Source organism: Pseudophryne corroboree, chromosome 8 (genome assembly GCF_028390025.1).
Source record: "Pseudophryne corroboree isolate aPseCor3 chromosome 8, aPseCor3.hap2, whole genome shotgun sequence".
Lineage (NCBI taxonomy): Eukaryota > Metazoa > Chordata > Amphibia > Anura > Myobatrachidae > Pseudophryne > Pseudophryne corroboree.
In genome coordinates this window covers 299,907,862-300,052,040 of record NC_086451.1, presented here as the reverse complement: position 1 = coordinate 300,052,040, position 144,179 = coordinate 299,907,862, and the positions used below count along the sequence as shown (strand labels likewise).

General features: G+C 48.5%; 1 protein-coding gene and 1 pseudogene across 1 annotated transcript; both read right to left on the bottom strand.

Annotated features, from left to right (window-relative positions):
• Positions 1–61,222: 61,222 nt before the first annotated feature.
• LOC134953908 (5S ribosomal RNA) lies at positions 61,223–61,342 on the bottom strand (annotated as a pseudogene).
• Positions 61,343–76,846: 15,504 nt separating this feature from the next.
• Positions 76,847–139,805, bottom strand: NKRF (NFKB repressing factor). Its single transcript, XM_063937341.1, has 3 exons — positions 139,245–139,805; positions 95,192–95,316; positions 76,847–79,246 (listed from the first exon to the last, which is right to left on the bottom strand). The coding sequence occupies exons 1-3, from the start codon at positions 139,445–139,447 to the stop codon at positions 77,127–77,129; spliced, it is 2,448 nt and encodes an 815-aa protein (XP_063793411.1). The 5' UTR covers positions 139,448–139,805; the 3' UTR covers positions 76,847–77,126.
• Positions 139,806–144,179: the final 4,374 nt, after the last annotated feature.

Here is a 144,179-nt window from a genome sequence, read left to right as displayed (position 1 = left end):
TGATTGGGAATAAATGCCGTGCAGCTGCCTTGCTGTACGGCCAGAGGACAAGTGTGTGTGCTTGTTAATTAGGCCCTGCAACGGGGAACGCGGTCCGCCCGTGGCGTCCCCGTTGCTAGGGTCCGTGCGGCTCAGCGCGCCCGGCGTCTAGCGTTGCTAGGGAGCCGGTGGCTGAACGCGCACGGCGTCCCTAGTTGCTAGGCGCCGGGCCGCGCGGACATGCGGACCCCGGCGCCTAACAGATCCCCAGGCTGGGAGCTCCAGCGTCATGCTGAAGATTTGGAGGAAGCAGAACCTGGCTTCTGCTCCTGGGAACCTGTTGGTGCAGGTTTTCTAGATTTTCCCCGACCATCAGAGCCTGACCTGTGAAGGGTAGGTTCTCCACAATCCTCTTGGATTCTGCATCCGCAGACCATTTGCACAGCCAGAGTCCTCTGCGTGCCGAGACAGCCATGGAAGAAGCCCTTGCATTAAGGTGGCCAAGGTCCTTCATGGCCTCCACCATGAAACCTGCAGAATCCTGTATGTGACGTAAAAACAAGTCAATATCACTCCTATCCTCTAGTAATGTGCCTGACCACTTTACTGTGGCTTTAGAAATCCACGCATAAGCAGTCGTGGGCCTTAAAGCCACGCCTGTAGCAGTGTATATTGATCTGAGCGTAGTCTCAATCTTACGGTCAGCCGGCTCTTTCAAAGCAGTTGAACTAGGGACAGGTAAAACCACCTTTTTAGACAACCTAGATACAGAAGCGTCTACTATAGGCAGGTTTTCATTAGAGATGAGCGGGTTCGGTTTCTCTGAATCCGAACCCGCCAGAACTTCATGTTTTTTTTCACGGGTCCGAGCGACTCGGATCTTCCCGCCTTGCTCGGTTAACCCGAGCGCGCCCGAACGTCATCATGACGCTGTCGGATTCTCGCGAGGCTCGGATTCTATCGCGAGACTCGGATTCTATATAAGGAGCCGCGCGTCGCCGCCATTTTCACACGTGCATTGAGATTGATAGGGAGAGGACGTGGCTGGCGTCCTCTCCGTTTAGACACTTGATTTACTAATTTTGGGGAGCATTAGGAGTACTCAGTAGTGTACAGTGCAGAGTTTTGCTGATAGTGACCAGTGACCACCACTTTTATTTATAATCCGTTCTCTGCCTGAAAAAAGCGATACACAGCACACAGTGACTCAGTCACATACCATATCTGTGTGCACTGCTCAGGCTCAGGCCAGTGTGCTGCATCATCTATTATCTATATATAATATTATATATCTGTCTGACTGCTCAGCTCACACAGCTTATAATTGTGGGGGAGACTGGGGAGCACTACTGCAGTGCCAGTTATAGGTTATAGCAGGAGCCAGGAGTACATAATATATTATATAGTGAGTGACCACCAGACACACAGTGCAGTTTATTTAATATATCCGTTCTCTGCCTGAAAAAAGCGATACACACAGTGACTCAGTCAGTCACATACCATATCTGTGTGCACTGCTCAGGCTCAGGCCAGTGTGCTGCATCATCTATATATATTATATATCTGTCTGACTGCTCAGCTCACACAGCTTATAATTGTGGGGGAGACTGGGGAGCACTACTGCAGTGCCAGTTATAGGTTATAGCAGGAGCCAGGAGTACATAATATTATATTAAAATTAAACAGTGCACACTTTTGCTGCAGGAGTGCCACTGCCAGTGTGACTAGTGACCAGTGACCTGACCACCAGTATATAATATTAGTAGTATACTATCTCTTTATCAACCAGTCTATATTAGCAGCAGACACAGTACAGTGCGGTAGTTCACGGCTGTGGCTACCTCTGTGTCGGCACTCGGCAGCCCGTCCATAATTGTATATACCACCTAACCGTGGTTTTTTTTTCTTTCTTTATACATACATACTAGTTACGAGTATACTATCTCTTTATCAACCAGTCTATATTAGGAGCAGACACAGTACAGTGCGGTAGTTCACGGCTGTGGCTACCTCTGTGTCGGCACTCGGCAGCCCGTCCATAATTGTATATACCACCTAACCGTGGTTTTTTTTTCTTTCTTTATACATACATACTAGTTACGAGTATACTATCTCTTTATCAACCAGTCTATATATTAGCAGCAGACACAGTACAGTGCGGTAGTTCACGGCTGTGGCTACCTCTGTGTCGGCACTCGGCAGCCCGTCCATAATTGTATATACCACCTAACTGTGGTTTTTTTTTCTTTCTTTATACATACATACTAGTTACGAGTATACTATCTCTTTATCAACCAGTCTATATATTAGCAGCAGACACAGTACAGTGCGGTAGTTCACGGCTGTGGCTACCTCTGTGTCGGCACTCGGCAGCCCGTCCATAATTGTATATACCACCTAACCGTGGTTTTTTTTTCTTTCTTTATACATACATACTAGTTACGAGTATACTATCTCTTTATCAACCAGTCTATATATTAGCAGCAGACACAGTACAGTGCGGTAGTTCACGGCTGTGGCTACCTCTGTGTCGGCACTCGGCAGCCCGTCCATAATTGTATATACCACCTAACCGTGGTTTTTTTTTCTTTCTTTATACATACATACTAGTTACGAGTATACTATCTCTTTATCAACCAGTCTATATATTAGCAGCAGACACAGTACAGTGCGGTAGTTCACGGCTGTGGCTACCTCTGTGTCGGCACTCGGCAGCCCGTCCATAATTGTATATACCACCTAACCGTGGTTTTTTTTTCTTTCTTTATACATACATACTAGTTACGAGTATACTATCTCTTTATCAACCAGTCTATATATTAGCAGCAGACACAGTACAGTGCGGTAGTTCACGGCTGTGGCTACCTCTGTGTCGGCACTCGGCAGCCCGTCCATAATTGTATATACCACCTAACCGTGGTTTTTTTTTCTTTCTTTATACATACATACTAGTTACGAGTATACTATCTCTTTATCAACCAGTCTATATATTAGCAGCAGACACAGTACAGTGCGGTAGTTCACGGCTGTGGCTACCTCTGTGTCGGCACTCGGCAGCCCGTCCATAATTGTATACTAGTATCCAATCCATCCATCTCCATTGTTTACCTGAGGTGCCTTTTAGTTGTGCCTATTAAAATATGGAGAACAAAAATGTTGAGGTTCCAAAATTAGGGAAAGATCAAGATCCACTTCCACCTCGTGCTGAAGCTGCTGCCACTAGTCATGGCCGAGACGATGAAATGCCAGCAACGTCGTCTGCCAAGGCCGATGCCCAATGGCATAGTACAGAGCATGTCAAAACCAAAACACCAAATATCAGTAAAAAAAGGACTCCAAAACCTAAAATAAAATTGTCGGAGGAGAAGCGTAAACTTGCCAATATGCCATTTACCACACGGAGTGGCAAGGAACGGCTGAGGCCCTGGCCTATGTTCATGGCTAGTGGTTCAGCTTCACATGAGGATGGAAGCACTCAGCCTCTCGCTAGAAAACTGAAAAGACTCAAGCTGGCAAAAGCACCGCAAAGAACTGTGCGTTCTTTGAAATCCCAAATCCACAAGGAGAGTCCAATTGTGTCGGTTGCGATGCCTGACCTTCCCAACACTGGACGTGAAGAGCATGCGCCTTCCACCATTTGCACGCCCCCTGCAAGTGCTGGAAGGAGCACCCGCAGTCCAGTTCCTGATAGTCAGATTGAAGATGTCAGTGTTGAAGTACACCAGGATGAGGAGGATATGGGTGTTGCTGGCGCTGGGGAGGAAATTGACCAGGAGGATTCTGATGGTGAGGTGGTTTGTTTAAGTCAGGCACCCGGGGAGACACCTGTTGTCCGTGGGAGGAATATGGCCGTTGACATGCCAGGTGAAAATACCAAAAAAATCAGCTCTTCGGTGTGGAGGTATTTCACCAGAAATGCGGACAACAGGTGTCAAGCCGTGTGTTCCCTTTGTCAAGCTGTAATAAGTAGGGGTAAGGACGTTAACCACCTCGGAACATCCTCCCTTATACGTCACCTGCAGCGCATTCATAATAAGTCAGTGACAAGTTCAAAAACTTTGGGTGACAGCGGAAGCAGTCCACTGACCAGTAAATCCCTTCCTCTTCTAACCAAGCTCACGCAAACCACCCCACCAACTCCCTCAGTGTCAATTTCCTCCTTCCCCAGGAATGCCAATAGTCCTGCAGGCCATGTCACTGGCAAGTCTGACGAGTCCTCTCCTGCCTGGGATTCCTCCGATGCATCCTTGCGTGTAACGCCTACTGCTGCTGGCGCTGCTGTTGTTGCCGCTGGGAGTCGATGGTCATCCCAGAGGGGAAGTCGTAAGCCCACTTGTACTACTTCCAGTAAGCAATTGACTGTTCAACAGTCCTTTGCGAGGAAGATGAAATATCACAGCAGTCATCCTACTGCAAAGCGGATAACTGAGTCCTTGACAACTATGTTGGTGTTAGACGTGCGTCCGGTATCCGCCGTTAGTTCACAGGGAACTAGACAATTTATTGAGGCAGTGTGCCCCCGTTACCAAATACCATCTAGGTTCCACTTCTCTAGGCAGGCGATACCGAGAATGTACACGGACGTCAGAAAAAGACTCACCAGTGTCCTAAAAAATGCAGTTGTACCCAATGTCCACTTAACCACGGACATGTGGACAAGTGGAGCAGGGCAGGGTCAGGACTATATGACTGTGACAGCCCACTGGGTAGATGTATGGACTCCCGCCGCAAGAACAGCAGCGGCGGCACCAGTAGCAGCATCTCGCAAACGCCAACTCTTTCCTAGGCAGGCTACGCTTTGTATCACCGCTTTCCAGAATACGCACACAGCTGAAAACCTCTTACGGCAACTGAGGAAGATCATCGCGGAATGGCTTACCCCAATTGGACTCTCCTGTGGATTTGTGGCATCGGACAACGCCAGCAATATTGTGTGTGCATTAAATATGGGCAAATTCCAGCACGTCCCATGTTTTGCACATACCTTGAATTTGGTGGTGCAGAATTTTTTAAAAAACGACAGGGGCGTGCAAGAGATGCTGTCGGTGGCCAGAAAAATTGCGGGACACTTTCGGCGTACAGGCACCACGTACAGAAGACTGGAGCACCACCAAAAACTACTGAACCTGCCCTGCCATCATCTGAAGCAAGAAGTGGTAACGAGGTGGAATTCAACCCTCTATATGCTTCAGAGGTTGGAGGAGCAGCAAAAGGCCATTCAAGCCTATACAATTGAGCACGATATAGGAGATGGAATGCACCTGTCTCAAGTGCAGTGGAGAATGATTTCAACGTTGTGCAAGGTTCTGATGCCCTTTGAACTTGCCACACGTGAAGTCAGTTCAGACACTGCCAGCCTGAGTCAGGTCATTCCCCTCATCAGGCTTTTGCAGAAGAAGCTGGAGGCATTGAAGAAGGAGCTAAAAGGGAGCGATTCCGCTAGGCATGTGGGACTTGTGGATGCAGCCCTTAATTCGCTTAACAAGGATTCACGGGTGGTCAATCTGTTGAAATCAGAGCACTACATTTTGGCCACCGTGCTCGATCCTAGATTTAAAGCCTACCTTGGATCTCTCTTTCCGGCAGACACAGGTCTGCTGGGGTTGAAAGACCTGCTGGTGACAAAATTGTCAAGTCAAGCGGAACGCGACCTGTCAACATCTCCTCCTTCACATTCTCCCGCAACTGGGGGTGCGAGGAAAAGGCTCAGAATTCCGAGCCCACCCGCTGGCGGTGATGCAGGGCAGTCTGGAGCGACTGCTGATGCTGACATCTGGTCCGGACTGAAGGACCTGACAACGATTACGGACATGTCGTCTACTGTCACTGCATATGATTCTCTCAACATTGATAGAATGGTGGAGGATTATATGAGTGACCGCATCCAAGTAGGCACGTCACACAGTCCGTACTTATACTGGCAGGAAAAAGAGGCAATTTGGAGGCCCTTGCACAAACTGGCTTTATTCTACCTAAGTTGCCCTCCCACAAGTGTGTACTCCGAAAGAGTGTTTAGTGCCGCCGCTCACCTTGTCAGCAATCGGCGTACGAGGTTACATCCAGAAAATGTGGAGAAGATGATGTTCATTAAAATGAATTATAATCAATTCCTCCGCGGAGACATTGACCAGCAGCAATTGCCTCCACAAAGTACACAGGGAGCTGAGATGGTGGATTCCAGTGGGGACGAATTGATAATCTGTGAGGAGGGGGATGTACACGGTGATATATCGGAGGGTGAAGATGAGGTGGACATCTTGCCTCTGTAGAGCCAGTTTGTGCAAGGAGAGATTAATTGCTTCTTTTTTGGGGGGGGTCCAAACCAACCCGTCATATCAGTCACAGTCGTGTGGCAGACCCTGTCACTGAAATGATGGGTTGGTTAAAGTGTGCATGTCCTGTTTTGTTTATACAACATAAGGGTGGGTGGGAGGGCCCAAGGACAATTCCATCTTGCACCTCTTTTTTCTTTTCTTTTTCTTTGCATCATGTGCTGATTGGGGAGGGTTTTTTTGGAAGGGACATCCTGCGTGACACTGCAGTGCCACTCCTAGATGGGCCCGGTGTTTGTGTCGGCCACTAGGGTCGCTAATCTTACTCACACAGTCAGCTACCTCATTGCGCCTCTTTTTTTCTTTGCGTCATGTGCTGTTTGGGGAGGGTTTTTTGGAAGGGACATCCTGCGTGACACTGCAGTGCCACTCCTAGATGGGCCCGGTGTTTGTGTCGGCCACTAGGGTCGCTAATCTTACTCACACAGCTACCTCATTGCGCCTCTTTTTTTCTTTGCGTCATGTGCTGTTTGGGGAGGGTTTTTTGGAAGGGACATCCTGCGTGACACTGCAGTGCCACTCCTAGATGGGCCCGGTGTTTGTGTCGGCCACTAGGGTCGCTAATCTTACTCACACAGCTACCTCATTGCGCCTCTTTTTTTCTTTGCGTCATGTGCTGTTTGGGGAGGGTTTTTTGGAAGGGACATCCTGCGTGACACTGCAGTGCCACTCCTAGATGGGCCCGGTGTTTGTGTCGGCCACTAGGGTCGCTAATCTTACTCACACAGCTACCTCATTGCGCCTCTTTTTTTCTTTGCGTCATGTGCTGTTTGGGGAGGGTTTTTTGGAAGGGCCATCCTGCGTGACACTGCAGTGCCACTCCTAGATGGGCCCGGTGTTTGTGTCGGCCACTAGGGTCGCTAATCTTACTCACACAGCTACCTCATTGCGCCTCTTTTTTTCTTTGCGTCATGTGCTGTTTGGGGAGGGTTTTTTGGAAGGGCCATCCTGCGTGACACTGCAGTGCCACTCCTAGATGGGCCCGGTGTTTGTGTCGGCCACTAGGGTCGCTAATCTTACTCACACAGCTACCTCATTGCGCCTCTTTTTTTCTTTGCGTCATGTGCTGTTTGGGGAGGGTTTTTTGGAAGGGACATCCTGCGTGACACTGCAGTGCCACTCCTAGATGGGCCCGGTGTTTGTGTCGGCCACTAGGGTCGCTAATCTTACTCACACAGCTACCTCATTGCGCCTCTTTTTTTCTTTGCGTCATGTGCTGTTTGGGGAGGGTTTTTTGGAAGGGACATCCTGCGTGACACTGCAGTGCCACTCCTAGATGGGCCCGGTGTTTGTGTCGGCCACTAGGGTCGCTTATCTTACTCACACAGCGACCTCGGTGCAAATTTTAGGACTAAAAATAATATTGTGAGGTGTGAGGTATTCAGAATAGACTGAAAATGAGTGTAAATTATGGTTTTTGAGGTTAATAATACTTTGGGATCAAAATGACCCCCAAATTCTATGATTTAAGCTGTTTTTTAGTGTTTTTTGAAAAAAACACCCGAATCCAAAACACACCCGAATCCGACAAAAAAAATTCGGTGAGGTTTTGCCAAAACGCGTTCGAACCCAAAACACGGCCGCGGAACCGAACCCAAAACCAAAACACAAAACCCGAAAAATTTCAGGCGCTCATCTCTAGTTTTCATACTTTTTCCTGTCCTCTTCAGGGAATGGAAAAGCTATGAGAACCCTTTTTGTGATCTGGAATTTTTTCTCTGGGTTTTCCCAGGATTTTTTTGAACAAGGCGTTTAACGCCTTAGAAGCAAGGCTGGTAAGGGAGGATTTCTTATGGTCGGTAAAGTAAGCCTCCTCTACCTGCTCAGGTACGTTTTCAGTAATGTGTAAAATGTCCCTAATGGCCTCAATTATGAGTTTCACCCCCTTAGCAAGGAATGCATCTCCCCCCTGCATATCCCCATCACCGTCCCCTGTATCAGAGTCGGTTTCCGTGTCGGCTTGCATTATCTGGGCAAGAGCACGTTTTTAGGGTATGTAATAGGGGCCTTAGATGAGGTAGTGGGAGCTGAGTACTGCAAAACCGCTACAGATTGTTGTAAAGCCTGCGTTACATTCTCATTATGTGATATCCTAGATGAAATCTGGGATATCATTCCCCTTACAGAATCCACCCATGGGGGTTCGGACTCAGAAGGTTGAGAAGGTACACGGCAGTCCTGAGTACATGGAATAAACTCATCAGGAGAAGATACACACTCTGCAGCACAAGATACAGAGTCCCTAGACATGTTAATGTGAGATATATAGCCACACACACACACAGGAAAATGTCAGACAGTTTTCCCCAGAATACCTTCAGTAACCTTAATAGGATACACAGTTCCAATAATACACTCCCCCCCCCCCCCCCCCCCCTGTCTATAACACCCTGGTACCTCAAAGGATAGCTGGAGTTAGGTGGAGGGCAACGCTTCCTGTCAGCGTTCTGTTGCTGTGATCTGCAGGGAGAAAATGGCGCTGGCGAGTGCTGGATCCCCTGGTAGCCTTCTTTGACCAGTGTATGGTGATTGCGCTGGCCCAGGACGCCCCTCACAGCGCCGTACACAGTGTGCCTCAGCCCTCCGGAGTGCAGCATGTCAGAGCTGTGCTCCCACCCTTGTGCCACCATTCCCGCTGGCGAGCCGCTTCCTGGGCTGCCGGCGTTATACTCACCACTTTTCTTTCTTCTGGCTCTGTTAGGGGGTGGCGGTCGTGCTGCGGGAGTGAGCGGTCGCCTCGTGGGCTTGCAATCAGCACCCTCAGGAGCTCAATGTCCTGTCAGCGGAGACAGAGAACCATTAACTTCTAGAGTTGGTTCCTACTCACACACCCCCAAGTCCCACAAAGCAGGGAGGCTGTTGCCAGCAGCCTTCCTGTACCTAACACTCTTAGAAAACAGGAAAACTAGAAAAACTCCTAGGAGCTCCCTAGCTGTGACCAGCTCCTCCGGGCACATTTTCTAAACTGAGTCTGGTAGGAGGGACATAGAGGGAGGAGCCAGCCCACACTATTAAACTATTAAAGTGCCCATGGCGCCCAAGGGACCCGTCTATACCCATGGTACTAAATGGAACCCCAGCATCCTCTAGGATGTAAGAGAAAAAAATAGGATTTTAATTACCTACCGGTAAATCCTTTTCTCGTAGTCCGTAGCAGATGCTGGGGTCTATATTGGTACCATGGGGTATAGACGGGTCCACCAGGAGCATTGGCACTTTAAGAGTGTAACAGTGTGGGCTGGCTCCTCCTTCTATGCCCCTCCTACCAGACTCAGTCTAGAAACTGTGCCAGAGGAGACGACGTACTTCGAGAGAAGGAAATACACAGATAGTGGCGAGATTTATACCAGCTCACACAACAGGCAAATCCGGCCAACATGCCAGAAAACTCAGCAACAGTTGAAACAGTACTGAAACAGTAAAGAACGCAGAACTTACCTAGTAACCAGGCAGTACTGAACTAAATAACCAATGCAGGAATGCATCCTCGGACTACGAGAAAAGGATTTACCGGTAGGTAATTAAAATCCTATTTTCTCTTACGTCCTAGAGGATGCTGGGGTCCATATTAGTACCATGGGGATGTATCAAAGCTCCCAGAATGGGAGGGAGATCGCGGAGGCTCCTGCAGAACTGCTTGACCAAACTTGAGGTCATCAGAGGCCAAAGTATCGAACTTGTAAAACCTAGCAAACGTGTTCAACCCAGACCAAGTAGCTGCTCGGCAAAGCTGCATAGCCGAAACACCCCCCGGGCAGCCGCACAGGTAGAGCCCACCTTATGAGTAGAGTGGGCCTTTACAGATTATGGACACGGCAATCCTGCCGTAGAATATGCATGCTGGATGGTGAACCTGATCCAGCGTGAAATCGACTGCTTAGAAGCAGGACAGCCAATTTTCTTGGGATCATAGAGGACAAACAGAGTCAGATTTTCTATGACGAGACGTCCTCTTCACACAACATCCAAGGCCTTTGAAGCAATTGAGGAGTCAGTAGCCACTGGCACCACAATAGGTTGGTTGATATGAAAAGCTGACACAACCTTAGGGAGGAACTGCAAGCGAGTCCTGAGTTCCGCCCTATCTTCATGGAAGACCAGATAGGGACTTTTACAGGACAAAGCCCCCAATTGCGAAATGCATAGAGCAGAAGCTAAGGCCAACAAAGTGACCGCCTTCTACGTGAGAAATTTGATTTCAGTTTCCTGTGGAGGCTCAAATCAATCCGACTGCAGAAACTGTAATACCACATCAAGATCTCAGGGTGCCATTGGCACCACAAAGGGAGGCTGGATGTGCAGGACCCCTTTCAAAAAGGTCTGAACCTCAGGGAGGACAGCCAATTGTTTTTGGAAGAAAATGGACAAAGCTGAGATCTGGACCTTGATGGAGCCCAATCTCAGGTCCATATCCACACCTGCTTGCAGGAAAAGGAGAAAACATCCAAGTTGAAACTCCACCGCAGGAAATTTCTTGGATTCACACCAAGACACACATTTTTTCCAAATTCGATGGTAATGTTTAGACGTTACCCCCTTCCTAGCCTGTATCAGGGTAGGAATAACCTCACTCGGAATACCCTTCCGAGCTAAGATCTGGCGCTCAACCGCCATGCCGTCAAACGTAGCCATGGTAAGTCTTGATAAGCGAACGGACCCTGCAGTAGCAGATCCTCTCGAAGAGGTAGGGGCCTTGGATCTTCTAGCAAAAGATCCAACAGATCCGCGTACCAAGCCCTCCTTGGCCAGTCCGGAGCAATGATGATTGCCAGAACCTTTGTTCTTTTTACAAGTTGAAGAACTTTTGGAATCAGAGGAAGTGGAGGGAACACATACACTGATGTGAACACCCACGGTGTTACCAGTGTGTCCACCGCCACTACATGCGGGTCTCTCGACCTGGAACAATACCTCCGCAGCTTCTTGTTGAGGCGGGAGGCCATCATGTCTATGTGAGGAACCCCCCACCAACCGGTTACCTCCTCGAACACCTCTGGGTGGAGGCCCCACTCTCCTGGATGGAGATCGTGTCTGCTGAGGAAGTCTGCTTCCCAGTTGTCTACTCCCTGAATGAAGATTGCTGACATCGCCACCGCGTTTCTTTCTGCCCAGAGGAGGATTCTTCAAACCTCTGACATTGCAGCCCTGCTCTTCGTTCAGCCTTTTAGTTTATGTAGGCCACTGTGGTCACGTTGTCCGACTGCACCTGAACAGTCCGATGCTGCAGAAGGTGTGCTGCGTGAAGAAAGCTGCTGTATATGGCTCTTAGCTCCAGGATGTTTATTGGGAGAAGGGATTCTTGATTCGACCACCTTCCTTGGAAGGTTTCCCCCTGAGCGACTGCTCCCCAACCTCTTAGACTTGCATCCGTGGTTAGAAGGATCCAGTCCTGAACTCCGAACCTTTGGCCCTCCAGAAGGTGTGGTAGGTGTAGCCACCAGAGGAGCGAAATCCTGGCTTTCGGTGACAAACATATCCTCTGGTGCATATGTAGGTGAGATCCCGACCACTGGTCCAAGAGATCCATCTGAAAGGATCGAGCATGAAACCTTCCATACTGCAGAGCCTCGTAGGAGGCAACCATCTTCCCCAGAAGGCGGATGCACTGATGAACCGATACCCGGGCAGGGACAAATGCAGCGTATGCAGGAGGGGGTTTCCAGAGGGGGTGGAGCCAAGCACGGGGGTGGAGATTGTGGTGACCCAGTATATGCCATTTCCGTTAAACTAGCATAGATAAATAGGCCTACATGAGATGATAGATAGATAGATACTCGTAGAAAGACCAAATGTATTTTAGAATAGTCAAAGAACTATTCTAAAAATGTATTAGAAAACCACCACTGTATAGAAATATATGTATTCCCCACAACGTTTTGGGGAATACACTCCCCGTCCTCAGGTTGCCTATCGAGGAGGGGGAGTGTATTCCCCGAAACATTGTGGGTTACATAAAGTAAAATCGCAATCACTACCTGCAGTGCCATGCCTCTTTTCCATTTTGGGGGACTACCGTTATGTATATCTGCTGATGCACGGGCAAGCAGGAGGTTGAAACAAACCAGGGGAGTGCTGGACCTATCCGACTGCATATATATATATATATATATATATATATACATACAAACACATATAGAGATATATACGTACGTGTGTGTGTGTGTGTGTGTGTGTGTGTATGTATGTGTATATATATATATATATAGATGTATACACGTATACACACACACACACATTCACTGTATATATAATATATTATATATATATATATAATATATATTATATTTGTACACATGTAGCCACGCTCATCCATCTCGTGATGCAAACGCATCGCGGCATGGATGACGTGACTAGCGTGCCCGCCGCGCAAGCTCGTGCGTGTGTACGCATGCGCACACAATGTATAACTATGTGCAAATGCCACACTGCGAACAATCGCAATGTGCCGCATTTGCAGTATCCGCGATGCGTATGCCCGTGCGTACACATCGCAAGATAGATGAGGCTGGCTACATCTGTAAAAAATAATAATATATATATATATATATCTGTGTGTGTGTGTGTGTGTGTGTGTGTGTGTGTGTGTGTGTGTGTATGTGTATATATATATATATATATATATATATAAACTTTTTACATTTTACTGCAGGAGGAACAACGTATACTGTGTGTATATTTATCTAAGCTTGAAATACCTTCCTCCAGTAAGGAAGAGGATCAGACAGTGGGCTGAGTGAATAGAGGCAGCATGGAATGTAAGGACTGTGGCAGCATCAGAGACAACAGCAGCTGCAGCTGACACACAGCCAGTCCATCGTAGGTTCAAAACCCGCGATTCGTGGGTCTCTAAAAGGGGGCGGAACTAAATATCAAAGGGGGTGGGGCTGAAATCGCGGGACCCGGCAGCAGCTTTTTTTTCTTCAAAAACATAAATGTGGTCTGTCATGGGGGGTTTCTGGGTACTCAGAACCCCCCCCCCCCCCCCCCTGCGTGCGCTAGTGCCGGGCAGGCTTCAAGACATCCCGGACCATTGTTTGAATCACCAACGCTTTCTCTACCGGTAGAAACACCCTCTGCACCTCCTTGTCGAGGATCATCCCCAGGACAGACAGCCTCCTTGTCGGCTCCAGATGAGACTTTGGAAGGTGCAGGATCCAACCGTGCTCCTTGAGCAGACGAGTTGTGCGAGCAATGAATCTTAACAACTTCTCTCTGGACGATGCCTTGATCAGTAGATCGTCCAGATATGGAATTATGTTCACCCCCCGCTTGCGGAGGAGAACCATCATCTCTGCCATCACCTTGGTGAAGATCCTCGGTGCTGTGGGGAGACCGAACGGCAGTGCCTGAAACTGATAGTGATTGTCTAACAGTGCAAACCTGAGATAGGCCTGATGCGGCGACCAAATGGGAATGTGGAGGTACGCATCCTTGATGTCCAGGGACACCAGGAACTCCCCCTCCGTTAGTCCTGAGATGACAGCTCTCAGAGACTCCATCTTGAATTTGAAGTCCCTAAGATAAGGGTTCAAAGATTTAAAGTTCAGAATTGGCCTTACCGAACCATCCGGCTTCGGTACCACAAAAAGGTTCGAATAGTAACCTTTGTTCCACTGATGAGGCGGAACTGGAACAATGACTTCGGACACTACCAATTTTCGGATAGCGTCCAGAAGAATCGCTCTGTCTACCGGCAAAGCTGGCAAGCCTGATTTGAAGAAACGGTGAGGTGGGAGAGTTTAAAACTCCAGCCTGTACCCCTTGGACACTATATCTTGTATCCAAGGGTCCAGGCCAGACAACACCCAGACGTGGCTGAAATGCCGGAGTCTTGCTCCCACCTGACCTTCCTCCAGGCTGTGCGGTCCACCGTCATGAGGAGGACTTTGAGGCACCAGAAGCAGGCTTCTGGTCTTGGGAACCTGCGGGAGCAGGCTTTTTAGCTTTAGCACGACCACCTCTGAAGAAGGTGTAAGGCTTGTTCTTTCTAGGCCTCGCGGGCCAAAAGGACTGTGACGTGGCGGGCGTAAAAGGCTTCTTCGTAGCCGGTTTAACTGAGGGAAGAAAAGGAGAACTTACCCGCGGTAGCCGTGGCAATCCACGCATCCAGTGCCTCCCCAAATAGAGCCTGACCTGTACAGAGTAAGCCCTCCACACTCTTCCTGGATTCTGCGTCCGCAGACCATTGGCGTAGCCAGAGACCCCTGCGAGCCGAGACGGACATGGAGGAGATCCCCGCAGCCATGGAACCCAGATCATTCATGGATTCTACCAGGAACCCTGAAGAATCCTGTATGTTACGTAAAAACAAATCTGCGCTACAACAGTGCAATCCTGATTACATGGCATGGGATCTTCCTGTGAAGATAAATCCTCTGCAGCATATGAGACAGAGTTTCTAGACATGCTTGCTTGTACACCCCACATACACACAGAATACAGGGCAGACAGAGTCCCCCCCCCCCCCCCCCCCCAAGAATGGCAGAGAGACACTGTCGAAGTAAAAAATATTACATAGAGAGAACATCCAAACTCCAAACAGATAAGTCACTATGCTTGCAAATACGCGCAGCGAGCACAGCAATATATAGTAACATATGCACTCACACAGACATGCCATAAAGATATATTCAACACATATTTCATACAGCACATAAAGTGAACATATCAAGCACTAGACATAAGGTTTCAAATTATATAATGGAGTATAATGTCATGTATGTGTATTGTTGGAGCAGAGCAAGATGGGCATGTCATGCATGGTGTCAGGATGATCGGGAGAATGGGTGTGTCAATTTGGTGCCTGTGGTTAGGTTGTAGCACTTTGCCATGAGTAGATATGATTAAATGTAGGATTATGAAGTCACTTTTACTAGAACAAAAGAATATATTCAAAGGAGCATGTGTGGACAGGAAACCAGAGGCCAGCAACCTTGAACAAAAGCCCTCATACTGACCAATGACTCATCATGAATGAGAAAGTTCCCTCCCCTAGACCAATAACAAGAGATCTGTACACCCCCAACAGACTCAGTGTATAGCTGATCCCATACAGAAGACTTTCCTTTTTGTCCCGGGTGATGGTCGAGATGCTATCTGTCCAGTGGCTGTTTGTTTTTACTGAGAGAGAGAGTGATATGGAGCGGAGGGTGCATTGAGCAAAATATGGTGATGTATTGCTGGCCGTGTCTGTAATGAATTAGTTTGTAATAACTACTTACTGTGTAAATTGTAACCATGTAAATATATATATACTGTACATGTGATATATTGTATACATATCCTTTTAATAACAAATATATACATCAATGAGCTTTGAAACTCAGACAATGTGTGGGTGTATTGTTTTCTCCTATGGGAAGTAGTGTTTTACGACGTACAGCACACAATTATAGCACATGGTAATAAGCTACGCCTGGCGTCCGCAGTATATATTAGAGCTGGCATTTTAAATATTTATTAGAAAGTAATTTGACTTTAACAACACAGAGATTGGAGCCAACCCACACACAGCGCTATTACAGGTATAGGGAGACCCTAAACCAGCGTTGACTGTGTCCCTTAATAGGTGACACAGTCTTTACACAGCCTCCCCTCCCTTCTACAACCCCCTGGTACCGTACAGATAGCTGGAGTTGCACTGGAGGGACTGTTCATCGACTTACATCCGTCTGCAGGCAGGAAAATGGCGCTAAACGCTGCTGGGTCCACTCTGAGAAGCTTCGCCCCCTTAATGGTGCTGTCTTCCCGCTCTTCTAACTTTATACTGGCCTGAGGATTTTGTGCTGGCTGAGATCCGCAGACCCCAACAGGCTATTTTGGTCAGTGTAGGGTTCAGGCGCCGGCTCAGGGCGCCCCTCACAGCGCCACACCCAGGTACCGCTGAGCCATCCGGGAGAGCAGTTAATACTGCGCTCCTACCCTGATGCCGCCATCTTCACACCGACCCCCTGCTTGTTAGGGGAGTCGGGGACTCACTCGCCACACTTCAGCTCTGCAAGGGGGTGGCGGCTTGTGCTGGGGTGAGCGTTCCCCTGCGGCGGGGAGCGATCTATCCCCTCTGCAGCTCAGTGTCCAGTCAGCGGAGACAGTGGCTCAGACCCTGCAGGGCGGACACTGCTCCCCGCCCCCTCAGTCCCTCGATGCAGGGAGGCTGTTGCCAGCAGCCTCCCTGTAAAATAAAAACTCTAAGATAAACTTTTACTAAGAAAGCTCTGTAGAGCTCCCCTAGCTATGACCGGCTCCTCCGGGCACAATTTCTAAACTGAGTCTGGTAGGAGGGGCATAGAGGGAGGAGCCAGCCCACACTGTTAAACTCTTAAAGTGCCAATGGCTCCTGGGAGACCCATCTTTATCCTATGGTACTAACATGGACCCCAGCATCCTCTAGGACGTAAGAGAAAATGGAAATTTTATCCACAATGACCTTTTACAGATGCAGATTGATGTATAGTAGCTTTCTCTTAGAATAACACCACGTTTCAGGATAAACCACCCAAGGAAAAATGTGCTGAGAAATAGCCACTTATATATAGGGTCTCATAAAATGATGCACCTACAAGGCTGACAAACCATGTTACAGTGCAAGGGAAATTACAGCCCGCTCTTGCACTGCAGTTTAGACTTGATCTAAGACATTAACCTGTGTTATGGCTGTCTAGGTCGACCAGCAAAAGGTCGACTGTGCCTAGGTTGACTCCAAAAGGTCAACAGGCACAAGGTCGACACATGAAAAATGTCAACATGACAAAAGGGTCAACACAGGTTAATTTTTTGTTGGTGTTGCTCTCCATAAAGTGACCGGGAACCCAAACCAGTGCATCGCAGTCCCATCGCAATCATAGTCCATGTGGATTGTAAAGTATGAAAAAAGGTTTTGTTTTTTTAATAAAAAAAAATTGTTGAAACGCCATGCCGACATTTTCCTGTCGACTTTATGCCTTTCCACCATTATTGGTCGACTTATTGACTGTCGACCGTATCCATGTTGACCTAGCATCCGGATACCAGTAACTGTATAACTGAAAAAAGGAGATTTATGGTAGACTTACCATGGTTAAATCTCTTTCTGCGAGGTACACTGGGTTCCACAAGGAATACATCAGGGTGTAGAGATGAATCTTGATCCAGAGGCACCAACAGGCTAAAGCTTTAGACTGTCCCAGAATGCATTGCGGAGCCTCCTCTATAACCCCGCTTCCAGGCACTGTGAGCTCAGTTTTATTAACCAGTCCAATGCAGAAGCATGTAAAAAGAGAAGGCACACGTTAGTCACATAGAACCATGTTCTCACGACAGGAGAAGGGACTAGCGGCTAATGCCATACAAACCCAAAGAAGCTAAGTGAGTCAAGGAGGGTGCCCTGTGGAACCCAGTGTACCGCGCAGAAAGAGATTTAACCATGGTAAGTCTACCATGAATCTCCTTTTCTGCAGTGGGGTACACTGTGTTCCACAGGGAATACATCGGGGATGTCCTAAAGCAGTTCCTCAAGGGAGGGGACGCACCTTAGCGGGTATGAGAACCCAGCATCCAAAGGAAGCATCCTGGGAGGCGGAAGAATCAAAGGCATAGAACCTAATAAACGTGTTCACTGAGGACCACGGAGCCGCCTTGCACAATTGTTCTGCGGATGCACCACAACGGGCCGCCCAAGAAAGTCCAACAGACCGAGTAGAATGGGCTTTAATAGCAGCAGGAGCTGGGAGTCCAGCCTGCCCGTAAACTTGTGCAATCACCATCTAATCCATCCGGCCAAGGTTTGCTTATTCGCAGGCCAGCCACGTTTGTGGACACTAAACAGTACAAAGAGGGTATCTGACCTCCTAATAGAGGCAGTCCTCTCCACATATATACAAAGAGCCCGTACCACATCCAAAGACTGTTCTTTGGAGGACAATTCAGAAGAGATGAAGGCTGGAACCACAATCTCTTGATTAAGGTGAAAAGATGCCACCTTAGGAAAATAACCAGGGCGAGTTCGAAGAACTGCTCGTTCACGATGAAATATCAAAAAGGGTGGACGACAGGACAAAGCGCCTAAGTCTGACACCCTTCTAGCAGGGGAAATAGCCAGTAGGAACAGGACCTTGGCTGTGAGCCATTTAAGGTCCACTGACTCAAGAGGTTCAAATGGAGACTCTTGCTGGGCATTCACATGGAGCCACAGGAGAGACATAGGGAGGCTGAATCTGCAGTACGCCCTGAGTAAATGTATGAACATCAGGTATAGACACAATTTTTCTCTGAAACCACACCAAAGCAGATATGTGAACCTTGAGGGAGGCAAGACGAAGTCCTAAATCCGGGGCCTTGTTGCAAAAAAAGCCATAAGTCTGGAAGTACTAAACTTTGAAGCATCACAATTCTTAGCAGCACACCAGGTGAAGTAAGAATGCCAGACCCTATAATAAATCTGTGCAGAAGCTGGTTTGCGGGCCTTTAGCATAGTTTGGATAACCGCCTCGGAGAATCCTTTGGACCTCAGGAGTGAAGCATCAAGAGCCACACCGTCAAAGCCAGTCTGGCCAGGTCCTGGTAGGCACAAAGGCCCTGAACGAGGAGGTCTGGGCATTGAGGAAGTAGAAGAGGACACGCTATCGATAGCGAGAGACCCTGCAGGTCTGAGAACCAATGCCCAAAAAGATAGAAAGTCACAATTGCGCAAACGTGGCTGCCACTTTCAGTGAAAGAATGAAGTTCCACCAAACCTCCACAAATTTAAACAGAAAAGAAAAGAACCTCCACGAAAATGGCGCACACAATAGATACTTAAGTGAACTGGATCAATCTCCATACTTTTCAGTAAGCTTTATAACCTCAAAGGAAAATATAAATCACAATAGTGTATTATCATTACAGCCTTATAGATCTACTTAAATCTCTTTTGGAGGAACTCGTACCCGTTGAGATGTCTACCAGGTTAATGATAGACTAAATGCACATCTTAAGCGTCAGAATAAAGCTGCTCCTTAGGTAGAGTCCTTCTCTCGTCTCCTCTGATCACAAGCTCTCCGATTTTACATGTGGATATAAAAGAACACCACCATAGCGTAAAACCTTAACACATTTATTTGGACATACAAAAGTTAAAAAATGGCTCCCACCCTAGTAGGTGGTCTACTGTACAAAAGTAGACAGGCACAACTTTTTAATTTGGCCAAGATGTTAACAGCAAACATAAAGACTCCTACCAGATGGAATGGTCTACCATAAATGTAGACAATAGCGCAGGATGTAGGAAAAACCTCAGGCGTCCCTGGAAACAAGTCCTTCCGTCCTGGGTGGAAATCCTCTGTCCGCAAAGCCCCTCCCCACCAACGCATTTCGATACACACAAAGGTATCTTTGTCAAGGCTGAATTAATGAAATATTCTTATTAAATACTTTGTTCTTTACATAGTTGAATGTGCTGACAACAAAATCACACAAAAATTATCAATGGAAATCAAATTTATTAACCCATGGAGGTCTGGATTTGGAGTCACCCTCAAAATGAAAGTGGAAAAACACACTACAGCCTGATCCAACTTTGATGTAATGTCCTTAAAACAAGTCAAAATGAGGCTCAGTAGTGTGTGTGTGGCCTCCACTTGCCTGTATGACCTCCCTACAACACACACAAGTGGCTCAGGTAGTGCAGCTCATCCAGGATGGCACATCAATGCGAGCTGTGGCAAGAAGGTTTGCTGTGTCTGTCAATGTAGTGTCCAGAGCATGGAGGCGCTACCAGGAGACAGGCCAGTACATCAGTAGACGTGTAGGAGGCCGTAGGAGGGCAACAACCCAGCAGCAGGACCGCTACATCCGCCTTTGTGCAAGGAGGAACAGGAGGAGCACTACCAGAGCCCTGCAAAATGACCTCCAGCAAGCCACAAATGTGCATGTGTCTACTCAAACGATCAGAAACAGACTCCATGAGGGTGGTATGAGGGCCCGACGTCCACAGGCGGGGGTTGTGCTTACAGACCAACACCGTGCAGAACGTTTGGCATTTGCCAGAGAACACCAAGATTGGCAAATTCGCCACTGGCGCCCTGTGCTCTTCACAGATGAAAGCAGGTTCTCACTGAGCACATGTGAGAAGTGACAGAGTCTGGAGACGCCAAGGAGAACGTTCTGCTGCCTGCAACATCCTCCAGCATGACCGGTTTTGCAGTGGGTCAGTTATGGTGTGGGGTGGCATTTCTTTGGGGGGCCGCACAGCCCTCCATGTGCTCGCCAGAGGTAGCCTGACTGCCATTAGGTACCGAGATGAGATCCTCAGACCCCTTGTGAGACCATATGCTGGTGCGGTTGGCCCTGGGTTCCTCCTAACGCAAGACAATGCTAGACCTCATGTGGCTGGAGTGTGTCAGCAGTTCCTGCAAGACGAAGGCATTGATGCTATGGACTGGCCCGCCCGTTCCCCAGACCTGAATCCAATTGAGCACATCTGGGACATCATGTCTCTCTCCATCCATCAACGCCACGTTGCACACAGACTGTCCAGGAGTTGGCGGATGCTTTAGTCCAGGTCTGGGAGGAGATCCCTCAGGAGACCATCCCCACCTCATCAGGAGCATGCCCAGGTGTTGTAGGGAGGTCATACAGGCACGAGGAGGCCACACACACTACTGAGCCTCATTTTGACTTGTTTTAAGGACATTACATCAAAGTTGGATCAGCCTGTAGTGTGTTTTTCCACTTTAATTTTGAGTGTGACTCCAAATCCAGACCTCCATGGGTTAATAAATTTGATTTCCATTGATAATTTTTGTGTGATTGTGTTGTTGGCACATTCAACTATGTAAAGAACAAAGTATTTAATAAGAATATTTCAATCATTCAGATCTAGGATGTGTTATTTTAGTGTTCCCTTTATTTTTTTGAGCAGTGTATGTATATATATATATATATATATATATATATATGTATGTATAAAAAACACAATGGGGGTCATCCCGACCTGTTCGCATGATGGTGCCCAGCTATTGTCCATACAATGAGTCCACTCAGTACGTCCCAAGAGGGTGATTATTTATGCTCATCAGCAGACGACACACTGATCCCCCAATAAAACAAGGGGAGTGTGTATGTATGTATATTATGTATGTATAGTTAATGCCTAATTACTTTAAAAGAATTGGGGAGTCTCCATTGTGATGATATTCAGCATATAGAATTTATTATCAAAGAAGAGGTCACGGCTATATTTTTCTGCGCAGAGAAACGTGACCCAAGACAGACTTCATCAATGATGCCCGTCCCTTCAGGGGATTTCAGGCTTACATATATAGTGCATAATTATACAATAATTCATAACTGATTAATCAATGGGGTGTGTATTCAGATAACAAGGGGATCATTGATTGGTTGATGGGCAACGACAGGAAATCTCAAATATGGTCAGCTGGGCTAGATGTAATGACTGATCTTCTCCTGAGGATGGCAGACTGATTCCATGAGTCTTGGATCTCCCTTTCACATCAATAGAGTCTCTCAATAAGCCTCGTCAGCAAAGAGGTTATTCCTGTTCATATGTCATGGTGCTCTTTTCAGAGCCGAAGGTTCATCTGATATTTATTTATCAAACCCCATAAAATGTCATTAAGTTCTGGTTATCTAAATACAAGGGTCTCTATTGATAGATACAAGCTCTCTGTCAGGTGATGGAACACAAAGGTTGAGAAGAAAAACATTACTGTCAGGAGAATTACTTCTATATGAGAATTTAGATCTTAATTACCAATGCTAGAATGCTATATGTTTAAAAGCACAATTTCTGAGGCAATACAGATGTATATTTGATTTTTCTCCATCATTCCTGTCTTTTGTTTAATCTTTAAACACAACATATAGTAAATCAAATATTCATCATATTCAAATTAATTTTCAAAAGAATGTGATGTGAGATGTGAGATAGGAAAATGAAAATCCGTTCTCTGGATGCAATCGCTGGCACGAGCCCATTGAATAGCGATGTGAAAAGTCTCAACCCTCCAGAAAATAAGAATTTACTTACCGATAATTCTATTTCTCGGAGTCCGTAGTGGATGCTGGGGTTCCTGAAAGGACCATGGGGAATAGCGGCTCCGCAGGAGACAGGGCACAAAAGTAAAGCTTTCCGATCAGGTGGTGTGCACTGGCTCCTCCCCCTATGACCCTCCTCCAAGCCAGTTAGGTACTGTGCCCGGACGAGCGTACACAATAAGGGAGGAATTTTGAATCCCGGGTAAGACTCATACCAGCCACACCAATCACACCGTACAACTTGTGATCTAAACCCAGTTAACAGTATGATAACAGCGGAGCCTCTGAAAAGATGGCTCACAACAATAATAACCCGATTTTTGTAACTATGTACAAGTATTGCAGATAATCCGCACTTGGGATGGGCGCCCAGCATCCACTACGGACTCCGAGAAATAGAATTATCGGTAAGTAAATTCTTATTTTCTCTATCGTCCTAGTGGATGCTGGGGTTCCTGAAAGGACCATGGGGATTATACCAAAGCTCCCAAACGGGCGGGAGAGTGCGGATGACTCTGCAGCACCGAATGAGAGAACTCCAGGTCCTCCTTAGCCAGGGTATCAAATTTGTAGGATTTTACAAACGTGTTTGCCCCTGACTAAATAACCGCTCGGCAAAGTTGTAAAGCCGAGACCCCTCGGGCAGCCGCCCAAGATGAGCCCACCTTCCTTGTGGAATGGGCATTTACATATTTTGGCTGTGGCAGGCCTGCCACAGAATGTGCAAGCTGAATTGTATTACACATCCAACTAGCAATAGTCTGCTTAAAAGCAAGAGCACCCAGTTTGTTGGGTGCATACAGGATAACAGCAAGTCAGTTTTCCTGACTCCAGCCGTCCTGGAACCTATATTTTCAGGGCCCTGACAACATCTAGCAACTTGGAGTCCTCCAAGTCCCTAGTAGGTGCAAGGCACCACAATAAGCTGGTTCAGGTGAAACACTGACACCACCTTAGGGAGAGAACTGGGGACGAGTCCGCAGCTCTGCCCTGTCCGAATGGACAAACAAATATGGGCTTTTTTGAGAAAAAAACCACCAATTTGACACTCGCCTGGTCCAGGCCAGGGCCAAGAACATGGTCACTTTTCATGTGAGATGCTTCAAATCCACAGATTTGACTGGTTTTAAACCAATGTGATTTGAAGAATCCCAGAACTACGTTGAGATCCCACAGTGCCACTGGAGGCACAAAAGAGGGTTGTATATGCAATACTCCCTTGACAAAGTTCTGGACTTCAGGAACTGAAGCCAATTCTTTCTGGAAGAAAATTGACAGGGCCGAAATTTGAACCTTAATGGACCCCAATTTGAGGCCCATAGACACTCCTGTTTGCAGGAAATGCAGGAATCGACCGAGTTGAAATTTCTTTGTGGGGCCTTCCTGGCCTCACACCACGCAACATATTTTCGCCACATGTGGTGATAATGTTGTGCGGTCACCTCCTTTCTGGCTTTGACCAGGGTAGGAATGACCTCTTCCGGAATGCCTTTTTCCCTTAGGATCCGGCGTTCCACCGCCATGCCAACAAACGCAGCTGCGGTAAGTCTTGGAACAGACATGGTACTTGCTGAAGCAAGTCCCTTCTTAGCGGCAGAGGCCATAAGACCTCTGTAAACATCTCTTGAAGTTCCGGGTACCAAGTCCTTCTTGGCCAATCCGGAGCCATGAGTATAGTTCTTACTCCTCTACGTCTTATAATTCTCAGCACCTTAGGTATGAGAAGCAGAGGAGGGAACACATACACCGACTGGTACACCCACGGTGTTACCAGAACGTCCACAGCTATTGCCTGAGGGTCTCTTGACCTGGCGCAATACCTGTCCCGTTTTTTGTTCAGACGGGACGCCATCATGTCCACCTTTGGTATTTCCCAACGGTTTACAATCATGTGGAAAAAACTTCCCGATGAAGTTTCCACTCTCCCGGGTGGAGGTCGTGCCTGCTGAGGAAGTCTGCTTCCCAGTTTCCATTCCCGGGATGAAACACTGCTGACAGTGCTATCACATGATTTTCCGCCCAGCGAAAAGTCCTTGCAGGTTTTGCCATTGCCCTCCTGCTTCTTGTGTCGCCCTGTCTGTTTACGTGGGCGACTGCCGTGATGTTTTTCCCACTGGATCAATACCGGCTGACCTTGAAGCAGAGGTCTTGCTAAGCTTAGAGCATTATAAATTTACCCTTAGCTCCAGTATATTTATGTGGAGAAAAGTCTCCAGACTTGATCACACTCCCTGGAAATTTTTTCCTTGTGTGACTGCTCCCCAGCCTCTCGGGCTGGGCTCCGTGGTCACCAGCATCCAATCCTGAATGCCGAATCTGCGGCCCTCTAGAAGATGAGCACTCTATAACCACCACAGGAGAGACACCCTTGTCCTTGGATATAGGGTTATCCGCTGATGCATCTGAAGATGCGATCCGGACCATTTGTCCAGCAGATCCCACTGAAAAGTTCTTGCGTGAAATCTGCCGAATGGAATTGCTTCGTAGGAAGCCACCATTTTCTACCAGGACCCTTGTGCAATGATGCACTGTTTTTAGGAGGTTCCTGACTAGCTCGGATAACTCCCTGGCTTTCTCTTTCGGGAGAAACACCTTTTTCTGGACTGTGTCCAGAATCATCCCTAGGCACAGCAGACGTGTCGTCGGGATCAGCTGCGATTTTGGAATATTTAGAATCCACCCGTGCTGTTGTAGCAGTATCCGAGATAGTGCTACTCCTACCTCCAACTGTTCCCTGGACTATGCCCTTATCAGGAGATCGTCCAAGTAAGGGATAATTAAGACGCCTTTTCTTCGAAGAAGAATCATCATTTCGGCCATTACCTTAGTAAAGACCCGGGGTGCCGTGGACAATCCAAACGGCAGCGTCTGAAACTGATAGTGACAGTTCTGCACCACGAACCTGAGGTACCCTTAGTGAGAAGGGCAAATTTGGGACATAGAGGTAAGCATCCCTGATGTCCCGGGACACTATATAGTCCCCTTCTTCCTGTTCGTTATCACTGCTCTGAGTGACTCCATCTTGATTTGAACCTTTGTAAGTGTTCAAAAATTTTTTAGATTTAGAATAAGTCTCACCTAGCCTTCTGGCTTCAGTACCACAATATAGTGTGGAATAATACCCCTTTTCTTGTAGTAGGAGGGGTAATTTAATTATCACCTGCTGGGAATACAGCTTGTGAATTTTTTCCCATACTGCCTCCTTGTCGGAGGGAGACCTTGGTAAAGCAGACTTCAGGAGCCTGCGAAGGGGAAACGTCTCGACATTCCAATCTGTACCCCTGGGATACTACTTGTAGGATCCAGGGGTCCTGTACGGTCTCAGCGCCATGCTGAGAACTTGTCAGAAGCGGTGGAACGCTTCTGTTCCTGGGAATGGGCTGCCTGCTGCAGTCTTCTTCCCTTTCCTCTATCCCTGGGCAGATATGATCTTATAGGGACGAAAGGACTGAGGCTGAAAAGACGGTGTCTTTTTCTGCAGAGATGTGACTTAGGGTAAAAACGGTGGATTTTCCAGCAGTTGCCGTGGCCACCAGGTCCGATGGACCGACCCCAAATAACTCCTCTTCCTTTATACGGCAATACACCTTTGTGCCGTTTGGAATCTGCATCACCTGACCCCTGTCGTGTCCATAACATCTTCTGGCAGTTATGGACATCGCATTTACTCTTGATGCCAGAGTGCAAATATCCCTCTGTGCATCTCGCATATATAGAAATGCATCCTTTAAATGCTCTATAGTCAATAAAATACTGTCCCTGTCAAGGGTATCAATATTTTTAGTCAGGGAATCCGACCAAGCCACCCCAGCTCTGCACATCCAGGCTGAGGCGATCGCTGGTCGCAGTATAACACCAGTATGTGTGTATATACTTTTTATGATATTTTCCAGCCTCCTGTCAGCTGGTCCTTGAGGACGGCCCTATCTATAGACGGTACCGCCACTTGTTTTGATAAGCGTGTGAGCGCCTTATCCACCCTAAGGGGTGTTTCCCAACGCGCCCTAACTTCTGGCGGGAAAGGGTATACCGCCCATAATTTTCTATCGGGGGGAACCCACGCATCATCACACACTTTATTTAATTTATCTGATTCAGGAAAAACTATGGTAGTTTTTTCACATCCCACATAATACCCTCTTTTGTGGTACTTGTAGTATCAGAAATATGTAACACCTCCTTCATTGCCTTTAACGTGTGGCCCTAATAAGGAATACGTTTGTTTATTCACCGTCGACACTGGATTCAGTGTCCCTGTCTGTGTCTGTGTCGACCGACTAAAGTAAACGGGCGTTTTAAAACCCCTGACGGTGTTTTTGAGACGTCTGGACCGGTACTAATTGTTTGTCGGCCGTCTCATGTCGTCAACCGACCTTGCAGCGTGTTGACATTATCACGTAATTCCCTAAATAAGCCATCCATTCCGGTGTCGACTCCCTAGAGAGTGACATCACCATTACAGGCAATTGCTCCGCCTCCTCACCAACATCGTCCTCCTACATGTCGACACACACGTACCGACACACAGCACACACACAGGGAATGCTCTGATAGAGGACAGGACCCACTAGCCCTTTGGAGAGACAGAGGGAGAGTTTGCCAGCACACACCAAAAACGCTATAATTATATAGGGACAACCTTATATAAGTGTTTTCCCTTATAGCATCTTTTTTATATATTTCTAACGCCAAATTAGTGCCCCCCCTCTCTGTTTTAACCCTGTTTCTGTAGTGCAGTGCAGGGGAGAGCCTGGGAGCCTTCCCTCCAGCCTTTCTGTGAGGGAAAATGGCGCTGTGTGCTGAGGAGATAGGCCCCGCCCCTTTTTCGGCGGCCTCGTCTCCCGCTCTTAACGGATTCTGGCAGGGGTTAAATATCTCCATATAGCCTCCGGAGGCTATATGTGAGGTATTTTTAGCCAAAATAGGTTTTCATTTGCCTCCCAGGGCGCCCCCCTCCCAGCGCCCTGCACCCTCAGTGACTGCCGTGTGAAGTGTGCTGAGAGGAAAATGGCGCACAGCTGCAGTGCTGTGCGCTACCTTTAGAAGACTGAGGAGTCTTCTGCCGCCGATTCTGGACCTCTTCTTATTTCAGCATCTGCAAGGGGGCCGGCGGCAAGGCTCCGGTGACCATCCAGGATGTACCTGTGATCGTCCCTCTGGAGCTGATGTCCAGTAGCCAAGAAGCCAATCCATCCTGCACGCAGGTGAGTTCACTTCTTCTCCCCTAAGTCCCTCGTTGCAGTGATCCTGTTGCCAGCAGGACTCACTGTAAAATAAAAAACCTAAGCTAAACTTTTCTAAGCAGCTCTTTAGGAGAGCCACCTAGATTGCACCCTTCTCGGCCGGGCACAAAAATCTAACTGGCTTGGAGGAGGGTCATAGGGGGAGGAGCCAGTGCACACCACCTGATCGGAAAGCTTTACTTTTGTGCCCTGTCTCCTGCGGAGCCGCTATTCCCCATGGCCTTTTAGGAACCCCAGCATCCACTAGGACGATAGAGAAAACTTGGATAGATAAGAGATTGAAAGAGGTAGCGACAGGATGTATTCTTGTCTTCTTCAACCTGGCTTTAGGTTGAGGTTCCTTCTTACTAAGTGTACATATATGATGCATGATCGTGTAAGCACCTATTAGGGTATATTTCTGATAATCTGACTATGTGTGATAATACTACGATTCACTATGTGTGGGCTACTGCAGTGTAGGTAACGGGAGTCATTACCATAAGCTTGGTTCTTGGCTTCCTTTCAGGCCGTGTGAGTACTTTCCCACACGATCGTCCAAGAATAGGCAGGCATTTGATTGTTACATAAATTATAAAAATTATAAGTATTATTATCATAGCATAGTGTAGTATGTGGTAAAGCCATTTTGAGATTCCGGCTCCCATCCATCCGAAGGGGCCCCAATCAGTCGATTGGGCCATATGTTCTTGTATATCCTGCAACAACTTAACCTTTTGTTCAATGGGATTATAATTATCTGAGATGTTAAAACAACACATTCCTTTAAATTGTTCACAACCACTTCCTGCTTTAAGTAGCAGGTAATCAATGGCTACTCTATTTTGTATCACACCATCTCTTACTTCTCTGAGTTCTTCATTTATCAGAGCTATAGCTGTACTTGGTGCATTGATAATTGTAGCTAGTCTATAAAAGTTAAACTTCCTAGGTCTGTCACAAGTCTATATAACAAGCCAAAAGGCATATCAGTACGGGTATAATTTTATAGTAGTGTAATTGTACATAATTTTATTTTAGCTCTATAAACATGGGATATAAATACTTTTGATAAGCGTGTCTCAATTGATAGGTGATTATATTAATCAGTATCTTATTTTTACATCATTTAGTACATATTCCTATCGTTGTTCATTATATTTTCATATGCCATGGTCAGTGGGGTGAACATACTGTATGTTATTTTCCTTAAACCATTATGGACCATGATGTAGGGAAAAAATTTTATCAGTCACATAGAACCCACAAGTGAATTGTTACCTTACTTGCCACATCACCAGGAACCTGGTTCCGCTTCACATCCTGTTTCCCCCCTCGTTCAATCTTGTATGAAATATATATCTACCATCCAATCTATCATGGACAGGTCTATTCTTAAACTTAATACAGATTTGTGATTCTTTTTTATTTAATATCTTCAGGGCTGCAGGACATTCTCATCTGTCCCACATTCTTCCATTTTACAATCCTTACCAAACAAGGCATTAAACTATTTACTGTCCTTTGAACAGTTCCTCCAAACCTAGGGTGAGATCAGCCCCCCTCGTTGGGGCTTTTAGCTTCTCCAGGTGGGTTTCTCTCAGCAACTTTTCTAGGTGGAGGTAGTCCTTGACCTGGTCTTTCCCCAGTGATCTACTGTATAAGGAGACCTGAAAAGAGAATTGCGGATCATACATAAACTCACCAGGCTTCATATCATGCCAGCTGGTCCCAGCACTGCTGTTTGCCTGTGAGGAGACTGCGCTCTGGTGTATCTTTTCCCTTTCAGACATGGATATAATTTGTGGTGCTGTTATTTAATTCAGCATGATCGTCTTTTGGGTTTACTCTAGAATCTGAGCATGTGCCAATGAAAATCTAATATGGAAACAGGTTCTTGGGAACAGGGTTAGTGGAGCAATGGATATCAACTGGTGTGTATGCAAGACTACGCCAACTCCACACTGTGTTCCCTGTGACTGTTGACAACAAAATTACCATGGTGGGACTCTCTGAGGCCAAAGACCTATAGGGCAGTGTGCTTGTGGATCAGACTCCTATGATTAAATATACATATTTGTCTATAAAAATGTGGCCAACCAGTGTTTCTGGCTGCCTGCTAAACACTTTACAATATACTAAAACATATTTCTTATAAAGTGGATAGAGTTATTTCGTATTGCCTGGGAAAGGTCCTTGTGTAGAGCGGGGTATTCTCTCCCATTACATTATATTCATAGGAAAAGAAAACTGAACTGTTATCTGTACAGATCTCTACAGATACCGTTATTATCTGGTCCACATCCATTTTCCCTTCCACAAGGATATTTCCTTTTATAAACAAGACTGTTACAATTGTCTCAGTTGTTTTTTCATAGGTTTAACATTTCACTATTATACAATATTTCTTTTTCTACATGAACAGGATAATTTCTATATTTCTCATAGTGGTTCATTGTCAAGTAACATGGAATCAGTCAGTGTCTTTATTGTGTTTTATGACTGTACAGTTTCCTTGGCACTGCAATATCATTGTCGTGTGTGGGATGACTAGGTGATATCTCATTATCTTGCTTACTACAATAGTCTCTTTCTTTTATCCTTCTGAAAACGGACCCTTCTTCTAGTCTTCAAACTTTCACGCAACATTCATATTGCTCCATCTATTATACTACATACTTTTCCTTTTTTCACTTTTATATCTTCTCTAATATAAAACTTACTGAAATATGCGCCATGCAGCTATTGATAGTAACAATATCTTTGCCTGTACCAAATATGTTCTACTCTCCCCCCCTTTGGGACAACCTTGTCACAAAACCAAACCTGTGTTGTTTTAAAATGCTTGTACAACTTTGTTGACTTCCACATTACAATAATAAACTCTTGTGTTGTTATATGGTCAAATAACTGTTACATCGGAATGGAGATCTTCCTTTGGAATTCCGTGGTGCTTTGGTCTTCAAGCAGTGACCCCCGTACACCTGGGATTGAGACTCATAGAACACACTCAGCAGGTCTTCTTGCCTATAAGAACCGCTTTTCCCATAAGACTTTATATGTCTACCGGTACTGGGATGCCCACCAGGACTTATGCCACTGGCGGTAGTGTGAGCTCAACCCCTAGGTGACCTGGATTAAAGCTGTCAGGAACTGAACCCTAAGAGAACTACATAGGCAGTGAGGATCAGTGGGGAGAAGGGAAGGCAAACAATTGCATTGCATAATAACTAAAACTAAAGTACTGAGGGGATGAGGGACTCTCGGGGAAGAGGTTAATACTGAGGAGAGGTTAACTGAGATAACCTCCTTGCTGGGAGGAATAGTACTATATGTAGCAGCTAGTTCTTAACTAACACTAAAGAAAAAATAAATAAAGATTTTATAGAAGGCTGGTACGGAGCAAAAGCTGGACACTAGAGCTGACACTGTCAATGGATGCTGAGAGGCAGGCGAGAATTCTAAAGCCTGAGATTGGAACAGAGTGATGAGGGCTCCTGCAGCAACTAGGAACTATGACCAGCATGGAGTGAGAGTAGGGAAACACATATACAGGACATAATACCCAATCAGAGCAGCCAGGGAGACTATGCCCTCTGATGAGGAGACTTAATGCACCTGTTCAGCTACACAGACAAAACTCCTCATTATATTGCAGATGAAGCTGAACACAAAGAAACATGCAGAAATCTATTGATCTGGGAATGTTAAAAAACATGGCAAGCTGATATAATAGAAACAGATTATAACAATAACCCTAGGGTAACTACAGGTAAATTTAATTAAGGGTTATGACCATTAAAGTTTGAAAATATAATATTTAGAGAAAAAAACAGAAATATGAGGAAAATTAGGTAGAGAAAAAATTAAATTATGTTGGTAGATACGTTACTTCTTAGTGGTATGTCCTTGGCGTTATTTAGAAGGGGATGTCTGAAATAACAGGTGACTCAATTAAGCGGGCAGTAGTGATGAGCGGGTTCGGTTTCTCGGAAACCGAACCCCCCCGAACTTCACCCTTTTTACACGGGTCCGAGCCATACTCGGATTCTCCCGTATGGCTCGGGTAACCCGAGCGCGCCCGAACGTCATCATCCCGCTGTCAGATTCTCGCGAGATTCAGATTCTATATAAGCAGCCGCGCGTCGCCGCCATTTTCACTCGTGCATTGCAAATGTTAGGGAGAGGACGTGGCTGGCGTCCTCTCCGTTATTGTTGAATTTGATTGTGCATTATTGCTTAATTCATTGTGGGGAGGACTGGGGAGCAGCTGTATAATATAGGAGGAGTACAGTGCAGAGTTTTGCTGATCAGTGACCACCAGTTATCCGTTCTCTGCCTGAAAAAAACGCTCCCTATCTGTGCTCAGTGTGCTGCATATATATCTGTGCTCACACTGCTTAATTGTGGGGACTGGGGAGCAGCTGTATTATATAGCAGGAGTACAGTGCAGAGTTTTTCTGACAGTGACCACCAGTATACGTTGTCTGCCTGAAAAACACTCCATATCTGTGCTCAGTGTGCTGCTTTATTTTAACGTGGGGACTGGGGACCACCAGTATAATTACTATTATATAGGAGGAGTACAGTGCAGAGTTTTGCTGACAGTGACCACCATTATACGTTGTCTTCCTGAAAAACACTCCATATCTGTGCTCAGTGTGCTGCTTTATTGTGGGGACTGGGGAGTCGGGACCACCAGTATAATATTATATAGGAGGAGTACAGTGCAGAGTTTTGCTGACACAGTGACCACCAGTATACTATATATAGCAGTACGGTACGGAAGGCCACTGCTGTACCTACCTCTGTGTCGTCATTAAGTATACTATCCATCTACATTCTATACCTGTGGTGCATTTTAGTTTTGCAGTTTGCTGACACAGTGACCACCAGTATACTATATATAGCAGTACGGTACGGAAGGCCACTGCTGTACCTACCTCTGTGTCGTCATTAAGTATACTATCCATCTACATTCTATACCTGTGGTGCATTTTAGTTGTGCGCAGTATATATAGTAGTAGGCCATTGCTATTGATACTGGCATATAATTCCACACATTAAAATATGGAGAACAAAAACGTGGAGGTTAAAATAGGGAAAGATCAAGATCCACTTCCACCTCGTGCTGAAGCTGCTGCCACTAGTCATGGCCGAGACAATGAAATGCCATCAACGTCGTCTGCCAAGGCCAATGCCCAATGTCATAGTAGCGAGCATGTAAAATCCAAAAAACAAAAGTTCAGTAAAATGACCCAAAAATCAAAATTAAAAGCGTCTGAGGAGAAGCGTAAACTTGCCAATATGCCATTTACGACACGGAGTGGCAAGGAACGGCTGAGGCCCTGGCCTATGTTCATGGCTAGTGGTTCAGCTTCACATGAGGATGGAAGCACTCATCCTTTCGCTAGAAAAATGAAAAGACTTAAGCTGGCAAAAGCACAGCAAAGAACTGTGCGTTCTTCTAAATCACAAATACCCAAGGAGAGTCCAATTGTGTCGGTTGCGATGCCTGACCTTCCCAACACTGGACGGGAAGAGCTTGCGCCTTCCACCATTTGCACACCCCCTGCAAGTGCTGGAAGGAGCACCCGCAGTCCAGTTCCTGATAGTCAAATTAAAGATATCACTGTTGAAGTACACCAGGATGAGGATATGGGTGTTGCTGGCGCTGGGGAGGAAATTGACAAGGAGGATTCTGATGGTGAGGTGGTTTGTTTAAGTCAGGCACCCGGGGAGACACATGTTGTCCGTGGGACGAATATGGCCATTGACATGCCTGTTCAAAATACAAAAAAAAATCAGCTCTTCGGTGTGGAATTATTTCAACACAAATGCGGACAACAGGTGTCAAGCCGTGTGTTGCCTTTGTCAAGCTGTAATAAGTAGGGGTAAGGACGTTAACCACCTCGGAACATCCTCCCTTATACGTCACCTGCAGCGCATTCATCATAAGTCAGTGACAAGTTCAAAAACTTTGGGTGACAGCGGAAGCAGTCCACTGACCACTAAATCCCTTCCTCTTGTAACCAAGCTCCTGCAAACCACACCACCAACTCCCTCAGTGTCAATTTCCTCCTTACCCAGGAAAGCCAATAGTCCTGCAGGCCATGTCACTGGCAAGTCTGACGAGTCCTCTCCTGCCTGGGATTCCTCCGATGCATCCTTGAGTGTAACGCCTACTGCTGCTGGCGCTGCTGTTGTAGCTGCTGGGAGTCGATCGTCATCCCAGAGGGGAAGTCGGAAGACCACTTGTACTACTTCCAGTAAGCAATTGACTGTCCAACAGTCCTTTGTGAGGAAGATGAAATATCACAGCAGTCATCCTGCTGCAAAGCAGATAACTCAGGCCTTAGCAGCCTGGACGGTGAGAAACGTGGTTCCGGTATCCACCGTTAATTCAGAGGCAACTAGAGACTTGATTGAGGTACTGTGTCCCCGGTACCAAATACCATCTAGGTTCCATTTCTCTAGGCAGGCGATACCGAAAATGTACACAGACCTCAGAAAAAGACTCACCAGTGTCCTAAAAAATGCAGTAGTGCCCAATGTCCAGTGGAGCAGGGCAGACTCAGGACTATATGACTGACAGCCCACTGGGTAGATGTATTGCCTCACGCAGCAAGAACAGCAGCGACGGCACCAGTAGCAGCATCTCGCAAACGCCAACTCGTTCCTAGGCAGGCTACGCTTTGTATCACCGCTTTCCAGAAGAGGCACACAGCTGACAACCCTTACGGAAACTGAGGAAGATCATCGCAGAATGGCTTACCCCAATTGGACTCTCCTGGAGATTTGTGACATCGGACAACGCCAGCAATATTGTGCGTGCATTACATCTGGGCAAATTCCAGCACGTCCCATGTTTTGCACATACATTGAATTTGGTGGTGCAGAATTATTTAAAAAAACGACAGGGGCGTGCAAGAGATGCTGTCGGTGGCCCGAAGAATTGCGGGCCACTTTCTGCATTCAGCCACCGCGTACAGAAGACTGGAGCACCACCAAACAATCCTGAACCTGCCCTGCCATCATCTGAAGCAAGATGTGGTAACGAGGTGGAATTCAACCCTCTATATGCTTCAGAGGATGGAGGAGCAGCAAAAGGCCATTCAAGCCTATACATCTGGCCACGATATAGGCAAAGGAGGGGGAATGCACCTGACTCAAGCGCAGTGGAGAATGATTTCAACGTTGTGCAAGGTTTTGCAACCCTTTGAGCTTGCCACACGTGAAGTCAGTTCAGACACTGCCAGCCTGAGTCAGGTCATTCCCCTCATCAGGCTTTTGCAGAAGAAGCTGGAGACATTGAAGGAGGAGCTAAAACAGAGCGATTCCGCTAGGCATGTGGGACTTGTGGATGGAGCCCTTAATTCGCTTAACCAGGATTCACGGGTGGTCAATCTGTTGAAATCAGAGCACTACATTTTGGCCATCGTGCTCGATCACAGATTTAAAACCTACGTTGTATCTCTCTTTCCGGCAGACACAAGTCTGCAGAGGTTCAAAGACCTGCTGGTGACAAAATTGTCAAGTCAAGCGGAACGTGACCCGTCAACATCTCCTCCTTCACATTCTCCGGCAACTGGGGGTGCGAGGAAAAGGCTAAGAATTCCGAGCCCACCCGCTGGCGGTGATGCAGGGCAGTCTGGAGCGAGTGCTGACATCTGGTCCGGACTGAAGGACCTGCCAACGATTACTGACATGTCGTCTACTGTCACTTCATATGATTCTCTCACCATTAAAAGAATGGTGGAGGATTATATGAGTGACCGCATCCAAGTAGGCACGTCAGACAGTCCGTACGTATACTGGCAGGAAAAAGAGGCAATTTGGAGGCCCTTGCACAAACTGGCTTTATTCTACCTAAGTTGCCCTCCCTCCAGTGTGTACTCCGAAAGAGTGTTTAGTGCAGCCGCTCACCTTGTCAGCAATCGGCGTACGAGGTTACTTCCAGAAAATGTGGAGAAGATGATGTTCATCAAAATGAATTATAATCAATTCCTCCGTGGAGACATTCACCAGCAGCAATTGCCTTAATAATCTGTGAGGAGGGGGATGTACACAGTGAAAGGGGTGAGGAATCGGAGGATGATGATGAGGTGGACATCTTGCCTCTGTAGAGCCAGTTTGTGCAAGGAGAGATTGATTGCTTCTTTTTTTGGTGGGGGCCCAAACCAACCAGTCATTTCAGTCACAGTCGTGTGGCAGACCCTGTCGCTGAAATGATGGGTTCGTTAAAGTGTGTATGTCCTGTTTATACAACATAAGGGTGGGTGGGAGGGCCCAAGGACAATTCCATCTTGCACCTCTTTTTGCTTTCATTTTTCTTTGCATCATGTGCTGTTTGGGGACAATTTTTTTGAAGTGCCATCCTGCCTGACACTGCAGTGCCACTCCTAGATGGGCCAGGTCTTTGTGTCAGCCACTTGTGTCGCTTAGCTTAGTCACACAGCGACCTTGGTGCGCCTCTTTTTTTCTTTGCATCATGTGCTGTTTGGGGACAATTTTTTTGAAGTGCCATCCTGCCTGACACTGCAGTGCCACTCCTAGATGGGCCAAGTGTTTGTGTCAGCCACTTGTGTCGCTGAGCTTAGTCACACAGCGACCTTGGTGCGCCTCTTTTTTTCTTTGCATCATGTGCTGTTTGGGGACTATTTTTTTGAAGTGCCATCATGCCTGACACTGCAGTGCCACTCCTAGATGGGCCAGGTGTTTGTGTCGGCCACTTGTGTCGCTTAGCTTAGCCATCCAGCGACCTCGGTGCAAATTTTAGGACTAAAAATAATATTGTGAGGTGTTCAGAATAGACTGGAAATGAGTGGAAATTATGGTTATTGAGGTTAATAATACTATGGGATCAAAATGATCCCCAAATTCTATGATTTAAGCTGTTTTTTAGGGTTTTTTGAAAAAAAAACACCCGAATCCAAAACACACCCGAATCCGACAAAAAAATTTCAGGGAGGTTTTGCCAAAACGCGTCCGAATCCAAAACACGGCCGCGGAACCGAATCCAAACCCAAAACACAAAACCCGAAAAATGTCCGGTGCACATCACTAGCGGGCAGTAGCCAAAAGAAAGGAGCAAGTTTAAAAAATTCACCACATGTATTTGGTAATAAAAAAATACAACCAGGGTTGAATGTGTAGGTGGAAAAAATATATAAATATTTCATCATCGTCCAAACTACATGCGCTTAAACACTGTGGAAATAAATAGTAATGTTAATATCATTCTTAAAATTCATATTAACAAGAAACATAAATGTTTTTCCCATAAATACATTCACATATACCATACATACATATACATACATACACATACATATACATACATACACACACACACACACACACACACACATACACATAGAAAAAAATAATCTTACGAAGAGTTAAAATTTTGTACCGTAGTGTAAACGCTGCGCCAAAAAACAAAACATTTAACTTGTATATAAAGTTATGACAAAATAGGATTTTAATACCTACCGGTAAGTCCTTTTCTCTTAGTCCGTAGAGGATGCTGGGGTCACCATTAGAACCATGGGGTATAGACGGGATCCGCAGGAGACATGGGCACTTTAAGACTTTGAAAGGGTGTGAACTGGCTCCTCCCTCTATGCCCCTCCTCCAGACTCCAGTTATAGGAACTGTGCCCAGGGAGACGGACATTTTGAGGAAAGGATTTATTGTTAAACTAAGGTGAGATTCATACCAGCTCACACCTCAAGCATGCCGTACAACGTGGCATTCAACAGAACACAGGCCAAAGGCATGAACAAATGCAGCAACATGCTGACAATAACGTAACACAACATGTGTGTAACCACAACTAATAACTGCAGATACAGTACGCACTGGGACGGGCGCCCAGCATCCTCTACGGACTAAGAGAAAAGGATTTACCGGTAGGTATTAAAATCCTATTTTCTCATACGCCCTAGAGGATGCTGGGGTCACCATTAGAACCATGGGGTTATACCAAAGCTCTAGAACGGGCGGGAGAGTGCGGATGACTCTGCAGCATCGATTGACCAAACTTAAGGTCTTCATCGGCCAAGGTGTCAAACTTGTAGAACTTTGCAAATGTGTTTGACCCCAACCAAGTTGCTGCTCGACAAAGTTGCAATGCCGAGACCCCCCAGGCAGCCGCCCAGGATGAGCACACCTTTCTAGTAGAATGGGCCTTCACCGATTACGGTAACCCAGCCGTGGAATGAGCATGCTGAATCGTGTTACAGATCCAGCGTGCAATGTCCTGCTTGGAAACAGGACACCCAACCTTGTTGGGAGCAAACAGGACAAACAGAGCCTCTGTTTTCCTAATCTGAGCCGTTCTGGTGACATAAATCTTCAGAGCTCTGACCACATCCAGAGATTTTGACTCAGTGAATGCGTCAGTAGCCAAGGCACCACAATAGGTTGGTTCATGTGGAAAGAGGAAACCACCTTCGGTAGAAATTGTTGACGTGTCCTCAATTCAGCTCAATCTTCATGGAAGATCAAATAAGGGCTCTTGTGAGACAAGGCCGCTAACTCAGACACCCGCCTTGCAGAAGCCAAGGCCAACAGGATGACCACTTTCCAAGTGAGGAATTTCAACTCCACCTTCCGTAAAGGTTCAAACCAATGTGACTGAAGGAACTGCAACACCACATTAAGATCCCATGGTGCCACTGGAGGCACAAATGGAGGTTGGATGTGCAACACGCCCTTCACGAAAGTCTGAACTTCTGGAAGGGAGGCCAATTGTTTCTGAAAGAAAACCAATAAGGCCGAAATCTGTACCTTAATAGAGCCCAATTTTAGGCCCGCATCCACACCTGCTTGTAGAAAATGGAGAAAACGTCCTAGCCGAAACGCTTCCGTAGCAGCCCCCTTGGATTCACACCAAGCAACATATTTTCTCCAAATACGGTGGTAATGTTTAGACGTTACCCCTTTTCTGGCCTGAATAAGTGTGGGAATGACTTCCCTGGGAATACCATTACGGGCTAGGATTTTGCGCTCAACTGCCATGCCGTCAAACGTAGCCGCGGTAAGTCTTGATACACGCACGGCCTCTGTCGTAACAGGTTCTCGCGCAGAGCAAGAGGTCAGGGATCTTCTATGAGTAATACCTGAAGATCTGGATACCAAGCCCTCCTTGGCCAGTCTGGGACAATGAGGATCGCCCGGATCTTTGTTCTTCTTATGATCTTTAGAACCTTTGGAATGAGAGGAAGTGGAGGGAATACATACACCGACTGAAACAGCCACGGTGTCACCAGTGCATCCACTGCAATTGTTTGAGGGTCCCTTGACCTGGAACAATATCTCTGAAGCTTCTTCTTGAGACGAGATGCCATCATGTCTACTTGATGAACTCCCCAACGACTTGTCACCTCTGCGAAGACTTCTTGGTGGAGGCCCCACTCTCCTGGATGGAGATCGTGTCTACTGAGGAAGTCTGCTTCCCAGTTGTCCACTCCCGGAATGAAGATCGCTGACAGAGCGCTTGTATGCTTTTCCGCCCAGCGGGAAATCCTTGTGGCTTCTGCCATCGCCGCCCTGCTTTTCGTTCCGCCCTGACGGTTTATGTATGCTACTGCTGTTACATTGTCTGACTGGATCAGTATAGGCAGATCTCGAAGATGTTCCGCTTGCAGAAGACCGTTGTAAATGGCCCTTAACTCCAGAACATTTATGTGGAGACAAGTTTCCTGACTTGACCATCTTCCTTGGAAATTTTTTCCCCTTGTGACTGCCCCCCAGCCTCGGAGGCTTGCATCCGTGGTTACTAGGATCCAGTCCTGTATCCCGAACCTGCGCCCCTCTAGGAGGTGAGAGCTGTGCAGCCACCACAGGATTGATACCCTGGTCTTGGAAGACAGGATTATCCTCCGGTGCATGTGTAGGTGTGACCCGGACCACTTGTCCAACAGGTCCCACTGGAACACTCTGGCATGGAACCTGCCAAACTGAATGGCCTCATAGGCCGCAACCATCTTCCCCAGCAACTGAATGCATTGATGAATGGACACTCTTGCTGGTTTCAGAATTTGTTTGACCAGTCTCTGAAGTTCCAGAGCCATTTCCATTGGAAGAAAGATTCTCTGTAGTTTTGTGTCCAATATCATTCCCAAAAACGACAACCACGTCGTCGGAATCAACTGTGATTTTGGCAAGTTTAGGAGCCAACCATGTTGCTGAAGAACTGTCAGGGAGAGTGAAACTTTTTGCACCAACTGGTCCCTGGATCTCGCCTTTATCAGGAGATCGTCCAAGTATGGGATAATCGTGTCTCCTTGCTTGCGAAGGAGAACCATCATCTCTGCCATCACTTTGGTGAAAATCCTCGGAGCCGTGGACAGACCAAAGGGCAACGTTTGAAATTGGTAATGACAATCCTGAATTGCAAATCTCAAATAAGCCTGATTGCGGAGGATAAATGGGAACATGTAAGTAGGCATCCTTTATGTCCACAGACACCATAAAATCGCCTTCCTCCAGACTGGAGATCACTGCTCGGAGAGACTCCATCTTGAATTTGAATTTCTTTAGGTAGAAATTTAGGGATTTCGGGTTTAGGATTGGTCTGACCGAACCGTCCGGCTTCGGGAGCACAAACAGGCTCAAATAAAAACCTTCTCCCTGTTGTGACTGGGGAACCCTGACTATAACTTGATTTCTGTTAGGTGCGGCGGCTCGCGCCAGCGCCCGACCATTGCTAAGCAACAGTCTTGGCGCGTCACGTCCGCCGCGCCTCCTCCTACTCCCCACTCAGCGCCTGGCAACGCCAGGACGCTGAGCACTCTGAGCCGCCGGTTCCTTGGCAACGGGGACGCTGGGTGCGGACCGCGTTCCCTGTTGCCAGGTAATTAAGTCCACCTGCCAGTTTTGGTCGTGCAGCAGGGCAGCTGCACGACATCAGTTAATTAAGGGTCTCTGCTGTGATTGGCGGAGTTCTGGCTATATTCTGCCTCTCTGCCTGACACAGACGCCGGTGATAGCTTCCTGTGAGCTGTTCCTGCTCTGGAGAATTCCTAGTTCAGCGTGCTGTTGTCTGGTCTACTCTGTTCCCAGTGGTCCTGAGTCCTGGTGTTTGGAAGCCGGTCGTGGAAGTCTTTCCAGCCCTCCAGTCGATTAAAACCTGTGTCTATCATCTCGGGGTTCTCGTTCACTTGTGGTTACTCTCCCGGTCTTGTGAGTAGTGGCTTCTGCTGCGTCTTGCGGCCTAGGCCGCAGTATTCTTTGGTTAAACTTGTTGCTGGTGTTTTTGCGGAGGTTTCCGCCCTAGCTGTCCTCCCCGGTACACGACGGTGCCGTGTAGGGTGTGGACAGTAGGAACTTTTTTTGTCATTTTCCTTTGGCGGCGTGCCGCACATACGTTTAGTTTTAGTTTTGTAGTAGCCCCTAGCTCTGAGTGTTGTTTAGTTAGAGGTCCCCTTGTTATCATCCCGTCTCAGTTTACGCCTTGTCTCATATTAAGACCGGGGGGCATCGGAGTTGGGCAGACCTAATCCGCCTTTCAAACGCGGCTGCCGTGTGCCCAAGAACACAGTCTCGCAGGCGTAGACTGACCACGCGGGTGAAAATTTCGGTCCTCATGAATCTGGCAGTGCTAGGACAAAATCCCAGCCAGCTTTTGGCCAATCAGATTCAGGAACTCACTCAGATGGTTCGGGTGAGATCGCAGGAAGCTCTTTTACAAGCCTCCCCGTTATGATTCCTGAACCAAAGATGCACCTTCCTGACCGCTTTTCGGGCAATCGAAAAGATTTCTTTAATTTTAAGGAAGCCTATAAACTTTATTTTCGTTTAAGGCCCCGGTCCTCAGGTAATGAGTCTCGGCGGGTGGGCATAGTGATGTCTTTGCTTCAAGGCGATCCATAGACCTGGGCTTTTGGGTTGAAATCCGACGATGCAGCCTTGCAAACAGTAGATGCCTTCTTTAAGTCGTTAGGCCTTTTGTATGATGACCCAGATAGGGAAGCGTCGGCTGAGAGCCACCTGCGTGCACTTAAACAGAGTAAAAGTACCGCAGAGGCATATTGTACAGAGTTTGCCGTTGGTCGAACGACTGTGGCTGGAATGATCCCGCCCTACGTAGTGAGTTTCACCTCGGTCTGACTGAAGTAATCAAGGATAGTCTCCTTCAGTATCCAGCTCCGGAGACTTTAGATAAGCTCTTGGAGCTTGCTATTAAGGTTGATTGTCGTCTCCCAGAGAGCGGAGGGCTGAAAGGGGGGCTAATTTCAGGTCTAGTCCATGTGTTTATGCTCTCCCTGCGGACGTTGAGGAGCCTATGCAAGTGGGTCTCTCACGGCTGTCCCCAGAAGAAAGGGCCAGAAGGCTAAATTCAGGGCTCTGCTTATATTGCGGTGGCAAGGGACATGTTGCGCGTAACTGCCCAAATAAACAGGGAAACGCTCTGACCAAGTGAATTGTGAGGGGGTTCACTTGGGTCTGCAGTTAATCTCCTCAAATGATTCCTTGTTAGTTCCTGTAAAAATTTATTTTGGAAGTCTCAGTTCATTTGTTTCAGCCTTCATTGACAGCGGAGCTGCCGGGAACTTTATGGTTCTTGCTTGGGCTCAGGCTTTGGGAGTTCTGCAGCTTCAATTAGATAGACCTATCACCATGCATGGACTAGACGGTGGACCCCTCCAGTACAACTGACAGTAGGGGCCTTACCTTCAGAAAAAATGTAGTTTTATCTCACCCATTGTCCGGCTGTCTTAGGTCACCCCTGGCTTGCCCTTCATAAGCCCACCATAGATTGGCGGTCTGGAGAAATTTCCCGGTGGGGTTCCTTCTGTGTAAAAGAATGTATTTCTCGTCCAGTCCGAGTCGCGGCTGTTACTTCGGGACTCTTACCCTCGGTATATCAGGATTTTGCTGATGTTTTCTCTAAGGGTAACGCTGATATCCTGCCACCCCATCGGTCATATGATTGCGCCATTGACCTTGTCCCTGGTGCCACTCTGCCTAAAGGGAGGCTTTATGCTTTGTCTGGCCGCGAGACAAAGGCCATGGATGACTATGTACAGGAAAGCCTGAAGAAGGGGTTTATTAGGCCCTCGAAATCTCCGTTAAGTGCAGGGTTCTTTTTTGTTGAGAAAAAAGACGGATCTCTAAGACCGTGCATAGACTATCGGGCCTTGAATAAGATTTCAATTAAAAACACCTACCCCTTGCCGTTGATTTGGTGTTATTCGATCAGCTCCGCACTGCGGTTATTTTTTCCAAAATCGATCTCAGAGGAGCCTACAACCTCATCCGAATAAGATCTGGGGATGAGTGGAAGATGGCTTTCAGTACACAGTCCGGACATTACGAATATCTTGTGATGCCGTTCGGTCTGTCTAATGCTCCTGCGGTGTTTCAGGATCTTATTAATGATGTCCTCCGCGACTTTCTAGGGAAGTTCGTGGTCGTTTATTTGGACGACATCTTAATTTATTCTGAGTATCCAGAACAGCATGTTGTCCATGTGCGACAAGTACTTCAGAAGTTATGGGAGAATCATTTGTACGCCAAATTGGAGAAATGTGATTTCCACATCACTGAGGTGTCTTTTTTAGGGTATATTATTTCTCCAAAGGGGTTTTTTATGGAACCTAAGAAACTCCAGGCTATCCTAAGCTGGATGCAACCCACTAACTTAAAGGCTATCCAGCGATTTTTGGGTTTTCCGAATTATTATTATTATTATTCATGCCTTTTCAGATTTAGTTGCTCCTATTGTGGCGTTAACAAGAAAAGAAGCTGATCCTTCCAACTGGTCGCCTCAAGCCAAGTCTGCCTTCCTGGCCCTAAAACAGGCCTTTGTCTCGGCTCCAGTTCTCAGACACCCCAACCCTGATCTTCCCTTTATTGTCGAGGTGGACGCCTCAGAGGTTGGAGTGGGAGCCATTCTTTCCACAGGAAGACCCCAAGTCTCTGGTGTTACACCCTTGTGCCTTCATGTCCAGGAAATTCTCCTCTGCTGAATCCAACTATGATGTTGGTAATCGAGAATTGCTGGCAGTCAAATGGGCTTTTGAGGAATGGAGGCACTGGCTTGAAGGAGCGAAGCATACCATTACAGTGTTCACTGACATCAAGAATCTACAGTATATTGAATCAGCAAAACGGCTAAACCAATGCCGATGCCCTGTCACGTTGTTTTCTTCCTGCTCACAATAATCACTCTTCCGCAACTCCCATTGCAACTCCCATTGTCTCAACGTCCGTCATCCGGGCTGGCCTCACACAGGATTTGTTCACACAGCTTGTCCAGCTTCAGCAGCAGGCTCCCAGTAATACTCCTGTTGGTCATCTGTTCGTTTCTGAGTTCTTGAGAAGCAGTGTCCTCGCAGAGTTCCATGATTGTAAGGTTGCTGGCCATCCTGGTATTACTAAAACCTTGGAGTTAATCTCTCCCTCGGTGTGGTAGCCGGCTCTTTCTAAGGATGTTAGGGAATTTGTCCTTTCCTGTCAGGATTGTGCTAAGCACAAAGTGTCACGATCCTTGCCGGTCGGGCAACTCATGCTGCTTGCTGGTCACACATTTCCATGGATTTTGTGGTGGATCTTCCTCTTTCATCCGGGTTCCAGGTAATTTGGGTAGTTGTGGACCGTTTTAGTAAAATGGCCCACTTCATTGCTTTACCCCGGTTACCCTCCGCTCAAGTTCTGGCAGTTCTGTTCCTCCGCCATGTCTTCAGGCTTCATGGTTTACCCGTGGATATAGTCTCAGACCGGGGACCGCAGTTTATTGCTCGATTTTGGAAGCGTTTTTGTGCCTCGTTAAACATGAAACTCTGTCTAACGTCTGGATACCATCCACAGTCTAACGGCCAGACTGAACGTGTGAATCAGTCACTAAAACAATATTTACGTCTTTATTCTGCCAAACTTCAGAACAATTGGTAAGATTTTCTTCCTTTGGCCGAGTTTGCCTACAATAACGCTTGCCATTCATCCACCAAGGAGTCTCCGTTCTTTTCGGTCCTGGGCTTTCATCCTAGAGCCAATTCCTTTACTCCCCATTACCCAGCTTCTTCTTTGACCTTAACCTCCCTTCTCAGAGTTATTTGGAGGAAGGTGCACCTTGCTCTTAAGAAAGCTGCTTTTCGGGAGAATTTTTTTTCTGATAGGTTCCGACGCCCGTGCACATTTAAGGTAGGGGATAAAGTGTGGTTGTCAATCCGCAACATCAAGCTCCGACAACCCTCGGCTAGATTGGCACCCAGATTTATTGGACCGTTCCTTATTGTCAAAAAAGTCAATCCAGTGGCTTTTCGGCTACGCTTGCCTAAGTCACTTAAAAGCGGCAACACTTTCCATTGTTCTCTATTGAAGCCATATGTTCTTTCCAGGAGATTTCCTCAGAAAATTTTCCAGGGTAGACTTCTGGTGGATGTTCAGGGTCAACAAGACTTCCTAGTGGAGAAGGTCTTAGATTCTAAATTTTCTCGTGGTCGGCTCTATTTTTTGGTTCATTGGAAAGGGAACGGGCCAAAGGAAAGGTCTTGGGTCCTGGACAAGGATTTGCATGCCCCTAGGCTTAGGAGGTTGTTCTTTCAGGAATTTCCTCATAAACCCAGATATAGTTTTTTTTTAATCCCTCCTCAAGGGGGTGTACGGTTAGGTGCGGCGGCTCACGCCAGCGCCCGACCATCACGTCCGCCACGCCTCCTCCTACTCCCCGCCTGGCAATGCCAGGATGCTGCGCACTCTAAGCAGCCGGGTCCTTGGCAACGGGGACGCCGGGCGCGGACCGCGTTCCCCGTTGCCAGGTAATTAAGTCCACCTGTCAGTTTTGGTCGTGCAGCAGGGCAGCTGCACGATATCAGTTAATTAAGGGTCTCTGCTGTGATTGGCGGAGTACTGGTTATATTCTGCCTCTCTGCCTGACACAGACGCCGGTGATAGCTTCCTGTGAGCTGTTTCTGCTCTGGAGAATTCCTAGTTCAGCGTGCTGTTGTCTAGTCTACTCTGTTCCCAGTGGTCCTGAGTCCTGGTGTTTGGAAGCCGGTCGCGGGAGTCTTTCCAGCCCTTCAGTCGATTGAAACCTGTGCCTATCATCTCGGGGTTCTCGTTCACTTGTGGTTACTCTCCCGGTGTTGTGAGTAGCGGCTTCTGCTGCGTCTTGTGGCCTAGGCCGCAGTATTCTTTGGTTAAACTTGTTGCTGGTGTTTTTGCAGAGGTTTCCGCCCTAGCTGTCCTCCCCGGTACACGACGGTGCCGTGTAGGGTGTGGACAGTAGTACCTTTGTTGTTCTTTTCCTTTGGCGGCGTGCCGCACATACGTTTAGTTTTAGTTTTGTAGTAGCCCCTAGCTCTGAGTGTTGTTTAGTTAGAGGTCCCCTTGTTACCATCCCGTCTCAGTTTATGCCTTGTCTCATATTAAGACCGGGGGGCATCGGAGTTGGGCAGACCTAATCCGCCCTTCAAACGTGGCTGCCGTGGGCCCAAGAACACATAGTCTCGCAGGCGTAGACTGACCACGCGGGTGAAACAATGGAGGTAGGGTCCTAGGGGTTACTGCTTTACTTTGTCCTGTATATCAGCGTCACGTTCCTGTGCTCGGGACTTACCCTATAAAATTGTTACGTTCTCTGTGCTCCGAATGTAAGATATAGAGTATATCTTACATTCGGAGCACAGAGAACGTAACAATTTTGACACAACTTTTGTATTGCGACGCAAACTACCTCCCTGTCCGGAAGAGAAACTGATAAGGCCGATTTGAAAAAAACGGCGAGGGGGGACGTCTTAAAACTCTAGCTTGTACCCTTGGGATACTATTTGTAAAACCCATGGGTCTAGGTCTGAACGAACCCAGAACGGACTGAAGAGTTTGAGATGTGCCCCCACCAGTGCGGACTTCCGCATAGGAGCCCCAACGTGATGCGGTGGAATTGGCAGAAGCCTGGGAGGACTTCTGCTCCTGGGAGCCTGACAAGGCTGGTGATCGTTTACCTCTTCCCCTTCCTCTAGTAGCAAGGAAGGAAGACCCTCGGCCCTTTTTGTATTTATTGGGCCGAAAGGACTGCATCTGATGGTGATGCGTTTTCTTTTGTTGTGGAGGAACATAAGGCAAAAAAGGTGACTTACCCGCGGTAGCTGTAGATACCAAATCATCAAGGCCGTCACCAAATAAGGCCTTACCTTTATATGGTAGAGATTCCATACTTTTCTTGGAATCAGCATTCCATTAGTGAATCCACAACGCTCGTCTAGCTGAGACTGCCATGGCATTGGCATTTGAACCCAAAAGACCAATATCTCTCGCAGCTTCCTTAAGGTATGCTGCAGCGTCCTTGATATAACCCATCTTCAAGAGGATGCTATCCCTATCTAGGGTATCTATTTCAGAAGACAAGTTGTCTGCCCACTTTTCTATAGCACTACTTACCCACGCAGACGCAATGACAGGTCTGAGTAGCGTACCTGTGGTTGCATAAATGGACATTAACGTCGTTTCTTGTTTACGATCCGCAGGATACTTAAGGGCTGCCGTGTCAGGTGACGGGAGAGCCACCTTTTTAGACAAACGTGACAGGGGCTTGTCCACAGTGGGGGGTGACTCCCACTTTTCCCTATCCGGCGAGGGAAACGGATAAGCTACTGTAATTCTTTTGGGAATATGAAATTTTTTGTCAGGACCTTCCCAGACTTTTTAAAAAGCGTGTTCAGTTCATGAGAGAGAGGAAACGTTATCTCAGGTTTCTTCTCCTTATACATACAGACCCTTGTATCTGGAACAGCAGGGTCCTCAGTGATATGCAATACCTCTTTAATAGCCACAATCATGTACTGAATGCTCTTTGCCAATTTCAGATCTAATCTGGAATCACTATAGTCGACACTGGAATCAGTGATCGTGTCGGTATCAATGTCAGCCAACTGGGTAAACATACGTTTCTGTGACCCTGAGGGGACCTGAACTTGTAATAACATATCTTCCACAGATTTCTTCCATACCTGGGTCTGAGACTCAGACTTGTCTAATCTCTTACTAATACGAGCTGCATTAACATTCAAATCATTCAACACATTTACCCAATCAGGAGTCGGCGATGCCGACATGGTCACCCCCACCGCCTTTTGTGTCTCTAGTACAGCCTCCTCCTGTGAAGAGCACTCAGCCTCAGACATGCCGACACACGTGTAAAAATACACCCACAGACACACTGGGCTTATAGGGGACAGACGCATTGAAAAGCCTGTCGGAGAGACACAGAGGGAGTTTGCCAGCTCACACCCCATCGCCAAATCAATGTGTCTGAAGCGATTACCAAAATGCCCCAGACCTGTAGCACTCTTTTATATTATACACTGCTCAAAAAAATAAAGGGAACACTAAAATAACACATCTTAGATCTGAATGAATGAAATATTCTTATTAAATACTTTGTTCTTTACATAGTTGAACGTGCTGACAACAAAATCACACAAAAATTATCAATGGAAATCAAATTTATTAACCCATGGAGGTCTGGATTTGGAGTCACACTCAAAATTAAAACAGACTCCATGAGGGTGGTATGAGGGCCCGACGCCCACAGGTGTGGGTTGTGCTTACAGACCAACACCGTGCAGAACGTTTGGCATTTGCCAGAGAACACCAAGATTGGCAAATTCTCCACTGGCGCCCTGTGCTCTTCACAGATTAAAGCAGGTTCTCACTGAGCACATGTGACAGACGTGACAGAATCTGGAGACGCAAAGGAGAACGTTCTGCTGCCTGCAAAATCCTCCAGCATGACCGGTTTTGCAGTGGGTCAAGAATGGTGTGGGGTGGCATTTCTTTGGGGGGCCGCACAGTCCTCCATGTGCTCGCCAGAGGTAGCCTGACTGCCATTAGGTACCGAGATGAGATCCTCAGACCCCTTGTGAGACCATATGCTGGTGCGGTTGGCCCTGGGTTCCTCCTAATGCAAGACAATGCTAGACCTCATGTGGCTGGAGTGTGTCAGCAGTTCCTGCAAGACGAAGGCATTGATGCTATGGACTGGCCCACCCGTTCCCCAGACATGAATCCAATTGAGCACATCTGGGACATCATGTCTCTCTCCATCCATCAACGCCACGTTGCACACAGACTGTCCAGGAGTTGGCGGATGCTTTAGTCCAGGTCTGGGAGGAGATCCCTCAGGAGACCATCCGCCACCTCATCAGGAGCATGCCCAGGCGTTGTAGGGAGGTCATACAGGCACGAGGAGGCCACAGACACTACTGAGCCTTATTTTGACTTGTTTTAAGGACATTACATCAAAGTTGGATCAGCCTGTAGTGTGTTTTTTCCACTTTAATTTTGAGTGTGACTCCAAATCCAGACCTCCATGGGTTAATAAATTTGATTTCCATTGATAATTTTTGTGTGATTTTGTTGTCAGCACATTCAACTATGTAAAGAACAAAGTATTTAATAAAAATATTTCATTCATTCAGATCTAAGATGTGTTATTTTAGTGTTCCCTTTATTTTTTTGAGCAGTGTAATATTGCACCAAATAACCCCCCCCCGTTTTGCACCCTGATACTTGTTCAGCAGTGAGAGGAAAGACCAGCGTCTCTGCAGCCAGCAGAGATGAAATAGCACGGCGTGAGCTGTGGGGACGAAGCTCCGCCCCCTTAATGGCGCGCTTCAGTCTTCCGTCCCGCTCTTGTACTACTGATTATACTGGCGGGGGTTACGACAGTGCCTTTGCACTAATGTCCTTCTCATGCCAGTTTATGCTGAGGATTTTTAACTTCCCAGGGTGCCCTGCACCCAGTAGTGCTGTGTTTGTGAGTGGGAGCTTGGCGTGCAGCGTCTGCTCGTTGCGCGGTACCTCAGGGAAATGCAGTAACTGAAGTCTTCTTTTCTTCTTGCTACTCACCTGTCTTCTGACTTCTGGCTCTGTAAGGGGGTGACAGCAGGCTGCGGGAGCGAGCATCTGAGCGTACCCAGCGATCAAACCCTCAGGAGCTAATGGTGTCCTGTAGCCAGAAGCAGAGCCATTAACTCACCAGAAGTTGGTCATACTTCTCTCCCCTAAGTCCCACGGAGCAGGGAGACTGTTGCCAGCAGCCTCCATGAACATAAAAAACCTAACAAAAAAAGCATTTTCAGAGAAACTCAGTAGAGCTCCCTGTAGTGCGTACAGTCTCACTGGGCACAATTCTAAAACTGGAGTCTGGAGGAGGGGCATAGAGGGAGGAGCCAGTTCACACCCTTTCAAAGTCTTAAAGTGCCCATGTCTCCTGCGGATCCAGTCTATAGCCCATGGTTCTAATGGTGACCCCAGCATCTTCTAGGACGTATGAGAAATATATTTATGAAAATAGGATTTCTCTGACGTCCTAGTGGATGCTGGGAACTCCAAGGGGATAGCGGCTCCGCAGGAGACTGGGCACAAAAGTAAAAGCTTTAGGACTACCTGGTGTGCACTGGCTCCTCCCCCTATGACCCTCCTCCAAGCCTCAGTTAGATTTTTGTGCCCCAACGAGAAGGGTGCACACTAGGTGGCTCTCCTGAGCTGCTTAGTGAAAAAGTTTAAGTAGGTTTTTTATTTTCAGTGAATCCTGCTGGCAACAGGTTCACTGCACCGAGGGACTAAGGGGAGAAGAAGCGAACTCACCTGCGTGCAGAGTGGATTGGGCTTCTTAGGCTACTGGACATTAGCTCCAGAGGGACGATCACAGGCCCAGCCATGGATGGGTCCCAGAGCCGCGCCGCCGGCCCCCTTACAGAGCCAGAAGACTGAAGAGGTCCGGAAAATCGGCGGCAGAAGACGTCCTGTCTTCAATAAGGTAGCGCACAGCACCGCAGCTGTGCGCCATTGCTCTCAGCACACTTCACACTCCGGTCACTGAGGGTGCAGGGCGCTGGGGGGGGCGCCCTGAGACGCAATAAAAACACCTTAGATGGCAAAAAAATACATCACATATAGCTCCTGGGCTATATGGATGCATTTAACCCCTGCCAATTTTTCCATAAAAAAGCGGGAGAAAGGCCGCCGAGAAGGGGGCGGAGCCTATCTCCTCAGCACACTGGCGCCATTTTCCCTCACAGCTCCGTTGGAGGGAAGCTTCCTGACTCTCCCCTGCAGTCCTGCACTACAGAAACAGGGTAAAACAAGAGAGGGGGGGCACTAAATTGGCAGATAAATATATACAGCAGCTATATAAGGGAAAAACACTTATATAAGGTTATCCCATATATATATATATATATATATATATATATATATATATATATATATATATATATATATATATATATATAGCGCTCTGGTGTGTGCTGGCAAACTCTCCCTCTGTCTCCCCAAAGGGCTAGTGGGGTCCTGTCCTCTATCAGAGCATTCCCTGTGTGTGTGCTGTGTGTCGGTACGTTGTGTCGACATGTATGAGGAGGATAATGGTATGGAGGCGGAGCAATTGCCTGTAATAGTGATGTCACCCCCTAGGGAGTCGACACCTGACTGGATGGTCTTATGGAAGGAATTACGTGATAGTGTCAGCACTTTACAAAAGACTGTTGACGACATGAGACAGCCGGCAAATCAGTTATTACCTGTACAGGCGTCTCAAACACCGTCAGGGGCTCTAAAGCGCCCGTTACCTCAGATGGTCGACACAGACACGGACACTGACTCCAGTGTCGACGGTGAGGAAACAAACGTATTTTCCAGTAGGGCCACACGTTACATGATCACGGCAATGAAGGAGGTTTTGAACATTTCTGATACTACAAGTACCACAAAAAAGGGTATTATGTGGGGTGTGAAAAAACTACCCGTAGTTTTTCCTGAATCAGATGAATTAAATGAAGTGTGTGATGAAGCGTGGGTTTCCCCCGATAAAAAACTGCTAATTTCTAAAAAAATTATTGGCATTATACCCTTTCCCGCCAGAGGTTAGGGCGCGTTGGGAAACACCCCCTAGGGTAGATAAGGCGCTCACACGCTTATCAAAACAAGTGGCGTTACCGTCTCCTGATACGGCCGCACTCAAGGAACCAGCTGATAGGAAGCTGGAAAATATCCTAAAAAGTATATACACACACATACTGGTATTATACTGCGACCAGCAATCGCCTCAGCCTGGATGTGCAGTGCTGGGGTGGCTTGGTCGGATTCCCTGACTGAAAATATTGATACCCTGGACAGGGACAGTATATTATTGACTATAGAGCATGTAAAGGATGCATTTCTATATATGCGAGATGCACAGAGAGATATTTGCACTCTGGCATCAAGAGTAAGTGCGCTGTCCATTTCTGCCAGAAGAGGGTTATGGACGCGACAGTGGTCAGGTGATGCGGATTCCAAACGGCATATGGAAGTATTGCCGTATAAAGGGGAGGAGTTATTTGGGGTCGGTCTATCGGACCTGGTGGCCACGGCTACGGCTGGGAAATCCACCTTTTTACCCCAGGTCACCTCTCAGCAGAAAAAGACACCGTCTTTTCAGGCTCAGTCCTTTCGTCCCCATAAGGGCAAGCGGGCAAAAGGCCACTCATATCTGCCCCGGGGCAGAGGAAGGGGAAAAAGACTGCAGCAGGCAGCCTCTTCCCAGGAACAGAAGCCCTCCCCCGCTTCTGCCAAGTCCTCAGCATGACGCTGGGGCCTTACAAGCGGACTCAGGCACGGTGGGGGCCCGTCTCAAGAATTTCAGCGCGCAGTGGGCTCACTCGCAAGTGGACCCCTGGATCCTGCAGGTAGTATCTCAGGGGTACAAATTGGAATTCGAGACGTCTCCCCCTCGCCGGTTCCTGTAGTCTGCTTTACCAACGTCTCCCTCCGACAGGGAGGCGGTATTGGAAGCCATTCACAAGCTGTATTCCCAGCAGGTGATAATCAAGGTACCCCTCCTACAACAGGGAAAGGGGTATTATTCCACGCTGTTTGTGGTACCGAAGCCGGACGGCTCGGTGAGACCTATTTTAAATCTGAAATCCTTGAACACTTACATAAAAAGGTTCAAATTCGAGATGGAGTCACTCAGAGCAGTGATAGCGAACCTGGAAGAAGGGGACTATATGGTGTCTCTGGACATCAAGGATGCTTACCTCCATGTCCCAATTTGCCCTTCTCACCAAGGGTACCTCAGGTTTGTGGTACAGAACTGTCACTATCAGTTTCAGACGCTGCCGTTTGGATTGTCCACGGCACCCCGGGTCTTTACCAAGGTAATGGCCGAAATGATTATTCTTCTTCGAAGAAAAGGCGTCTTAATTATCCCTTACTTGGACGATCTCCTGATAAGGGCAAGGTCCAGGGAACAGTTAGAGGTCGGAGTAGCACTATCTCAAGTAGTACTACGACAGCACGGGTGGATTCTAAATATTCCAAAATCGCAGCTGATTCCGACGACATGTCTGCTGTTCCTAGGGATGATTCTGGACACAGTCCAGAAAAAGGTGTTTCTCCCAGAGGAGAAAGCCAGGGAGTTATCCGACCTAGTCAGGAACCTCCTAAAACCAGGCCAAGTGTCAGTGCATCAATGCACAAGGGTCCTGGGGAAAATGGTGGCTTCTTACGAAGCGATTCCATTCGGCAGATTCCACGCAAGAACTTTTCAGTGGGATCTGCTGGACAAATGGTCCGGATCGCATCTTCAAATGCATCAGCGGATAACCCTGTCTCCAAGGACAAGGGTGTCTCTCCTGTGGTGGTTGCAGAGTGCTCATCTTCTAGAGGGCCGCAGATTCGGCATTCAGGACTGGGTCCTGGTGACCACGGATGCCAGCCTGAGAGGCTGGGGAGCAGTCACACAGGGACGAAATTTCCAGGGCTTGTGGTCAAGCATGGAAACGTCACTTCACATAAATATCCTGGAACTAAGGGCCATTTACAATGCCCTAAGTCAGGCAAGGCCTCTGCTTCAGGGTCAGCCGGTGTTGATCCAGTCGGACAACATCACGGCAGTCGCCCACGTAAACAGACAGGGCGGCACAAGAAGCAGGAGGGCAATGACGGAAGTTGCAAGGATTCTTCGCTGGGCGGAAAATCATGTGATAGCACTGTCAGCAGTGTTCATTCCGGGAGTGGACAACTGGGAAGCAGACTTCCTCAGCAGACACGACCTCCACCCGGGGGAGTGGGGACTTCACCCAGAAGTCTTCCACATGATTGTGAACCGTTGGGAAAAACCAAAGGTGGATATGATGGCGTCCCGCCTCAACAAAAAACTGGACAGATATTGCACCCGGTCAAGGGACCCTCAGGCAATAGCTGTGGACGCTCTGGTAACACCGTGGGTGTACCAGTCAGTGTATGTGTTCCCTCCTCTGCCTCTCATACCCAAGGTACTGAGAATCATAAGAAGGAGAGGAGTAAGGACTATACTCGTGGCTCCGGATTGGCCAAGAAGGACTTGGTACCCGGAACTTCAAGAGATGCTCACGGAGGACCCGTGGCCTCTACCTCTAAGAAAGGACCTGCTCCAGCAGGGACCCTGTCTGTTCCAAGACTTACCGCGGCTGCGTTTGACGGCATGGCGGTTGAACGCCGGATCCTGAAGGAAAAAGGCATTCCGGATGAAGTCATCCCTACCCTGATCAAAGCCAGGAAGGATGCAACTGTGCAACATTATCACCGTATTTGGCGTAAATATGTTGCGTGGTGTGAGGCCAGGAAGGCCCCTACAGAGGAATTTCAACTGGGTCGTTTCCTGCATTTCCTGCAAACAGGACTGTCTATGGCAGTGTTTCCCAACCACGGTCCTCAAGGCACACTAACAGTCCAGGTTTTAGTGATATCCAGGCTTGAACACAGGTGACTTAATTAGTATGTCAGTTATTTTGATTTAACCATCTGTGCTGAAGCCTGGATATCACTAAAACCTGCACTGTTGGTGTGCCTTGAGGACCGCGGTTGGGAATGCCTGGTCTATGGGCCTAAAATTAGGGTCCATTAAGGTTCAAATTTCAGCCCTGTCAATATTCTTCCAGAAAGAACTAGCTTCAGTTCCTGAAGTTCAGACGTTTGTCAAGGGGGTACTGCATATACAGCCTCCTTTTGTGCCTCCAGTGGCACCTTGGGATCTCAATGTAGTTTTGGGGTTCCTAAAATCACATTGGTTTGAACCACTCACCACTGTGGACTTAAAATATCTCACATGGAAAGTGGTAATGCTGTTAGCCCTGGCTTCAGCCAGGCGTGTCTCAGAATTGGCGGCTTTATCCTATAAAAGCCCTTACCTAATTTTTCATACGGACAGGGCAGAATTGAGGACTCGTCCTCAATTTCTCCCTAAGGTGGTTTCAGCGTTTCACTTAAACCAGCCTATTGTGGTACCTGCGGCTACTAGGGACTTGGAGGATTCCAAGTTGCTGGACGTAGTCAGGGCCCTGAAAATATATGTTTCCAGGACGGCTGGAGTCAGAAAATCTGACTCGCTGTTTATCCTGTATGCACCCAACAAGCTGGGTGCTCCTGCTTCTAAGCAGACTATTGCTCGTTGGATTTGTAGTACAATTCAGCTTGCACATTCGGTGACAGGCCTGCCAAAGCCAAAATCTGTAAAAGCCCATTCCACACGGAAAGTGGGCTCATCTTGGGCGGCTGCCCGAGGGGTCTCGGCTTTACAACTTTGCCGAGCAGCTACTTGGTCAGGGGCAAACACGTTTGCTAAATTCTACAAATTTGATACCCTGGCTGAGGAGGACCTGGAGTTCTCTCATTCGGTGCTGCAGAGTCATCCGCACTCTCCCGCCCGTTTGGGAGCTTTGGTATAATCCCCATGGTCCTTTCGGAGTTCCCAGCATCCACTAGGACGTCAGAGAAAATAAGAATTTACTTACCGATAATTCTATTTCTCATAGTCCGTAGTGGATGCTGGGCGCCCATCCCAAGTGCGGATTGTCTGCAATACTTGTACATAGTTATTGTTACAAAAATCGGGTTATTATTGTTGTGAGCCATCTTTTCAGAGGCTCCTCTGTTATCATGCTGTTAACTGGGTTCAGATCACAAGTTGTACGGTGTGATTGGTGTGGCTGGTATGAGTCTTACCCGGGATTCAAAATCCTTCCTTATTGTGTACGCTCGTCCGGGCACAGTATCCTAACTGAGGCTTGGAGGAGGGTCATAGGGGGAGGAGCCAGTGCACACCAGGTAGTCCTAAAGCTTTTACTTTTGTGCCCAGTCTCCTGCGGAGCCGCTATCCCCTTGGAGTTCCCAGCATCCACTACGGACTATGAGAAATAGAATTATCGGTAAGTAAATTCTTATTTTTAATACCTACCGGTAAATCCTTTTCTCTTAGTCCGTAGAGGATGCTGGGGACTCCGTAAGGACCATCGGGTATAGACGGGATCCGCAGGAGACATGGGCACACTATAAGACTTTGAATGGATGTGAACTGGCTCCTCCCTCCATGCCCCTCCTCCAGACTCCAGTTAAAGAACTGTGCCCAGGGGAGACGGACATTTCGAGGAAAGAATTTATTGTTTAAACACTGAGTGTCATACCAGCTCACACCTCGAACATTCCGCAGAACGTTGCATTCAATAGAACACCAGCCAACGGCATGAAAAATACACAGCCACATGCTGAAAAACATGTAACACAACTTGTATGTCAACACAATCAATAATAAGATACCGCATGGCATGAACAACGTCAGCAACAGCCTGACTGAAAGAAACACCACAAGAGTGTAACCATAACCAATAACTGCAGATACAGTACGCACTGAGACGGGCGCCCAGCATCTTCTACGGACTAAGAGAAAAGGATTTACCGGTAGGTATTAAAATCCTATTTTCTCAGATGTCCTAGAGGATGCTGGGGACTCCGTAAGGACCATGGGGTTTATACCAAAGCTCCAGATCGGGCGGGAGAGTGCGGACGACTCTGCAGCACCGATTGAGCAAACATGAGGTCCTCATCAGCCAGGGTATCAAACTTGTAGAACTTAGCAAAAGTGTTTGAACCCGACCAAGTAGACGCTCGTCAAAGTTATACCGCCGAGACTCCTCGGGCATCTGCCCAAGAAGAGCCCATCTTCCAAGTAGAATGGGTCTCCATCGATTTCGGCAACGGCAATCCAGCCGTAGAACGAGCATGCCGAATCGTACCACAGATCTAGCGTGCAACAGACTGCCTAGAAACAGGCGCCCCAATTTTGCTGGGAGCATACAGGACAAACAGAGCCTCTGTTTCCCCAATCTGAGCCGATCTGGCGACATAAATATTCAAAGCCATGACTACATCGAGACACTTTGAATCAGCCAATGCTCAAGTAACCACAGGCATCAAAATAGGCTGGTTTCTGGGAATCACAGAAACCACTTTTGGCAGAACTATTTTCCGATTTCTCAATTCCGCTCTATCCACATGGAAGCTCAAATAGGGGCTCTTGTGAGACAAAGCCGCAACTTCCGACACCTGCCTTGCGGATGCCAAGGCCAATAACATGACCCCTTTTCAAGAGAGAAATTTTAACCCAACCTTTCATAAAGGTTTCAACCAGTGTGACATAACAAACTGCAACACCACGTTCAGGACCCACGGTGCCAGTGGGGGCACAAACGGAGGTTGGATGTGAAGCACTCCTTTCACAAAAGTCCGAACTTCCGGAAAGGTGGCCAAATCTTTTTGAAAGAAAATTTATAAGGCCGAACACTGCACTGACATGGAGCCTAACTTTAGGCCAGCATCCACACCTGCTTGCAAAGAATGGAGAAAAACGACTCAGCTCAAATTCTTCCGTAGGAGCCTTCTAGAATTCACACCAAGACACCTACTTCCTCCAAGTATGGAGGTAAAGCATCACCGTTACTCCTTTCCTAGCTTGAAGCAAAGTGACTTCACCGGAAATACCCTTTCGGGCTAGGATATGGCGTACAAACGCCCTGCCGTCAAACGCAGCCGCGGTAAGTCTTGATACACGCCCGGTCCTTGCTTCAACAGGTCCTCTCGTATAAGAAAAAGGCTATGGATCTTCTATGAGTAAGTCATGAAGATCTGGATACCAAGCCCTCCTCGACTAGTCTGGAACAATGAGGATCGCCTGAACCTTTGTTCTTTTTATGTGTATCACCTTCGGAAAGAGTGAAAGTGGAGGGGACACATAGACCGACTGAAAACACCCAAGGTGTCACGAGGGCGTCCACTGCTTTAGCTTGAGTGTCCCTTCACCTAGAACAATATCCCAGAGGTCTCTCTTTGAGACGAGACGCTGTCATGTCCAATTGAGGCACTCCTAAAAGACTTGTCACTTCTAAGAAAACTTCTCGATGACGACTGCATTTCTCCAGGATGGCAGAGGAAATCTATTTCTCAGTTGTCTACATCCGGAACGAAGACAGCTACTATAGCGTTTACCTGCCTTTCCGCCCAGCGGAAAACTTTTGCGGCTTCTGCCATTGCGGCTTTACTCCTTGTTCCGCCCTAGCGGCTTACTTACGCCACTGCTGTTAAGTCGTCCAACAGAATTAACAAGGGCAGATCACGAAGATGTTTGTTGAAAATAGCTCTTAATTAAAGAATGATTATTGCAGACAAGCTTCCCAGCTTAACCTTTTCCCCTGGAAATACTTCCCTTGGAAAGACTGCTCCCCAGCCTCGGATACCTGCATGCATGGACACCAGGATCTAATCCTGGATCCCGAACCTTCGTCCCTCTAGGAGGTGAGAACTGTGCAGACACCACAGGAGCGATATCCTGGTCCTTAGGATTATATTCCGGTGCATGTGAGACCCGGACCACATGTCCAACTGGTCCCGTGAAAACCACTCTGGCATTTGACCTGCTCACCGAAAAGGCCTCTTAGGCCGCACCCAATCTTCTTCATCAACGGAACATATTGATGGGTTGTCACTGCAAATCTGATCTGACTCTGGATCCTCAGATCTCTTTCCACAGGAAAAACAAAACCTCAACCGTTCAGTATCTAATCTGATACCCACCTCCAACATTTGCATCGTTGGGAACGACAGCCATTCTCTGTGTTGAAGAACTGTCAGAGAGAAACAACGATTTGTACCACTTGTATCTTGACCTCGCCGTAGTCAGGAGAGCGTCTCAGAACAAAATAATAATGGCTCTTACTATTGAAGGGAAACCATCAAACTGCCATCACTCCGGTGAAATGGCAAAGACAATCCTGGATAGCAAACCCAGGTAAGCTTAATGCGGAGGAAACCGCATCTAAACCCCTTTCTTCTTTTACGTGTTGGAGATCCCTGGCCTGAGAGATTCCATCCCGTAGTTCAACTTCTTAAGTAGAAATCTTTTTTTTTTTTTTTTTTTTTAAACAGGGACAGCAGGACAATATCCTGATGCTGACGCAACTCTGGTATGGCGTCGCAACTACCTTCCCTTCCAGAGGAGAATCGGTAAGATCTATTTGAAAAATCAGTGAGGGGAATCATCTGTAAACTCCAGTGTGTCCCCCTTTGTATTCTATACTTAACTCACAGGTCCAAGTCCATTCCAGGACTGACTGAAGAGTATTAGACGAGTTCCCACCCGTGTGGGCTCCAGCAAGATAGACCCAGCGACATGCGGTGGATGTGGTAGAAACAGAAGACGATATCCGCTTCTGCGAACCTAAAAAGGCTGCAGACCTCTTACCTTTTCACCTTCCACTATCTGCAAAGAAAGGGAAAAAAGAACGACATCCAACTGGTTAAAATGACTGCATCCCACAAAAGAATGCGTCACCAACCGTTGTGAGGGAACATATCACACGAAGGTAGCCTTACCAGTGGTATCTGCCGAGAGTAATTTAATTAAGGAATCCCCAAACAGCGGTTACACCTTCACAGAGAAATTACTCCAGTATCTCTCGGAGTCAGCCTCAGCATTCCCTTGGCCATACCTCCTGTAGTCGCCCGGTAGCCTGCCGCAATGTTATAGAGAAGACCCAACATAAGAAACATCCCCTCTCTCTCTAGGGTAAATCTATCGGATGCCAAGGTAACCGACCATGTCTGAATACAAGCACTCCCCCATGCGCATGTAATGCACATATCATCAAAGCATATAATTAAAATATCACTTAGCTTCCTGTATACGATCCTTTGTGACAGGGCCCCGTGCAGACCAGGAGCTGACTTTCACTGTATTCTATCCGCGGCGAGAAAAGAATAAACACTCTGACTCCTCGTGAGGATCTGAGACCAACTCGTCACGGCCGACCTAGAGCTTTATCAACAGAGCGACCAGCACATGACCAGGAATACTTTTACTTCAGCATTCATTAGAAATTTTTTATATGAATATACATATTTGAATACACACATATCCTATATATATATATCATACATATAAGTAGTTTGTCCGGAACCGCAGGGTCCCTAGTGACATTAATGTGTTCTGAATGTGTATGACCATGTACTGAATGCCCAAGTTGTGGATCTAACCAGGAAACCTTATGGTCGACATAAAACATAGTATTAGTCGACAGCAGGGAGTAGTAACCAGGCAAAATAACATTCTTGCGACCCCGAGGGGTCAGAGGGAAGTATACACATATAATTTTAATATCACTCCCCCACAAATACAACCATGTCTGTGCTCGAGCTACAGGCCCATGGAACCGTTCCATATATATATATATATATATATATATATATATTAAAAGAAAGGGGGGGAGGGGGAATAGCGACCAATGGTGTCTTAAAAACTCACAATAAAAGGTATAGAATATAAGAACAATTTATTCACATAAAATAGGGTATTTCACATAAAATTTGTTGCATAAAAATAACAGGTCTCTTTAAAAAATGGGATAAAAACAATTTACACAGTTCTACGTATATTACCAGTTAAAAGAACAAATAAAAGAATTATAACTTAACTGGATGTAGGTCACTGTCAGGTTGCCCAACGCGTTTCGTCACACAGACTTCATCAAGGGGTATTTAACAGAGTGGGACCATGCCTCTATTTATACCAGTGGTAATCTAGTGGTAATTATGACATCACTTCCTGTTTGTACAGGATGTTTGCAGTACAGGCTGTGATTTAACTAATTTCTAGTCTTATATACTCTGAACAGGTATTAATATATAGTGCAATGTATATTATATAATCTTAAAGTAGGTTTGGAGCATGAAACGGATAGAAACAGTCGTTTTTATGAAGTGCTGGCGGCTTCTCCGCCACACTTCCGGTATTCGGGCGTCGCGTCACTTCCGCCCCACTTCCGGAGCCCCGACCGCGCATGCGTCCGCGGCTTCAGCAGCACAAGTTCTTCCTAGAGGCCAGTAGTATTTGCAAAGAGAGCTCCATCGGCGGCCATCTTTATGTGGTTAATTCTCATAGTGATTTCATGCGGCGGCCATGTTAACGGAGTTCACAGTTAAGGACATTCTCATATTGATCCTCCGTGAACCATGTAAATAGAGAAGCAAAAACGATGATAAGTGATTGTAAAGGAATGTGTTCATCATATTAACAGTTCCTAAAGTAATTCATCATATCACTGGGTATATATACTTAGTAAAGTGCATTAGTGTGCTGATTAAAATATATAAATAAATATATTGAATCCGGATATATATTCTTAATAAAGTGCTAATTTAAATAGACATATAAATATATAAATAAATAAATATATAATTATTAAGGTAGTTAATGTATACAGTACAGACAGTGTTACTTAGAGGTGTGAAGTACTAAACAAGGCTAGGGATAAGTTCATATATGTGCAATTGCAACATTGACTAGCTCATGTAGGCTTTTAATATGTAGTTTTTTATTTACAGTACCTGATATTCCCAGATGGTCTCCCTAGTCTGGTACTGATCAGGCCCGACACTGCTTCGCTTCCAAGATCGGGCGAGGTTGGGCATTTCCAGTGTGGTTTGACTGTAATAATTACTTACCATACATGTGTCATATTGCAAATTAGGAAGTGGTAGTGGAGGGGTTGGGGTGGTTTGGGGGTGGGGGGGGGGGGGGGGGGAGGTGGAGCAAAGGGAAACAACACTGGTGGAGAAAACGGCCGTGAACATATGTCTATAAATAATTGGAACAAGTGATTACAGTGAGGTATAGATGAAGAGGGTTGGATTCCAACCGTAATGATGGCACCATCGGGTTCACAGGAATGGAGCAATTTCGTAATAGTCATTGAACCCCTTCGGGTGGAGTGTCTGCAATTTGAAGATCCAGAACATCTCTCTGCGTGAAAGTTTATTCGCCAAGTCTCCACCTCTTTCACCCAGCTTTACTAATTCAATAGCCTTAAAGGTTAAGGCCTCCGGGTTGGAGTTGTGTGCCACCTTGAAATGTTTGGATACAGCGTGATTCTCCATTTGATTCTTTATGTTGCGGATATGTTCCTGAATCCTTATTTTCAGTGGTCTCTTCGTCTTTCCTACGTACTGCTTACCACACTCGCATTCCAAGAGATAAATGACTGATTGGGTATTACAGTTAATGAAGTCTTTGATTTTGTACACTTCTTTCTTCTCTATGTCTGTGAACGTTTTTCTGACTGGATGGAGGTACCTGCAGATATTACATCGGCCGCATTTAAAAGATCCAGTGCATTTTGGTAACCGCGTGTTTTCTTCAGATTCCTTCCGTAGCATGCTTGGTGCTAAGACATCCTTAAGGTTCTTGGATTTTCTGAAGATTATCTCGGGGCGGGGAGGCAGAAATTCTTTGAGGACTGGGTCCATTAATAGGATGCCCCAGTGTTTGTTAAATGAGTCTTTGATGGATTTCTCATGGCGACTGTATGTTGTAATGAATGAAACGGAATCTTTTTTCTTTTCCTTAGGTTTGTATTCAAGTAATGTTGTTCTCTCTAGTGCTTTTGCTTTAGAAGCTGCTTCTTCCAAAATGTTAGCAGGGTATTCTTTATCCTCAAATCTATTTTTGTATTTCTCAATTTGTGTTTCGCATTCTTCCTGGTTACTGCAGTTTCTCTTTATTCTGTTGAATTGGGAGAAGGGGATATTATTTTTCCATTTCTTTAGATGACTACTTTTATAGTGAAGGTAACTATTTGTGTCGACCGGCTTGATGAAGTTCTTGGTTTCAATCCTTCCATCCTTCCCCTCTAAGATCAGATCGAGGAATTCAATGGATTCTTCCTCGATTTTCGATGTAAAAATAAGATTAAAATCATTCTTACTCAGGAAGTCCATGAATTTGTAAAACCTTTCTTCTGTGCCATCCCAGATGATTAAAATGTCGTCTATGTAACGACGGTAAAAAATCAGATGGTTCTTAAAATCATGATTGCCGTAAATAAAATTCTTCTCCCAACTGCCCATAAAAAGATTGGCGAAACTCGGTGCAAAAATCGTCCCCATAGCGGTCCCACATCGCTGCAGATAAAAGTGATCTAAAAATTTAAATAGTTGTGTTGCAGAATAAAAAACATAACATCACAGATAAAATCTTTGTGAATCGTTGTTAGTGAGGTATCAGTTTCCATGAAATCTCTACATGCAAGTACTCCTTTTTCGTGGTTAATGCAGGTGTAAAGCGACTGAACATCTATTGTTGCCCACTTAAATGTGTTTTTCCATTCATGGTCTTTTATAGAGTTCAACACAGCGGTAGTATCCTTCAGGTATGATGGTAGTTCTTTGACATAAGGTTTGAGGAAGACATCTATATATTCTGATAAATTGGAAGTAAGTGAATCAATACCCGCCACAATAGGTCTTCCGGGCGGGTTTTCCAGATTTTTGTGAATTTTAGGCAGAAAATAGAAGATAGGGGTAATGGGGTCCGTTTTCATCAGAAATTGGAACTCTTCCTTGGTAATAACGTCTGTGCGTAGACCGCGCACCAAAAGTATTCTCAATTCATCAACAAAAGTATTTTTGGGGTCACTAGATAATTTGGTGTATGATGTCTCATCTTCAAGTAGTCTCTGTGCCTCGTTGATGTATTTTTGGCGGTCCATGATGACCAAACCCCCCCCTTTGTCAGCTTGTTTTATCACAATTTCTTGGTTCTTCTGTAGTTTCTTAAGAGCTTCTTTTTCACGGTTAGTGATGTTCCTCTCTTTAATTGTGTCCAGGTTGGTTTCACATAGATCCTTTTTTACCATTTCATAGAAGATATTCACATTACTACCTTTTGACTCTAACGGATAAAATTTCGAGGTTGGTTTTAGACCTGACTTGGATTGATTTTCATAGTTACTGATAACAGCATCCTCTTTCCTTAAAAAATGTCTTTTTAATGTTAGTTTTCTGATGAATTTATTTAGATCGATAAAAGTTTCAAATTTGTTGAGACCTCCCGTGGGTGCGAAAGTGAGGCCTTTGTTGAGTAAGGATATTTCCGGTTGTGACAATGTATGTTTTGAGAGATTAAAGATTCCTTTTTCCTTTATGTCCATCAATTTAATGTTCTTTTCTTGTTTTCTCTCCCTCCTACCGCCCCGTCTTCCTCTTCTTCTGTATATCTTCTTTTCAGAGGTGATGCCAAGCGTATGTCTTCCTTCAGGGAGTTTCTTGGGGCTTCTTTTGGTCTTGTTCCTGTTCTTTGGGCCAAAAAAGTCTGATCGCTATTGGAGTTTATTCTTTGTAGTGTTGTGAATCTGTTCTGCATCCTTAGGGTGGGAGATGGTGTGTTTATTTCTTGATTGCGTGACGGTTTCCCTTTAACTGGTACAGTTTTCCAGTACTGTCTGTCTGTTTGATTAGATTGTTGATTTATGGTTCCAAACCTGCTCCAATGTTTTACTTTTCCCTGTTCATAGTCTGTTTTGTCCCTGAGAAATTTTTTCTCCTTATGCTTTGTGACCTCTTCTTCAATGTGTTCCATTTTCCTATTAAGAACCTTTTCATTAATTTTGTAGTCCTCTTTGTCTTTAAATGGTTCAAGTTCTGTTTCTTTGCACTTGATATTCTTTTCCAATTCTAGGAGGGAGTTCTTTTTTTCCTCAACCAAAAGTTTCATTAGGTCAATGGAACAGTTGTGTAATGTTTTATCCCATTTTTCTAAAAAGGCTGCATCAAGGTTGCCGAATGTGGGTTGCTTTAGAAGTCTAAGCCCCCTAGGTATTCTGTTCATATATACACACACACACAGGTATAAGTTAGTTACATCATGTTAATTTACACCCAGTAATAACAGTTGGTGCCGACAGGGTCACCCACATACTACCGTGTCTCCCATACAGTGTTTACTTTTTAAAAAAAGCATACAACTACCGACCTGCTGACACTTCATCCACTGAATCAAGTACCATCAGGAGTCGGCAATGCCGACAGATTCCCATAGCTGTTTGCGACAGAGCACTCACACATGTCGACACGTGTACTAAAAAGCTATAGTGGGTATATCTGACAGGGAAAACACAGACACTTATGTACAACTCATTGACTATACGCCCATTATATAATATAGTGCTATATTTTCTTTTTTATATTGCACTAACTCACTGTGCCCCCCTTCGGTTTACACTGCAAGCTGTAAACAGTGCTTTGGCGGGGACTGTGAAGAAAATGGCGCTGTATCAAGTTGTGAGGGCTAAGCCACGCCCCCTTCTCGGCGCGCTTCAGCCCCACTATTATTGTACCGTTTTATACTGGCAGGGATCCGTATACAGTGCCTATGCACTGTATACATCTTTAGCCAGGCTCATTGGAGAGGTATATTGCTGCCCAGGGCGCCCCTCCTGCGCCCTGCACCCTTGTAGTGCCGTTGGTGTGTGGGAGCAATGGCGCGCAGCGCGGTACCTCCGAGACTCTGAAGTCTTCTGCCATCACTTAAGTCTTCTGTTCTTCTAATACTCACCCGGCTTCTTTCTTCTGGCTTCTGTGAGGGGGTTGACGGCGCGGCTCCGGGAACAAGCAGCTAGGCGTACCAAGTGATCGAACACTCTGGAGATAATGGTGTCCAGTAGCCTAAGAAGCAGAGCCCTTAATTCAGAAGAAGTAGGTCTGACTTCTGTCCCCTCAGTCCCACGAAGCAGAGAGCCTGTAGCCAGCAGGTCTTTTTGAAAATAAAAAACCTAACAAAGTCTTTTCAGAGAAATTCAGTAGAGCTCCCCTAGGGTGTGTCCAGTCTCTCCTGGGCACAGAATCTAACTGGAGTCTGGAGGAGGGGCATAGAGGGAGGAGCCAGTTCACACCCAAAGTCTTATAGTGTGCCCATGTCTCCTGCGGATCCCGTCTATACCCCATGGTCCTTACGGAGTCCCCAGCATCCTCTAGGACGTCTGAGAAATAAGGTTTTGAAGTATATGTTCGAAGAGTTAAATAGCTTCCAGTCAATGGCTGAAGGGAAGATGTCTATAAGTAATATGATCTGTTGTTCATCTAGGGGTATGTTGGGTTTTCTATATACAGGTGATCTCATTGATATAAGTTCTTTTATTCCATATTGCAACTCTGGTTCATTACCTACTGTAGAAACTGTTTGCTCTCTGGTAAGGCTATGTGATTTAGAAGTAGGAGTGTGTGTCTGTTGGGTCATAGCTGTGCTTTGCTGTTGGGTGATAGCTGTGCATTACTTTCTAGTGATTTTGGAATATCTAAATAATGCCATCCGCTGTGCAGTAAATGGTGCTTTTGAGCATACCTCCCAACTTTTACCTTGTTAGAAGTGGTACACACGCGTGGCATGCCCCCTCTCCCTCTGACTCCAGTGAATAGACGCACAGCGTCTATTCACCGCTGCTCTGCTAAGCAGGGCAGCGAGTTGATAGAGCCTCGCAAGAAAATAGGATTTTGGTACTTACCAGGTAAATCCTTTTCTTTGAATCCATAGGGGGCACTGGAGTACTCTTGGGATATGGACGGGCTTCCGTAGGAAACAGCACTGAATATTTAAATTAGTAACACTCCACCCCTCCATATCCCTGAGCACTTACTCAGTGTTTTTTACTGAGCCGAACAGGAATTAAGAGAGGTTAATAATGGAGTATTACATATAACATAACTGACAATAACGAAGTTAACACATAACGTTACTGACAACTAACAGTTGACACCCTAACCAGCACTTGTAACTTGAACCAGTCGGTGAAAGTGTGTTACCATAAGATCCTCAGAACTAACCACAAGTAGGTAAAACTGCTCTGGGTGGGCGTCCAGTGCCCCCTATGGATTCAAAGAAAAGGATTTACCTGGTAAGTACCAAAATCCTATTTTCTTTTTCATCCACTAGGGGTCACTGGAGTACTCTTGGGACGTACCAAAGCTTCCCCCGTGGGCGGGAGAGCTGTTTGGCACTTGTAACACTAGGCGGCCAAAGCTAGATGCTGATGCCGCAAAAGTATCAAACTTGTAAAAGCGCACAAACGTGTGCACTGAAGACCATGTAGCCGCCCGGCAAAGCTGTGTCGCAGAAGCCCCACGACCAGCTGCCCATGAAGTTCCCACAGAACGTGTGGAATGAGCGGTTACTGACGTAGGCGGTTGTAACCTAGCATGAAGGTATGCCTGGCGTATGGTCAGTTTTATCCATCTGGATAAAGTTTGTTTAGATGCTGGCCAACCCATCTTGGCAGCATCATAGAGAACAAATAACGTATCCGTCTTACGAACTGAAGACGTTCGGGATACATAAACGCGTAATGCGCGAACCACATCCAGAGTTCCAGAATGTGCTGTCAACACAGGAACTACTATTGGTTGATTGATGTGAAAAGATGACACTACCTTTGGTAAGAAGGCGGGATTCGTCCGAAGTTCCGCTCTGTCATCATGAAACACCAAATACGGTGGCTTGCATGACAAGGCACCCAAATCTGAAACACGCCTTGCCGAAGCTAAGGCTAAGAGAAAAATTGTTTTCCAAGTGAGAAACTTTATATCCACTTGTTGTAAGGGTTCAAAATATGAAGACTGTAAGAACTCCAAAACCAGATTCAAGTCCCATGGCGCTGTAGGTGGAATGAATGGAGGCTGTACCCTGAGTACACCTTGTAGAAAAGTGCGTATAGACGGCAATAGAGCCAATCGTCTTTGAAAGTAAATTGACAAAGCAGATACCTGCACCTTTAGTGTAGATAAACGCAATCCTCCATCTAACCCTGTTTGTAGAAACAACAAAAGGCGGCATAACTTGAAAGCTGATGTCGGAAATTTCCGAGCTTCACACCAACCTATATAGGCACGCCATATTCTGTAATAATGAGCTGCCGTAACCGGCTTCCTAGCTCGTAACATGGTTGGTATAACTGAATCTGGAATGCCCTCTCTTTTTAAGAGGGCGGTCTCAACAGCCACCCCGTCAAACGCAGCCGCGCTAAATCGGGGTAAAGAAACGGACCCTGTTGTAACAGGTCTGGACGTATCGGGAGCGGCCACGGATCGTCTGCGAGTAATCCTCGAAGATCCGAGAACCAAGCTCTCCGAGGCCAATGCGGCGCCACTAGTATGACTGTGAGCGACTCTCTTTTGATCCGTTTTAGCACCAGAGGGAGCAGCGGAAACGGTGGAAACAGATACACAAGACTGTACGGCCACGCGACAGTGAGAGCATCCACCGCGACTGCCTTTGGATCTCTTGTTCTGGACACATACTGGAGCGTTTGATGATTGTGTCGAGATGCCATCAGGTCCACCTGAGGATAACCCCATCGCTGAACCAACATGTGAAACACTTCTGGATTTAATGACCATTCGCCTGGGTGAAAATCCCGACGACTGAGATAATCCGCTTCCCAGTTGTCCACTCCCGGAATGAACACGGCCGACAATATCACCTGGTGGCATTCCGCCCAATTGAGGATTCGAGCTACTTCCCGCATTGCCATGCTGCTTCTCGTTCCTCCTTGTTTGTTGATGTATGCGACCGCCGTCGCATTGTCCGATTGCACTTGGACAGGCTGAGAGCGAATCATATGCACTGCTTGTCGTAGCGAATTGAAAATTGCGCGGAGTTCTAGAACATTTATCGACAGCAATTTCTCGTGATCCGCCCAGAGACCCTGGAGCTGACAATTTTGAATTACCGCTCCCCAACCTCTGAGACTGGCGTCCGTAGTTAGAATTATCCAATTGCAAACTCCGAACCGTCTTCCTGCGGTTAAATTGTGTTCCTTGAGCCACCATAGCAGAGAAACTCTTGCTATTGGTGACAACCTCACTCTGTGGTGAATCTGCAGATGCGAGCCCGACCACTGGGCAAGCACGTTCAGCTGAAATGGACGAGAGTGAAATCTCCCGAACTGAAGCGCCTCGAAAGCTGCCACCATTGTGCCTAACAGGCGAATGCACAAGTGTACCGACACTGTGCGTGGTTTGAGTACTAATTGTACTAGATGGCGTAGCATTTGTACTTTTTGTTGTGGTAGGTAAATCCTTTGATTGACCGTATCGAGAATCATACCTAGGAACTGAAGGCGTTGAGACGGAATCAGATGTGATTTCTTGAAATTTACAATCCAACCGTGGTGAACCAGTACATTGTAAGTTAGCAGCGCATGTTGGGTAAGTATCTGTTGAGACGGAGCTTTGATGAGCAGATCGTCTAAATACGGAACTATTGTCACTCCCAGGGATCTGAGGTGAGCTATCATCACCGACATTACTTTGGTGAATACCCGAGGCGCTGATGACAGGCCAAACGGCAGAGCCTGAAACTGGTAATGGTTCTGGCGTATTGCAAATCGTAAGAATTTCTGATGAGGCTGCCAAATTGGAATGTGTAAGTACGCATCCTTGAGGTCTAGCGCAATCATAAATTCCTTGGTCTCTAACCCCGCAATCACCGAACGTAGAGACTCCATTTTGAATCTGTAGTAAGTTACGTACTGATTGAGGCCCTTTAAGTTCAATATTGGTCTGACTGAGCCATCCGGCTTCGGGACCACAAATAGACTTGAATAATAACCCTGACCCTGTTGGTGTACAGGGACCGGAATCAACACTGCCGAATCCAGTAAGGACTGAATGGCAATTTGCAAAACTGTCCTCTTGTCGTCCGACAGAGGCAAGCCTGTCTTGAAAAACCGCAGAGGCGGCAGACAGTCGAACTCTATTTTGTAACCTTTTAACACTAATTTGCGAATCCAGCCCTCCGCGGATGTGTGGAACCACGCCCCCTGGAACGTCTGAAGGCGTGCTCCCACAATTGGAGAACCGAGATGGGCTGGTAACCCGTCATGCCACTGGCTTGTCGGTAACCTTAGCGTCTTGGCGAGTTGTGTTGGTTTGATGGAAACCACGTCCTCGACCACGTCTAGCAGGCGTGGCTGATCCTCTGCCACGTCCTCGAAAGGGCTGAGGTCTAAAGGATCTGAACGAAGGTCCAGCGTACCTTCTTCTTGGCGCAGGTGGAGGCAATGGTAAGAACACAGACTTACCTCCCGTAGCCTCCTTAATCCATGCGTCCAATTCTGGCCCAAACAACTTCTTGCCATCGTAAGGCAACGCCTCTATACTTCGTTTGACCTCTGCCTCCGCCTGATAAGTACGCAGGTAGAGTGCTCTTCGTGCCGTAACTAGCGAAGATTAAATACGAGAAGTGAGCTGACAGACGTCAGTGGACGCTGTACAGAGATACTCTACAGCCTCAATCATTTGATTTACCTGAATTATCTGGTTTTCGTCCTGTAAAACAGATTTGAGTTCTGTAAGCCATATTATGAGCGCCTTAGTTACCCAAATGCCAACCAATCCAGGTCTTAGCATCACACCTGCTGCTACATACATGCTTTTTAGCATAGTTTCTATCTTGCGATCTGAAGGATCTTTAAGCGTAGTAGCTGCTGGCACTGGTATGGTTAATTTCTTGGTAAGCTTTGACACTGAAGAATCAACTATTGGTGGATTCTCCCATGTACACGTTACCGAGTCTGGAAAAGGATAACTAGACTTAAATCTGCGAGGTATAGAAAACCGTTCATCTGGATTCTGTCTTGTTTCTACTAACATCTGATTTAGAGAATCCGACACAGGAAAACTTACTGGCGTCTTCCGTCGTTTAGTAAATACGACCTGATCATTGGTGAGAGGCTGTTCAGCTTCAGGAAACCTTAGCGACTGCCGTACCGCTCTGATGAGATCATCAATGCCGGAACTGTTAACATCCTCGCCATCTGACTCCACTTCGCCCTCCTCACCCTCATCGTGTTCCGTGAGGTCTGGGATGGAATCGTCAGAATGCAACATAGCAGACACTGGAAAATCATAAGACATATGAAAATTATCCCGTTTGCCCAAAATGGATTTGGACCGTACGCAAGGCTGAGACGCCTCCGGTAGTTCTGGCGGTCTCACCCTAGACTCAGATCTTAACGTTTCTCGTTCCAGACGAGCCGCGGTCATTTCTGTCTGAAATCTCTCCAGTACATTTACTAACATACCCCACGGAGGGTCCGGTGAGGAAATTGGTTGTAAAACAGGAGGCGAAATGGTATTCTGAACGGAATCCACAAAACATACTTTACATGTGGCAGATCCATCCGGTAACACACTGCCACATACTTTGCAAATATGCTTTTTAGTTTTTGCTGGTGCCTTACTCATTATGGCGACAGACAATACAATACACAAAAAACAGACACTTGCACGACTCAGTAAAATAGCAGTAAGGTGTCTCTGTATATAAATCTGGCCAAGTGCAGTACACGTGGCCAGTACTATGAAATTTGATCCCAAATTCCCACTAACACCCCTGTGCCTCCGGTGGTGTAGAGATGTAAGACAGGAATCTTCTGGAATCACAGAGGAAGATACAGGAAGCATGTTAAAAATGGCTGCCATGTTATACTTATACATATAATCACAGTGCTGGTTACATTCACTGATTATACTGTAACAATTCCCCTGCTGCTGCAATATTTCTCTGCTTTATTATTATTGTCCCCCATGTAAAGGCTGCCTGCTCTTTTAGCTTATTACAGCGGCAGCGCAGCGTGTGGGCCCCCAGCGGGTATCGTAGAGCGCTATGTGCCTCGTGTTTCCCAGCGGTGGGCTCCTGTATAATAGCTGGCGGTCAGCTAATCAAGCTAGCGCTGCGGCGGGCGGCGGCCTGTGAGAGTCGATCAGAGGTGCCTGCACGGAGGTCTGTGGCCGAACGTGCGGGCGCCTGAGCGGGGAGAGCCGCGGTGCCTGCACGGAGGTCTGTGGCCGAACGTGCGGGCGCCTGAGCGGGGAGAGCCGCGGTGCCTGCACGGAGGTCTGTGGCCGAACGTGCGGGCGCCTGAGCGGGGAGAGCCGCCTGAGAGGGGAGAGCAGCGCGTCATCAAACACTATGTCCCCACACGTCGGGGCGGCAGCGGGAGCTGACCGCCCCGTTTCACATACCTTACTCCTGCAGACGTGCGGAGGCTCCGACGGGGCTTTTCAGTAAGCGCCGGCCAGCCAGTGCAGGAGGATGTGAGGGCTGTGAGGGAGCTCTTTCAGAGAGGCCCGACACGCCCGTGCTGCTATCAGCAGCTGCACTATCCCTGACCCTGCCTTTTGGAAGGGGGAAAGGGATGTGTACAAATAGTAGAAAAAATAAAAATAAAAATAAAAGTTTCTTCAACAAAACCGTGACTTCAGGTATTAAGCTGCTACCACGTTCAGCACAGAAAAAACACTGAGTAAGTGCTCAGGGATATGGAGGGGTGGAGTGTTACTAATTTAAATATTCAGTGCCGTTTCCTACGGAAGCCCGTCCATATCCCAAGAGTACTCCAGTGACCCCTAGTGGATGAAAAAGAAAAGATAGAACGTGCAGGCAAGTCAATCCTTGCTAGATCAGTGTACTATCTAGTTCATCTCACATGTCAATTAAATCTCACATAAGCCAAAATCGTAAGCACACATAGCCCATATCTCAAGAAAAGTTAGTCAAAATCGGTGGTGCTGTGCTTCGGGGAATTCAGGGGAAATGGCAAAGTGAAAATCGGGCATATCAAAGATATCACCGTGTGTACACAGCATTAGGCTGATATGTTTAATGATTTTGAAGCTATATGCCTTTAAAGCAGCAATTTATTTTATTTTTTAAATGAGTCTACTAACGTTATTTTCAACTGCACTTGCAGCTCACCTAATTGAGCTAGAGAGTTGGGCAAGGTCTCATTTTAAATGTCTTTTTATGGGCTCTCATATATAATACAGCAGTATGTGCCATAAAAATAAAACAATAAGTTTCAAAAACAAGTTTTATTTTCTCAAAAAGCCAATATTTAAAATTTAAAAAAAAAAAACCTCAAATTGTTTATACTGATGTTAATAAATCCCCAAAGTTTTGTTTTGGGATCATGATGGGATCACATGCTATAAGAGCTTTAATTTTTGAGTGATTAAAATTGGATTTAAAAATCAAAACATTTTTCCCAGTTCACTACATTAGAGGAATGCATGTGTCTCTACAGGTGTGTTTGGTGACAAGAATCGACAGACAGCGCCTGTTCCCACTCCTTTGCAGGCGCATAAACTGAAGTGGAAACATACTCCATGTGAAAAGATACTTCAATTGTGTTAAATAGGCCCACATTTTACATTTTCCTGGACCACTACAAGTCCAGGGAAAAGATACGTTTGGGAAGGCTTTAAATAGTGAAGATAAGCCCACCCAAGCCTAACCTGTCCCTGGACCATTTGTGTCACATTTGAAATAGCATGTTTAATTATAGAGAGGTATCAGACTGTGAGAATGTGTGTTGGGAGCAGGAAGGGGGTGGTCTTCAGTATGCCGACTGACGGGATCCCGGCGCACAGTATACCGGCGCCGGGATCCCGACAGCCGGCATACCGACACTTATTCTCCCTCGTGGGGGGTCCACGACCCCCCTGGAGGGAGAATAAAATAGTGTGGCGCGCGTAGCGCGCCACCGTGCCCGTAGCGTGGCGAGCACAGCGAGCCCGCAAGGGGCTCATTTGCGCTCGCCACACTGTCAGTAAGCCGGCGGTCGGGCTCCCGGCGCCGGTATGCTGGTCGCCGGGAGCCTGACCGCCGGCATATCGTAGTGAACCCCAGGAAGGAACAGCAACTTGGAGAATGGGTGCTTGGAGGGAGACACAGCAGACTGGGAGCAACACTGTACTCACAAGAGAAAGCCTCAGTCACCCGGCTATCATTAGCCCAGTGCTCAAGCTACTGTACAGTTCTCCCATTTGTGGTGTATTACACGGGAAAAACAAAAACGGAGCGTCTTAGCTATGCTGTTATTTCAGACTGTCTGGAACACAACACAGTGACAGTCTACTGCTTCCAGAGAAAACTCAAACTTCTTGTAGAATAAATTTCACAAAGAATACCACCCAAAAGATATTCTACTTATGTACCGTATGTATAATCTCAGATATATTGCTGCCCATAGTTGAGATGTTTTAAGAAAATTAGATCAAAAGCAGAGTGAATACAGAATGATTGTCAAGAGACAATTAGACATCAGAATAAAAGTGTCTTATTGATCAATATTTGAGATTCTAAATCGCCTGTAGAGCATGCTATTAGTAAATGAATAGCGTCTATGCATATGACCTCATGGTTAGTCAAAATGATTAATGTAAAGCAATTCTCAAACAGTACTGCCGAGTCACCCAGTAAGCTGGAATGTTAGGCAGCTAAAAAAAAAAAAAAAACCACCGACAACAAATACACAAATGCAATGAAAATAATTCCGAATTAACAATTAGGTGCAGTGATTGCAAAAACGCGCCATAGCGCGTATTTTACGCAATATTGTGGACCAGGGACTCACTTTTTCTGAATGGGTGGGTCCCTGGGGACGCGCTCCCCTGGGATTGGCAGTAGTTTCAATGATTGATGTTTCACTTGCCCGGCTGCAGAGAAGACTAAAAAAGTGGAGGAGGAGTCAGCTGGGCAAGGAAGACATCAATCACTAAACTCTAGCCATTCCCAATGGAGCACTTCACGGGGCACCCACCCATAGGGGATGGACGCGTGCTCACAGAGCTCCCATCCTCGGCCACAGGGATTCATGGTCTCCTGCACCCCCTCCTGCCGTTATCCGCAGCGCCGCCAACATGAGGGACCCACCGGGCACCTAGAGACGCCCGCGGCTGCAGCAATGTGTCCAGCTGCTTCAGGGTCCAGGAGCTGCGCTGCGGCCCCCGCCACCTCCCAGCGCTCACCAGCCCCGCATCGCCTGCACACTCCTGCCCGCTGGTCTCCTCCTCTTGAGAGCCTCTTTCCAGCGTCTGGGCGGCTGACTTTCCACCCGCAGTGTATCAATGTACTGCCCCCCTACTCCAATGTGTCAGTGTACTGTCCCAACCCCCCTCCAATGCATCAGTGCACTGCCCCCCCACCCCTCCCTCCAATGTGTCAGTGTACTGCCCCCCTCCCTCCAATGTGTCAGTGTACTGCCCCTCCCCTCCCATGTATCAGTGTACTGTCCCCCCTCTCCCCCCAATGTGTCAGTGTACTGTCCCCCCCTCTACCCCCAATGTGTCAGTGTACTGCCCCCCCCTCCAATGTGTCAGTGTACTGTCCCCCGCTCTCCCTCCAATGTGTCAGTGTACTGTCCCCCCCCCAATGTGTCAGTGTACTGTCCCCCCCTCTCCCCCCAATGTGTCAGTGTACTGTCCCCCCACCCCTCCCTCCAGTGTGTCAGTGTACTGTCCCCCCACCCCTCCCTCCAGTGTGTCAGTGTACTGTTCCCCCACCCCTCCCTCCAATGTGTCAGTGTACTGCCCCTCCCCTCTCTCCAATGTGTCAGTGTACTGTACTGTCCCCCCCTCTCCCCCCAATGTGTCAGTGTACTGCCCCTCCCCTCCAATGTGTCAGTGTACTGTCCCCCGCTCTCCCTCCAATGTGTCAGTGTACTGTCCCCCCCTCTCCCCCCAATGTGTCAGTGTACTGTCCCACCTCTCCCTCCAATGTGTCAGTGTGCTGTCCCCCCACCTCTCCCTCCATTGTGTCAGTGTGCTGTCCCCCCACCTCTCCCTCCATTGTGTCAGTGTACTGCCCCCCTCCCTCCAATGTGTCAGTGTACTGTCCCTCAACCTCTCCCTCCAATGTGTCAGTGTACTGTCCCTCAACCTTTCCCTCCAATGTGTCAGTGTACTGTCCCTCAACCTTTCCCTCCAATGTGTCAGTGTACTGTCCCTCAACCTCTCCCTCCAATGTGTCAGTGTACTGTCCCTCAACCTCTCCCTCCAATGTGTCAGTGTACTGTCCCTCAACCTCTCCCTCCAATGTGTCAGTGTACTGTCCCTCAACCTCTCCCTCCAACGTGTCAGTGTACTGTCCCTCAACCTCTCCCTCCAACGTGTCAGTGTACTGTCCCTCAACCTCTCCCTCCAACGTGTCAGTGTACTGTCCCTCAACCTCTCCCTCCAACGTGTCAGTGTACTGTCCCTCAACCTCTCCCTCCAACGTGTCAGTGTACTGTCCCTCAACCTCTCCCTCCAATGTGTCAGTGTACTGTCCCTCAACCTCTCCCTCCAATGTGTCAGTGTACTGTCCCTCAACCTCTCCCTCCAATGTGTCAGTGTACTGTCCCTCAACCTCTCCCTCCAATGTGTCAGTGTACTGTCCCTCAACCTCTCCCTCCAATGTGTCAGTGTACTGTCCCCCACCTCCCCATGTGTCTTGCTGCTTTCTAGGACCGGAAGCTGCGCCGCGGCCCCCGCCACCTCCCAGCACTCACCAGCCCCGACATCGCCTGCACACTCCCGCCCGCTGGTCTCATAATCTTGGTGTCCTCGTTCCCGCGGCTGACTTTCCACCCGCAGTGTGCTGAGCTGCCGCTATGTTACCGGATGCTTGCTGGCCTGGAGACCATGCGCTGCGGCCTGGCTCGATCCTCTGAGCTCCCGGAGACCCCTGCACTGCTGAGGAGATCTGGCCGGAGAGGAGTATCTTCGGGACCATGACCCATGCCACTGAGCGAGGACCACAGGACCTGCCCATCAGGGTGAGTGGTGCTGTGAGGGGGGAGATTGCAGGGACCACATGGCAGCCTCAATCTTGCTGCATGCACGCTTACCAGCTGCACCTCTGGGGGGTGGTTAGGGTCAGGCACTAAGGGGTGATGTTAGATTTAGCTTGTGGGACTGGATCCGGGAACAGCTCCTGGATGCTGAGCAGGATTGAATAGCTTTAGAACAAGGTACCCCACAGAGGGTACCACCCTGCCCTTCCTGTCTGATCTCATTCAATTCCTTCTATCAACTGTCACCCACTGTCTCCCTAGTCACCCACTGCCAGTCACCCCCCAGTACTGCCCCAGCTCCTGTCTGCACTTACCCCTCCCTACCCCCTGCACTGCCTGCCCTTACCCCCAGCTCTTCCAACTTCTCCCTGACTCTCCCCCACGATATGTGATGGGACCCAGAATCAGTGAACTAGGACCCCAATTTTTTAAAGTAATATGTCCCTGGGACCCACAATTTTTTCCGCTCAGCGTGATCACTGAGGTGAACTATTGTGCAAGGGATTCATATTCTGCTACAGGACTTTATAATAGGAAAAAAAAAACCACAGCATGATTTTCAACAATGTCCATTTTATGGGAAAACAAACCATTACACAACATTTAAAACGTCATATTAAATACTGTAAGCAAAAGTGCCAGTCACTTACTCAGATGACTAGTGTTCAGTATATTTACTCTACCACTTAAATTATAAAATGCACTGTTTCATTTTAAAATCATAAGCTAAAATCCAAATCACCATTTCTTTAGTTCTTCTATAAATGGACAAAATAACAGTGTTGTGTACAATAACGTTTCAAACATGAACAAAGAAAATCCAGGCTGTGATGTTAATTCTGTGGCATAAGAAGAACATAAGAGCCAACCTGGCCTTCCTGCTTGAGCTGATGTATGAGCTCTTGTCTATTTCTTTTTCTGCTGACTACCAAGAACCTTTTAACGCCCTGCCCATGAGACTTGCTCTTTAGACCATATTTTTGAGCTATTTGGTGGATGTTTTTCCGTTCCTCATTGGTCAGTTCTCTAGAAAAGGTCAGGTCGTCTTGATTATTCGAAGCTGCGTAGTTCCTTATAATTTGTTCAATGTCTCTCTTTGTGATTCTCTGGTCACCTGTCATTAAGCCAAGACCTTCCCGCATGTGCTGCTCCTTTACAGAAATAGGTTCTGCTATTCCATCTCCTCCTTTGCCCAAGCCACCGCCCGTCCAGCCCATCTTTCTTAGTAGCTGGTTCCCAATATTGTCCTCTTTGATTTGCTGTTTGTATGCATCTTCATTTGACAACCCACGGATCTGATTTCGAGAAATGGCATCTGTGACAGGACCCTTATGCAGATTATTAATCATCACAGGATGGGTCTTCTTTAAGATATTCACAGCTTCCTGGGCGGCATCATGTTTTACAGTTTTCTTAATGCCAACAGCTTCTGCTATAAACTGTTGTGCCATAAAAACCTTGCACTTCCAATTAACTCCAGACAGGCTCTCAAAGACATATTCTATAGTCACGTTGTTGATCTGAGCAGTGTCATTTAGAATGTAGATAGGATTCGGAGCGTTTTCATATATTACAAGATCTTTCAACGGATTTGATGGTCCATTGTCTGTAGATCTGGCATAGTTGGTGTTCTGCAGATCAGGCTGCACACTCTTCAGGACCTTAACGGCCTCCTCCGCGGCTATGTGCTTGCTGCTTTTCTTATTCCCATATCCTTCAGCTAAGCAACAGTCCTGCACGTATACACTGCATCGCCATTTACTGTTGGGCATCATTACATACTTATATTCAACAGTCATATTATTAAAAAAAGCAGAGTTATTGAGAATGCCGATTGCGTCACTTGTATTTTCTTTAAGAATAAATTCTGACCATGGTCTCGTCGATGTACCTTCAGTTGTCTCCGTACCCTGCTGACCAGACAGAAAACCTTCATGCACATTACTTTCATTGTGTCTAAGAGCAGGAGGGAATTCATTCCTTTGTGCTTCACTTGGACAAGCCACCACATCTTCACGAAACTCGCGCCCAAACTTTCTGTTCACTGTGACGGCTTCCACCTGTGGACTTTGTAAGAGCTCAATGGCCAGTCTAGCAGCCTGATCCCGAGCTCCATTTTTGCTACAAGCATAGCCAGTGGCCAAGTAAATATCCTGGCATCTGACTTCACAAGCAAAGCCATTAGGAGGGATTTTACATTTTGGGAGATTATCGGGAGGAATTTCTTTAACCCGCACATAAGTATATACAGGATTTGTTTTGCATGTCTGAATACACTGTGTCAACATGTGGATAAAGTTAATTTGTCTACCGTCGGAGGACGTTGCAGGCTTTAACATCTTCTGCTTCACAATAGCAGAAAGTTTCCGAATAAAAAATGATTTATCTAAAGTCTGTAATTTGCGACCCAGGTACGGCTTTGTGCCACTTTCCTTGTTTTTGCCAAACCTTCCAGAACTTTTAGGCAGCTTTACAAAACCAATGCCTTTTCTCCCTTGCTTGTTGATACCTTTCCACATATCAAGCACATTTGAACGGAAATCTCTGGACAAATTGGAACTGTGAGATTCAAATTTAGCTGAATAATTCTGTTCCATTTTGGCCATGAAAGAGCCAGAGTCACTTTTGCTTTGTTCAACATAAGAGTCGTTGCTTTGTTCAACATAAGAGTCGTTGCTTTGTTCAACATAAGAGTTGGAGTCATAAATATAGGGAGTGGAACTCGACTCCATTTCTGAGTTTTCCTCGCTGTCGGAGTTGTCACTTACAGTAACCAATACATTAGACCCCTGCAGCGTGCTTATGAAGGTTTGACTGTCGTCATGTTGTTTTTGAATGCACACAGAATCTTTTGTTTTTTTAAATTTTTGGTCCTCAGTCACTGTGCTGACTACAAAATGTACAGGTTCAAAGCGTGGCCGCGGTCCAAATTTCTTTTGCTGAGGTTGTCCAACTGTGTTTAAAAATAAAAATTCAAATTATCTTCAGAAATGTTTCAAAGCCATTACATATATAGGCGACACTAAGCTGCTCAAACACTTAACATATGTATGCTAAATAATCATCAGTATTATGTATGAAAGACTTAAGATATAAAAGCAAAATCTTTTTCAATAAAGAAATATGGTAAATTTGCCATTTACAGATCACCTGTACTTTGTCTGGCACCAAAATAATAAGAATTTACTTACCGATAATTCTATTTCTCATAGTCCGTAGTGGATGCTGGGGACTCCGTAAGGACCATGGGGAATAGCGGCTCCGCAGGAGACTGGGCACAAAGTAAAAAGCTTTAGGACTACCTGGTGTGCACTGGCTCCTCCCCCTATGACCCTCCTCCAAGCCTCAGTTAGGATACTGTGCCCGGACGAGCGTACACAATAAGGAAGGATTTTGAATCCCGGGTAAGACTCAAACCAGCCACACCAATCACACCGTACAACTTGTGATCTGAACCCAGTTAACAGCATGATAACAAAGGAGCCTCTGAAAAGATGGCTCACAACAATAATAACCCGATTTTTGTAACAATAACTATGTACAAGTATTGCAGACAATCCGCACTTGGGATGGGCGCCCAGCATCCACTACGGACTATGAGAAATAGAATTATCGGTAAGTAAATTCTTATTTTCTCTAACGTCCTAAGTGGATGCTGGGGACTCCGTAAGGACCATGGGGATTATACCAAAGCTCCCAAACGGGCGGGAGAGTGCGGATGACTCTGCAGCACCGAATGAGAGAACTCAAGGTCCTCCTCAGCCAGGGTATCAAATTTGTAGAATTTAGCAAACGTGTTTGCCCCTGACCAAGTAGCTGCTCGGCAAAGTTGTAAAGCCGAGACCCCTCGGGCAGCCGCCCAAGATGAGCCCACTTTCCGTGTGGAATGGGCTTTTACAGATTTTGGCTGTGGCAGGCCTGCCACAGAATGTGCAAGCTGAATTGTACTACAAATCCAACGAGCAATCGTCTGCTTAGAAGCAGGAGCACCCAGCTTGTTGGGTGCATACAGGATAAACAGCGAGTCAGATTTTCTGACTCCAGCAGTCCTGGAAACATATTTTCAGGGCCCTGACTACGTCTAGCAACTTGGAATCCTCCAAGTCCCTAGTAGCCGCAGGCACCACAATAGGCTGGTTTAAGTGAAATGCTGAAACCACCTTAGGAAGAAATTGAGGCCGAGTCCTCAATTCTGCCCTATCCGTATGAAAAATTAGGTAAGGGCTTTTATAGGATAAAGCCGCCAATTCTGATACACACCTGGCTGAAGCCAGGGCTAACATCATTACCACTTTCCATGTGAGATATTTTAAGTCCACAGTGGTGAGTGGTTCAAACCAATGTGATTTTAGGAATCCCAAAACTACATTGAGATCCCAAGGTGCCACTGGAGGCACAAAAGGAGGCTGTATATGCAGTACCCCCTTGACAAATGTCTGAACTTCAGGAACTGAAGCTAGTTCTTTTTGGAAGAATATTGACAGGGCCGAAATTTGAACCTTAATGGACCCTAATTTTAGGCCCATAGACAGTCCTGTTTGCAGGAAATGCAGGAAACGACCCAGTTGAAATTCCTCTGTAGGGGCCTTCCTGGCCTCACACCACGCAACATATTTACGCCAAATACGGTGATAATGTTGCACAGTTACATCCTTCCTGGCTTTGATCAGGGTAGGGATGACTTCATCCGGAATGCCTTTTTCCTTCAGGATCCGGCGTTCAACCGCCATGCCGTCAAACGCAGCCGCGGTAAGTCTTGAAACAGACATGGTCCCTGCTGGAGCAGGTCCTTTCTTAGAGGTAGAGGCCACGGGTCTTCCGTGAGCATCTCTTGAAGTTCCGGGTACCAAGTCCTTCTTGGCCAATCCGGAGCCACAAGTATAGTCTTTACTCCTCTCCTTATTATGATTCTCAATACTTTGGGTATGAGAGGCAGAGGGAACACATACACTGATCGGTACACCCACGGTGTTACCAGAGCGTCCACAGCTATTGCCTGAGGGTCCCTTGACCTGGCGCAATATCTGTCCATTTTTTTCTGTTGAGGCGGGACGCCATCATGTCCACCTTTGGTTTTTCCCAACGGTTCACAATCATGTGGAAGACTTCTGGGTGAAGTCCCCACTCCCCCGGGTGGAGATCGTGTCTGCTGAGGAAGTCTGCTTCCCAGTTGTCCACTCCCGGAATGAACACTGCTGACAGTGCTATCACATGATTTTCCGCCCAGCGAAGAATCCTTGCAACTTCCGTCATTGCCCTCCTGCTTCTTGTGCCGCCCTGTCTGTTTACGTGGGCGACTGCCGTGATGTTGTCCGACTGGATCAACACCGACTGACCCTGAAGCAGAGGCCTTGCCTGACTTAGGGCATTGTAAATGGCCCTTAGTTCCAGGATATTTGTGTGAAGTGACGTTTCCATGCTTGACCACAAGCCCTGGAAATTTTTTCCCTGTGTGACTGCTCCCCAGCCTCTCAGGCTGGCATCTGTGGTCACCAGGACCCAATCCTGAATGCCGAATCTGCGGCCCTCTAGGAGATGAGCACTCTGTAACCACCACAGGAGAGACACCCTTGTCCTTGGAGACAGGGTTATCCGCTGATGCATTTGAAGATGCGATCCGGACCATTTGTCCAGCAGATCCCACTGAAAAGTTCTTGCGTGGAATCTGCCGAATGGAATCGCTTCGTAAGAAGCCACCATCTTTCCCAGGACCTTTGTGCATTGATGCACTGACACCTGGCCTGGTCTTAGGAGGTTCCTGACTAGGTCGGATAACTCCCTGGCTTTCTCCTCCGGGAGAAACACCTTTTTCTGTACTGTGTCCAGAATCATCCCTAGGAACAGCAGACGTGTCGTCGGAATCAGCTGCGATTTTGGAATATTTAGAATCCAACCGTGCTGTCGTAGTACTATTTGAGATAGTGCTACTCCGACCTCTAACTGTTCTCTGGACCTTGCCCTTATCAGGAGATTGTCCAAGTAAGGGATAATTAAGACGCCTTTTCTTCGAAGAAGAATCATCATTTCGGCCATTACCTTGGTAAAGACCCGGGGGTGCCGTGGACAATCCAAACGGCAGCGTCTGAAACTGATAATGACAGTTCTGTACCACAAACCTGAGGTACCCTTGGTGAGAAGGGCAAATTGGGACATGGAGGTAAGCATCCTTGATGTCCAGAGACACCATATAGTCCCCTTCTTCCAGGTTCGCTATCACTGCTCTGAGTGACTCCATCTTGAACTTGAACCTTTTTATGTAAGTGTTCAAGGATTTCAGATTTAAAATGGGTCTCACCGAGCCGTCCGGCTTCGGTACCACAAACAGCGTGGAATAATACCCCTTTCCCTGTTGTAGGAGGGGTACCTTGATTATCACCTGCTGGGAATACAGCTTGTGAATGGCTTCCAATATCGCCTCCCTGTCGGGGGGAGACGTTGGTAAAGCAGACTTCAGGAACCGGCGAGGGGGAGACATCTCGAATTCCAATTTGTACCCCTGAGATACTACCTGCAGGATCCAGGGGTCCACTTGCGAGTGAGCCCACTGCGCGCTGAAATTCTTGAGACGGGCCCCCACCGTGCCTGAGTCCGCTTGTAAGGCCCCAGCGTCATGCTGAGGACTTGGCAGAAGCGGGGGAGGGCTTCTGTTCGTGGGAAGAGGCTGTCTGCTGCAGTCTTTTTCCCCTTCCTCTGCCCCGGGGCAGATATGAGTGGCCTTTTGCCCGCTTGCCCTTATGGGGACGAAAGGACTGAGCCTGAAAAGACGGTATCTTTTTCTGCTGCGAGGTGACTTGGGGTAGAAAGGTGGATTTCCCGGCCGTTGCCGTGGTCACCAAGTCCGATAGACCAACCCCAAATAACTCCTCCCCTTTATACGGCAATACTTCCATATGCCGTTTGGAATCCGCATCCCCTGACCACTGTCGCGTCCATAATCCTCTTCTGGCAGAAATGGACATCGCACTTACTCTTGATGCCAGAGTGCAAATATCCCTCTGTGCATCTCGCATATATAGAAACGCATCTTTTAAACGCTCTATAGTCAATAATATATTGTCCCTGTCCAGGGTATCAATATTTTCAGTCAGGGAATCCGACCAAGCCACCCCAGCACTGCACATCCAGGCTGAGGCGATTGCTGGTCGCAGTATAATACCAGTATGTGTGTATATACTTTTTAGGACATTTTCCAGCTTCCTATCAGCTGGTTCCTTGAGGGCGGCCGTATCAGGAGACGGTAACGCCACTTGTTTTGATAAGCGTGTGAGCGCCTTATCCACCCTAGGGGGTGTTTCCCAGCGCGCCCTAACCTCTGGCGGGAAAGGGTATAATGCCAATAATTTTTTAGAAATTAGCAGTTTTTTATCGGGGGAAACCCACGCTTCATCACACACCTCATTTAATTCATCTGATTCAGGAAAAACTACGGGTAGTTTTTTCACACCCCACATAATACCCTTTTTTGTGGTACTTGTAGTATCAGAAATGTTCAAAACCTCCTTCATTGCCGTGATCATGTAACGTGTAGCCCTACTGGAAAATACCGTTTGTTTCTTCACCGTCGACACTGGAGTCAGTGTCTGTATCGACCTGATGTAACGGGCGCTTTAGAGCCCCTGACGGTGTTTGAGACGCCTGTATTAACTGATTATCCGGCTGTCTCATGTCGTCAACAGACTTTTGTAAAGTGCTGACACTATCACGTAATTCTTTCCATAAGATCATCCAGTCAGGTGTCGACTCCCTAGAGGGTGACATCACTAACACAGGCAATTGCTCCGCCTCCACACCATTTTCCTCCTCATACATGTCGACACAACGTACCGACACACCGCACACACACAGGGAATGCTCTGATAGAGGACAGGACCCCACTAGCCCTTTGGGGAGACAGAGGGAGAGTTTGCCAGCACACACCAGAGCGCTATATATATATATATATACAGGGATAACCTTATATAAGTGTTTTTCCCTAATATAGCTGCTGTATATCTTTATATGCCAATTTTATGCCCCCCCTCTCTTGTTTTACCCTGTTTCTGTAGTGCAGGACTGCAGGGGAGAGTCAGGGAGCCTTCCTCCAACGGAGCGGTGAGGAAAAAATGGCGCCAGTGTGCTGAGGAGATAGGCTCCGCCCCCTTTTCGGCGGCCTTTTCCCGCTTTTTTATTGTAATTTAGGCAGGGGTTAAATACATCCATATAGCCCAGGAGCTATATGTGATGTATTTTTAGCCAAAAAAAGGTAATTCTATTGCGTCTCAGGGCGCCCCCCCCCAGCGCCCTGCACCCTCAGTGACCGGAGTGTGAAGTGTGCTGAGAGCAATGGCGCACAGCTGCGGTGCTGTGCGCTACCTTAATGAAGACAGGACGTCTTCTGCCGACGATTTTCCGGACTCTTCAGGCTCTGTAAGGGGGACGGCGGCGCGGCTCCGGGACCCATCCATGGCTGGGCCTGTGATCGTCCCTCTGGAGCTAATGTCCAGTAGCCTAAGAAGCCCAATCCACTCTGCACGCAGGTGAGTTCGCTTCTTCTCCCCTTAGTCCCTCGATGCAGTGAGCCTGTTGCCAGCAGGTCTCACTGAAAGTAAAAAACCTACTTTAAACTTTTTCTCTAAGCAGCTCAGGAGAGCCACCTAGATTGCACCCTTCTCGTTCGGGCACAAAATCTTAACTGAGGCTTGGAGGAGGGTCATAGGGGGAGGAGCCAGTGCACACCAGGTAGTCCTAAAGCTTTTTACTTTGTGCCCAGTCTCCTGCGGAGCCGCTATTCCCCATGGTCCTTACGGAGTCCCCAGCATCCACTTAGGACGTTAGAGAAAATTAGAATTATATTCATTAATCCATCGCATGTGCCCAAAGCAGGTTTCCTTTCCTGTGCATCCGACAGCACCCAAATAAGCAGAGAGTTGTTATACACGATGAGCCATCCCTAGCTAACCACACAGGACCAGGGTCTCATCAGCTTTGGGATACGACCATAAGCTTCTGCGCAATGCGTTGGGGGAAAACCAGTGTCTCACATCCGTATTTTGCAGAGGGGATAGGGGGACCACAGCCTCACAAACATGGCGTGCAGGGGAGGGGTGCAGTAGGCACCATACAGTTAGTACTCTCGTCCACAGAAAAGCAGTGCCAATGTTCCTCCTGTAATTAAAGTCCACACGTAGGAGGGGGAAAAAGCCCATTATAACCCCCTGCACATCCCCACATAAATAAGGCCCTTATGATTATGATAGACTGTGTGTTTCCCCTGTATACAGCATTTTGCACCAGTTGTTTACATGAAAGTTCTTTAAGCCAGCTTGCATGTACCTATATACAAAAAAGTCCATTTGCCACTTCCCAGTGTACCGGAATCTTGTCACCAAGGCATCTCCAAAGATACTAATGACCACTATGAATTTCTATTCCTATTGAGAGCTGAGCTGTCTTCTCTCTTCTAAAACCCCTAAGAGCGAGTATCTTTGGTTGTGATAATAGCAGTTTTATCAATCCAAGCCCTGTATCAGTAAACTCATATTGGGGTATATGCAATTGCGGTCGAATTCCCGAAATTGTCGAATTTCGGGTAATTTTCGACCAAAAAAAAAAAATCGCCTATGCAATTCAGTGCTTTCCGACCAAAAAACGGACTTTCAAAATTCGACTTTTTGAAATTCGACTTTTCTGCAATGATACAAGTGCTGCAATTAGACCAAAGCATATTCAATTCAAGTTTGCAAATTCGACAGCAGTGCTTTTAGACAGCAAATTCGTCATTTTCAATCCGCCACACTTTGGAGGGTGAAAACAAATAAAAAAAATTTAAACATGTTTTTTTTTGTGTTTTTTTGGGGGGGGAATAGCAGATCTATTTATATTAGAAGGGATTAGGTACTTTTTTTTTTTTTTTGGAGGCACAAATATTATTTATATATTTTTTAAAATATTTTTTTTTTTATTTTTTTTTATGCTGGAACGGTGAAATCACAAAAAAAAATGGCGTGGGGTCCCCCCTCCAAAGCATAACCAGCCTCGGGCTCTTCGAGCTGGTCCTGGTTCTAAAAATGCGGGGGAAAAATTGACAGGGGATCCCCCCGTAATTTTAAAACCAGCACCGGGCTCTGCGCCTGGTGCTGGTGCCAAAAATACGGGGGACAAAAAGAGTAGGGGTCCCCCGTATTTTTAACACCAGCATCGGGCTCCACTAGCTGGACAGATAATGCCACAGCCAGGGGGCACTTTTATGCCGTGCCCTGCGGCCGTGGCATTAAATATCCAACTAGTCACCCCTGGCCGGGGTACCCTGGGGGAGTGGGGACCCCTTCTATCAAGGGGTCCCCCCCCCCCAGCCACCCAAGGGCCAGGGGTGAAGCCCGAGGCTGTCCCCCCCCCCATCCAATGGGCTGCGGATGGGGGGGCTGATAGCCTTTTGTGATAATAAAAAGATATTGTTTTTTCCAGTAGTACTACAAGTCCCAGCAAGCCTCCCCCGCAAGCTGGTACTTGGAGAACCACAAGTACCAGCATGCCGGAGAAAAACGGGCCCGCTGGTACCTGTAGTACTACTGGGAAAAAAATACCCAAATAAAAACAGGACACACACACCGTCGACAGTAAAACTTTATTTCATACGTCGACACACACATACTTACCTATGTTCACACGCCGACATCGGTCCTCTTCTCCATGTAGAATCCACGGATACCTGAAAAGAAAAGATCAATATACTCACCCCAGCCATGGTCCAGAGATAAATCCACGTACTTGGCAAAAAAATAAACCGAACACCCGCTCCATGCCGGACTGAAAGGGGTCCCATGCTGACACATGGGACACCTTTCCACGAATGAGACCTGTCAGTGACAGCTGTCACAGAAAGGTCTCTAAGCCAATCAGGAAGCGCAACTTCGTTGCGCTCACCTGATGTGCTGTCACAGTACAGACAGCGCACAGCCAATCGCAAAGCCGCTCCATTACTTTCAATGGAGGGAACTTAGCGGCTAGCGGTAAGGTCACCCGCCGGTCAGCGGCTGACCGGCGGGTGACCCCACCGCTACCCGCAAAGTTCCCACCATTGAAAGTAATGGAGCGGCTTTGCGATGTGCTGTCACAGTACAGACAGCGCACAGCCAATCAGGTGAGCGCCACGGAAGTAGCGCTTCCTGATTGGCTGAAGGGACTTCAGTGACAGGAGTCACGTGATGTCCCGGCATTCGGTAGAAAGGGGTCTGATGTGAAAGCATTGGACCCCTTTCTAGTCCGGTATGGAGCGGGTATTTGCGTGTTCTTTTTTTTTACAAGTACGTGGATTTATCTCTCTGGACGTGGATTTATCTCTGGACGCTGGAAGGTGAGTATCATTTTTTCACAGGTACCCTCGGATCGTCGGAGACCGTGGCAGTCGGCGTGTCAACATAGGTAAGTATGTGTGTCGGTAGTGTGTAATAAAGTTTCTGTCACGGTGTGTGTGTCCTGTTTTTTTTGGGGTATTTTTCCCCCAGTAGTACTACAGGTACCAGCGGGCCCGTTTTTCTCCCGCATGCTGGTACTTGTGGTTCTCCAAGTACCAGCTTGCGGGGGAGGCTTGCTGGGACTTGTAGTACTACTGGAAAAAACAATATCTTTTTATTATCACAAAAGGCTATCAGCCCCCCCATCCGCAGCCCATTGGATGGGGGGGACAGCCTCGGGCTTCACCCCTGGCCCTTGGGTGGCTGGGGGGGGGGGACCCCTTGATTGAAGGGGTCCCCACTCCCCCAGGGTACCCCGGCCAGGGGTGACTAGTTGGATATTTAATGCCACGGCCGCAGGGCACGGCATAAAAGTGACCCCCGGCTGTGGCATTATCTGTCCAGCCCGATGCTGGTGTTAAAAATACGGGGGACCCCTACTCTTTTTGTCCCCCGTATTTTTGGCACCAGCACCAGGCGCAGAGCCCGGTGCTGGTTTTAAAAATACGGGGGATCCCTGGCCAATTTTTCCCCGGATTTTTAGAACCAGGACCAGCTCGATGAGCCCGAGGCTGGTTATGCTTTGGAGGGGGGACCCCACGCCATTTTTTTTTCCGGGTTTTTCCCGTTTTTTCCCGTTTTTTAAAATCGCGGCAAAATCCGCCAAATCGGCCGATTTTCGCCCGCGACTCTGGCGAATCCGTTTTTCATTGAATATGGTGAATTCCGGAAGCCACCTTCCGGAATTCACCTGTCGAATTGAGTAGAATTTAAAAACGGCGATAATTTGCCGCGATTCGCCGTGAACTGCATATACCCCATTGTCTGATATAAGAATCAGTAAAGAAGCTTTTATTGTGACCAGACACTGGTCTAAAGCTCTGGAAATGAGGCTGTCCTCCAGAGCCTGCCTCCAATCTGAGTGCACAGAATAGGGGTTAGCACTGGTTGCAAAAGTCCACCTTTCAGTCACTATGGTCGTGGCATTTATCCAGCCCTGACATCATATTATTTCCCACTCCATATGTTAACACTTTATTCTACTAAATATGTGCAGATCGTTACATGCTAAAACAAAAAATAAGAATTTACTTACCGATAATTCTATTTCTCGTAGTCCGCAGTGGATGCTGGGGACTCCGTCAGGACCATGGGGAATAGCGGCTCCGCAGGAGACGGGGCACAAAAATAAAGCTTTAGGATTAGGTGGTGTGTACTGGCTCCTCCCCCTATGACCCTCCTCCAAGCCTCAGTTAGGATACTGTGCCCGGACGAGCGTACACAATAAGGAAGGATATTGAATCCCGGGTAAGACTCATACCAGCCACACCAATCACACCGTACAACTTGTGATCTGAACCCAGTTAACAGTATGACAAACGTAGGAGCCTCTGAACAGACGGCTTACAACAATAACAACCCGAATTTGTTTGTAACAATAACTATGTACAAGTATTGCAGACAATCCGCACTTGGGATGGGCGCCCAGCATCCACTACGGACTACGAGAAATAGAATTATCGGTAAGTAAATTCTTATTTTCTCTAACGTCCTAAGTGGATGCTGGGGACTCCGTCAGGACCATGGGGATTATACCAAAGCTCCCAAACGGGCGGGAGAGTGCGGATGACTCTGCAGCACCGAATGAGAGAACTCAAGGTCCTCCTCAGCCAGGGTATCAAATTTGTAGAATTTTGCAAACGTGTTTGCCCCTGACCAAGTAGCAGCTCGGCAGAGTTGTAATGCCGAGACCCCCCGGGCAGCCGCCCAGGATGAGCCCACTTTCCTTGTGGAATGGGCCTTGACAGATTTAGGTTGTGGCAAGCCTGCCACAGAATGTGCAAGTTGAATTGTGCTACAAATCCAACGAGCAATCGTCTGCTTAGAAGCAGGAGCACCCATCTTGTTGGGTGCATACAATATAAACAGTGAGTCAGACTTTCTGACTCCCGCCGTTCTTGAAATATATATTTTCAATGCCCGGACCACGTCCAACAACTTGGAATCCTCCAAATCGTTAGTAGCCGCAGGCACCACAATAGGCTGGTGCAGGTGAAACGCTGACACCACCTTAGGCAGAAAATGAGGACGCGTCCGCAGTTCTGCCCTGTCCGTATGGAAAATCAGATATGGGCTCTTATATGATAAAGCCGCCAATTCTGATACTCTCCTGGCTGAAGCCAGGGCCAGTAGCATGGTTACTTTCCATGTAAGATACTTCAACTCCACCGATTTGAGCGGCTCAAACCAATGGGATTTGAGAAAATCCAAGACTACATTAAGATCCCACGGTGCCACTGGGGGCACAACCGGGGGCTGTATATGTAGTACTCCTTTTACAAAAGTCTGGACTTCAGGAACTGAAGCCAATTCTTTCTGGAAGAAAATCGACAGGGCCGAAATTTGAACCTTAATGGACCCCAATTTGAGGCCCATAGACAATCCTGTTTGCAGGAAATGTAGGAATCGACCCAGTTGAAATTCCTCCGTGGGGGCCTTCCTGGCCTCACACCACGCAACATATTTTCTCCAAATGCGGTGATAATGTTGTGCAGTCACCTCCTTCCTGGCTTTTACCAGTGTAGGAATGACCTCTTCCGGAATGCCTTTTTCCCTTAGAATTCGGCGTTCAACCGCCATGCCGTCAAACGCAGCCGCGGTAAGTCTTGGAATAGACACGGTCCCTGCTGAAGCAGGTCCCGTCTTAGAGGTAGAGGCCACGGATCCTCCGTGAGCATCTCTTGAAGTTCCGGGTACCAAGTTCTTCTTGGCCAATCCGGAGCCACTAGTATCGTTCTTACTCCCTTTTGCCGTATAATTCTCAGTACTTTTGGTATGAGAGGCAGAGGAGGGAACACATACACTGACTGGAACACCCACGGTGTTACCAGAGCGTCCACAGCTATTGCCTGAGGGTCTCTTGACCTGGCGCAATACCTGTCCAGTTTTTTGTTGAGGCGGGACGCCATCATATCCACCATTGGTTTTTCCCAACGGTTCACAATCATGTGGAAGACTTCTGGATGAAGTCCCCACTCTCCCGGGTGTAGATCGTGTCTGCTGAGGAAGTCTGCTTCCCAGTTGTCCACTCCCGGAATGAATACTGCTGACAGTGCTATCACATGATCTTCCGCCCAGCGAAGAATCCTTGCAGCTTCTGCCATTGCTGTCCTGCTTCTTGTGCCGCCCTGTCTGTTTATGTGGGCGACTGCCGTGATGTTGTCCGACTGGATCAACACCGGCTGACCCTGAAGCAGGGGTTTTGCCAGACTTAGAGCATTGTAAATCGCTCTTAGCTCCAGTATATTTATGTGAAGAGACATCTCCAGGCTTGACCATACTCCCTGGAAGTTTCTTCCCTGTGTGACCGCTCCCCAGCCTCTCAGACTGGCATCCGTGGTCACCAGGACCCAGTCCTGTATGCCGAATCTGCGGCCCTCTAACAGATGAGCACTCTGCAACCACCACAGAAGAGACACCCTTGTCCGTGGCGATAAGGTTATCCGCTGATGCATCTGCAGATGTGATCCGGACCATTTGTCCAGCAGATCCCACTGAAAAGTTTGTGCGTGGAATCTGCCGAATGGAATCGCTTCGTAAGAAGCCACCATCTTTCCCAGGACTCTTGTGCATTGATGCACAGACACTTTCCCTGGTTTTAGGAGGTTCCTGACAAGTTCGGATAACTCCCTGGCTTTCTCCTCCGGAAGAAACACCTTTTTCTGAACCGTGTCCAGAATCATTCCCAGGAACAGCAGACGTGTCGTCGGGGTCAACTGAGATTTTGGAAAATTCAGAATCCACCCGTGTTGTTGCAGCACTAGTCGGGTTAGTGCTACTCCGTCCTCCAGCTGTTCTCTGGACCTTGCCCTTATCAGGAGATCGTCCAAGTAAGGGATAATTAATACGCCTCTTCTTCGCAGAAGAATCATCATTTCGGCCATTACCTTGGTAAAGACCCGAGGTGCCGTGGACAATCCAAACGGCAGCGTCTGAAACTGATCATGACAGTTTTGCACCACGAACCTGAGGTACCCTTGATGTGAAGGGCAAATTGGGACATGCAGGTAAGCATCCTTTATGTCCAGGGACACCATAAAGTCCCCTTCTTCCAGATTCGCTATCACTGCTCTGAGTGACTCCATCTTGAACTTGAATTTTTGTATGTACAGGTTCAAAGATTTCAGATTTAGAATAGGTCTTACCGAGCCGTCCGGCTTCGGTACCACAAATAGCGTGGAGTAATACCCCTTTCCCTGTTGTAGGAGGGGTACCTTGACTATCACCTGCTGAGAAAACAGCTTGTGAATGGCTTCCAATACCGTCGCCCTGTCTGAGGGAGACGTTGGCAAAGCAGACTTTAGGAACCTGCGAGGGGGAGACTTCTCGAATTCCAACCTGTAACCCTGAGATACTACCTGCAGGATCCAGGGGTCCACCTGTGAGCAAGCCCACTGTGCGCTGAAATTCTTGAGTCGACCCCCCACCGCTCCTGAGTCCGCTTGTAAGGCCCCAGCGTCATGCTGAGGGCTTTGCAGAACCCTGAGAGGGCTTCTGTTCCTGGGCAGGGGCTGCTTGCTGCCCTCTCTTACCCCTTCCTCTGCCCCGAGGCAGATATGACTGTTCTTTTGTCCGCTTGTTCTTATAGGACTGAAAGGACTGCGGCTGAAAAGACGGTGTCTTTTTCTGTTGGGAGGGGGTCTGAGGTAAAAAGGTGGATTTTCCGGCAGTTGCCGTGGCCACCAGATCCGATAGACCGACGCCAAATAATTCCTCCCCTTTATACGGCAATACTTCCATATGTCGTTTGGAATCCGCATCACCTGACCACTGTCGCGTCCATAAACTCCTTCTGGCAGATATGGACATCGCATTTACTCTCGATGCCAGAGTGCAAATATCTCTCTGAGCATCTCGCATATAAAGGAAAGCATCCTTTAATTGCTCTATAGTCAATAAAATACTGTCCCTATCCAGGGTATCAATATTTTCAGTCAGGGAATCCAACCAGACGACCCCAGCACTGCACATCCAGGCTGAGGCGATGGCTGGTCGCAGTATAACACCAGTATGTGTGTATATACTTTTTAGGGTAGTTTCCAGTCTCCTATCAGCTGGATCCCTGAGGGCGGCCGTATCAGGAGACGGTAACGCCACTTGTTTTGATAAGCGTGTGAGCGCCTTATCCACCCTAGGGGGTGTTTCCCAGCGCGCCCTAACCTCTGGCGGGAAAGGGTATAATGCTAATAACTTTTTTGAAATTAGCACTTTTCTATCTGGGTTAACCCACGCTTCATCACATACATCATTTAATTCCTCTGATTCAGGAAAAACTACAGGTAGTTTTTTCACCCCCCACATAATACCCCTTTTTGTGGTACTTGCAGTATCAGAGATATGCAAAGCCTCCTTCATTGCCGTGATCATATAACGTGTGGCCCTACTTGAAAATACGTTTGTTTCATCACCGTCGACACTAGATTCAGTGTCTGTGTCTGTGTCGACCGACTGAGGTAAAGGGCGCTTTACAGCCCCTGACGGTGTCTGAGACGCCTGGGCAGGTACTAACTGGTTTGCCGGCCGTCTCATGTCGTCAACTGATTTTTGTAATGTGCTGACATTATCACGTAATTCCATAAACAAAGCCATCCATTCCGGTGTCGACTCCCTGGGGGGTGACATCACCATTATCGGCAATTGCTCTGCCTCCACACCAACATCGTCCTCATACATGTCGACACACACGTACCGACACACAGGGAATGCTCTTATCGAAGACAGGACCCCCTAGCCCTTTGGGGAGACAGAGGGAGAGTTTGCCAGCACACACCCAAGCGCTATAATATATATGGGAACAACCTTATATAAGTGTTGTTCCTTATAGCAGCTTAAATATATCAAAATATCGCCCAAAAATGCCCCCCCTCTCTGTTTTACCCTGTTTCTGTAGTGCAGTGCAGGGGAGAGTCCTGGGAGCCTTCCTCACAGCGGAGCTGAGCAGGAAAATGGCGCTGTGTGCTGAGGAGAATAAGCCCCGCCCCCTATTTCGGCTGGCTTTTCTCCCGGAGTTTTAGATATCTGGCATGGGTTAAATACATACATATAGCCTCAATGGCTATATGTGATGTATTCTTTTGCCATAAAGGTATTAAATATTGCTGCCCAGGGCGCCCCCAGCAGCGCCCTGCACCCTCCGTGACCGCTTGGTGTGAAGTGTGTGACAATGGCGCACAGCTGCAGTGCTGTGCGCTACCTTCATGAAGACTGAAGAGCCTTCTGCCGCCTGTTTCCGGACCTTCAATCTTCAGCATCTGTAAGGGGGGTCGGCGGCGCGGCTCCGGGACGAACCCCAGGGTGAGACCTGTGTTCCGACTCCCTCTGGAGCTAATGGTGTCCAGTAGCCTAAGAATCCAATCCATCCTGCACGCAAGTGAGTTGAAATTCTCTCCCCTAAGTCCCTCGATGCAGTGAGCCTGTTGCCAGCAGGACTCACTGAAAATAAAAAACCTAAAAACTTTTTCTAAGCAGCTCTTTAGGAGAGCCACCTAGATTGCACCCTGCTCGGACGGGCACAAACACCTAACTGAGGCTTGGAGGAGGGTCATAGGGGGAGGAGCCAGTACACACCACCTAATCCTAAAGCTTTATTTTTGTGCCCTGTCTCCTGCGGAGCCGCTATTCCCCATGGTCCTGACGGAGTCCCCAGCATCCACTTAGGACGTTAGAGAAATGTTTATTTACCTTTGAGGTGATTTTTAGATCTTTCTAATTTAACACCAAATGCACCGGTATATAGCATAGTTGCATACCTCCCAACTTTTGTCCCTTTGGAAGAGGGACACGCTGCGCCTAAGGCGCGGCCAAAAAGGGTGTGGGGCTTAGAGCAGAGGGGCGGGGCCTCGCGGAAAGGGGGCGTGGCCTATTGCAGCGACACCCGTTTTCATCATTTTTGGGGCGTGTCCAGCGCTCCATGAGCTGCTAGACATCCCTCGGCTCTCCTCCTTGTGCGGATAGATGCCGTGCGCATGCGCACAGCATCTATTCAGTGTGATCACCGGCTGCTTTGCAAAGCAGAGCAGCAGTGATCACTACCTCTCCCAACTGCCCCCCCGCCTGCGGGAGGGACAGCGTCCAATTAGCGGGACTGTCCCGCTGAAAATCGGGACAGTTGGGAGGTATGTAGTTGTTTGGGACTAATTTGTGTATTAGTTCCTGCTGTACCTATATGTAATCAATCTTCAATCCAGTAAAGTGTGAATGAGGAAGGTGAGCAGTGAAAGGAGAAAACAAGCCATGCTAGCAAGCTAAACTCTCACTGCTTACTTCTGGACTTTTGCTGAAATGCAGTATGTTTATAGTGAGAGCCATGAGTGGGAACCATTGCAAGAAATGCTTTGGCTGCAGTTCTCCTATCAATATAGATTCATTTAACTGTACACCCAAAACTAGTATGTGGAATGACTTACCAGCATTTAAAGTGGATGTTCTTTTTGTTGCCTTGGCATCAGGCACAAGCTCATATGATGGCATCTCACCAATATCAATTCCTTCAGCCATCTGATGAACTTTCTCTGTCAGCTGCTCCCCATATCTAGAAATACAATATAGACTCAATCAATCTGAAACCACACAAAAAGGTGCATAGCTCCTTCAATATATATTCTAGTTTAAGACAAAACTATTTGGTACCTAGGACATTTCAGTTTACGTTCCTCCACTGGTCACGCTAAGAAAGCAAGAGAGAGTATGCAGATATGAGATTTACGGTGCATGAGGAAGTGGTGGTGTTAAGAACTTTGTAGGTAAGGCTAAATAATAAGAATTGGATTTTGCAGAAGATACTGGAAGCCAGTGTAATGGGCCCTACACACATACCGATCCGCCCGACGCCGGATATGGCAGACGGGTCACCCGGCTCCATAGCACAGCCGGCAAATATGGACGAGATCGTCCATATTGGCCTGCATGTACAAGCGACGGGGCACCAACGATGAACGAGTGCGGGGCCGCGCATAGTTCATCGCTGGTGCCTCCACACTGAAAGATATTAACGTTATCTCGTTCAGTAATGAACGAGATCGTTCATATCTTTCACTTATGTCGCCCAGTGTGTAGGGCCCATAAGACTTGCAGAGTGATGCAGCAGATGCAGAGTGTAAAGGCAGGAAGATTAGTCCTGCTGTGGCATTTAAGAAAGACTGATGTGCGGACACATGGTTGAAGAGATGCCAGAAGACAGATATGAGAAAGAAGGTAACAGTTTTGGTAGCACCTTTGGTAAGAAAAGGCTATATTCTAGTAACATTTCTGAGGTGAAAGCAGTAAGACTAGGAGAGAGACTGCAAGTGACAAAATCAAATGTAAAGTGCGATACCAAGGCAGTGGGCTTGGGAGACATAGGAAATTTTGGTGGGAGAAGGAACAAAAATGATAAGCTCTGTTTTGAGCTTTATGTAGCGCTGAGACATATGTTTGGTGATAGAAGAGAAGCAGTTGGTTCCACATTCAACTATAGAAGAGGAGAGGTCTGGGGAATAGATATTACATTACAAGGGCCGGGATCAGTACGTAATCCCGCTGGACGGGATCCCGGCGGTAGAAATACCGACGCCGGAATCCCGACCACACAATCCCGACAGGGGTGGCGAGCGGAACGCAGCCCCTTGCGGGCTCGCTTCGCTCGGCACACTATTATTATTCTCCCTCTATGGGTGTCGTGGACACCCACGGAGGGAGAATATGTCGGGATTGTGGCGGTCGGGATTCCGGCGTCGGTATTTCGACCGCCGGGATCTTGTCCAGCGGGATGTTGACCGCATCCCCAAGGGCCACATACACACAGAACCAGAAGATGTATACACATAAGACAGGAGAGATGTTCATATATATTACAGGCCAAATTCTCTGAAGGGAAGAATCATGCTTCGCCATCTGGCCATCTGTTTGGCGGGTGCCAGGAGACCGCTTACAGCCAACTATAAAGTTTAGTGGAGGAGTACAAATTGTGAAATATCAATACTACAGCATCCAATGACGCACTAGAGAACCACGTGCTTCCAGTTTTGTGGCAGTTTGGGAAGGGCTTTTCCTGTTCCAGCATGACTGGGCCTTTATGCACAAAGTGAGTTCTATCATTAGAAGATGGGTAGACTGTGTCCATAAAGGAATGCACATAGTTGGCTACTTATGTTGTGACATTTAAAAGATGATCAGCTTTATGCGAGCTAAGAAGGCACACAATACTACCAGAACCCTAGACAAAAGACAGGATGGAACCATGGATTTATATTATTTAGGTCAAATTCTGACCCCATCATCTGCACTTTGTAGCAGAAATAGAGATACATCAGACCAGGCAACAATTCTCCTGCAGTATCTTCAACTATCAAGGTTTGGAAAACTTGTGCCCACTGCAGCCTTCATTTACTGCTCCTACAGACAGTAGTGGAACTCAGTGTGGGCTTCTGCAGGCTACTCAGTTCAATGTTCTACGTGCCTCCCCTTCACAGATGTTCTCCTGCATGCTACTGTTGTAACACCTTTAGTTGGTTTCTGTTGCCTTCCCATAAACTTGAACCAGCCTTCCTGCAGAACGGCCGCTCACTGCAGTTTCTTGGATAAGCAAACCACTCTACCTGGCACCAACAAACTTTCCACAGTCATGTTTCTTCTACATTATGCTGTTTGACCTGAACCATAATTGAAACTGGGTGAACCTATTGAGTGTATATGACATGAGACACACACACACACACACACACACACACACACACACAATCAATCAGGAGAGCTATACATATGATAAATACATACACACCCAGGAGAGCTGCACGAGACATACACACAACCAACCAACCAGGAGAGCTGTACATTTGAAACATGCACACGTATGACCTGGAGAGCTGTGAATAAGAGAAACACAAAACAGTAGAGCCGTACATACATATACACACGCATATATATCCAGGAGAGCTGTACATATGAAACATACACACAACCAGCAGACCTGTACATATGAAACATACAAACACAACCAGTAGACATGTACATGAGAAACACACATCCAGGAGAGCTGTACATATGAGACAGACACACACACACACACACACACACACACACACACACACACACACACACACACACACACACACACACACACACACACACACATCCAGGAGAGCTGTACATATGAGAGAAACCCTAATCCCCAGGAGATCTGTACATATGAGACACACACATCACGGAGAGCTGTACATATGAGACGTACACACACACACAGCCAGGTGAGCTGTACATATGAGACGTACACACACACACAGCCAGGTGAGCTGTACATATGAGAGACACACACATCTAGGAGAGCTGTACATATGAGACACGCACACATCCAGGTGACCAGGTGAAACATACACACAACCAGCAGACCTGTACATCAGACATACAGACACACACAACCAGTAGACCTGTACATGAGACATACACAACCAGTAGACCTGTACATATGAAACAAACACCCCACCCCCCACCCCCAGGAGACCTGTACATATGAGACACACACATCCAGGAGAGCTGTACATATGAGAGAAACCCCCATCCCCAGGAGATCTGTACATATGAGACACACACACACACACACACACACACACATCCAGGAGATCTGTACATATGAGACGTACACACACACACACACATCCATCCAGAAGAGCTGTACATATGAGACGTACACACACATCCATCCAGGAGAGCTGTACATATGAGACGTACACACACACACACACACATCCATCCAGAAGAGCTGTACATATGAGACGTACACACACACACACATCCATCCAGGAGAGCTGTACATATGAGACGTACACACACACATCCATCCAGGAGAGCTGTACATATGAGACACACACACACACACACACACATCCAGGAGAGCTGTACATATGAGACGTACACACACACACACACACATCCATCCAGGAGAGCTGTACATATGAGACGTACACACACACACATCCATCCAGGAGAGCTGTACATACGAGACGTACACACACATCCATCCAGGAGAGCTGTACATATGAGACGTACACACACATCCATCCAGGAGAGCTGTACATATGAGACGTACACACACATCCATCCAGGAGAGCTGTACATATGAGACGTACACACACATCCATCCAGGAGAGCTGTACATATGAGACGTACACACACATCCATCCAGGAGAGCTGTACATATGAGACGTACACACACATCCATCCAGGAGAGCTGTACATATGAGACGTACACACACATCCATCCAGGAGAGCTGTACATATGAGACGTACACACACACACACACATCCAGGAGAGCTGTACATATGAGACGTACACACACATCCATCCAGGAGAGCTGTACATATGAGACGTACCCACACACACACACCCACCCATCCAGGAGAGCTGTACATGAGAGGTACCCATACACACATCCAGGAGAGCTGTACATGAGACGTACCCACACACATCCAGGAGAGCTGTACATGAGACGTACCCACACACATCCAGGAGAGCTGTACATGAGACGTACCCACACACATCCAGGAGAGCTGTACATGAGACGTACCCACACACACACACATCCAGGAGAGCTGTACATGAGACGTATACACACACACATCCAGGAGAGCTGTACATGAGACGTACACACACACACATCCAGGAGAGCTGTACATGAGACGTACCCACACATCCAGGAGAGCTGTACATGAGACGTACCCACACACACATCCAGGAGAGCTGCACATGAGACGTACACACACACACATACACACACATCCAGGAGAGCTGTACATATGAGACGTACACATCCAGGAGAGCTGTACATGAGACGTACACACACACACACATCCAGGAGAGCTGTACATGAGACGTACCCACACACATCCAGGAGAGCTGTACATGAGACGTTCCCACACACATCCAGGAGAGCTGTACATGAGACATTCCCACACACATCCAGGAGAGCTGTACATGAGACATTCCCACACACATCCAGGAGAGCTGAACATGAGACGTACCCACACACACATCCAGGAGAACTGTACATGAGACGTACCCACACATACACACACATCCAGGAGAGCTGTACATGAGACGTACCCACACACACACACATACACATCCAGGAGAGCTGTAAATGAGACGTACCAACACACACACACACACACACACACACATCCAGGAGAGCTGTACATGAGACGTACCCCCACACACACATCCAGGAGAGCAGTACATGAGACGTACCCACACACACATCCAGGAGAGCTGTACATGAGACGTACCCGTACACACACACACACATCCAGGAGAGCTGTACATGAGACGTACCCGTACACACACACATCCAGGAGAGCTGTACATGAGACGTACCCACACACACACACACATCCAGGAGAGCTGTACATGAGACGTACCCACACACACATCCAGGAGAGCTGCACATGAGACGTACACACACACATACATATACATCCAGGAGAGCTGTACATATGAGACACACACATCCAGGAGAGCTGTACATGAGACGTACCCACACACACACACATCCAGGAGAGCTGTACATGAGACGTACACACACACACATCCAGGAGAGCTGTACATGAGACGTACCCACACACACACATCCAGGAGAGCTGTACATGAGACGTACCCACACATACAGGAGAGCTGTACATGAGACGTACCCACACACACACATCCAGGAGAGCTGTACATGAGACGTACCCACACACACATCCAGGAGAGCTGTACATGAGACGTACCCGTACACACACACACACACACACACATCCAGGAGAGCTGTACATGAGACGTACCCGTACACACACACACATCCAGGAGAGCTGTACATGAGACGTACCCACACACACACACACACACACACACACACACATCCAGGAGAGCTGTACATGAGACGTACCCGTACACACACACACATCCAGGAGAGCTGTACATGAGACGTACCCCCACACACACATCCAGGAGAGCTGTACATGAGACGTACCCACACACATCCAGGAGAGCTGTACATGAGACGTACCCACACACATCCAGGAGAGCTGTACATGAGACGTTCCCACACACATCCAGGAGAGCTGTACATGAGACATTCCCACACACATCCAGGAGAGCTGTACATGAGACATTCCCACACACATCCAGGAGAGCTGAACATGAGACGTACCCACACACACATCCAGGAGAACTGTACATGAGACGTACCCACACATACACACACATCCAGGAGAGCTGTACATGAGACGTACCCACACACACACACACATACACATCCAGGAGAGCTGTAAATGAGACGTACCAACACACACACACACACACACACACACACACATCCAGGAGAGCTGTACATGAGACGTACCCCCACACACACATCCAGGAGAGCAGTACATGAGACGTACCCACACACACATCCAGGAGAGCTGTACATGAGACGTACCCGTACACACACACACATCCAGGAGAGCTGTACATGAGACGTACCCGTACACACACACATCCAGGAGAGCTGTACATGAGACGTACCCACACACACACACATCCAGGAGAGCTGTACATGAGACGTACCCACACACACATCCAGGAGAGCTGCACATGAGACGTACACACACACATACATATACATCCAGGAGAGCTGTACATATGAGACACACACATCCAGGAGAGCTGTACATGAGACGTACCCACACACACACACACATCCAGGAGAGCTGTACATGAGACGTACACACACACATCCAGGAGAGCTGTACATGAGACGTACCCACACACACACATCCAGGAGAGCTGTACATGAGACGTACCCACACATCCAGGAGAGCTGTACATGAGACGTACCCACACACACACATCCAGGAGAGCTGTACATGAGACGTACCCACACACACATCCAGGAGAGCTGTACATGAGACGTACCCGTACACACACACACACACATCCAGGAGAGCTGTACATGAGACGTACCCGTACACACACACACATCCAGGAGAGCTGTACATGAGACGTACACACACACACACACACACACACACACACATCCAGGAGAGCTGTACATGAGACGTACCCACACACACATCCAGGAGAGCTGCACATGAGACGTACACACACACACACACACACACATCCAGGAGAGCTGTACATGAGACGTACCCACACACACATGAGACGTACCCCCACACACACATCCAGGAGAGCTGTACATGAGACGTACCCGTACACACACACACATCCAGGAGAGCTGTACATGAGACGTACCCGTACACACACACATCCAGGAGAGCTGTACATGAGACGTACCCACACACCCCCATCCAGGAGAGCTGTACATGAGACGTACCCACACACACATCCAGGAGAGCTGTACATGAGACGTACCAACACACACACACACACACACACACACACACACACACACACACACACACACACATCCAGGAGAGCTGTACATGAGACGTACCAACACACACACACACATCCAGGAGAGCTGTACATGAGACGTACCAACACACACACACATACATCCAGGAGAGCTGTACATGAGACGTACCAACACACACACACACACACACACACATCCAGGAGAGCTGTACATGAGACGTACCAACACACACACACACATCCAGGAGAGCTGTACATGAGACGTACCAACACACACACACACACACACATACATCCAGGAGAGCTGTACATGAGACGTACCAACACACACACACACACACACACACATCCAGGAGAGCTGTACATGAGACGTACCAACACACACACACACACACACACAAACATCCAGGAGAGCTGTACATGAGACGTACCAACACACACACACACACACATCCAGGAGAGCTGTACATGAGACGTACCCACACACACACATCCAGGAGAGCTGTACATGAGACGTACCCACACACACACACATACACATCCAGGAGAGCTGTACATGAGACGTACCCACACACACACACATGTACAGCTCTCCTGGATGTGTATGTGTGTGTAGGTCTCATGTACAGCTCTCCTGGATGTGTGTGTGGGTACGTCTCATGTACAGCTCTCCTGGATGGGTGTGTGTGTGGGTACGTCTCATGTACAGCTCTCCTGGATGGGTGTGTGTGTGTGTGTGTGTGTGTGTGTGTGTGTGTGTGTGTGTGTGTGTGTGTGTGTGTGTGTGTGTGTACGTCTCATGTACAGCTCTCCTGGATGGGTGTGTGTGGGTACGTCTCATGTACAGCTCTCCTGGATATGGGTGTGTGTGTGTGTGTGTACGTCTCATGTACAGCTCTCATGGATATGTGTGTGTGTGTGTGTGTGTACGTCTCATGTACAGCTCTCCTGGATATGTGTGTGTGTGGGTATGTCTCATGTACAGCTCTCCTGGATGTGTGTACGGGTACGTCTCATGTACAGCTCTCCTGGATGGGGGTGTGTGTGGGTGCGTCTCATGTACAGCTCTCCTGGATGTGTGTGTACGTCTCATGTACAGCTCTCCTGGATGTGTGTGTTTGTGTGTGTGTGTGTACGTCTCATGTACAGCTCTCCTGGATATGTGTGTGTGTACGTCTCATGTGCAGCTCTCCTGGATGTGTGTGTGTGTGGGTACGTCTCATGTACAGCTCTCCTGGATGTGTATGAGACGTACCCACACACACACATACACATCCAGGAGAGCTGTACATGAGACGTACCAACACACATACACACCCATCCAGGAGAGCTGTACATGAGACGTACCAACACACACACACCCATCCAGGAGAGCTGTACATGAGACGTACCCACACACACCCCCCCATCCATCCAGGAGAGCTGTACATGAGACGTACCAACACACACACATCCAGGAGAGCTGTACATGAGACGTACCAACACACACACACACACACACACCCATCCAGGAGAGCTGTACATGAGACGTACCCACACACACACACACCCATCCAGGAGAGCTGTACATGAGACGTACCCACACACACCCATCCAGGAGAGCTGTACATGAGACGTACACACACACACACCCCCATCCAGGAGAGCTGTACATGAGACGTACACACACACACACACACACCCAGGAGAGCTGTACATGAGAAGTACCCACACACACATCCAGGAGAGCTGTACATGAGACGTACCCACACACACACATATCCAGGAGAGCTGTACATGAGACGTACACACACACACACACACACACACACACCCATATCCAGGAGAGCTGTACATGAGACGTACCCACACACACACACACCCATCCAGGAGAGCTGTACATGAGACGTACCCACACACACCCATCCAGGAGAGCTGTACATGAGACGTACACACACACACACACACACACCCATCCAGGAGAGCTGTACATGAGACGTACCAACACACACACACACACACACACACACATCCAGGAGAGCTGTACATGAGACGTACCAACACACACACACACACATCCAGGAGAGCTGTACATGAGACGTACCAACACACACACACACACACACACACACACATCCAGGAGAGCTGTACATGAGACGTACCAACACACACAAACATCCAGGAGAGCTGTACATGAGACGTACCAACACACACACACACACACACACAAACATCCAGGAGAGCTGTACATGAGACGTACCAACACACACACACACACACACACACACACACACACACATCCAGGAGAGCTGTACATGAGACGTACCAACACACACACACACACACATCCAGGAGAGCTGTACATGAGACGTACCAACACACACACACACACACACACATCCAGGAGAGCTGTACATGAGACGTACCCACACACACACACACACACACATGTACAGCTCTCCTGGATGTGTATGTGTGTGTGTGGGTAGGTCTCATGTACAGCTCTCCTGGATGTGTGTGTGGGTACGTCTCATGTACAGCTCTCCTGGATGGGTGTGTGTGTGGGTACGTCTCATGTACAGCTCTCCTGGATGGGTGTGTGTGTGTGGGTACGTCTCATGTACAGCTCTCCTGGATGGGTGGGTGTGTGTGTGTGGGTACGTCTCATGTACAGCTCTCCTGGATGGGTGTGTGTGTGGGTGCGTCTCATGTACAGCTCTCCTGGATGGGTGTGTGTGGGTACGTCTCATGTACAGCTCTCCTGGATGTGTGTGTGTGGGTACGTCTCATGTACAGCTCTCCTGGATGTGTGTGTGTGTGTGTGTGTGTGTGTGTGTGTGTGTGTGTGTGTGTGTGTGTGTGTGTGTGTACGTCTCATGTACAGCTCTCCTGGATGTGTGTGTGTGTACGTCTCATGTGCAGCTCTCCTGGATGTGTGTGTGTGTGGGTACGTCTCATGTACAGCTCTCCTGGATGTGTGTGTGTGTACGTCTCATGTGCAGCTCTCCTGGATGTGTGTGTGTGTGTGTGGGTACGTCTCATGTACAGCTCTCCTGGATGTGTATGAGACGTACCCACACACACACATACACATCCAGGAGAGCTGTACATGAGACGTACCCACACACACACACATACACATCCAGGAGAGCTGTACATGAGACGTACCAACACACACCCATCCAGGAGAGCTGTACATGAGACGTACCAACACACACACACCCATCCAGGAGAGCTGTACATGAGACGTACCCACACACACACATCCATCCAGGAGAGCTGTACATGAGACGTACCAACACACACACACATCCAGGAGAGCTGTACATGAGACGTACCAACACACACACACACACCCATCCAGGAGAGCTGTACATGAGACGTACCCACACACACACACCCATCCAGGAGAGCTGTACATGAGACGTACACACACACACCCACCCAGGAGAGCTGTACATGAGACGTACACACACACACACACACACACACACACACACACCCAGGAGAGCTGTACATGAGACGTACCCACACACACATCCAGGAGAGCTGTACATGAGACATACCCACACACACACATATCCAGGAGAGCTGTACATGAGACGTACACACACACACACACCCACATCCAGGAGAGCTGTACATGAGACGTACCCACACACACCCATCCAGGAGAGCTGTACATGAGACGTACACACACACACACACCCACCCATCCAGGAGAGCTGTACATGAGACGTACACACACACACACACACACACCCCCAGGAGAGCTGTACATGAGACGTACCCACACACACATCCAGGAGAGCTGTACATGAGACGTACCCACACACACATCCAGGAGAGCTGTACATGAGACGTACCCACACACACATCCAGGAGAGCTGTACATGAGACGTACCCACACACACATCCAGGAGAGCTGTACATGAGACGTACACACACACACACACAATCCAGGAGAGCTGTACATGAGACGTACCCACACACACACACACACACACACACACATCCAGGATAGCTGTACATGAGACGTACCCACACACACACATACACATCCAGGATAGCTGTACATGAGACGTACCCACACACACACACATCCAGGAGAGCTGTACATGAGACGTACCCACACACACACACACATACACATCCAGGAGAGCTGTACATGAGACGTACCCACACACACATACACATCCAGGAGAGCTGTACATGAGACGTACACACACACACATCCAGGAGAGCTGTACATGAGACGTACCCACACACACATCCATCCAGAAGAGCTGTACATGAGACGTACACACACACACACACACACACACCCATCCAGGAGAGCTGTACATGAGACGTACCCACACACACACACCCATCCAGGAGAGCTGTACATGAGACGTACCCACACACACACACCCATCCAGGAGAGCTGTACATGAGACGTACCCACACACACCCATCCAGGAGAGACGTACATGAGACGTACACACACACACACACCCAGGAGAGCTGTACATGAGACGTGCGCACGCACACACACACACACACCCCTACCCACCCAGGAGAGCTGTACATGAGACGTACCCACACACACATCCAGGAGAGGTGTGTGTGGGTACGTCTCATGTACAGCTCTCCTGGATGTGTGTGTGGGTACGTCTCATGTACAGCTCTCCTGGGTGGGTAGGGGTGTGTGTGTGTGTGTGTGTGTGTGCGCACGTCTCATGTACAGCTCTCCTGGATGGGTGTGTGTGGGTACGTCTCATGTACAGCTCTCCTGGATGGGTGTGTGTGTGTGGGTACGTCTCATGTACAGCTCTCCTGGATGGGTGTGTGTGTGTGGGTACGTCTCATGTACAGCTCTCCTGGATGGGTGTGTGTGTGTGTGTGTGTGTGTGTGTGTGTGTGTGTGTGTGTGTGTGTGTGTGTGTGTGTGTGTGTGTGTGTGTGTACGTCTCATGTACAGCTCTCCTGGATGTGTGTGTGGGTACGTCTCATGTACAGCTCTTCTGGATGTGTGTGTGGGTACGTCTCATGTACAGCTCTCCTGGATGTGTATGTGTGTGTGGGTACGTCTCATGTACAGCTCTCCTGGATGTGTATGTGTGTGTGTGTGTGGGTACGTCTCATGTACAGCTCTCCTGGATGTGTATGTGTGTGTACGTCTCATGTACAGCTATCCTGGATGTGTGTGTGTGTGTGGGTACGTCTCATGTACAGCTCTCCTGGATTGTGTGTGTGTGTGTGTGTGTGTGTACGTCTCATGTACAGCTCTCCTGGATGTGTGTGTGTGTGTGGGTACGTCTCATGTACAGCTCTCCTGGATGTGTGTGTGGGTACGTCTCATGTACAGCTCTCCTGGATGTGTGTGTGGGTACGTCTCATGTACAGCTCTCCTGGGTGTGTGTGTGTACGTCTCATGTACAGCTCTCCTGGGTGTGTGTGTGTGTGTGTGTGTGTGTGTGTACGTCTCATGTACAGCTCTCCTGGATGGGTGTGTGTGTGTGTGTGTACGTCTCATGTACAGCTCTCCTGGATGGGTGGGGGTGTGTGTGTGTGTGTGTGTACGTCTCATGTACAGCTCTCCTGGATGGGTGTGTGTGGGTACGTCTCATGTACAGCTCTCCTGGATGTGGGTGTGTGTGTGTGTGTACGTCTCATGTACAGCTCTCCTGGATATGTGTGTGTGTGGGTACGTCTCATGTACAGCTCTCCTGGATATGTGTGTGTGTGGGTACGTCTCATGTACAGCTCTCCTGGATGTGTGTACGGGTACGTCTCATGTACAGCTCTCCTGGATGTGTGTGGGTACGTCTCATGTACAGCTCTCCTGGGTGTGTGTGTGTGTGTGTGTGTGTGTGTGTGTGTGTGTGTGTGTGTGTACGTCTCATGTACAGCTCTCCTGGGTGGGTGTGTGTGTGTGTGTACGTCTCATGTACAGCTCTCCTGGATGGGTGTGTGTGTGTGGGTACGTCTCATGTACAGCTCTCCTGGATGGGTGTGTGTGTGTGTGTGTGTGTGTGTGTGTGTGTGTTGGTACGTCTCATGTACATCTCTCCTGGATGTGTGTGTGTGTTGGTACGTCTCATGTACAGCTCTCCTGGATGGATGTGTGTGTGTGGGTACGTCTCATGTACAGCTCTCCTGGATGGGTGTGTGTGTGTTGGTACGTCTCATGTACAGCTCTCCTGGATGGGTGTGTGTTGGTACGTCTCATGTACAGCTCTCCTGGATGTGTATGTGTGTGTGTGTGGGTACGTCTCATGTACAGCTCTCCTGGATGTGTATGTGTGTGTGTGGGTACGTCTCATACACATCCAGGAGAGCTGTACATGAGACGTACCCACACACACACACACACATCCAGGAGAGCTGCACATGAGACGTACACACACACACATCCAGGAGAGCTGTACATGAGACACAAACATATCCAGGAGAGCTGTACACATGAGACGTACCCCACACATCCAGGAGAGCTGTACACATGAGACGTACCCACCCACACACACACATCCAGGAGAGCTGTACCATGAGACGTACCCACCACACACACACATCCAGGAGAGCTGTACACATGAGACGTACCCACACACACCATCCAGGAGAGCTGTACCATGAGACGTACCCACCACACACACACATCCAGGAGAGCTGTACACATGAGACGTACCCCACCACATCCAGGAGAGCTGTACCATGAGACGTACCCACCACACACACACATCCAGGAGAGCTGTACACATGAGACGTACCCACACACACACACATCCAGGAGAGCTGTACACATGAGACGTACCCACACACACACACATCCAGGAGAGCTGTACACATGAGACGTACCCACACACACACACATCCAGGAGAGCTGTACACATGAGACGTACCCACACACACACACATCCAGGAGAGCTGTACACATGAGACGTACCCACACACACACACATCCAGGAGAGCTGTACACATGAGACGTACCCACACACACACACATCCAGGAGAGCTGTACACATGAGACGTACCCACACACACACACATCCAGGAGAGCTGTACACATGAGACGTACCCACACACACACACATCCAGGAGAGCTGTACACATGAGACGTACCCACACACACACACATCCAGGAGAGCTGTACACATGAGACGTACCCACACACACACACATCCAGGAGAGCTGTACACATGAGACGTACCCACACACACACACATCCAGGAGAGCTGTACACATGAGACGTACCCACACACACACACATCCAGGAGAGCTGTACACATGAGACGTACCCACACACACACACATCCAGGAGAGCTGTACACATGAGACGTACCCACACACACACACATCCAGGAGAGCTGTACACATGAGACGTACCCACACACACACACATCCAGGAGAGCTGTACACATGAGACGTACCCACACACACACACATCCAGGAGAGCTGTACACATGAGACGTACCCACACACACACACATCCAGGAGAGCTGTACACATGAGACGTACCCACACACACACACATCCAGGAGAGCTGTACACATGAGACGTACCCACACACACACACACATCCAGGAGAGCTGTACACATGAGACGTACCCACACACACACACATCCAGGAGAGCTGTACACATGAGACGTACCCACACACACACACATCCAGGAGAGCTGTACACATGAGACGTACCCACACACACACACACATCCAGGAGAGCTGTACACATGAGACGTACCCACACACACACACACATCCAGGAGAGCTGTACACATGAGACGTACCCACACACACACACACATCCAGGAGAGCTGTACACATGAGACGTACCCACACACACACACACACATCCAGGAGAGCTGTACACATGAGACGTACCCACACACACACACACACATCCAGGAGAGCTGTACACATGAGACGTACCCACACACACACACATCCAGGAGAGCTGTACACATGAGACGTACCCACACACACACACATCCAGGAGAGCTGTACACATGAGACGTACCCACACACACACACATCCAGGAGAGCTGTACACATGAGACGTACCCACACACACACACATCCAGGAGAGCTGTACACATGAGACGTACCCACACACACACACATCCAGGAGAGCTGTACACATGAGACGTACCCACACACACACACATCCAGGAGAGCTGTACACATGAGACGTACCCACACACACACACATCCAGGAGAGCTGTACACATGAGACGTACCCACACACACACACATCCAGGAGAGCTGTACACATGAGACGTACCCACACACACACACATCCAGGAGAGCTGTACACATGAGACGTACCCACACACACACACATCCAGGAGAGCTGTACACATGAGACGTACCCACACACACACACATCCAGGAGAGCTGTACACATGAGACGTACCCACACACACACACATCCAGGAGAGCTGTACACATGAGACGTACCCACACACACACACATCCAGGAGAGCTGTACACATGAGACGTACCCACACACACACACATCCAGGAGAGCTGTACACATGAGACGTACCCACACACACACACATCCAGGAGAGCTGTACACATGAGACGTACCCACACACACACACATCCAGGAGAGCTGTACACATGAGACGTACCCACACACACACACATCCAGGAGAGCTGTACACATGAGACGTACCCACACACACACACATCCAGGAGAGCTGTACACATGAGACGTACCCACACACACACACATCCAGGAGAGCTGTACACATGAGACGTACCCACACACACACACATCCAGGAGAGCTGTACACATGAGACGTACCCACACACACACACATCCAGGAGAGCTGTACACATGAGACGTACCCACACACACACACATCCAGGAGAGCTGTACACATGAGACGTACCCACACACACACACATCCAGGAGAGCTGTACACATGAGACGTACCCACACACACACACATCCAGGAGAGCTGTACACATGAGACGTACCCACACACACACACATCCAGGAGAGCTGTACACATGAGACGTACCCACACACACACACATCCAGGAGAGCTGTACACATGAGACGTACCCACACACACACACATCCAGGAGAGCTGTACACATGAGACGTACCCACACACACACACATCCAGGAGAGCTGTACACATGAGACGTACCCACACACACACACATCCAGGAGAGCTGTACACATGAGACGTACCCACACACCCACACATCCAGGAGAGCTGTACACATGAGACGTACCCACACATCCACTCCATCCAGGAGAGCTGTACACATGAGACGTACCCACACATCCATCCATCCAGGAGAGCTGTACACATGAGACGTACCCACACATCCATCCATCCAGGAGAGCTGTACACATGAGACGTACCCACACATCCATCCATCCAGGAGAGCTGTACACATGAGACGTACCCACACATCCATCCATCCAGGAGAGCTGTACACATGAGACGTACCCACACATCCATCCATCCAGGAGAGCTGTACACATGAGACGTACCCACACATCCATCCATCCAGGAGAGCTGTACACATGAGACGTACCCACACATCCATCCATCCAGGAGAGCTGTACACATGAGACGTACCCACACATCCATCCATCCAGGAGAGCTGTACACATGAGACGTACCCACACATCCATCCATCCAGGAGAGCTGTACACATGAGACGTACCCACACATCCATCCATCCAGGAGAGCTGTACACATGAGACGTACCCACACATCCATCCATCCAGGAGAGCTGTACACATGAGACGTACCCACACATCCATCCATCCAGGAGAGCTGTACACATGAGACGTACCCACACATCCATCCATCCAGGAGAGCTGTACACATGAGACGTACCCACACATCCATCCATCCAGGAGAGCTGTACACATGAGACGTACCCACACATCCATCCATCCAGGAGAGCTGTACACATGAGACGTACCCACACATCCATCCATCCAGGAGAGCTGTACACATGAGACGTACCCACACATCCATCCATCCAGGAGAGCTGTACACATGAGACGTACCCACACATCCATCCATCCAGGAGAGCTGTACACATGAGACGTACCCACACATCCATCCATCCAGGAGAGCTGTACACATGAGACGTACCCACACATCCATCCATCCAGGAGAGCTGTACACATGAGACGTACCCACACATCCATCCATCCAGGAGAGCTGTACACATGAGACGTACCCACACATCCATCCATCCAGGAGAGCTGTACACATGAGACGTACCCACACATCCATCCATCCAGGAGAGCTGTACACATGAGACGTACCCACACATCCATCCATCCAGGAGAGCTGTACACATGAGACGTACCCACACATCCATCCATCCAGGAGAGCTGTACACATGAGACGTACCCACACATCCATCCATCCAGGAGAGCTGTACACATGAGACGTACCCACACATCCATCCATCCAGGAGAGCTGTACACATGAGACGTACCCACACATCCATCCATCCAGGAGAGCTGTACACATGAGACGTACCCACACATCCATCCATCCAGGAGAGCTGTACACATGAGACGTACCCACACATCCATCCATCCAGGAGAGCTGTACACATGAGACGTACCCACACATCCATCCATCCAGGAGAGCTGTACACATGAGACGTACCCACACATCCATCCATCCAGGAGAGCTGTACACATGAGACGTACCCACACATCCATCCATCCAGGAGAGCTGTACACATGAGACGTACCCACACATCCATCCATCCAGGAGAGCTGTACACATGAGACGTACCCACACATCCATCCATCCAGGAGAGCTGTACACATGAGACGTACCCACACATCCATCCATCCAGGAGAGCTGTACACATGAGACGTACCCACACATCCATCCATCCAGGAGAGCTGTACACATGAGACGTACCCACACATCCATCCATCCAGGAGAGCTGTACACATGAGACGTACCCACACATCCATCCATCCAGGAGAGCTGTACACATGAGACGTACCCACACATCCATCCATCCAGGAGAGCTGTACACATGAGACGTACCCACACATCCATCCATCCAGGAGAGCTGTACACATGAGACGTACCCACACATCCATCCATCCAGGAGAGCTGTACACATGAGACGTACCCACACATCCATCCATCCAGGAGAGCTGTACACATGAGACGTACCCACACATCCATCCATCCAGGAGAGCTGTACACATGAGACGTACCCACACATCCATCCATCCAGGAGAGCTGTACACATGAGACGTACCCACACATCCATCCATCCAGGAGAGCTGTACACATGAGACGTACCCACACATCCATCCATCCAGGAGAGCTGTACACATGAGACGTACCCACACATCCATCCATCCAGGAGAGCTGTACACATGAGACGTACCCACACATCCATCCATCCAGGAGAGCTGTACACATGAGACGTACCCACACATCCATCCATCCAGGAGAGCTGTACACATGAGACGTACCCACACATCCATCCATCCAGGAGAGCTGTACACATGAGACGTACCCACACATCCATCCATCCAGGAGAGCTGTACACATGAGACGTACCCACACATCCATCCATCCAGGAGAGCTGTACACATGAGACGTACCCACACATCCATCCATCCAGGAGAGCTGTACACATGAGACGTACCCACACATCCATCCATCCAGGAGAGCTGTACACATGAGACGTACCCACACATCCATCCATCCAGGAGAGCTGTACACATGAGACGTACCCACACATCCATCCATCCAGGAGAGCTGTACACATGAGACGTACCCACACATCCATCCATCCAGGAGAGCTGTACACATGAGACGTACCCACACATCCATCCATCCAGGAGAGCTGTACACATGAGACGTACCCACACATCCATCCATCCAGGAGAGCTGTACACATGAGACGTACCCACACATCCATCCATCCAGGAGAGCTGTACACATGAGACGTACCCACACATCCATCCATCCAGGAGAGCTGTACACATGAGACGTACCCACACATCCATCCATCCAGGAGAGCTGTACACATGAGACGTACCCACACATCCATCCATCCAGGAGAGCTGTACACATGAGACGTACCCACACATCCATCCATCCAGGAGAGCTGTACACATGAGACGTACCCACACATCCATCCATCCAGGAGAGCTGTACACATGAGACGTACCCACACATCCATCCATCCAGGAGAGCTGTACACATGAGACGTACCCACACATCCATCCATCCAGGAGAGCTGTACACATGAGACGTACCCACACATCCATCCATCCAGGAGAGCTGTACACATGAGACGTACCCACACATCCATCCATCCAGGAGAGCTGTACACATGAGACGTACCCACACATCATCCATCCATCCAGGAGAGCTGTACACATGAGACGTACCCACACATCCATCCATCCAGGAGAGCTGTACACATGAGACGTACCCACACATCCATCCATCCAGGAGAGCTGTACACATGAGACGTACCCACACATCCATCCATCCAGGAGAGCTGTACACATGAGACGTACCCACACATCCATCCATCCAGGAGAGCTGTACACATGAGACGTACCCACACATCCATCCATCCAGGAGAGCTGTACACATGAGACGTACCCACACATCCATCCATCCAGGAGAGCTGTACACATGAGACGTACCCACACATCCATCCATCCAGGAGAGCTGTACACATGAGACGTACCCACACATCCATCCATCCAGGAGAGCTGTACACATGAGACGTACCCACACATCCATCCATCCAGGAGAGCTGTACACATGAGACGTACCCACACATCCATCCATCCAGGAGAGCTGTACACATGAGACGTACCCACACATCCATCCATCCAGGAGAGCTGTACACATGAGACGTACCCACACATCCATCCATCCAGGAGAGCTGTACACATGAGACGTACCCACACATCCATCCATCCAGGAGAGCTGTACACATGAGACGTACCCACACATCCATCCATCCAGGAGAGCTGTACACATGAGACGTACCCACACATCCATCCATCCAGGAGAGCTGTACACATGAGACGTACCCACACATCCATCCATCCAGGAGAGCTGTACACATGAGACGTACCCACACATCCATCCATCCAGGAGAGCTGTACACATGAGACGTACCCACACATCCATCCATCCAGGAGAGCTGTACACATGAGACGTACCCACACATCCATCCATCCAGGAGAGCTGTACACATGAGACGTACCCACACATCCATCCATCCAGGAGAGCTGTACACATGAGACGTACCCACACATCCATCCATCCAGGAGAGCTGTACACATGAGACGTACCCACACATCCATCCATCCAGGAGAGCTGTACACATGAGACGTACCCACACATCCATCCATCCAGGAGAGCTGTACACATGAGACGTACCCACACATCCATCCATCCAGGAGAGCTGTACACATGAGACGTACCCACACATCCATCCATCCAGGAGAGCTGTACACATGAGACGTACCCACACATCCATCCATCCAGGAGAGCTGTACACATGAGACGTACCCACACATCCATCCATCCAGGAGAGCTGTACACATGAGACGTACCCACACATCCATCCATCCAGGAGAGCTGTACACATGAGACGTACCCACACATCCATCCATCCAGGAGAGCTGTACACATGAGACGTACCCACGACATCCATCCATCCAGGAGAGCTGTACACATGAGACGTACCCACACATCCATCCATCCAGGAGAGCTGTACACATGAGACGTACCCACACATCCATCCATCCAGGAGAGCTGTACACATGAGACGTACCCACAGCATCCATCCATCCAGGAGAGCTGTACACATGAGACGTACCGCACGACATCCATCCATCCAGGAGAGCTGTACACATGAGACGTACGCCACAGCATCCATCCATCCAGGAGAGCTGTACACATGAGACGTACGCCACAGCATCCATCCATCCAGGAGAGCTGTACACATGAGACGTACCGCACAGCATCCATCCATCCAGGAGAGCTGTACACATGAGACGTACGCCACGCATCCATCCATCCAGGAGAGCTGTACACATGAGACGTACGCACGCATCCATCCATCCAGGAGAGCTGTACACATGAGACGTACGCCACGCATCCATCCATCCAGGAGAGCTGTACACATGAGACGTACGCCACGCATCCATCCATCCAGGAGAGCTGTACACATGAGACGTACGCACGCATCCATCCATCCAGGAGAGCTGTACACATGAGACGTACGCACGCATCCATCCATCCAGGAGAGCTGTACACATGAGACGTACCGCACGCATCCATCCATCCAGGAGAGCTGTACACATGAGACGTACGCACGCATCCATCCATCCAGGAGAGCTGTACACATGAGACGTACGCACGCATCCATCCATCCAGGAGAGCTGTACACATGAGACGTACGCACGCATCCATCCATCCAGGAGAGCTGTACACATGAGACGTACGCACGCATCCATCCATCCAGGAGAGCTGTACACATGAGACGTACGCACGCATCCATCCATCCAGGAGAGCTGTACACATGAGACGTACGCACGCATCCATCCATCCAGGAGAGCTGTACACATGAGACGTACGCACGCATCCATCCATCCAGGAGAGCTGTACACATGAGACGTACGCACGCATCCATCCATCCAGGAGAGCTGTACACATGAGACGTACGCACGCATCCATCCATCCAGGAGAGCTGTACACATGAGACGTACGCACGCATCCATCCATCCAGGAGAGCTGTACACATGAGACGTACGCACGCATCCATCCATCCAGGAGAGCTGTACACATGAGACGTACGCACGCATCCATCCATCCAGGAGAGCTGTACACATGAGACGTACGCACGCATCCATCCATCCAGGAGAGCTGTACACATGAGACGTACGCACGCATCCATCCATCCAGGAGAGCTGTACACATGAGACGTACGCACGCATCCATCCATCCAGGAGAGCTGTACACATGAGACGTACGCACGCATCCATCCATCCAGGAGAGCTGTACACATGAGACGTACGCACGCATCCATCCATCCAGGAGAGCTGTACACATGAGACGTACGCACGCATCCATCCATCCAGGAGAGCTGTACACATGAGACGTACGCACGCATCCATCCATCCAGGAGAGCTGTACACATGAGACGTACGCACGCATCCATCCATCCAGGAGAGCTGTACACATGAGACGTACGCACGCATCCATCCATCCAGGAGAGCTGTACACATGAGACGTACGCACGCATCCATCCATCCAGGAGAGCTGTACACATGAGACGTACGCACGCATCCATCCATCCAGGAGAGCTGTACACATGAGACGTACGCACGCATCCATCCATCCAGGAGAGCTGTACACATGAGACGTACGCACGCATCCATCCATCCAGGAGAGCTGTACACATGAGACGTACGCACGCATCCATCCATCCAGGAGAGCTGTACACATGAGACGTACGCACGCATCCATCCATCCAGGAGAGCTGTACACATGAGACGTACGCACGCATCCATCCATCCAGGAGAGCTGTACACATGAGACGTACGCACGCATCCATCCATCCAGGAGAGCTGTACACATGAGACGTACGCACGCATCCATCCATCCAGGAGAGCTGTACACATGAGACGTACGCACGCATCCATCCATCCAGGAGAGCTGTACACATGAGACGTACGCACGCATCCATCCATCCAGGAGAGCTGTACACATGAGACGTACGCACGCATCCATCCATCCAGGAGAGCTGTACACATGAGACGTACGCACGCATCCATCCATCCAGGAGAGCTGTACACATGAGACGTACGCACGCATCCATCCATCCAGGAGAGCTGTACACATGAGACGTACGCACGCATCCATCCATCCAGGAGAGCTGTACACATGAGACGTACGCACGCATCCATCCATCCAGGAGAGCTGTACACATGAGACGTACGCACGCATCCATCCATCCAGGAGAGCTGTACACATGAGACGTACGCACGCATCCATCCATCCAGGAGAGCTGTACACATGAGACGTACGCACGCATCCATCCATCCAGGAGAGCTGTACACATGAGACGTACGCACGCATCCATCCATCCAGGAGAGCTGTACACATGAGACGTACGCACGCATCCATCCATCCAGGAGAGCTGTACACATGAGACGTACGCACGCATCCATCCATCCAGGAGAGCTGTACACATGAGACGTACGCACGCATCCATCCATCCAGGAGAGCTGTACACATGAGACGTACGCACGCATCCATCCATCCAGGAGAGCTGTACACATGAGACGTACGCACGCATCCATCCATCCAGGAGAGCTGTACACATGAGACGTACGCACGCATCCATCCATCCAGGAGAGCTGTACACATGAGACGTACGCACGCATCCATCCATCCAGGAGAGCTGTACACATGAGACGTACGCACGCATCCATCCATCCAGGAGAGCTGTACACATGAGACGTACGCACGCATCCATCCATCCAGGAGAGCTGTACACATGAGACGTACGCACGCATCCATCCATCCAGGAGAGCTGTACACATGAGACGTACGCACGCATCCATCCATCCAGGAGAGCTGTACACATGAGACGTACGCACGCATCCATCATCCATCCAGGAGAGCTGTACACATGAGACGTACGCACGCATCCATCCATCCAGGAGAGCTGTACACATGAGACGTACGCACGCATCCATCCATCCAGGAGAGCTGTACACATGAGACGTACGCACGCATCCATCCATCCAGGAGAGCTGTACACATGAGACGTACGCACGCATCCATCCATCCAGGAGAGCTGTACACATGAGACGTACGCACGCATCCATCCATCCAGGAGAGCTGTACACATGAGACGTACGCACGCATCCATCCATCCAGGAGAGCTGTACACATGAGACGTACGCACGCATCCATCCATCCAGGAGAGCTGTACACATGAGACGTACGCACGCATCCATCCATCCAGGAGAGCTGTACACATGAGACGTACGCACGCATCCATCCATCCAGGAGAGCTGTACACATGAGACGTACGCACGCATCCATCCATCCAGGAGAGCTGTACACATGAGACGTACGCACGCATCCATCCATCCAGGAGAGCTGTACACATGAGACGTACGCACGCATCCATCCATCCAGGAGAGCTGTACACATGAGACGTACGCACGCATCCATCCATCCAGGAGAGCTGTACACATGAGACGTACGCACGCATCCATCCATCCAGGAGAGCTGTACACATGAGACGTACGCACGCATCCATCCATCCAGGAGAGCTGTACACATGAGACGTACGCACGCATCCATCCATCCAGGAGAGCTGTACACATGAGACGTACGCACGCATCCATCCATCCAGGAGAGCTGTACACATGAGACGTACGCACGCATCCATCCATCCAGGAGAGCTGTACACATGAGACGTACGCACGCATCCATCCATCCAGGAGAGCTGTACACATGAGACGTACGCACGCATCCATCCATCCAGGAGAGCTGTACACATGAGACGTACGCACGCATCCATCCATCCAGGAGAGCTGTACACATGAGACGTACGCACGCATCCATCCATCCAGGAGAGCTGTACACATGAGACGTACGCACGCATCCATCCATCCAGGAGAGCTGTACACATGAGACGTACGCACGCATCCATCCATCCAGGAGAGCTGTACACATGAGACGTACGCACGCATCCATCCATCCAGGAGAGCTGTACACATGAGACGTACGCACGCATCCATCCATCCAGGAGAGCTGTACACATGAGACGTACGCACGCATCCATCCATCCAGGAGAGCTGTACACATGAGACGTACGCACGCATCCATCCATCCAGGAGAGCTGTACACATGAGACGTACGCACGCATCCATCCATCCAGGAGAGCTGTACACATGAGACGTACGCACGCATCCATCCATCCAGGAGAGCTGTACACATGAGACGTACGCACGCATCCATCCATCCAGGAGAGCTGTACACATGAGACGTACGCACGCATCCATCCATCCAGGAGAGCTGTACACATGAGACGTACGCACGCATCCATCCATCCAGGAGAGCTGTACACATGAGACGTACGCACGCATCCATCCATCCAGGAGAGCTGTACACATGAGACGTACGCACGCATCCATCCATCCAGGAGAGCTGTACACATGAGACGTACGCACGCATCCATCCATCCAGGAGAGCTGTACACATGAGACGTACGCACGCATCCATCCATCCAGGAGAGCTGTACACATGAGACGTACGCACGCATCCATCCATCCAGGAGAGCTGTACACATGAGACGTACGCACGCATCCATCCATCCAGGAGAGCTGTACACATGAGACGTACGCACGCATCCATCCATCCAGGAGAGCTGTACACATGAGACGTACGCACGCATCCATCCATCCAGGAGAGCTGTACACATGAGACGTACGCACGCATCCATCCATCCAGGAGAGCTGTACACATGAGACGTACGCACGCATCCATCCATCCAGGAGAGCTGTACACATGAGACGTACGCACGCATCCATCCATCCAGGAGAGCTGTACACATGAGACGTACGCACGCATCCATCCATCCAGGAGAGCTGTACATATGAGACGTACGCACGCATCCATCCATCCAGGAGAGCTGTACATATGAGACGTACGCACGCATCCATCCATCCAGGAGAGCTGTACATATGAGACGTACGCACGCATCCATCCATCCAGGAGAGCTGTACATATGAGACGTACGCACGCATCCATCCATCCAGGAGAGCTGTACATATGAGACGTACGCACGCATCCATCCATCCAGGAGAGCTGTACATATGAGACGTACGCACGCATCCATCCATCCAGGAGAGCTGTACATATGAGACGTACGCACGCATCCATCCATCCAGGAGAGCTGTACATATGAGACGTACGCACGCATCCATCCATCCAGGAGAGCTGTACATATGAGACGTACGCACGCATCCATCCATCCAGGAGAGCTGTACATATGAGACGTACGCACGCATCCATCCATCCAGGAGAGCTGTACATATGAGACGTACGCACGCATCCATCCATCCAGGAGAGCTGTACATATGAGACGTACGCACGCATCCATCCATCCAGGAGAGCTGTACATATGAGACGTACGCACGCATCCATCCATCCAGGAGAGCTGTACATATGAGACGTACGCACGCATCCATCCATCCAGGAGAGCTGTACATATGAGACGTACGCACGCATCCATCCATCCAGGAGAGCTGTACATATGAGACGTACGCACGCATCCATCCATCCAGGAGAGCTGTACATATGAGACGTACGCACGCATCCATCCATCCAGGAGAGCTGTACATATGAGACGTACGCACGCATCCATCCATCCAGGAGAGCTGTACATATGAGACGTACGCACGCATCCATCCATCCAGGAGAGCTGTACATATGAGACGTACGCACGCATCCATCCATCCAGGAGAGCTGTACATATGAGACGTACGCACGCATCCATCCATCCAGGAGAGCTGTACATATGAGACGTACGCACGCATCCATCCATCCAGGAGAGCTGTACATATGAGACGTACGCACGCATCCATCCATCCAGGAGAGCTGTACATATGAGACGTACGCACGCATCCATCCATCCAGGAGAGCTGTACATATGAGACGTACGCACGCATCCATCCATCCAGGAGAGCTGTACATATGAGACGTACGCACGCATCCATCCATCCAGGAGAGCTGTACATATGAGACGTACGCACGCATCCATCCATCCAGGAGAGCTGTACATATGAGACGTACGCACGCATCCATCCATCCAGGAGAGCTGTACATATGAGACGTACGCACGCATCCATCCATCCAGGAGAGCTGTACATATGAGACGTACGCACGCATCCATCCATCCAGGAGAGCTGTACATATGAGACGTACGCACGCATCCATCCATCCAGGAGAGCTGTACATATGAGACGTACGCACGCATCCATCCATCCAGGAGAGCTGTACATATGAGACGTACGCACGCATCCATCCATCCAGGAGAGCTGTACATATGAGACGTACGCACGCATCCATCCATCCAGGAGAGCTGTACATATGAGACGTACGCACGCATCCATCCATCCAGGAGAGCTGTACATATGAGACGTACGCACGCATCCATCCATCCAGGAGAGCTGTACATATGAGACGTACGCACGCATCCATCCATCCAGGAGAGCTGTACATATGAGACGTACGCACGCATCCATCCATCCAGGAGAGCTGTACATATGAGACGTACGCACGCATCCATCCATCCAGGAGAGCTGTACATATGAGACGTACGCACGCATCCATCCATCCATCCAGGAGAGCTGTACATATGAGACGTACGCACGCATCCATCCATCCATCCAGGAGAGCTGTACATATGAGACGTACGCACGCATCCATCCATCCATCCAGGAGAGCTGTACATATGAGACGTACGCACGCATCCATCCATCCATCCAGGAGAGCTGTACATATGAGACGTACGCACGCATCCATCCATCCATCCAGGAGAGCTGTACATATGAGACGTACGCACGCATCCATCCATCCATCCAGGAGAGCTGTACATATGAGACGTACGCACGCATCCATCCATCCATCCAGGAGAGCTGTACATATGAGACGTACGCACGCATCCATCCATCCATCCAGGAGAGCTGTACATATGAGACGTACGCACGCATCCATCCATCCATCCAGGAGAGCTGTACATATGAGACGTACGCACGCATCCATCCATCCATCCAGGAGAGCTGTACATATGAGACGTACGCACGCATCCATCCATCCATCCAGGAGAGCTGTACATATGAGACGTACGCACGCATCCATCCATCCATCCAGGAGAGCTGTACATATGAGACGTACGCACGCATCCATCCATCCATCCAGGAGAGCTGTACATATGAGACGTACGCACGCATCCATCCATCCATCCAGGAGAGCTGTACATATGAGACGTACGCACGCATCCATCCATCCATCCAGGAGAGCTGTACATATGAGACGTACGCACGCATCCATCCATCCATCCAGGAGAGCTGTACATATGAGACGTACGCACGCATCCATCCATCCATCCAGGAGAGCTGTACATATGAGACGTACGCACGCATCCATCCATCCATCCAGGAGAGCTGTACATATGAGACGTACGCACGCATCCATCCATCCATCCAGGAGAGCTGTACATATGAGACGTACGCACGCATCCATCCATCCATCCAGGAGAGCTGTACATATGAGACGTACGCACGCATCCATCCATCCATCCAGGAGAGCTGTACATATGAGACGTACGCACGCATCCATCCATCCATCCAGGAGAGCTGTACATATGAGACGTACGCACGCATCCATCCATCCATCCAGGAGAGCTGTACATATGAGACGTACGCACGCATCCATCCATCCATCCAGGAGAGCTGTACATATGAGACGTACGCACGCATCCATCCATCCATCCAGGAGAGCTGTACATATGAGACGTACGCACGCATCCATCCATCCATCCAGGAGAGCTGTACATATGAGACGTACGCACGCATCCATCCATCCATCCAGGAGAGCTGTACATATGAGACGTACGCACGCATCCATCCATCCATCCAGGAGAGCTGTACATATGAGACGTACGCACGCATCCATCCATCCATCCAGGAGAGCTGTACATATGAGACGTACGCACCATCCATCCATCCATCCAGGAGAGCTGTACATATGAGACGTACGCACGCATCCATCCATCCATCCAGGAGAGCTGTACATATGAGACGTACGCACGCATCCATCCATCCATCCAGGAGAGCTGTACATATGAGACGTACGCACGCATCCATCCATCCATCCAGGAGAGCTGTACATATGAGACGTACGCACGCATCCATCCATCCATCCAGGAGAGCTGTACATATGAGACGTACGCACGCATCCATCCATCCATCCAGGAGAGCTGTACATATGAGACGTACGCACGCATCCATCCATCCATCCAGGAGAGCTGTACATATGAGACGTACGCACGCACCATCCATCCATCCAGGAGAGCTGTACATATGAGACGTACGCACGCATCATCCATCCATCCAGGAGAGCTGTACATATGAGACGTACGCACGCACATCCATCCATCCAGGAGAGCTGTACATATGAGACGTACGCACCACCATCCATCCATCCAGGAGAGCTGTACATATGAGACGTACGCACACATCCATCCATCCAGGAGAGCTGTACATATGAGACGTACGCACCACATCCATCCATCCAGGAGAGCTGTACATATGAGACGTACGCACACATCCATCCATCCAGGAGAGCTGTACATATGAGACGTACGCACACATCCATCCATCCAGGAGAGCTGTACATATGAGACGTACGCACACATCCATCCATCCAGGAGAGCTGTACATATGAGACGTACGCACACATCCATCCATCCAGGAGAGCTGTACATATGAGACGTACGCACACATCCATCCATCCAGGAGAGCTGTACATATGAGACGTACGCACACATCCATCCATCCAGGAGAGCTGTACATATGAGACGTACGCACACATCCATCCATCCAGGAGAGCTGTACATATGAGACGTACGCACACATCCATCCATCCAGGAGAGCTGTACATATGAGACGTACGCACACATCCATCCATCCAGGAGAGCTGTACATATGAGACGTACGCACACATCCATCCATCCAGGAGAGCTGTACATATGAGACGTACGCACACATCCATCCATCCAGGAGAGCTGTACATATGAGACGTACGCACACATCCATCCATCCAGGAGAGCTGTACATATGAGACGTACGCACACATCCATCCATCCAGGAGAGCTGTACATATGAGACGTACGCACACATCCATCCATCCAGGAGAGCTGTACATATGAGACGTACGCACACATCCATCCATCCAGGAGAGCTGTACATATGAGACGTACGCACACATCCATCCATCCAGGAGAGCTGTACATATGAGACGTACGCACACATCCATCCATCCAGGAGAGCTGTACATATGAGACGTACGCACACATCCATCCATCCAGGAGAGCTGTACATATGAGACGTACGCACACATCCATCCATCCAGGAGAGCTGTACATATGAGACGTACGCACACATCCATCCATCCAGGAGAGCTGTACATATGAGACGTACGCACACATCCATCCATCCAGGAGAGCTGTACATATGAGACGTACGCACACATCCATCCATCCAGGAGAGCTGTACATATGAGACGTACGCACACATCCATCCATCCAGGAGAGCTGTACATATGAGACGTACGCACACATCCATCCATCCAGGAGAGCTGTACATATGAGACGTACGCACACATCCATCCATCCAGGAGAGCTGTACATATGAGACGTACGCACACATCCATCCATCCAGGAGAGCTGTACATATGAGACGTACGCACACATCCATCCATCCAGGAGAGCTGTACATATGAGACGTACGCACACATCCATCCATCCAGGAGAGCTGTACATATGAGACGTACGCACACATCCATCCATCCAGGAGAGCTGTACATATGAGACGTACGCACACATCCATCCATCCAGGAGAGCTGTACATATGAGACGTACGCACACATCCATCCATCCAGGAGAGCTGTACATATGAGACGTACGCACACATCCATCCATCCAGGAGAGCTGTACATATGAGACGTACGCACACATCCATCCATCCAGGAGAGCTGTACATATGAGACGTACGCACACATCCATCCATCCAGGAGAGCTGTACATATGAGACGTACGCACACATCCATCCATCCAGGAGAGCTGTACATATGAGACGTACGCACACATCCATCCATCCAGGAGAGCTGTACATATGAGACGTACGCACACATCCATCCATCCAGGAGAGCTGTACATATGAGACGTACGCACACATCCATCCATCCAGGAGAGCTGTACATATGAGACGTACGCACACATCCATCCATCCAGGAGAGCTGTACATATGAGACGTACGCACACATCCATCCATCCAGGAGAGCTGTACATATGAGACGTACGCACACATCCATCCATCCAGGAGAGCTGTACATATGAGACGTACGCACACATCCATCCATCCAGGAGAGCTGTACATATGAGACGTACGCACACATCCATCCATCCAGGAGAGCTGTACATATGAGACGTACGCACACATCCATCCATCCAGGAGAGCTGTACATATGAGACGTACGCACACATCCATCCATCCAGGAGAGCTGTACATATGAGACGTACGCACACATCCATCCATCCAGGAGAGCTGTACATATGAGACGTACGCACACATCCATCCATCCAGGAGAGCTGTACATATGAGACGTACGCACACATCCATCCATCCAGGAGAGCTGTACATATGAGACGTACGCACACATCCATCCATCCAGGAGAGCTGTACATATGAGACGTACGCACACATCCATCCATCCAGGAGAGCTGTACATATGAGACGTACGCACACATCCATCCATCCAGGAGAGCTGTACATATGAGACGTACGCACACATCCATCCATCCAGGAGAGCTGTACATATGAGACGTACGCACACATCCATCCATCCAGGAGAGCTGTACATATGAGACGTACGCACACATCCATCCATCCAGGAGAGCTGTACATATGAGACGTACGCACACATCCATCCATCCAGGAGAGCTGTACATATGAGACGTACGCACACATCCATCCATCCAGGAGAGCTGTACATATGAGACGTACGCACACATCCATCCATCCAGGAGAGCTGTACATATGAGACGTACGCACACATCCATCCATCCAGGAGAGCTGTACATATGAGACGTACGCACACATCCATCCATCCAGGAGAGCTGTACATATGAGACGTACGCACACATCCATCCATCCAGGAGAGCTGTACATATGAGACGTACGCACACATCCATCCATCCAGGAGAGCTGTACATATGAGACGTACGCACACATCCATCCATCCAGGAGAGCTGTACATATGAGACGTACGCACACATCCATCCATCCAGGAGAGCTGTACATATGAGACGTACGCACACATCCATCCATCCAGGAGAGCTGTACATATGAGACGTACGCACACATCCATCCATCCAGGAGAGCTGTACATATGAGACGTACGCACACATCCATCCATCCAGGAGAGCTGTACATATGAGACGTACGCACACATCCATCCATCCAGGAGAGCTGTACATATGAGACGTACGCACACATCCATCCATCCAGGAGAGCTGTACATATGAGACGTACGCACACATCCATCCATCCAGGAGAGCTGTACATATGAGACGTACGCACACATCCATCCATCCAGGAGAGCTGTACATATGAGACGTACGCACACATCCATCCATCCAGGAGAGCTGTACATATGAGACGTACGCACACATCCATCCATCCAGGAGAGCTGTACATATGAGACGTACGCACACATCCATCCATCCAGGAGAGCTGTACATATGAGACGTACGCACACATCCATCCATCCAGGAGAGCTGTACATATGAGACGTACGCACACATCCATCCATCCAGGAGAGCTGTACATATGAGACGTACGCACACATCCATCCATCCAGGAGAGCTGTACATATGAGACGTACGCACACATCCATCCATCCAGGAGAGCTGTACATATGAGACGTACGCACACATCCATCCATCCAGGAGAGCTGTACATATGAGACGTACGCACACATCCATCCATCCAGGAGAGCTGTACATATGAGACGTACGCACACATCCATCCATCCAGGAGAGCTGTACATATGAGACGTACGCACACATCCATCCATCCAGGAGAGCTGTACATATGAGACGTACGCACACATCCATCCATCCAGGAGAGCTGTACATATGAGACGTACGCACACATCCATCCATCCAGGAGAGCTGTACATATGAGACGTACGCACACATCCATCCATCCAGGAGAGCTGTACATATGAGACGTACGCACACATCCATCCATCCAGGAGAGCTGTACATATGAGACGTACGCACACATCCATCCATCCAGGAGAGCTGTACATATGAGACGTACGCACACATCCATCCATCCAGGAGAGCTGTACATATGAGACGTACGCACACATCCATCCATCCAGGAGAGCTGTACATATGAGACGTACGCACACATCCATCCATCCAGGAGAGCTGTACATATGAGACGTACGCACACATCCATCCATCCAGGAGAGCTGTACATATGAGACGTACGCACACATCCATCCATCCAGGAGAGCTGTACATATGAGACGTACGCACACATCCATCCATCCAGGAGAGCTGTACATATGAGACGTACGCACACATCCATCCATCCAGGAGAGCTGTACATATGAGACGTACGCACACATCCATCCATCCAGGAGAGCTGTACATATGAGACGTACGCACACATCCATCCAGGAGAGCTGTACATATGAGACGTACGCACACATCCATCCAGGAGAGCTGTACATATGAGACGTACGCACACATCCATCCAGGAGAGCTGTACATATGAGACGTACGCACACATCCATCCAGGAGAGCTGTACATATGAGACGTACGCACACATCCATCCAGGAGAGCTGTACATATGAGACGTACGCACACATCCATCCAGGAGAGCTGTACATATGAGACGTACGCACACATCCATCCAGGAGAGCTGTACATATGAGACGTACGCACACATCCATCCAGGAGAGCTGTACATATGAGACGTACGCACACATCCATCCAGGAGAGCTGTACATATGAGACGTACGCACACATCCATCCAGGAGAGCTGTACATATGAGACGTACGCACACATCCATCCAGGAGAGCTGTACATATGAGACGTACGCACACATCCATCCAGGAGAGCTGTACATATGAGACGTACGCACACATCCATCCAGGAGAGCTGTACATATGAGACGTACGCACACATCCATCCAGGAGAGCTGTACATATGAGACGTACGCACACATCCATCCAGGAGAGCTGTACATATGAGACGTACGCACACATCCATCCAGGAGAGCTGTACATATGAGACGTACGCACACATCCATCCAGGAGAGCTGTACATATGAGACGTACGCACACATCCATCCAGGAGAGCTGTACATATGAGACGTACGCACACATCCATCCAGGAGAGCTGTACATATGAGACGTACGCACACATCCATCCAGGAGAGCTGTACATATGAGACGTACGCACACATCCATCCAGGAGAGCTGTACATATGAGACGTACGCACACATCCATCCAGGAGAGCTGTACATATGAGACGTACGCACACATCCATCCAGGAGAGCTGTACATATGAGACGTACGCACACATCCATCCAGGAGAGCTGTACATATGAGACGTACGCACACATCCATCCAGGAGAGCTGTACATATGAGACGTACGCACACATCCATCCAGGAGAGCTGTACATATGAGACGTACGCACACATCCATCCAGGAGAGCTGTACATATGAGACGTACGCACACATCCATCCAGGAGAGCTGTACATATGAGACGTACGCACACATCCATCCAGGAGAGCTGTACATATGAGACGTACGCACACATCCATCCAGGAGAGCTGTACATATGAGACGTACGCACACATCCATCCAGGAGAGCTGTACATATGAGACGTACGCACACATCCATCCAGGAGAGCTGTACATATGAGACGTACGCACACATCCATCCAGGAGAGCTGTACATATGAGACGTACGCACACATCCATCCAGGAGAGCTGTACATATGAGACGTACGCACACATCCATCCAGGAGAGCTGTACATATGAGACGTACGCACACATCCATCCAGGAGAGCTGTACATATGAGACGTACGCACACATCCATCCAGGAGAGCTGTACATATGAGACGTACGCACACATCCATCCAGGAGAGCTGTACATATGAGACGTACGCACACATCCATCCAGGAGAGCTGTACATATGAGACGTACGCACACATCCATCCAGGAGAGCTGTACATATGAGACGTACGCACACATCCATCCAGGAGAGCTGTACATATGAGACGTACGCACACATCCATCCAGGAGAGCTGTACATATGAGACGTACGCACACATCCATCCAGGAGAGCTGTACATATGAGACGTACGCACACATCCATCCAGGAGAGCTGTACATATGAGACGTACGCACACATCCATCCAGGAGAGCTGTACATATGAGACGTACGCACACATCCATCCAGGAGAGCTGTACATATGAGACGTACGCACACATCCATCCAGGAGAGCTGTACATATGAGACGTACGCACACATCCATCCAGGAGAGCTGTACATATGAGACGTACGCACACATCCATCCAGGAGAGCTGTACATATGAGACGTACGCACACATCCATCCAGGAGAGCTGTACATATGAGACGTACGCACACATCCATCCAGGAGAGCTGTACATATGAGACGTACGCACACATCCATCCAGGAGAGCTGTACATATGAGACGTACGCACACATCCATCCAGGAGAGCTGTACATATGAGACGTACGCACACATCCATCCAGGAGAGCTGTACATATGAGACGTACGCACACATCCATCCAGGAGAGCTGTACATATGAGACGTACGCACACATCCATCCAGGAGAGCTGTACATATGAGACGTACGCACACATCCATCCAGGAGAGCTGTACATATGAGACGTACGCACACATCCATCCAGGAGAGCTGTACATATGAGACGTACGCACACATCCATCCAGGAGAGCTGTACATATGAGACGTACGCACACATCCATCCAGGAGAGCTGTACATATGAGACGTACGCACACATCCATCCAGGAGAGCTGTACATATGAGACGTACGCACACATCCATCCAGGAGAGCTGTACATATGAGACGTACGCACACATCCATCCAGGAGAGCTGTACATATGAGACGTACGCACACATCCATCCAGGAGAGCTGTACATATGAGACGTACACACACATCCATCCAGGAGAGCTGTACATATGAGACGTACACACACATCCATCCAGGAGAGCTGTACATATGAGACGTACACACACATCCATCCAGGAGAGCTGTACATATGAGACGTACACACACATCCATCCAGGAGAGCTGTACATATGAGACGTACACACACATCCATCCAGGAGAGCTGTACATATGAGACGTACACACACATCCATCCAGGAGAGCTGTACATATGAGACGTACACACACATCCATCCAGGAGAGCTGTACATATGAGACGTACACACACATCCATCCAGGAGAGCTGTACATATGAGACGTACACACACATCCATCCAGGAGAGCTGTACATATGAGACGTACACACACATCCATCCAGGAGAGCTGTACATATGAGACGTACACACACATCCATCCAGGAGAGCTGTACATATGAGACGTACACACACATCCATCCAGGAGAGCTGTACATATGAGACGTACACACACATCCATCCAGGAGAGCTGTACATATGAGACGTACACACACATCCATCCAGGAGAGCTGTACATATGAGACGTACACACACACACACACACACATCCAGGAGAGCTGTACATGAGACGTACCCACACACACACATCCAGGAGAGCTGTACATGAGACGTACCCACACACACATCCAGGAGAGCTGTACATGAGACGTACACACACACACACACACACACACATCCAGGAGAGCTGTACATGAGACGTACACACACACACACACACACACACACATCCAGGAGAGCTGTACATGAGACGTACCCACACACACACACACACATCCAGGAGAGCTGTACATGAGACGTACCCACACACACACACACATCCAGGAGAGCTGTACATGAGACGTACCCACACACACACACACACACACATCCAGGAGAGCTGTACATGAGACGTACCACACACACACACACACACACACACACACACACACACACACACACATCCAGGAGAGCTGTACATGAGACGTACCCACACACACACACACACATCCAGGAGAGCTGTACATGAGACGTACACACACACACACACACACATCCAGGAGAGCTGTACATGAGACGTACCCACACACACACACATACATCCAGGAGAGCTGTACATGAGACGTACCCACACACACACATACATCCAGGAGAGCTGTACATGAGACGTACCCACACACATCCAGGAGAGCTGTACATGAGACGTACACACACACATCCAGGAGAGCTGTACATGAGACGTACCCACACACATCCAGGAGAGCTGTACATGAGACGTACCCACACACACACACACACATACATCCAGGAGAGCTGTACATGAGACGTACCCACACACATCCAGGAGAGCTGTACATGAGACGTACCCACACACATCCAGGAGAGCTGTACATGAGACGTACCCACACACACATCCAGGAGAGCTGCACATGAGACGTACACACACACACACACACACATACACACACATCCAGGAGAGCTGTACATATGAGACGTACACATCCAGGAGAGCTGTACATGAGACGTACACGTACACATCCAGGAGAGCTGTACATGAGACGTACACACACACATCCAGGAGAGCTGTACATGAGACGTACCCACACACACACACACACACACACACACACACACATCCAGGAGAGCTGTACATGAGACGTACCCACACACATCCAGGAGAGCTGTACATGAGACGTACCCACACATACATCCAGGAGAGCTGTAAATGAGACGTACCAACACACACACACACACATACATCCAGGAGAGCTGTACATGAGACGTACCCCCACACACACATCCAGGAGAGCTGTACATGAGACGTACCCACACACACATCCAGGAGAGCTGTACATGAGACGTACCCACACACATCCAGGAGAGCTGTACATGAGACGTACCCACACACATCCAGGAGAGCTGTACATGAGACGTACCCACACACATCCAGGAGAGCTGTACATGAGACGTACCCACACACATCCAGGAGAGCTGTACATGAGACGTACCCACACACATCCAGGAGAGCTGTACATGAGACGTACCCACACACATCCAGGAGAGCTGTACATGAGACGTACCCACACACACATCCAGGAGAGCTGTACATGAGACGTACACACACACACACACACACATCCAGGAGAGCTGTACATGAGACGTACCCACACACACACACACACATCCAGGAGAGCTGTAAATGAGACGTACCAACACACACACACACACACACACATACATCCAGGAGAGCTGTACATGAGACGTACCCCCACACACACATCCAGGAGAGCTCACACACATCCAGGAGAGCTGTACATGAGACGTACCAACACACACCCACACCCATCCAGGAGAGCTGTACATGAGACGTACCCACACACACACACCCACCCATCCAGGAGAGCTGTACATGAGACGTACACACACACACCCAGGAGAGCTGTACATGAGACGTACCCACACACACATCCAGGAGAGCTGTACATGAGACGTACCCGTACACACATCCAGGAGAGCTGTACATGAGACGTACACACACACACCCATATCCAGGAGAGCTGTACATGAGACGTACCCACACACACACATCCAGGAGAGCTGTACATGAGACGTACACACACACACCCATCCAGGAGAGCTGTACATGAGACGTACCCACACACACACACCCATCCAGGAGAGCTGTACATGAGACGTACCCACACACACCCATCCAGGAGAGCTGTACATGAGACGTACACACACACCCACCCACCCATCCAGGAGAGCTGTACATGAGACGTACACACACACACACCCACCCATCCAGGAGAGCTGTACATGAGACGTACACACACACACACACACACACACACACACACACACACCCAGGAGAGCTGTACATGAGACGTACACACACACACACCCACCCATCCAGGAGAGCTGTACATGAGACGTACCAACACACACACACATCCAGGAGAGCTGTACATGAGACGTACCAACACACACACACACAAACATCCAGGAGAGCTGTACATGAGACGTACCAACACACACACACACATCCAGGAGAGCTGTACATGAGACGTACCAACACACACACACACACACACATCCAGGAGAGCTGTACATGAGACGTACCAACACACACACACACATCCAGGAGAGCTGTACATGAGACGTACCAACACACACACACATCCAGGAGAGCTGTACATGAGACGTACCAACACACACACACATCCAGGAGAGCTGTACATGAGACGTACACACACACACACACATCCAGGAGAGCTGTACATGAGACGTACACACACACACACACACACACACACACATCCAGGAGAGCTGTACATGAGACGTACACACACACACACACACACACACACACATGTACAGCTCTCCTGGATGTGTATGTGTGTGTGTGGGTAGGTCTCATGTACAGCTCTCCTGGATGTGTGTGTGGGTACGTCTCATGTACAGCTCTCCTGGATGGGTGTGTGTGTGGGTACGTCTCATGTACAGCTCTCCTGGATGGGTGTGTGTGTGGGTACGTCTCATGTACAGCTCTCCTGGATGGGTGGGTGTGTGTGTGTGTGGGTACGTCTCATGTACAGCTCTCCTGGATGGGTGTGTGTGTGGGTGCGTCTCATGTACAGCTCTCCTGGATGGGTGTGTGTGGGTACGTCTCATGTACAGCTCTCCTGGATGTGTGTGAGTGGGTACGTCTCATGTACAGCTCTCCTGGATGTGTATGAGACGTACCCACACACACACACATACACATCCAGGAGAGCTGTACATGAGACGTACCCACACACACACACATACACATCCAGGAGAGCTGTACATGAGACGTACCAACACACACCCATCCAGGAGAGCTGTACATGAGACGTACCAACACACACACACACACACCCATCCAGGAGAGCTGTACATGAGACGTACACACACACACATCCATCCATCCAGGAGAGCTGTACATGAGACGTACCAACACACACCCATCCAGGAGAGCTGTACATGAGACGTACCAACACACACACACACCCATCCAGGAGAGCTGTACATGAGACGTACCCACACACACACACCCATCCAGGAGAGCTGTACATGAGACGTACACACACACACCCATCCAGGAGAGCTGTACATGAGACGTACACACACACACCCATCCAGGAGAGCTGTACATGAGACGTACACACACACACACACACACCCACCCAGGAGAGCTGTACATGAGACGTACACACCCCCCCCCCCCCCCCCAGGAGAGCTGTACATGAGACGTACCCACACACACATCCAGGAGAGCTGTACATGAGACGTACCCGTACACACATCCAGGAGAGCTGTACATGAGACGTACCCACACACATATCCAGGAGAGCTGTACATGAGACGTACACACACACACACATATCCAGGAGAGCTGTACATGAGACGTACCCACACACCCCCACCCATCCAGGAGAGCTGTACATGAGACGTACACACACACACACACACACACACACACACACACACACACACCATCCAGGAGAGCTGTACATGAGACGTACACACACACACACACACACACACACAGGAGAGCTGTACATGAGACGTACCCACACACACATCCAGGAGAGCTGTACATGAGACGTACCCACACACACACATCCAGGAGAGCTGTACATGAGACGTACCCACACATCCAGGAGAGCTGTACATGAGACGTACCCACACACACACACACACATCCAGGATAGCTGTACATGAGACGTACCCACACACACACACACATCCAGGATAGCTGTACATGAGACGTACCCACACACACACATACACATCCAGGATAGCTGTACATGAGACGTACCCACACACACACATACACATCCAGGAGAGCTGTACATGAGACGTACCCACACACACACATACACATCCAGGAGAGCTGTACATGAGACGTACCCACACACACACATACACATCCAGGAGAGCTGTACATGAGACGTACCCACACACACACATACACATCCAGGAGAGCTGTACATGAGACGTACCCACACACACACATCCAGGAGAGCTGTACATGAGACGTACACACACCCATCCAGGAGAGCTGTACATGAGACGTACCCACACACACATCCAGGAGAGCTGTACATGAGACGTGCCCCCACACACACACACCCATCCAGGAGAGCTGTACATGAGACGTACCCACACACCCATCCAGGAGAGCTGTACATGAGACGTACCCCCACACACACACCCATCCAGGAGAGCTGTACATGAGACGTACACACACACACACACACACACACACACCCATCCAGGAGAGCTGTACATGAGACGTACACACACACACACACACACACAGGAGAGCTGTACATGAGACGTACCCACACACACATCCAGGAGAGCTGTACATGAGACGTACCCACACACACACATCCAGGAGAGCTGTACATGAGACGTACCCACACATCCAGGAGAGCTGTACATGAGACGTACCCACACACACACACACACACACACACACACACACACACATCCAGGATAGCTGTACATGAGACGTACCCACACACACACACACATCCAGGATAGCTGTACATGAGACGTACCCACACACACACATACACATCCAGGAGAGCTGTACATGAGACGTACCCACACACACACATACACATCCAGGAGAGCTGTACATGAGACGTACCCACACACACACATACACATCCAGGAGAGCTGTACATGAGACGTACCCACACACACACATACACATCCAGGAGAGCTGTACATGAGACGTACCCACACACACCCATCCAGGAGAGCTGTACATGAGACGTACCCACACACACATCCAGGAGAGCTGTACATGAGACGTGCCCCCACACACACACACCCATCCAGGAGAGCTGTACATGAGACGTACCCACACACCCATCCAGGAGCGCTGTACATGAGACGTACCCCCACACACACACCCATCCAGGAGAGCTGTACATGAGACGTACCCACACACACACACCCAGGAGAGCTGTACATGAGACGTGCACACACACACCCACCCACCCACCCAGGAGAGCTGTACATGAGACGTACCCACACACACATCCAGGAGAGCTGTACATGAGACGTACCCACACACACACACATCCAGGAGAGCTGTACATGAGACGTACCCACACACACACACACACACATCCAGGAGAGCTGTACATGAGACGTAGCCACACACACATCCAGGAGAGCTGTACATGAGACGTACCCACACACACACACACATCCAGGAGAGCTGTACATGAGACGTACCCACACACACACACACACACACACACACACATCCAGGAGAGCTGTACATGAGACGTACCACACACACACACACACACATCCAGGAGAGCTGTACATGAGACGTACCCACACACACACATCCAGGAGAGCTGTACATGAGACGTACCCACACACACACACACACATCCAGGAGAGCTGTACATGAGACGTACCCACACACACATACATCCAGGAGAGCTGTACATGAGACGTACCCACACACACACACACACATACATCCATGAGAGCTGTACATGAGATGTACCCACACACACACACATCCAGGAGAGCTGTACATGAGACGTACCCACACACACACACACACACACACACACACATCCAGGAGAGCTGTACATGAGACGTACACACACATCCAGGAGAGCTGTACATGAGACGTACACACACACACACATCCAGGAGAGCTGTACATGAGACGTACACACACACATCCAGGAGAGCTGTACATGAGATGTACACACACACACACACACACACACACACACATCCAGGAGAGCTGTACATGAGACGTACACACACACACACACACACACACATCCAGGAGAGCTGTACATGAGACGTACACACACACACATCCAGGAGAGCTGTACATGAGACGTACCCACACACACACACACACACATCCAGGAGAGCTGTACATGAGATGTACCCACACACATACACATCCAGGAGAGCTGTACATGAGATGTACCCACACACATACACATCCAGGAGAGCTGTACATGAGACGTACCCACACATCCAGGAGAGCTGTACATGAGACGTACCCACACCCCCACACACACACACACATCCAGGAGAGCTGTACATATGAGACACACACATCCAGGAGAGCTGTACATATGAGACACACACACACACACACACATCCAGGAGAGCTGTACATATGAGACACACACACACATCCAGGAGAGCTGTACATATGAGACACACACATCCAGGAGAGCTGTACATATGAGACACACACATCCAGGAGAGCTGTACATATGAGACACACACACACACACACACACACACACACACACACATCCAGGAGAGCTGTACATATGAGACACACACACACATCCAGGAGAGCTGTACATATGAGACACACACACACACACACACACACACACACACACATCCAGGAGAGCTGTACATATGAGACACACACACACACACACACATCCAGGAGAGCTGTACATATGAGACACACACACACACACATCCAGGAGAGCTGTACATATGAGACACACACACACACACATCCAGGAGAGCTGTACATATGAGACACACACACACACATCCAGGAGAGCTGTACATATGAGACACACACACATCCAGGAGAGCTGTACATATGAGACACACACACACACACACACACACACACACACACACACATCCAGGAGAGCTGTACATATGAGACACACACACACACACACACATCCAGGAGAGCTGTACATATGAGACACACACACATCCAGGAGAGCTGTACATATGAGACACACACACACATCCAGGAGAGCTGTACATATGAGACACACACACACACATCCAGGAGAGCTGTACATATGAGACACACACACACATCCAGGAGAGCTGTACATATGATAGAGACACAACCAGGAGACCTGTACATATGATAGAGACACAACCAGGACAGGTGTCACATACAGAACAGGAGAGATGCACATACATGGTACATGTGGTTTTGTTGCACTCACCGGTTTCCTATGAAAACGATGTTGCTCCATGCAACCGACAGGGCGATAAGCTGGTCTACCTTGCGGCCGGGGTATGAATGCATGTGGCGGGCCAGGAACTGCTTGCGGGCATCCCACTGCTTGTCACTCTCATGGTACTGACGGAAATCCTCCAAATCTGCGTTGCTACAGCCACCGGGGCCGCCCCCATCCAGCGAAGCCATCGCCCGCGGTCAAGATTTGTGAGCCCCGCGGCAGGCTGGGGGTCAGAGGGGAGATCGATGCTGATGTCCGGCGTCTCCAGCTGCTGCGACGCCGCTGTGTGCGAGAACCATAGAGAAGAGCAGAGGATAGAGGGCACCCTATCTTACAGGAACCATAGAGTATTTCTCTCTTTCGCTTATAGTGCAACTACCGACCTCCAACGAAATTATCGTCACATGATATCCCTGACCTATCACTATACGAGGCTGAAGTTAGCTTCTTATTCGGCCAGCGTCAGTTCTTGTTCAATAATTCTCACAGACTCAGGACACTCCTGATGAAGCTGGGAGTGTACAACTGCAGTCTCACCGTGTACTGTCCTCTCTCCCCTCACCCTGCACCGTATTTTCTCCTTTCTCATATGTCCTAGAGGATGCTGGGGATGACATCAAGACCATGGGGTATAGACGGGATCCGCAGGAGACATGGGCATTCTAAAGACTTTTCATTGGGTGTGAACTGGCTCCTCCCTCTATGCCCCTCCTCCAGACCTCAGTTTTAGAAATGTGCCCAGGTCGACTGGATGCACTCTGAGGAGCTCTACTGAGTTTCTCTGAAAAGACTTATGTTAGGTTTTTTATTTTCAGGGAGATCTGCTGGCATCAGACTCCCTGCTTCGTGGGACAGAGGGGGCAGAAGCAGAACCAACTTCCTCAGAGTCTCATGGCTCTGCTTCTGGCTGACAGGACACCATTAGCTCCTGAAGGGAACTGAACGCTAGCCGTGTCTAGATGCTCACTCCCACAGCACGCCGTCACCCCCCTCACAGAGCCAGAAGTCAGAAGACAGGTGAGTATGAAAAGAATGATCTTCAATCAAGTAAGTGAAGGCTGAGGTGCGGCGCGGCTGGCGGGAGCACAACGCACCATTGCTGCCCACACACACAGGCACTGCATGGCGCGGGGGCGCCCTGGGCAGCAAGAAAAATACCTCAAACTGGCTAAAAGGGGGCATAAGATGCCGCTGGCACAGCCCTACCCCCGCCAGTATAAATAATAAGTCAATATACTGAGTGTAAGGACGCGCCATTGTGGGGGCGGAGCTTCTTCCTCAGGCAGCCAGCACACCACTCAGCGCCATTTTCTCTCCTCAGGCTGCAGAGAACACGCTGGTCCTCTCCTCCACTTCTGACAAGTACAGGGTACTATAAAGGGGGGGGGGGCACAAAACGATTGTGGTGCATTTGATAGTGCATATTACTATTTAAAAGCGCTTTTGGGCTGTGGACATACTGTGTTCACAGGCAATACTGGCGCTGGGTTTGTGAACTGGCTGCTCCTATCCTGTGTCCCTCTGACAGATTTTACTGTGGGTCTGTCCCCAAAATAAGTCCCAGTGTGTCTGTGAGTGTGGTGTACACGTGTGAGGCATGTCTGAGGCAGGGCGTTCCTCTCCGGAGGAAGCCATTTTAGGGACACAGAGTTGTAATGTGGTGGCACTACCGGCACACCAAGAGCCTGCATGGGTGAAAGAGCTACGTGACAGTATGCATCTGATTAACCGTAGATTGGATAATCTAAAGGGCCCCACACACTTGTAGATTCAAAAGATTTAAAAGATGAAAGATATGATAGATGAAAGATTTCCCATCAACGATTATGTGCATACACACTGAACAATGTCTGATGAAAGATTTGAAAGATCCAGCTTCATTTAAATACTGGGCATGGTTTTAGGAAGGTGGGCAGGTCTTCTTTGTACAATAAATAACAGCATACATTTAAAATCACTGCATATCTGCTCTGTAGTTTGTTTGGTGCAGTGTATACCTGGTAAACCTTTTAGCACTACCAGGGCTGTTTCTAGCCAATTTGACTCCCAGTGCGAGATTTAAACGTGTGCCCCCCCCCATGACATAAAAAATGTGCCTTCCCCGCCCCCTAGATAAAAAAAATCTTGCGTGGCCTCATCTAAATGGGTGTGGCCTCATTTAAATGGGCATGGCCTCGTCTGAAAAGACTACCTCACAATCCAGTTTTTGACCCTGCTCCAACAAATCACGACCACCACAGGAACAAAAAATTCTACCATATTAAGCCCCACACAGTAATGCCCCCTGCATCATATTATGCCACACACCGCAATGCCCTTGATACATTAAATCTCCACACTACGGCAGGTAAGAGTCCCCATTTCACGCATTATGGCAGGTGTCCCCATTTTACACATTGAGAGAGAGAGAATACTTACAGAGGCGATTACAGGTTGAGTATCCCATATCCAAATATTCCGAAATACGGATTATTCCGAAATACGGAATTTTTTAAGTAAGAGTGAGATAGTGAAACCTTTGTTTTTTGATGGCTCAATGTACACAAACTTTGTTTAATACACAAAGTTATTAAACATATTGTATTAAATGAGCTTCAGGCTGTGTGTATAAGGTGTATATGAAACATAAATGAATTGTGTGAATGTACACAAACTTTGTTTAATGCAAAAAGTTACTAAAAATACTGACTAAAATCACCTTCTGGTTATGTGTATAAGGTGTATATGATACATAAATGCATTCTGTGCTTTGACTTGGGTCCCATCACCATGATATCTCATTATGTTATGCAATTATTCCAAAATACGGAAAAATCCGATATCCAAAATACTTCTGGTCCCAAGCATTTTGGATATGGGATACTCAACCTGTACCGCTCTTCGTCCCGCCTCACCAGTCGCTCCTCGTGCCAGCCTTTCCCTCTTCCTAACTTGGATCCCGCTCTGTACTCCGCTCGGGGGGGGGAGTTTTGCGGAGTGACGGGGTTGCGTCGTGACGTAACGACGCAACCGCGTCATTCCGTGAAACTCCGCCCCCCGAGCGGGTTACTTAGGGAGAAATAGGAGGGGGAAGCAGGGAGCCACAGTTAGTGCCGCGGCGGGCGCCCAGTGCGGTTGCACTGCTCGCCTGCCCCAAGAAACGGCCCTGAGCACTACCCATAAATAAAGACTCCACACAATTTTTAGTAACAGTTTTTCATTATAAATTTTAGAAAAATAATAAATTAGAAACATTCAAAAATAAAATAATAAATCACATGTACATAAGTATTCACAGCCTTCGAAAAACGTAAAATTTTAACCACAAATTTGCACGATTGCTGAAATTCGCATGTAATAGGATGTGATTTTGCACAAAATCGCATCTTTTTACTTAATCCAAAAATAGCAAGTGTCAAAATCGCATACAGATGTTTTCCAAGTGAAAATACTGAAAATCCCAAATGTAATAGGATGCGATTTTGACACTTCACAGAAAACCTTACCAAAAATCGCCAGAATAATAGACCAGGTTAATACTGGCGATTTTTGGTTAAGCATACACAGACCAGTAATATCTGTGCATGCTTCTGCCTTTAAGGGGTATATGCAATTGCGGTCGAATTCCGGCTGGAATTCGACCGTTTTTTTATTGAACACAATTCGACAGTCACACACCCTCCCACCGGGACCCGAATTCAACATATTCAATAAAAAACGGATTCGACAGTCCCGCTGTCGAAAAATGGACAAATGGACCAATTGACGATAGTGTGCATCCTGTATTCGACTTCATGGACGGCACAAAAGTGTTAAAAAAAAAACTGAAAAAAATTGCGTGGGGTCCCCCTTCCTAAGCATAATCAGCCTCGGGCTCTTTGAGCTGGTCCTGGTTGTAAAAATATGGGGGGAAAAATGACATGGGATCCCCCGTATTTTAACAACCAGCACCGGGCTCTGCGTCCGGTCCTGGTGCCAAAAATACGGGGGACCAAACACGTAGGGGTCCCCCGTATTTTTAACACCAGCACCTGGCTCCACTAGTCAGAGAGATAATGCAACAGCCGGGGGACACTTTTATATCGGTCCCTGCGGCCCTGGCATTAAATCACTAACTAGTCACCCCTGGCCGGGGTACTCTGGAGGAGTGGGGACCCCTTAAATCAAGGGGTCCCCCCACTCCAGCCACCCAAGGTCCAGGGGTGAAGCCCGAGGCTGTCCCCCCCCCCCCCCCCCCCATCCAAGGGCGGCGGATGGGGGGCTGATAGCCATGTGTCAGAAAAGGAATATTGGTTTTTGTAGCAGAACTACAAGTCCCAGCAAGCCTCCCCCGAAAGCTGGTACTTGAAGAACCACAAGTACCAGCATGCGGGTAAAAAACGGGCCCGCTGGTACCTGTAGTTCTACTACAAAAAAAATACCCAAATAAAAACAGTACACACACACCGTGACAATAAAACTTTATTACATACATGCACACTTACATTCATACATACTTACCTATGTTGACACGAGACTCGGTCCCCTTGTCCACGTAGAATCCACGGGCGTGCTTCATGCACACTGCCGAGGGACATAATACATTGGTGAGCAGTGGTTTGTCCACAGACAGTGTGCATTGGTGGGCAGGGAATATTATATACATTGGTGGGCAGTGGTTTGTCCCCCGGCAGTGTGCATGCAGCATGTGTTCTCAGTACACAGCATATCAATATGCATGCTGTGTACTAGGAACACATGCTGCATGCACACTGCCGGGGGACATAATACAGTGGAGGCCAGTGGATTTTAGTAAATTAATTGGTGGACAGTGTGTCATTGGTGGCCAGTGTTTTATACATTGGTGGCCAGTGGGAACACTGCTATACTTACGAAAGACGCGCTGCTCCTCTTGTTCCACGATGCTGCGGCTGTGCTGCGGCTATGATCCTCTTCACTGAT

Excerpts from the sequence above, each read along its gene's own strand:
- NKRF (XM_063937341.1), bottom strand. The coding sequence starts at position 139,447 with ATGGCTTCGCTGGATGGGGGCGGCCCCGGTGGCTGTAGCAACGCAGAT. Across the intron at positions 95,317-139,244 it reads ATCGTTTTCATAGGAAACCG|ATATGGGGAGCAGCTGACAG; the intron begins GTGAGTGCAACA and ends TTGTATTTCTAG. Across the intron at positions 79,247-95,191 it reads AACATCCACTTTAAATGCTG|TTGGACAACCTCAGCAAAAG; the intron begins GTAAGTCATTCC and ends TTTTAAACACAG.